Source organism: Xiphophorus couchianus, chromosome 21, assembly GCF_001444195.1.
Source record: "Xiphophorus couchianus chromosome 21, X_couchianus-1.0, whole genome shotgun sequence".
In the NCBI taxonomy this organism is placed as follows: Eukaryota; Metazoa; Chordata; class Actinopteri; order Cyprinodontiformes; family Poeciliidae; genus Xiphophorus; species Xiphophorus couchianus.
This window is the reverse complement of record NC_040248.1, coordinates 18,228,363-18,350,258: the sequence shown is the minus strand read 5'-3', so window position 1 is coordinate 18,350,258 and position 121,896 is coordinate 18,228,363. Positions and strand designations below refer to the sequence as shown.

The 121,896-nt window shown below is 40.6% G+C and overlaps 3 protein-coding genes across 9 annotated transcripts; 2 read left to right on the top strand and 1 right to left on the bottom strand.

Annotated features, from left to right (window-relative positions):
- The first annotated feature begins 318 nt into the window (after positions 1–318).
- arhgap29a (Rho GTPase activating protein 29a) lies at positions 319–35,812 on the top strand. Of its 3 annotated transcripts, none has more exons than XM_028004824.1 (23): positions 319–568; positions 2,012–2,397; positions 18,035–18,178; positions 21,537–21,633; positions 22,776–22,848; positions 23,257–23,317; positions 23,772–23,918; positions 25,510–25,574; positions 25,665–25,775; positions 25,876–25,956; positions 26,394–26,582; positions 26,670–26,807; positions 26,889–27,079; positions 28,652–28,821; positions 30,211–30,339; positions 31,417–31,515; positions 31,663–31,826; positions 32,672–32,860; positions 33,064–33,201; positions 33,295–33,530; positions 34,218–34,518; positions 34,606–34,711; positions 34,796–35,812. In XM_028004824.1, the coding sequence occupies exons 2-23, from the start codon at positions 2,112–2,114 to the stop codon at positions 35,752–35,754; spliced, it is 4,074 nt and encodes a 1,357-aa protein (XP_027860625.1). In that variant the 5' UTR covers positions 319–568; positions 2,012–2,111; the 3' UTR covers positions 35,755–35,812. The 3 variants fall into 3 exon arrangements, with proteins under 3 accessions (XP_027860625.1, XP_027860624.1, XP_027860626.1); XM_028004823.1 differs by having other exon boundaries at positions 320–568; positions 34,603–34,711; XM_028004825.1 differs by lacking the exons at positions 319–568; positions 2,012–2,397; positions 18,035–18,178 and adding an exon at positions 20,310–20,589 and having other exon boundaries at positions 34,603–34,711.
- Positions 35,813–36,917: 1,105 nt separating this feature from the next.
- On the top strand, positions 36,918–78,676 carry abca4a (ATP-binding cassette, sub-family A (ABC1), member 4a). 4 transcript variants are annotated; one of them, XM_028004821.1, is made up of 51 exons: positions 36,918–38,773; positions 39,133–39,252; positions 39,602–39,695; positions 39,824–39,965; positions 40,555–40,694; positions 42,863–42,990; positions 45,167–45,364; positions 48,746–48,835; positions 49,873–50,107; positions 51,294–51,433; positions 53,664–53,780; positions 55,403–55,600; positions 57,814–58,019; positions 58,093–58,269; positions 58,362–58,584; positions 59,086–59,307; positions 60,309–60,513; positions 60,601–60,678; positions 60,778–60,975; positions 61,294–61,471; positions 61,550–61,681; positions 65,126–65,265; positions 65,347–65,484; positions 65,611–65,789; positions 66,067–66,169; positions 67,087–67,292; positions 67,565–67,619; positions 68,066–68,146; positions 69,301–69,458; positions 69,754–69,878; positions 69,966–70,064; positions 70,154–70,343; positions 70,459–70,553; positions 70,652–70,684; positions 70,905–71,010; positions 72,028–72,102; positions 72,209–72,378; positions 72,517–72,694; positions 72,787–72,902; positions 73,762–73,909; positions 73,987–74,110; positions 74,692–74,821; positions 74,939–75,059; positions 75,147–75,209; positions 75,319–75,425; positions 75,661–75,802; positions 76,194–76,328; positions 76,428–76,531; positions 76,618–76,710; positions 76,802–77,051; positions 77,596–78,676. In XM_028004821.1, exons 2-51 carry the CDS (start codon positions 39,187–39,189, stop codon positions 77,713–77,715), a joined length of 6,951 nt encoding a protein of 2,316 aa, XP_027860622.1. In that variant the 5' UTR covers positions 36,918–38,773; positions 39,133–39,186; the 3' UTR covers positions 77,716–78,676. The 4 variants fall into 4 exon arrangements, with proteins under 4 accessions (XP_027860622.1, XP_027860620.1, XP_027860619.1 ...); XM_028004819.1 differs by having other exon boundaries at positions 36,918–39,252; positions 60,778–60,930; XM_028004818.1 differs by having other exon boundaries at positions 36,918–39,252.
- Positions 78,677–78,715: 39 nt separating this feature from the next.
- Positions 78,716–89,705, bottom strand: tecrl2a (trans-2,3-enoyl-CoA reductase-like 2a). Of its 2 annotated transcripts, none has more exons than XM_028004826.1 (13): positions 88,400–89,705; positions 84,759–84,842; positions 84,592–84,643; positions 84,076–84,120; positions 82,975–83,078; positions 82,767–82,882; positions 82,079–82,184; positions 81,852–81,924; positions 81,196–81,239; positions 81,068–81,125; positions 80,873–80,961; positions 80,693–80,738; positions 78,716–79,911 (listed from the first exon to the last, which is right to left on the bottom strand). In XM_028004826.1, exons 1-13 carry the CDS (start codon positions 88,421–88,423, stop codon positions 79,784–79,786), a joined length of 969 nt encoding a protein of 322 aa, XP_027860627.1. In that variant the 5' UTR covers positions 88,424–89,705; the 3' UTR covers positions 78,716–79,783. The 2 variants fall into 2 exon arrangements, with proteins under 2 accessions (XP_027860627.1, XP_027860628.1); XM_028004827.1 differs by having other exon boundaries at positions 84,759–84,809.
- Between the last annotated feature and the right edge of the window lie 32,191 nt (positions 89,706–121,896).

The following is a 121,896-nucleotide window of genomic DNA, read 5'->3' as shown; positions in this document are numbered from 1 at the left end:
ACCTTATTCTGTAATTGTAATTAGATTTGGCTTGTTTTTTACTAAGGGCCGTGATTTGTATTTATTTATTTGTTTATTTTTACAGCAATTTAATTTATCGAATCAATTTATTTGAGTGTCCCCGTTTCATTGCAATTATACGAAAAGCTTTTAATTGTATGGTTTTATAGTCGGGTTTACTGCATTGCGGTAAAAGGACACTTACTTGCTGGCGACTCATTTCTGCAAGGCATTTATTTTGAAAGGCTTAACAGGATGTACCGAGCATTATTCCTTTTGCACTTCACTGGTTTAAACTTCGGGGCACCTGTTGTTCTCATAGGACTGTGTAGAAAGCTCCACGGCGCGTGCATACCTTCACGCTCACCAACCAGTTGCGGCGTGTATCCTCCCACTCTGAGGAGCTGAGTTGCACTTTACCGGCGTTTACGTCGCGACTGTAACCGACAAGGATATCACAGTGTCCATGTGGATTAAGTAACTTCTCTCCGTTCTGGTCATTGGATTTTTCTCTGTTTCTGGATATCATCCCCTTCCCTCCCTGTAATGTTTGAGGATTCAACAGCAGGTGCGTACGTTTACTTTCTCAGCTATAAGAAATGTTTCAAAACTCATTTAATCAATTAGCGGAATATCACGGTCAGCAGAGATTTATGCTCTAACAAATAACACACTTTTTGCAACCTCTATATTACACAATTCATACGCCAGTGTTTGTGTTGTGTTCTTTAAATGTATCCCTGTATTACCTTTACGAAAACTACCTTTAGTTTTTTCTACCGTGGCGTGAACACGTTAGTTCGGCGTACGCTAAAACACGAAAGATGCGCGTCGGTAACAATTACGTCAGATTTAACTTGGAGTCTTTTTGCTCTACTAAACGCCGACATTCAAAATCGTAATTTGTCAACTTGAACTGGCCCACCCTACTGAGCAGACCACACGAATAGTAATTCGACATACTTTTTGAAGAAAAAACGTCAAAAATAATGACGTATCTGGTTTTTCATGAAGTGGCGCGTTTGTCCGGGACGTAGTGTTTACGCGCAGAAACACCTCTCCACAGCACACCGATTCTCCCCAAGAATATACTTTAAACAGACTTTAAGTTTGTGGGTGATTAAATAATATATTTTTTTATGTAAATTAACAAATAAAAGTGGAACTTCTAAGTTGTAAATCAGGTTGTTTTTTTAACCTTAAAGGGTTCATCCTTCCAGTCATTTGTCTTATAGACAATATTGTCTTTACTATAAACAGGGGGCTGTTATTAATGACATGTCATCGACATCACAATAAAATGACCTACTTCCCCCATCAAAGCAATGCCTTACATTTCAAAATGAAGTGGGCATTATGAACTGTATAAGGAAAATGTAAATATTCACCTACAATGTTCTCACCAATATTTTGTGGTATCTATTGACATGATGATGAATACGATGAGAAAAATATTTAAAAATTCAACTATTCTCATTGTCTCTAGATTAAATCTATCACCGATTAAAGTCTCACAGAAACAAATATTATAAAAAATTATATTCGGTTGTTTTCTGAGACATGAACAGATTTGTTTATTGGTGATCTCATAAAACCAGCAATAGAAAAAATGGCTCAAATGGCCAAAGTAGCAATCCCAATCCTTTGGATTCAATTAGTTTCTCTTTACAATAATCATTTCCAACTGTTAAAATATATAGTAGTTGATCGTCCCCACTGCATGGTTAGTCCCTGTAGATTCTCAATGTTGTGAATTTCGAAAAAAATGTCAAAGATTTATTTGTGGAAGATACTTAAGCAAATGGTTGAAATAAGTTCTTGCATCATTCTTCTCACAGGAAAAGAACAACAGGCAGCAGGAATAGTGATGTATTATTCCTAGTCACGGATTGCACAAATCAAACCGATTCCAGTCCCATGTGTCACTGCCATAAAGCTGTTGATCATTTCATAACATTGCCGCTGCTTCTGACCAGATTCACGCTCATAAAGCTCTCTCTCATTTTGACAGCGTCCTCCATCCCTGTTGCACGGCAACGGTCGGTGTGAACACGGAGCTGAATCGAAGGGAAACCGGTATCAAGGCCCCAGGGCCGCGGGACCCCAAAGGCATGCTTGCAGCCATGCTGCGCCAGAGCAGTGGCGGCGGCGGATCAGGTGGATCGGGCGGAGGCAGCGGGGGTGTCGGTGGAAATAAACTCACTTTAGGCATCTCCCGACTCTCCAGCTCCAGCATGGGGTCGGGAAGCCCCTCTAGGCTGGCCAAGAACAACTCGGTCAGCTCGGACAACCAAGACGCCGCCCCCGCCGATCCAAACTACATCATGCAGCTCGTCAGCGACGTGCGCAAGTTTGCTGACGTGCTCCTGCAGCTCAAAGAGGTGTTCAACTCCAAAGGTGTGTTAGGAAGCCTGCTGTCTTTGCATGCGTCTCGTGTGTTTGCTTTTGCTATATTTCTCTTCTGTCGATGTAACGTGACTGAAACGGTGTGTTTCTAGACTGCCTGAAGAGTTTACAGAGTTGCAGCTTAGTAATAAAAAACAAAACAAAACACACGCACCCACACACCAGCAGCCTTAGCTGAGCTTTTTCAGATATTCCAAGTGTCATTGGAGGGGACCTGTGAAAGATTTGTCTCCACAACAACCATGTGGATTTGGGCTTTGCACCAAGTTACACGTCAACGTCACTATGTCAGACTCGTGCGAGTGTGTGCGCTTTCACATGCGAGGCGAACGATCTGGTGTCGGAGTTCTGTACCAAAACAACATGTCTCTCTTGTGCTTTCTTATCGCTTTGTTTGTCTCTCACATGAGTCCCACACTTCTCGTTGAAGTCACAGCTTTCAACAGCGGCGAATGGAAAGGAAGGAAAGAAAAAAAAAAACGCTGAACAGTGTAAGCACAGCGAACAGCATTTATAACGGAATGTAGCCGTCGACCTCGTCCTCTCTCTTGTGTACACACACTGTTGCTTCCTCTGCAGTGTGTGTACACAACAGCCAGGCCCCGACTACCTGTTTTGTCCTGTGGCGGCCTTGGCCGCGCAGTCAGTCAACCCGTCTTATCTCGGTCTTGCTTTAGCTCTTATCTTTTCCTGTTAAGCAGAAAACGATGTTTATTTTAGCGGGGTAATGAAACGCCACTGAGGGAAAAGTTAAAAGCTGTCTTGAAATGAGGCGCTAACTGTCCCGTGCAGTGTGATTTCCAATCCAAGGAAAGATGTGTAAAAAGCTTGTGATTGTGAAGTCAAATGAAATCTTTCTTCATTGAAGCAAAAATATCCGCTGTAGCAAATAGTTTTCAGCAAAATTACAGGTGCTACCCTATATATTATTATTATTATTATTTGGCAAAGCATGAAGCATTTTTATAAGCATTCAGTTTTACTTTTCCGTGTTGATCAGTTATTGGTTTATATCAATCTGTGCACTACTGTTTTCCGTTTGAGACGGAGGCCCATTTCTTTTGGACACTCTTCAAAATGAGAAAGCTGAGAGAAAATGTCTTGCCATAAGGTTATGAAAAGCAGACTAAAACTTGACTGTCCTCGGGTGCGAAAAATTGGCCCAGATTTCTTAATTTTGGGCGATTGGATGATACTGTCGAGTGAAAATAATCGTATCCACTGAACTTTTCTATCTCCACCAGGGTCTAAAAATCATCCTCTGTCCCCTCTTGCTCTTCTGTGAGAAAGGGATGACTAACATAGACCGGATATGTAACCATTATTTATCTACCATTTGTGTTGGAGTGAGGCTGAAAAAAAAGTTCTAACTTTTTAACAGGAACTATGTGTTCTGGGCAGATTGGAGTAAAGGTGTTTTCATTCCTAAGGTGTCTAGTTTGTTCTAGGTAAACTCTGGTTCGTTTCCCAAGTTGGTGCGGTTGGTTTGTGCACTAGGGTGCAGAGCAAACCAACTCTAAACCAGTTTGTTTCTGGTAGCATATATTACAAACCTGAGCCAAACGCCTTAACCTAGCCAACTTTACGTTGTGTTGTGCCATACAGCACTATAAATAAACCAATAAAAAAGGCGGCACATGATTTTTACAAAAGTCTCATGCAGCATTCAAGATGTCTTCTCAAACTCATTTGATAAACTGAGCATTATTTTGCCTGAAGTGATGCCAAGGATCTCACTAATGCCATAATTAAATTTCCCACATATACACAGCATTTGTATTTGGTTCTCTTGTTCTGTTTGTCCTCATGTCCACTTTTAAGTCTGATTGAAGATCTGTGATGTTGCTGACATGGGAACCTTGTTGGAAAACCATTGCATCCTCAACTTTTTGATTAAAAAAAACAAAAAAAACTTGCCAGTAATTCTTGTGCCAGAGATTATGTTAAAAAAAAAAATCTCAATGTTTTGCTTAAGAAATCTCTAATTGACAAAAAGTCAAGTACACGGTGGTGTCGGCCATTTTTATTCACTAGCAGTACCATGGCTCCCAAAGCATGATGAAAAGGAAATGTCCGATTTTTCTTGTTTGTCCTATGTTTATTTTATTTTTATTTTATTTTTATTTCCTCAAAAGGTTAGGAAAGGTGCAGTCCTACATAAAGCAGCTTGAGCAACTTTTCAGTAACCATGTTGGCACACTTGCGGATCGAAGCGGTGAACCACCATGTGCCAGGAGATTTAAACCTGTAGCTTCATGGAGCAGAAGAAGGGTTTAGCTACAAGTTGATCCCTCGTGATTGTTGGATATTGTCTGCCTGGAGTCTGGCGTAATCAGATACAGTTGCAGTTTTGAGTCCGTTTAAAACCAGATTAAACGGGATCGGTACACAGCGTGTCAGCACAGGTCCTTGCTATGTGGCCCAGTTGCATAGCTGTCATTTTAGACAGTTTGGCTTTGCTGCTAAGGAACCGTTGAGAAACCAGTTTGTAATCCCCTGTTCACTCTACATTATAATTATCTATGATTGCTGGTGAGATGCATCCTGAACTGAAACGTCAGCGCCTGTCAATCCTTTGAGATGTTAATGCAAACAATTTATAGGTCTAGCAAGAACACCTTTCCTTTCTTCTTGTTTTTTCCCAAATTGAATTAAATGCATGCCAGCATGTGTTAGAAAAGCAAAGTATTCCCCTGGGATGGTTTATGCTTGTTGAATTACAGGTAGGGGCAGATTTGGGTAAAAGCAGCCACATTGCTATCTTGTGCAGTCAATACATTAGAATATGTATTAAGATGAGGCTTGTTAGTTATATTAAAAGTAACTTTTGAAAATAAGACTGAAACTGGTCTTCATAAAGCAACATTTTTGTTTTGTTTTATTTTTATTTTTTAACATTCTGACATAGGGGCGGACGATGTGGAACTAAAGTTTTACAATATTTATTGGTACTACTATAATGCATCCGTTTGTGTATAATGGTGATGAAGTTCCTAAAATAAATAGACGTTTTGATGACATTCTAACTTATCGAACGTTTCTGTAAACGACTCCGTCTACTATGGAGGAACGGAAACCGATCCTTGGGAGTGACCAGATTGTGCAGTGATTGGATGAGATGCAACTCTCCTCCTAATTTATGGCCATATTGTCTCTGAAGCACAACACAATAGTTCAAACCTTTCTCTAAATCTCTCGTCCCCCTTACCCCCCCAACTCACACACACACACACACACACAACCCCTTCTTCCCTCAACTTCACAGAGCCAGTAGTCACAAGCTATATTCAACTTAGGGCCCTGTACCCCTCGCAACAGTGCCCACATTCACAGTCAGTGATGTGAGACTGACACTCATTGTCCCCGAGAGGCATCTCCAGACGAGCATGCTTCTGCTATCTGGCAGCTTTCGCACAAACGTTTCTTTCCCAAGTCAAGAATAGCTCGTTGCCGCAGGATTGATCCCCTGGGTGTTTTTTTGTTTTGTTTTGTTTTTTTCCCCCCCTTCAGTCCGTGTTTCATTTTTCCAAGCGTTGCTTATTATCCTTAAAAGGACACCGTTACATAGTGGCTCCTTAGTTGTGGCTGCAGTCGGTCAGGCCTGGTAGGATTTTGTTATTTACTCACATCCGAGAAGATGGGGTATCAGGGTAATTCGCTGCCAAGTCAACGTTGTGGGGGGGATATTTCATCATCAGGAGTTTGCTCGAAAGGTCCTGACCTGCTCCAGTGAGCGCCTATGAGAGATATGTCAGCAGTCGAGTAGGATTTTGTTTTGATGGGCGATCGTAGCGAGGGTCACAGAGGGCGTTTGTTGAGCTGTGGACATGGGCTCCGTGGTTCTAGTGTTTGGACTGGGGAGGCCCTCTGATGCTCCCCGTCATGGGATTAGTCTGTCAACAGCCAAACGGTGCATTGGTGCTTTCCGTGAGATCAGGAGACGACTGTTGTTTGTTTCAATATGTACTTAAGGGCTAAACATGTTATTTGTTTTGTAAGCATAACCCAGTCTTAAAGGGACAGGCGTGTAATCAGGTGTTTTAGTGCTTTGAAATCCACCAGGCAGAGTGGCAGTGAGGAAATTTGTGTCATTTGCTAAAGACTAAAAATGGCAAAACAAAACAATGTATTAGCTATAGCTCCATACAGCAAGGTTTTGACACTATTTCTAATTTAATTTCAAAGTATATCTACTGTTAGACCAGACTAGTAATAAATTCTTATGAAATCCTTTTGGGATCTCTCACTGTTTGTGTATTTTTTGGTCTTTTCCCATGGAGAATGATGCTTGACCAGTGCTTCTGTGTTTAGCTGCATCTCTGTCTTGTACTGAACTATTTACAGAGCTATTTCTGTCATAAACGGCACACATTTTGTTTAACTTTCTTATATAAAGTACTCCTGGTCCAGTGTCTCTATATGTGTGTGTGCTTTCTGTCCCTCTCTCTTATTGTTCTCTGAGCTGCTAGGTCAAGTTTACTTGTATAGCACATTTCAGCTCCAAGGCAGTTCAAAGTGCTTTACATCATAAAAGTATAATAGAGTATCCAATTATGAAACAAGCAATTAACATTACACTTTGTCAAAATGCCATCATCAAAATCATCGTGATCACCATGGTTGCTGCTCTTGAGCTCTTATTTGCTGAAAGTCGGAAGTTGTTCCTTTCCACTGCCACATATGCCACATATTTAATGAGGTTTTACCAACTAACAAAAAAACAATCTGAATTTGACTGTATTATGATTCAGATCAAATTGAACTCCAGGCAATTGGATTATTTCTATATAATTGGATCTGAGTTGGACATTTGTTTTGAAACAAGACGAGCTGAATTATTCAAGCGTTTCAGACATGCACTGATCAAACTAGATTTGTGCCTCATTTCCAAAGTGAAACGATGACAACGTCACACTGTGTGTGAGAGGAGTTGCTGTTAAATAGCGTTTTTGTATTTTTTTAGAAAACAATTGGTGTACATTTTAAGCTATCTTTAGCTTCTTCTGTTAGAGATTAGTGTAATTTCTAAACAACATTTCCAAACCGACCAGGAAAATTGCAGAAGACATGGGTCAAACTCTATTCCTGGAGGACCAGTGGCCTGTGACGGTTTAGATGCATCACTTATTCAACAAACCTCAATCGACTGCCTCCTTTGCGTGCAGTGAAGTTTTCTCCAAATTATTGCTACACGTCTTGTATGACCAAACAACATGCCTCCCTAGAAATTAGTTTTCTCTTTGAGCAACCTTTTGCACCTATTGTGCTTTGTATGACTTCACTCTAAAAGCTCCCTCTGGTTATGAAATGGCAGCACTCAGGTATAGTATGTCCTGAAAATGAGTCGATTCTTGGAAAACTTTCTTGTCCTGCCTCACTGAACTCAGCTTAAACTGATCTCCGTTTTGCATTGTTTCAAGGGATACCTTCAGCACACTATAAACTGATAAAAGCTGGAGTGTACTACAACTGCTAGCCATATATTTTGTTGCCGTTATTGGATAATTCATGCTGATTTAGTCCTTACGTGTTTCTCTGTGATTCACTTTGACTCGCAGCTGTGAGTTAATCAGTGTGGGATTTAGCAGCTCTCTTTGTGCACACACACTCTGCTGTTCAGGATTTTAATGATTAACACACACCTACTTAGTATGTTTCCAGCAGACTTGTGCAATGACATACTGTAACATACCATCAGCAAGTAAGGGCCCAAATGTTTGCACAACTGTTGGTCACCGATGTGAAATGTCACTTAACCTACATGACGTCTGGTTTACTTTTTGGTATGCTTTTGAATCGTGGGAAAATGAGCGTGTTCTCTCCTTTTGGAGGTGGGTTTAATATTCTCTGCTGATGCAAATGCGTTGTGGGAAAGCGGTTCTGGTCTGGGTCCTCTGAGAAAGCCTCGATGCCATTTTAGCGAGCAATATTCTAAATCACCCTTTGCGAAATACCAGCCTAAAATTAGCCTCCGCTCGGGTCTTTTTCACAAATCCTTCCAGACTTTCTTAATGGCAGCGGCTAAGCGTTGTTTAACTTCAGGCAGTCTATCCCACTGGGTCTGGGATCCACTGTAAAAGCGTCGCAAAAAAAGTTCCTTTTATGGCTCTTTTACTGCTCCCCGACTTAAAAGTCACTGTAAATTGTCCCGAGTGCAAGACCACACAGGCCTTTGTTGTTTGCTGAATATCGCGTTGCAGTCAGAGAGCCTCAGCATGCTCACAGACCTGCTGAACCATCTTCATGTTAATTAAGCAGCCTTTCAGGATATGTTACATTAGCTTAATTGTCCTGGGTGATCCTTGTTTTAAGGACCAGATAATTTCCTTCTGGGATTAAACTCGATGGGTCTTGTGACATATGGCGGACCTATTTAACCCGTTTGCCCGAAGAAACAAAGCATGACATGACACACACACGATGCACTGTGCGGGTAATAAATGCATGCCGTATACAGGTGATAAAGCTAAACTCGCCTAGCAAGTTTGTAAGATGTTTTCATGCCATGGGAGAACCTTCTCAGTACATCTACGATTTTTTTTTCTGTTTTCCTTAGAGATTTATGACGATAGCTGCCTTTTTTTCTGCTGGAGCAGCTTTGTTCTAGGAGACGGTCAACGTCTGTGACTCTGTAAGGTCAAGCTTCAGGATTCCCACACTGCCTATGAGAAGTTGGGGATTGATGATGATGAGATGTTTTGGAAAAGTCTTGTGCTTCCTGTCTGTTTACAGCTGATTTAGGGTCCGGGGAGGTCACACTAGGAGCTTGTGTCTGTTCTCTTATATCTGTGAAAATGATTAAATAGCAATATTGTAGTTGAATAGGCAATGACATCCAGTTAATCAAGTGCTCAGAAAGGGCTTCCCCTTTAACCTTTTGGGTTAAAACAAACAAATGTCAAATTGATCCCACACATAGGCTTAGGGGTGCCTCTCCTCAACTTGTTCATGCTTTGGATTAAAGGTCAATAGCATTAGCAAAGAGGGATTTATTGCTAACCTTTTTATAATGTCCGAAATATTGATTAATGCAATCAGCAGAGATGAAATCAGAACCAAGTTTGCGCTTGGAGGACTGAGAATCTTCTCCAGCATGTGAGCTAACTCAAATGAACTGATTGAAACATTTGAATACAAACTGTGGTGGCTACATTTATCTCCTGCGATTATCTGTCATGATATTTAAACACAAACTTTAAAACAAAGATGTATAACATGACATAACTGCTTTGACTTAAACCAGAAAAATAGCCAATACTCTTAGCTGTTTTAAGGTGCCCTACTCTTAGCTTCACTACTATTAGTTGTCATCTGTCTCGTGGGTTGCTCATGTTGTTAAGGTGAATCATTTTTATCACCCTTATCTGTCTCTGTTGTTTTGACAGGACGGCAGAAACTACACCGCAAGTGTTAGTGCTTTTTTCCTCTTCCTGAACTTTGGGTCATGCTCACGTGTGACTTGCTCGGCCTCATACTGACTAAAGCTTGATACTCATTGTAAGGCCATTGAAGATGTCATTAGACAGATAACCAGCTGTACTAATGACCTACTACGTTTGATACATTTAGGAACTCTGTTTGTGACATCTTGGTTTTTTTCTTTCTTACATTTATTCCTGATGTGCTGCAAACAAACAAAGAAATAACTCATCTGTAGCATAAGTTGATTTAAAACACTTTGACTCAAAGTTCATTTCCCTTTATCTTGATCAATAGACTATAAAACGCCTTTTTGTTGTTTTCCAACAGAGGGATTGCACGAATGCCAGTCTTTCTTCAGGGCAAATTTTCTGCCCACCGTGGCTCTACATGTTTTCTCAGACAAACATGTAGAGAGCACCACAATAAATAGAAAGTACCAGAATAAATAAATCACAATTTCTTGGCTCATGTAAGGTCTGAGGTTTCAGATGCAACAAACACATAGCCAGCAGATACTTTGATAATGTTAGAGCTGCTTTGTAGTATGAGCCAATGTTTGATCTTATGGTAAAAAAGGCAAGTCTGCCCTGTCTTCTACACTCAGATTGCGATCAAATTGTGGTGCTGAATTTGCCAAATTACAAGCAAGATGTAGCTGAACACTTCTAAGCATTATAACCTCCTGCTTCAAATACATCTACCATCAAGGAGATGCCGACCTTGTCACTCAACAAACTGTATCCGATGACCTTGTTGATTGAAGGGGTGAAGTGGAGCCTTTCGCTCACACTGGCCCCATTATTCATCTTCATTAGGTTGAGAACACCCCGACTTGTTTGTCCGATTTGTCTCCTTTGCTGCAAATTTTTCATTGTGACGCACAGCACAAACTGTTTTCTTGAAGCTGTTTTTGTTGTTGCTTTGACGGCTGTATCAGCATTGTCTCAGGATAGGGATGATGGCTAAAGCTAAATGCTCCACTCACCTCCCTCCCCGCACAGTCTCTTGACAGGTGCAGGAAAAAGGCCACCCCCATCTTTAAGCTTCTGTCCAACAGACTCCCTACTCTCTGGCTGCTGGACACAACTTTTGGATCAGCTCTTGAGACAAATGCCTGAACAGTTTAGCTGCCAACAAGAAGTTACACGGTGTGTGTTGGTGTGTGTGTGTGTGTGGGGGGGGTATTTTATGCTTCAAGAGAAGCATAGCTGGAATGCCAGCTTTCAGAGCTTTGCATCAACAGTGGGCGGTAGAGGTGGTGTCTGTGTGGTGGTTGTGGAGGGGGTGATGCATTCAGAAAGACAAGCTCCCTGTCTCTTGATGACAAGAGGGAAATGAAGGAGAGAGAGAGAGAGAAACATTTCAATACAAATATCTGAGTCAAGTTTGAAGTCTGAGAGTGCAACTGTCATTGATCATATTTTCTCATTTGCATTGACTGAATAAAAGCTAACATGCTTGACGAAGGCAGTTGCTTCCAGCGTGGTGACAGAAAGCCCCCCCCCCCGTCTAGGTGGAAGGTGCTGTGTGTCTAGCCTAGGGATCTCTCTCGCTCTTTGTGTATGCAGTCATGGGGAAAAATGGCTTCAAAGGTTTAAGATCCAGGGGAATGTTTCAGTGTGACCGGAGAGGTCTGCAAAGGCTAAGTTCCCGTGCCTTTTACCAGCTGCATGTAATCTGCTAATCCACAGAGGGGACCATCGGTGGTCTGTCCACATAAGGGGGGAAGAGGGTGCGTTGACCACAGGAGATATGCTGGGGAGAGAGAGGTGGGGGGGATACCAAGCCGTATTCTGACCCTTCATCTGCAGTGACCCTACAAAGCATTAGAGGTTAAGTGGACTTTTTTTTTTGGTCAAGACCACCGTAAGCGCTGCAAATACCTAAAATTCAGACTTAAACAATGGGGTCAGTTTTAGACATGGCTTGGTAAAGAATGTGGCTTTTCACCCCCAGGCTGCTGGAAATGAATCACTTTTGAACAAAGGTCATTATTACCAGAGTTGCATTTGGTTGCCGCACTAAGACAAAGAGCTAAAAAGTCTGAAAGGAGCCCTTTCGTTGTGCCTTCGATGACTGTCCTCTATGGAAAATGAAGGATAAGGGTACTTCTCGGAGGAGTACGAGGAATGTCCAGCTGTAGTCAAATCGATTGGGACAAATGAGGTTTTTAAACGATGGCGGTCAATGCTTTCCTGTCCGGCGTCCTGTTTCTCCTCCTATGTGACTGGACCCGGTCCAGGTGGGGATCTGTTCGGGGAGGTCACAAGAAGATGAAGCATGTATTTTACACCAGTCCTACAGTAATTCATTGCAAGAGTTGCAAGGGGAGGAATGCCGTCCAATCGCTCCGAGTCGAGGCCCAAATGGATAGCTCGAGATGACAAAGAACTGAGTCACTGATAGCAAGTATCCAAATGGAGATTAGTAACATATGGTGTACATCAAGCAAACTCAGCTGTTTTTATGTTTGAATCATGATGCTGTTTGCTCAACAGAAGTGCTGGAATATGTTACACTGCCCCACCCAAGAACATCAAACAGTTAAATTACTTGTATAAGCTCAATGCATTTGAAGCACTTTAACAATAAGAATCCCTTCCTTTTAAGAAGGCTGTAACAATGTTAATCATCGCTTTTTATTACCTTGACTTGTGAAGAACTGAAATGTTTCTTTTCATGCCTGCTGGATGACATCAGTGCATTCTGGGTTTTTTCATACCAAGGCTTCAGATAAAACTGTAAAAGGAAAAAAAAAAGTCAATCCAACTATTAACTATGGACACTTTGGAAATAAACATCAGGCTCTGACAGTTGCCTGTATTTTGACCCCCTTCATGTTTGCACACTAATGCTTTACACAGTTTTTATTATTCTTATTCTTAGTCTGCTGCTACGTAATTTGCTTTTTTTTTTGCTACACCTTTTAGAGATACAGTGACCAGATTACTATTATTTTTTTTTAGATAATTTCAGATCACTGGTTTTTGTGAAGACTTTACCTGCTGATACAATGTTCTCTTTAGGAAGGAACAATGTTACAAATTCATCCAAGATGAGCATTCATAATGTTATTTTTCCATAATTCTGGCATCAAGCAGTCACTAAATGTTCATTTTAAGCAACCAACCAACCGTTTGCATTGTTGATCAATTGCAGATAAATAAATTTAAGTCTAATTTATTTTCGGTTGAATTTATATCGCCCCCTTGTTTCCACTGATTTTGATGCAAATCATTTGAGAATTATGAAAAATTATGACCCTTAACAAATCAAACCATCTCTAAGCAGTAGAATTAAAGTTGCTTTAAATCATTCAGAAACTTCCTGTGGCATCCAGTCATGTTTTGTTGCTTGCATTTTCATCAACAAACACTAAAATTGCATGAAAAGGTGAAAAAGCTAAAGGACCACCTCCCATTCAGTTCATTTGCAGGTGGGGGACAAACACCATCCACATAATATCCCATTTTCCTGTAGTTGCATTCAAGTTTGAAATCTTTTTTTTTTCTTCCATTTTTTTTCTCCGAAGAGTTTTTGCGGCGCTGGTGGCTCGTATTTTTTGCGACAGTAGGCAGACAGGAAAGAGGGCGAGGAGAGGGGGGAGGACATGCGGCAAAGGCCGCCGGGACCGGGAGCCGAACCCGTGACATCCGCGTCGAGGACCAAGGCCTCCAAGCGCTCGGTGCGCCAGCCCCCTGCGCCACCACAGCACGCCCCTTGAAATTTTTTTTATGTAGCCTTTATTGTTATATCTTGTAATAATGGGCATTTAATATGTGACCCCTTTAAATTTGGGCTAAGGATGACATGAAACAGGCTGACATTATATTTGGAAAGCCGGGCCGCTGAAGCATCTGCTCAGTGTTTTGGTACTGAGATGTCACCTCGATTGTGAGCGATCTGACAACGTTTTCATTATGGATCCCCCCCCCACACACACACACCACCCCACCTTGACCCTTTGCTCCCGCAACTCCTGTCCCAGCTCCCAAACAAGAGGCTGGAATGCTGGGTTTCCATGACGCTAATGAAGTAAAAACCTGGCAATGCGCTGCTGGCAGGCTCAGAGCCCTGCTCCTGATCTGCGGCCTCCTTCTCATCACGATCCGAGTCTGATCCCCATGTAGCCTTCATTCACCAGAGCTTCATTATGCCAAGGAATGTCTCTCCTTCTCTCCTAACCGGCAGATGAAGCTGGGATGTGAAGGGTGGGTGCGCAGGGGTAAATTTGGGACAAATCCCAAGGGATAGCGCAAGCCCAAAAAACCACACAAATTTCCAGTCTTCGTTCAAATTCTGATACTCTCACAAATTACTCCTTTTGCACTTTCTTTTTTTTCTTCTTCTAGAGACTACTCCATTTGGAGCAAAAAACATGTATAAACTCCAAAGCTTCTTTTCTCAAGGAGCAGGAATAGCTGTTGTGATTTATTGGTCCATAAATGTGGCATGCCCATGAGGCAGCAAGGCTCACTGTTGGCTCTAGGACAACAGACAGCCTTGGACACTGCAGAACCAAAGATTTCCCTGTGGAAAAAAACAAACAAACCGGAACACCACCTTAGCAGTATGTTGCCTTGTGTGTTTAGGAGCCCTTGATATACATTTCTTTCGTTTTCTTAATTTCCCCTCCTTGTGAATCACAGTACTTCCTCTAAAACAAATCCACCTTTTAAGATTTCTGTTTAACAGTTCCTCCCTGCTGGGAACGAGCTGTTCTCTCTTTGTGTTGCACCCAGACTGGCCGCAAAAGGGTTAAGTAATCAGTCTCTTTACATTATCCTGTGCCCTGCTGGGCTAGTGGATGCAGCTATAATGTCTTGCTAATTAGCTCCCTTTTAGGATTAAAAAAAAAAAACAGGCAACAGGCCACCATTGATAAGTGGAGTGCTTAGAGATTGGCAAATGAAGATCCTTCATTTGAAATCTTTTTTAAGGAAGTTATGGTTTACGTTTGCATTTAATAAATCTATTGCTTGATGCCTTCAGGACTTTCAGTTTGCCGGACAGACGATTAAGCCTTTGCCTTTGTTGTAGAGATGCACCGAAAAATAGGCGGGTGACCAAAATTGGACAATTTTTAGCTGTGTGTGCTCCAACAAATTGCTCAGAAATTAAAACGGTGTCAGAAAACTAAAATCAAAACTTTACAAAAATTCCAATTAGGATTGCATCCACAAAAAAAAGGGACTATAAGGAATCTAGAAAATTTTGGCACAAGTTAGAGGTGCTTGTGATAAACTTTGCCCTTTATCAAAGTCATTGTGGTTTTGACTTATGTTTCCCAAACTAAATTTTATACTTGTTCCCTGTTTCTATGGTGAAAGAGTCCAGTGAAAATGTGTGCATTGATTATGTCAAAATAAGTAATCTCATGTTGATGCATAGTTATATGAAAAGCACACTGGCATGTTTCCTACCTCATGTGGCTCTAAGACAAAAGCACAAAAGGCTGGTATGATGAAAAACACACCAGGTTCTCTGTACTGGTTGGATCTGTACTTGGCAAATGATGAAGATAAATGAGCACAGTTGCTATGGTGAAAGATGGGACTTTACAAGTCCTGTGGAGAGACGTTTGAAAGCATCATGGTGTACAGCTGGTTTGGACTAAGTTATGTTGGCAAGACGTTGCTAACTGTTATACTAATAGATGGTGCTAATGGTTGGTCTTCGAAGAATCTCTCGTATGCCCCTTTTACATTTTTGCCTTAATTAGCTTAATTACTTTATTAAATATTTTGCAATTATGGCACATTCATGACAAAAACCATCTGAAAACTTGCTAAGCCCTGTAGCGGGGCACTGAGGCAGTCATCCAGCGGCCCACCGTGTTTTTGAGTTAAAAAATGTTTAAAGTTGGTAGGAAATTTTAAAATATAACAAGGTAATTATGTTATTGGAAGACATTAACAGCACCCATTTACCAACTATGAAATCCTTAACAAAGGCAAACATTTTTAAAAAAAAGTACATTTAAAATAATTTTGACTTGTGACTTTATTTGCAGAAGTTGTTGGCATGTAGAGCAGTAAAGACGGAGTTCTGGTGAATTTAAAAAGATAAAAGACACTCGACATCAGTCTCCCTATGTGTTCATACACTAACCATACTAAATTGCTATTGTGCTTCCAAATGTTTCACCAAAGAGACTCTTTAACCTGTTATTGGTGAACTTAGAAAAAAACCTGCGGTTAGAAATCCAGACCAGATTTGTTTCATATCCATTTTATTAATATCCAATCATCCAGTCCTAATAATAATAATAATAATAATAACACAGTAGAAGCAAAGACAGTTGAGGGTATAATGTCTATTGGTAGAACGTTATTCATTTAGGAAAGCCCAGCTGTGATTGTATTGTGCCATCTCTCCTCTTAAGCAACGATGAATGTTTACTACAGTTGGTGAGTTTTGGCAGTCACACGTTACCTGTTGGTTGGTGTGAACTTATCAGTCCCATCAGCAACCAGCATTGTCACGGCGGCCCCAAAGAGCCCAGCAGCTTTTGGTCGTCTGGCAGCAGTGTTTGTCTCACTCTGTGGGGGGGGAAAGAGGGCTCACAAATAAAAGGCAAAACCGGGAGATGGCTAAAGTCTTTCTGATCCCTCTTTCCATGATGGTTAATCCGGGGCCAATCGTCAGCACAAAATGTGGATTTTTTTTTTTTTTTACTGCCTGGAAACAGTCTGCATGCGTTTCCAGTGAGGTCTGACTAAGAAGCAACCAGTCGTTTAAACACCTGACGTAGATAATTACAGCGCGCATTGTGTTTAAAGTATCAGATGACAACAACGTGTCCGGCTGCCTGTGTGTTCAACATGTTTACAGTCTAGTACTGCAGAGCTTCTGGGCCAGAGTGACAATTACGTGCATTTGGTTGATAGATGAGGGAACAGATAAGAGGCGTCTCTGCTTTTAACTGTTTTGTTGTCCTCACGCGAGTGAAGGCTTCACCAGCCTGTAATTCTTTGTTTTCTGACTCCTCATTCATTGACATGTTCCCTTTTATGAGCCCTAAAGCATGCCAATAGCAAAGTTTCAAGGTTGCTTGATAACAAAGTGCATTTTGTCCTTTTGTAAATGGGTGTGTTGACTCACTCTGAGAGAAATGTGTATACCTGGATGCCTGAAATGCCATTTTCTGTATAATTAACTGAGCATGTAGCCTATAATTATAGAAATACCACACATTTAGCAGTTAGCTTAGATGGTTTCGCTGCACAGATGATGCTGTGACTGATTGGCTGGTGGTGTCTGAGGTTACGCTGTCCATCACCAATGTGACCACAGTTTATTAAATCCTATTGATTTTTCTGATAGTTTACGGTATACAACTTTGATTTTATTTCTGACCTTGAGATTTTAAATCACAGTGAGCAACATTATTAATAACCCTTGGAAGTTCTACATATACGGTGGTGACTTCACTATGGTAAAAATGATTAGCAATACTGATATCTCGGGTGGGTCAAAGGTGTCCAAGTTGAGTTATGTTTACCAGATTTTGTTTAGTAGCAGCAGATTAAATTTGGTTGAGTACAACAACAATATTTTAGATTTTTATTGGTATAAAAGATCAGGGATGCACTGATCCACTTCCGATACAGATATCCAAGATTTAGTATTGACCGATACAGAAAATAGTGCTGAAACACAGACATAAATGTACTTTGTACCAGCACAGCACGCTGAAATACACCAATAGCGTAACGAAATCAGTCAAATGTGTAAAAACAACACAACTATAATTTGTTCAGTCAGTGCAAGTAGGGGCATAACAGCCAATGTAAAATAAATAATAAAGAAACTGAAAGTGACAAAAGCAATAGATTGGTTGCCTTGGTCAAACAGGTACAAATAATCTGCAACAAACCTTCTTTTAAATGGTTCAGAAAGTGCGATTAGGAAATCAAATCTAACGTAAAATAAATAAAACGTAACGTCAGTCAGAGCACAAAGCATAGAATTGGACTGAATAGATTCACTCTTATGAATTGGGCATATTGTTACCGGTACCTGATGTAAATCTTTTTTCAATATCTGTTCCGATACAGATAATAATATCAGATCGGTGCATTACTAATAATTGTTTAATCAGGGTTGATTGTTGTTGTAAAAACATCCTAAATGGTAATGGCTGATTTCCTGAAGTAAAGCGGTCATGAGTAGAACTAATTGGGCCTTCCTTTCTGACTTCTAGAGCATCAGGATTCCCTCCATCAGGCGGTCCACGAGCGACTCGGCGAGCTGCTGCGAGTCCTAAAGGCCATCATCAAGAAGCACCAGAGCCTCAACTCTGTGGACATCCTGAGCAAAGCTGGAACGGTGATCGCCACGGTCAAAGGTATGCTGAGCTTTTGCCAGCTCTGCCTAAAAAAAAAAAAAAAAGTGTAAACACACACAGCGGAGCTGTCAGGTTTCCTGTGAAACATGCCAGCCACTCCTCCACTCTTCCTCTGGTCTGTTTTCCGTCTCTGCCGTATCTGATCCTCCCTTCTCTCATGACAGCCTACTCTGCTGAACACACATTTTCTATGTCCTACAAGTAGAATAACAAAGCTTCTTAAAGAGTCCGTAAACTGTTTTCAAAAACAATCAACTCCTTACAGGAGGCTTTGAGATATGGTTCAGCTAACATTTCGTCTTTTCTGTAACCTTTGAATCTAGTCGGGTGTGTTTTACATTCAACTTGAATTTAACATAAAACATGTGATGCATTCAGGTGACAAAAAAAATTAGATGATATGTGATGAAATTTCAGCAATATTTATGGCAAATCAACTTTTTTGTATTCACAAATGGAGTAAAGGTTCAATAAAATACGGTCTAGTCTAGGTTTGATTAAACCCTATGTCTACACCGATAACTCCAAGGTGCTCCTACTGCTAAAAACATTAAAATACTCAAACGGAAAAGATTTTCAGAAATCTCAAACTGATTTCTGAAAATCAGAAAGTTTGAGAGAATCCAGATTTTACTGTAAAACCATCCACTTCACGTTTAGTCAAAGTACTTTTGAATTTGAGCACATAAAGTGTAAAGAGCAGTCCTCATAGGAAGGCCCAAAGCAGATGCAAACATTAACTGTAACTAAATTTCAACCGAGTTTAATCAAAAAAATCAAAAAAGTGGTAAATATCTCCTGTGGCCTCCTCAAAGAGAATTCAGCCCTTATGTAACAGTTGTGGCCAGGTCAACTAACATTAGTCGACTATTATTCTAAGAGACCAACTCGAGAACTACTTCCTTTTTCGCTTCAAAATAAGAGTCTGAACATGGCTACAACAGAATATGGAGCTAATTGCTCTCACCATTATGCCTGGGGCTCATGATAGCCTAAGCTAACTTCACCAACAACTCGATAGCTTCCCAAAACTGTGTTCACTAAGACAACATATATTATTGCAAAAATCTAAATTTAAACAGCTGTTGATTAGATAATAAATTAATGTAACTTTTTTTTTTTTTTAATTGTTAGGAAAGTTTTAAAGGATTTCCCAAGATCAATGTGGGACTTCAGCCCAAAATAATGATTGATTTTGCTATGCTTTACTAAAGCACAATTGAAGGATCTGATTAAGACTATAAAACTTTGGGTGATGGGGTGCAGGTTATAAACATGTCATTTCCTGCTCTTTGTCTCTGAATGCAGCCTAGTTTTGGGCAGTAAAACCAAAACAGATAAGTCTTTTAGAAATCTGGAGAGTACAGAATTTTGAAACCGGAACGCAGGAACTGCATAATTTAGCTGCTGTGAAAAAAAATATTCCAAATGACCTTGTTGTCAAGACTGATTAACAACACACCAGAACAAACTCCTAAACAGGTTTCTACAATAACTTGCGTGCAATGTAAACATTAAAGCTTTTAATGATTAATTCTGGGGCTCTTCTGCCACTAGGTGGTCAGAATTGCTCACTTCTTGACCCTCCACACCCCACCCTGCTGTCCTGTTAGTAACAATGTGCTAACTGTCCACATGTCAATAAATTTTAGAACCAAATCGCAACACTTTTCAGTTTAAGAGAATTAGGAAAGATGGGGAAAAAAGGAGAAAAATATGATGAAGTTGTATCAAATGTTATTTAATTTCAACTTTACAACAAAGTAATTTTGACTCAACATAAGATGAAGTGCAGAATTTCTCCCATGATTCTTGGAACGAAGTCGTTTACCACTCTACCTCGGCGTGGTATTAAGTTCTGTGGGACCCAAAGCGGTCTCCAGTCGTCGAATGTCGGACAAGTCTTTGCTGCTGACGAGTTGCTTCGACGGTGTTGTGCGTTTTCCATGCAAACAATACCATTTTTCCCAGATGATGTAACTTCCGCATTTGGACCGTTGGTTGGGGCCTGAGCAAGTAGTGGCATTGTATCCCAGCAAGCCTCAGGATGTCCTGTTGAGGGGGGTTTAGGGGTGGGATAGGAAAGGAGGACATTCAGCAACACATGAGTTGTCCTTTTCATTGGAGGTGGCCACAGTAGCTGGTCCAGGATTGCCAAGAAGCTTCCCAAGGACAACGGAACCTGTTCAAGTCATTGTTGCCTGGACCGTCGCCTGTGGCCTACTAAAAGACAATACCATCTTTTTCTTTTTTTTCTCAATGGATCTGTTTTGTTGTCATCTTCACGTTCCTTAAAAGATTTGGAAATCTGGAATTTTTAAGGTGCTTCTGAAGCGTTTACACATAGGACTTGTTGCTGGAATCAATGAGGCTTATAGCGGTTAGAACGAGGCCTGGAAAATCGTGTTAAGGTGGGTCGTTTTTTGTTTTACGTGTAATTTAAGAGGTTTCTACAAAGAATTGGGAAATATAACGGAGAATGCTTCGTCTCATTTGGAAATCTTTACAAGTCGAGTTTAATTAGTTTCATCAGACATGAAGGAAATCGTTAAACATTTTTGTTTGCCTATTGAAGGTATTAAGAGCCACGTTCTATAGATATATGGGAGTTTTTTTCCCCCCTCGCATTAAATTCCAATAAAACAAGCAAACCAGAAAATCAAAATCAAAAATAAGAATGTCTCTGTTCATCGATAATAAGGTTGGATTTCCACAAAAGTTTATCCTTTCTTGGCCTTTGAACTCTAGAAATCTTCATTGTTCCAGTGGAAGGGAAAGCCCGAGGAAACGACGGAGGTAGCAGAGAGCGCTCTGTGACATCACTGGTTTATTGTTGCACGTTTTCTCTGCTTTTCGACCATCTTTTTCGGGGAGAGAGGCTTATTTTCTCTCTTCTAAGTCAGAACAGGAAGTTTATTGTGGAGACTGATTACAGCCGTATTTACGCCGCTTTCCCTCCCCCACCTTCATTCTGTCCTCAGTCATCACCGTGTTTAGACTCGCAGCAGGAAACTACTGCTTGGCCAGATTACAGCAAAAATATACACACTTGCAGTCCCCTGCTTATCTTTACAGACTGAAAAAAGTTGTTTTTGAACGCTTCCAGAGGGGAGGGCACTGGGTGATTTTTGGATTTTTCAAATCTCAGCACGTAAACAAATTGCCAAGAACTTCAGGTTCTTGAGGAGTACACCGTGACTCTAGAACTTTTCAATAGCGCCGTGTTTGACATCACCAACAGGATGACGATGAATCATATCGTGGAGCTGATGCCTCTGAACAAAGGAGGCACACAGCATTCATCAGTTCAGTATCCTGCCAAAACCTGACTCAGTCTCTCTTTATTACATGTTACCAGGAGTGAACTTCAATGAGGTGAACGAGGAGAACAAGCAGAAGCTTTTTGGGGAGATCTACACCGCTATTGATACTTTGGCGTTCACCTTTGGCAATGTGTAAGTAAGATGTCGGTGTTGGGCAACCATTGTAGATACAGTTAATGGAACAAGTTGATTGTTTTTTTTGTTTTGTTAATAGATTCAGGTCATTTTTACCACTTATTTATGCACTTTTGGCGCTTTTGCACTTGACTTGTTAGCCTGTCAAATTGCTTCAACTCATACCTGCCGTGGTTACGAGTAATTTAAAGCAGATCTGATACGAGTGCCTGTATCTGTCCTGATATTAAAAACTTCTAGCTCAGGTAGTATGGCAATGCGCCCAATCCAACAGGGTGGATCTATTCAGTCTAACTCTATGATTTGAACTCGAGCGATGTCACGCTTTATTATTTAATTTACATTATATTTAGAATTCCTAATCGCACTTTCTGAACCACTTGAAAGAAGGTTTGTTGTAGTTTATTTTTACATGTTTGATCAAGAAAGTAAACCTATTGTTTTTGTCACTTTAGATTTCTTTATTATTGGTTTTTACAGCGGCCACTATACTCTTAAATGCATTGACTGAACAAATTAAAGTTGTTTTTACATGTTTGACCGAGCTTGTGAAGCAGTTGGTGTATTTTAGTGTGCTGTACTGGTGCAGAGTTATAAAATAAATGTGCATTTCAACGTATTTATGTCTGTGTTGTAAAAAAAAAAAAAAAGAGAGAGTCAATTCAGCACCATTTTTCTAAATCTGATCGGTATTGGCCAAGACTAAGCCTCGGATATTGATATCGGAAGTGGAAAAAAAAGTGGATCAGTTCATTTCTAATTTAAATTAGACATTCACCAATCCATTGGCAATAATTTCTGGTGTTTAACAAAAATACAAGATTAATCTTGTATTTTTGTGATTTTACGTTGGATTCCAAACCATTACTCCAGTCGAGAAACCCGCCACATTTTTTTTCTCTTATGTGTTGTTGTCCTTGGTGAAAAAATCTGAATCATTCCTAATCAGAATCTGCAGAATTTGAGTTGTTTTAACATAGAAAAAATAATCATATCACTGCATTTTTAACACAGTTAGGGGATTTTCTGTCTTTTCTGTTAGAAACAAAAGAAACATAAGCTTTATTGATAGATGACCAATAATTCTTGTCTATTTCCCCACCTAATCTTTGTTTTTATTTTTCTGTTTCCTCTTCCAGAGTGTCTGACTTCCTTATGGGAGATGTAGAGAATGGATCAGTGTTGGGGCTCCCCCTGACTAAGAGAAGCAGGGTAAGGAAAGTAGGACAGGTGGCCTTGTGTTAGAAGTCATCACCTACTAGAAATGCATCTAAAATAAAAACAAATGGCTCATGTCAGTTTATTCTGAGCTGCGTTTTAACAGCAGGATGTAGCTTACTAAAACTGAATATGAAAGATTAGCCAGCAGAGTTCAGAGGTGAACCAAGCCCTCGTTGACTGACGCAGTTGCCTTAAACATCCTCCTCTGGTGATAAATCGTTGTTTTCCTGCTGGATGTTTTACTGTAAAAGTGGTCTGAGGAGGAAGTTGTCTCTCTGATAAGGACTGTACCATGCATGTTACTGGAGCATTCTGTTTTTCAAGGAGGATGCACTTCCTTTCCTCCCTGCTTTGTATTATTATTATTATTTTTATAAAGCCATTTTGTCTGTTTTTCAGTCCTCTGAGAACCTCTCTGTGGAATCTGGAGGATCCGGTTCTGAGAAAGATGATCCGCCAGGTAAGACGGATTGAACACACAGCTACTGTACTCTCTGCGCCCGCTGTGTGAAAGGGTCTGGATGAAAACTAATCTTCTCACATTGAGAGGCAAGAAGGGAAAAAAAACAAAACACCCTTGCACATAAATGACATGTAAATCAGTATTTAGGTGGAGCTCTTGTTGCTGCTTTTTGTTTATTTATATATTTTTTACACTGCCTGCTTTGTCTGAAGGATTAACTAGTTAATAAGCAATCACCTTACTGACATAATGCTTCTGCTGTCAGTGTTGGTTAGCCTTGACGGTATTAGCCCATATTGCTAGCAGTCAAGGTCAGACTGCTTTTCCTGGGTATCGCATTGTGATCGTGCACATGGCACATCCATCAGGTTCCGGTCCATAGAGCCTCCATCAGTCATGGAGGAGACCACCTCTCACAAAGCCTTTTGTTGGATTTCCTTCGTAACTACAGGGCCGTCTCCACCGGTTCGGCCGGAAGAGGTGGACAGGACACTGCAGAGGCAGGACAGCGGAGTGGAGTCCGTGCTGCTCTATGCCAAGGCGTGGTCCAAGTACACCAAGGAACTCCTGGCATGGGTGGAGAAGAGGATCAGTGTGGGTGAGTTGGACCAATCGTATATTTCCAATGGTGCTTCTAAAGGCTTTGGTGACCAAGACTGTATGACAGGAAAGAATTGAGAGAAGTTTCTCACAAGGACTAAAGAGATTTTTCTTAAAGTGTTGGTCTTTTACTTTGAGACACTCAGAGAAATCGGCTGGTGAAAGAAATTGGTCAGCGACTCATCCTGACTAGTGATTGGCTGGTTACGAACTCGGAAATCATATTCTTTTCTTACCACACACCATCTGTAAGCACTGAAGGCAATATTTTCTTTGTTGAAGTTGTTACTGCAAGAATGGGAGTCAAAGTTCACAGTTTTTATTATCAGCGAGGAGTTTTACTTCATAGCTATGCAGATGATGCCCAGCTCTACATTATGATGTCACCAGGTGATCCTGAACCCATCCCTGCACTGAACTGATGGATAGATCACATTAATGCATAGATGTGCCACAACATTCTCCAGCTAAACAGAAACCGAACTGAAAACGTTTGAACCCAAAGAGGAACGACCTAAAGTCAACGCACAGCTTCATTTATTACAGCTAGAAACTAGTAATCTGGAACACCTGGAAACTGGGTGTAGTGATGGACTCAGACCTGAACCTTCAGAGCCACATAAAGACAGTAACAAAGTTGGGCTTCTATCATCTGAAAAACATTTCCAGAATTGAAGGACTAATGCTCTTTTGTTAAGTTTCTACAGTCTTTCCACCAGCTCCCTGTAGCTCAGAGAATAGACTTTAAAATACGTTTGCTAGTTTATAAATCACTGAACAGCTTATCACCACAATACATTAAAGATCTGCTGCTGTTGTATCAACCTTCCAGACCAATCAGGTCTTCTGGTTCTGGTCTAATCTGAACCAGAACCAAACATGGAGAAGCAGCATTCAGCTTCTTTGCACCACAAATCTGGAACAAACATCCTGAAAACTGCAAAACAGCTGAAACACTGACTAAAACTCCACCTGTTTACAGCTTCCTTTGATTCATAGTAGCTGCTTGAGGATTTTGAAGATGGCATTTGACATATGTAATGTTTACTACTTGTTTCATAATTGGCTACTGTATAATGTTTTTACAGTATGAAGCACTTTAAACTGTCTTGTTGCCAAAATGTGCAATACAAATAAACTTAACTTTCAAATGAAGTCAGAGGAAATACAAAATCCGTCAGAAAAAGCGTCATCGTTGGTTCAGTGTTTGCTTAATTATATTTCCAGCATTGTTGTGTTTTCATTCGTTTTTTCCTTTAGTGTTAAACGAACTCCAGTTCCAAGATTTTGCTATAGTCACCACTGTTTGTTCAGCTTTATTACTGGTTTTATGTCCAAACAAAAAGTTTTAAAGAGATTCTGAATGAGGGGCTTTACTGCAGGTTTGTTTGACTATATTACCTAAGCTCAGGGTTTGAGTTTGTAGTGTGAGATCTTTTATTTGTTTGACGAGTTAATGAATGCTTTCAGCTGAACACACAAAGCTCACATTCGCACTGTACAGGGCAGACCGTAAAGTACCATCAATCAGCACAATAACAAAAGCAGTGTTCAGAAACGAGCTGGAAATGTTCTCCTTCTACTCGCAGATGTCGAGTGTGCCAAAAGTTACGCCAAGATGGCCGAAACTGCCAAGACTCTCGCAAGTCAGCAGGTGAGAAAAAAAAAATGCAGCAGCTCATTTCTTTATCAGACTAATCGCAAGCGCTGACGTTTAGGAATTTTTTTTCCTCCCACCTCTAAGGAATTCATGCCGTTCCGTGAGACGTACATGACCGCTTTCAAAAACGACATCGAATACAGTCAGCTGGTACTTCAAACCGCAGCAATACTCCAAAGCAACAAATTTGTGCAGGTAATCCATGAAACGGCTTCATTTTTAAAATTTATTTATTTATTTTATTTTTTTAGTAGTATTGAAAGAGATCTTAAAGATGGTGTGTCTTTGTTTTCAGCCTCTCCTGGGTAGAAAGAATGACCTGGACAAACTACGGAGAGAGGTCAAAGAGCAGTGGCAGAGAGAGCAAAAGAAAATGGTGAGTGGTCAGTTCTGCTTAGCAAAGTTAATTTGAAATCGAAAAGAAAGTACTTTACTGATGCCTAAGGGGAAATTGCTTATTTGTTGACAAGCTGCTCCATCCAAAGTATTAAATATTATTAAATACAAATATAACCTTAAGCAATATAAAATTTAGAAAATACACACTCATACGTTTGAAGTTGTAAGTAATTTAAATATAACTAAATATAAAATAAATAAAGTAATAAGTACACACATCTTAATCTATACATAAATCTACGAATGAGTCCAAATAAATAAACTGCAAATAAAATAGTAAAACTAATTTCTGAATTAAAAATCAGACCGGTAGACACTGAAAGATTTGTATCTCTGTTGTTTATTGTAGTAATTTCTCAGTGAAGTTTCTGCCTGTGAATTACCTTTGTTCTTTTTCTCTATTTTTGTCTCCAGCAAGAGTCAGACAGCGCTCTGAGGAAGGCCCGGCTGCTGCAGGCCCAGCGGCAGGAAGAGTACGAGAAGGCCAAGGTGAGCACCAGCCGCCTGGAGGAAGAGCAGACTGCGGGAGGAGGAGGAGGAGGCGCAGCTGCAGCCAAGCAGCTGGAAAAGAGGCGCAGGCTGGAGGAGGAGGCCCTGCAGAAGGTAGAGCGCATCCTCCAGTTTTTTAATTTATTTTCTCCCTTCCAAGTGTCCCCATGTTTAAGTTGTCTTGGATCCTCATTTTGTCAGGCCGAGGAGGCCAGAGAGCACTGCAAAACTTGCCAGATTGACGTGAGCGTGAAGAGAGTGGACCTGGCCAACACCAAGAGCGAGATCATCACTCAGATCAGAGAAATGGTCTCCCAGTGCGACCTCACCCTCAAGGCCGTAAGTTCACGTCTGTAACGCTCACACATGAGGCGTAGATGAAACGGAGAGACCAAGCAGCGTGCTATTTCACCGTTGCAGGTGACCGTCAACTGGTTCCAGCTGCAGCAGGCCCAGGTTGTGTCTTTACCCGTCAACCACCAGAGCCTGTGCGAGAACGCCAAGCAGTACGAGCCGGGCCAGCGTTACATCGACTTCGTCCAGAGCCTGCCGACCAACGGGCCCCGCCTGGAGTCGCACTCGATGGATTCGCCCGTCACCTTTAACGCCTGGTGAGATGCATGAATATCAGACAGATTATGGCTTCCAACAGGGCTGCTACGCAATGTTGTTTTAGTTATCGATTAATCGGATAAAAAAATTGGTACATTTTGCTGACTTTTTAGAATTTTTATTATTCAAACCTTTTTTGTAGAATAATAGAAATACATTAAGAGATTAAAATAAATAAATAATTCAGTTAGTTTTTAAAATAAGAACATGAACATTTTATTGCATACCCGCAGTAACATCCAGGATTTCTTTATTTGATCATTTGTAGCGTAGGATGCATCTGCATCAACATGCTCAGCTCTTTATTCAGTGTTGGACTGATTTGTTTATTACTTTTGGAATAACTAATAAATGGATAACAAAAGATGCTGTTTTTGAAAAAAAGTATGCCACTTAAGGAGTTTTGTGTAGGGCATGTTTACAATGTTTTTTATTTGATCTGAAATGAAAAATGTACATATTTTTTGTAAAATAATTTTTGCTAAAATACTGCTCTGACTTTGTTGTTCTTTCAGCAAATTATCTTTTTTTACACTCTAGTTGGCGATTAATCGATTACAAAATTAGTTGACTATTATTTTAATAATTGACTCATCGCGATTAATCCGATTAATCGTTTCATCCTTCAAAGACTCCCTCAGAGGACTCCAGCAGCTACACTAAACTGTGCAGACACATACTGGATAGATGTTAATTGTCTCCCTACAATGTTCACAATTCTTTTCCTAAAAACAAGCGAGTCCTACAAATTTCGGGATGTAATTTTGGTCCCATCAGCTGGGCGTGTCTTCACACCCCGTGTGATAAATAAACGCCGGACCTAGCGGAGATTGTTTTGGAAAGCGTAACGCAATCGGGGTGGCGGGCTGCTTCCTGTGGAAACGATTGCGGTCAGCGGTCGGAGAAGCTTCCCGTCAGTTCAGCTCAACTTCTATCATTTTCAGCTCCCACTTTGCTAAGATTAGCTGTCCTGCTAATTTGGATAATTGACTTTGGTCGTTTCTCGTAAGTGTTTTTAGGGGGAAAAGCTACCACAAAAAAAAAAAAAAAAATCAGAAGGGGTATTGTTGACACAGGTTTGTGATCTCTCACACACACCCATGCACATACCAGACAGATGGGAATAAGAGAGTGCTTTGTTCTCACTTAGTTTTCTCCCAGCCCCCCCGACTCTGATCCCTCTGATCAAAAGAGTTCAGCTTGGGAGAGAGGAAATGAAATTTTGGCGCATACACACACCCACGCTCGCATTCACCCACAACACTGCTCCCCAAAAGCTTAAATATAGAGCGCTGACCTACTTAGTGATGTACTGTGGGATACTTTTGGTTAACAATGGAGAGCATCGTTTGTTGATGTGCAGGAGTCAGTCAGTTAGTCATCATTATGCAGTAGTTTACTTGTGTTTGATGTCCTGATCTCATGATATTAGGATTAGTCAGGGATCCTGTCACCGCTGATGGAATTTACTAGCATAATTAGCAGCTTGATGCTTGTATATATTAATCAAATTATAATTCAGCGTCTTACTTCTGAGTTCTTGCTCATTTCCTTCCTTTTTTGTGTCTCAGGCTGCCTTCAAACAAGCGCTCACTGAGTGGGAGCCACTCCTCCCACAGCAACCTGTCGCAGACATCCGTCACCTCCGACGTGGTGGGTGGAGAAGACGTGGACGGTCACAGCAACACCCACCACGCCAAGATCGCAGAGAGACGCTCCAATGGTGGCACCGATATACAAGGTAGGTTTGCTTCAGCAGGTTAATTAGACATTTTTAGGGAAAAACATGAAGGAAAACTGTGCAATTGGAGCCAGAACATAGTATTTAATTTTTTTTTGTTTATGAAACCTTTCCTTAATTACCACATTACTGGCAAAAAGAAGTTTTTTTTTGTTTTGTTTTTTTATTGTTTATAAAAATTGCCAATATAAACCCATTCTGCTTAAATTACAAGCTTGTGATCTTCTATTAGCAGTCTATCTACTTTCATTTTTTTTGTACAATTTTTATTAATTATGACATTTTCTATGTAAATGGTGTTTCCCATATAGCTGATTTGTAACATTTCAAATATTCCTCAAATATCCCAAATGTATACATTTAAGATAGGACTTTTGTAAAATAAGTGATACTTGTATGAATTGGACTACATTTTTTAAATCTGGAGTAGTTAGCAGCTTACTCTCTGTTTTGATATGACTCTTTGATAACTGGGCTCATAACTGTTTTCATCAGCAGACCTTACTTAGCCAAGCTGAATTTCTTAGATCGCTTCATTGTATAATTATATCAAAATATTAACATCTAATGCAAACAGCCTACAATACGGTTTTACAAGATATTTAAAGATGCTATCGCTCAACGCTACAATGGTTTTACATTTGACCACTTGTATGCATTTGGTGTCCGCGCCTCCTTAAAAACTCTCAAATTCATTTATTTAAAATTTAGGCCTTAAAATGTCTTAGATTTGTTAAATAAAATGTAAGTTGGCTTTACATATACTAATCACAGGTCATAAATTTTGTCATGGCAGGACTTTTTAATCTGAGATAGTATGTTTTTTTTTTCTGACAGAACTTTTCTATCAGGCAAACGTTTGCGTTGTCTCGCGTTGACATTTTCACTCGATGCGTTCTGTGACTGAAGGCAGTTAGGACTATCAGTAACAGGCTGCTAATGCTTGCTTGCTAGCTAACAAGCAAACAAACAAGCCATTAGCAGCCAGCTAGAGAGCCATATGCATATGAGAAGCAGAAAGCTGTTACCAAGAGCCACAAAAGGCCCCAGAAATTTTACAGTTTTGCCTCCTTGCTTTTCTTTGGTACATCTTTGTTATGTTATTCAGGTCTTAAATGTTATTCATAATGGTCTTCAAAAGTCTTAAATGTAATAAGTAACCCTCATACATCTGACATTCTGAATCAGAGCTGTTCTTTCAGCGACAGAAAGTACAGGACGACCTTTACAGATATGAGTATCAGTGATTAATGAACTCCCAACGTTTACTATAAATATTGAGAAATTCCACTTCATTTGTTGCAAATGTTGGCATCGGAGAGTGTTTATGAAGGCAGACTGGTGCAAACGTTTTTTTTATTCACGTTTTGATTCTCCTTTCTTTCGCAGCACTTCGAATTCAGGGTCCCTTCCGCCCCTGGGGTTCAGCCAGTCAGGGCGGTGGGATGTGCAGCGACTCGGAAAGCGCCGGAGGGAGCAGCGAATCGCGCTCCATGGACTCGCCCACTGCAAGTCCAGGTATTAGGCTTACGGATTTACACCACTTCATTCCTTCCCCACCCAGTGTTGTCTGAACTCACAACATGCATGTTACACCCTGATTTTATATTTAAATCACTTGCTGTCACACTGAGCTACTGAGGCAATAAATCATGGTTTATTATTTTGAAAGGCTTCAGAGAAAATTGTTTGCCAAAGAACGTGAAGGTGCCCTGAAACGGCAGCCAGAAACAGAAGATATCTGCCCATTGTGGGTTTTTTTAATTGTCCCGGGGCGTCGGACATTTTTGTTTGAGTGATCTTTATGTTCACCCAACGTGGCTGGCATGTTCTCTCAATCAGGAGGCTTAGCAACCGCACACTGTGAATGTTATGCAACTCTAATACAGTGCATACCAACATAAAAAGGTTGTGTTGAGTGGGGTTTATGTTTTTCATGTTGCTATGCTGCTGTACTTGAGGTGTACTGGTGCTTCGTGTCACGTTTTGTCACATTTACATCACAAACTTCAATGTGCCTTACTGGGGTTTATATGTCAGAGCAACACAAAGGAGGGAATAATTGAGAAAGGATCATTTTCAGTTTTTCTTAAAACACATATTTTGATGTTTTCTCCAAAATAACTTAGATGCATAAAGCTGGTAGACACACACCCTAAAAGTCTTGCAACTGCAGTTGCAGTGAAAGGTTTTACTTCGAAAACATGGATAAAAAAAAATCATGATTTCTTTTTTTTTTTTCTATGCAGCCTTTGTTTGTCACTTAAAATCAAAATCAAACCGTTTGGGCAGAAATAACCTCTCCTGATTGGTGGAAGTAAGTCCACCGTTTGCATAATCACCAGTTACAGATTATTGAGGATTTGTGCCGCCCCATTGACCATTGCGAAAGTGTGAACAGTGTGTGAATTTATCCCCGTTTAGCCTCATCAGGTTCTTCAGAAGCAAAGCAGTGTTAATAAAACAATCCTTTAGGTGACCATTAATCAGCCACTGTGGATGGTAATCACTAACAATCAGCTGCCACGTTTAGGAATCTGACACCAGGAACGCATAAGATGTGGCCTAATGTGTGTGTTCTGGCTGCTTGTTCAGGGGATTTCAAGAGAAGGTTGCCAAGAACACCCTCTACAGGAACCATGTCATCTGCTGATGACCTGGAAGATCGAGAGCCTCCCTCACCACTGGATAACGGTGAGTTGAACCAGAACTTTTCTACTTCCTGGTCATTTGGAGTTATTTTACCCTTGCTGTGTGATTTTTTATTTTTTTTATTTTTCCCCCTAATCTGTTCCTCTCCACGATCACGTTTAAAGCTTACGTTCCCCTTCTCACTGGCAGGTTTAAGTGAGATGATGATAGAGACGGCCAGCTCCCCGGGGCCGTTCAGAAACACCCAGATGTCCAAAGCAGCTCAGACCCACAGGCTAAGGAAGCTCCGCGCGCCCTCCAAATGCAGAGAATGTGACAGCCTGGTGGTGTTTCATGGAGCCGAGTGTGAAGAGGTAAAACTCGTATTCCTCACTTTATTTTATTCTTTTTGGGGTTTTTTTTTTAATGAACAGAACGAGAGAAACCCGATCCGGGCCAAAACCTTTGGTGTTCAGATCTTTTTAGTAACTCCAGCTCACTGCATTCAAACGTCAAGAAAAAGCCTGCCAAAGTTACACAACAGCTTCTTTATCACCCACGGGAGCAAAAATTTGAAACAAAAACTGAAGGAAAAAAAAAGAAGGAAAAATGCCACTTCTACCCCCCTTAATCAAAATGCTTGAATGAGAAGGAATAAAAGGAAAAAAAGTTGAAAATGGTCACATTCTCTCCTCAGAGACCAAACTAAGGGGGATCAGGCAGGAGGAAACTGAAGAGGCTTTGTTTGTCTTCTGAAGAGTCCTCTCCATCATCCCTGTGCAGCCTCCCTCTTCTGTTGACTTTAGATCAAGTTTCTGTCCATATTTATTAGATACACTGAGCAAGGCAAATAAAGGAGTCACTGGAAAAAGATAGATTATGTAATGCCGGTTGACATATTGACAGGAAGCTGGCACAAGTATCCCCTTTGGCAGCATGTTGGGAGTCCCATACTGCTGGTCGCAAGGACATCTTGGACTAATCTGAAGTTCCCAGGAAATATTTCTCAGAGTTCTATTTGTGTCTGCAGATTTACGCACTTCCTGTTCTGTATTCCCTTTTCACTAGAAGAATGTTTCTTTTGGCGTTTTGTTGTGTTTTTGTATTAAAATGTGCTTGGCCTACTGTTTTTTTGTTGTTCTTTTTAACTCTGTGGTCTGCTTTTGAGTTGTTTTGTTCTATTCTGTTTTGCTTAAATTGCCCGTTGCTGTGTTTGCAGTGTTCGCTGGCCTGTCACAAGAAGTGCCTGGAAACGCTGGCCATCCAGTGTGGCCATAAGAAGCTCCAGGGCAGGCTTCACCTGTTCGGCATCGACTTCACGCAAACGGCCAAAAACACTCCCGACGGCATTCCCTTCATCATCCGGAAATGCACATGTGAAATCGAGAACAGGGCGCTCAACATCAAGGTATTGTTATTCCACCGTAAAGCCTGCCTGCAAAGCCTCGCCTCGATTTAAAAGTTAACCAAACAGTTTTCAGGTTGCGTGGCCTTTCTCTGTGGTGCCCGTCAATATTCTAGAGTCGGTGGCCCCGGTTTCTCCTTTGTGAGTTGGAAAAGGCCATCGCAGTTTCCTGTGCTGAAAGCTTATTTTTATTTTGTGCTCTGAAGGGGATTTACCGCGTGAATGGTGCCAAGTCCCGGGTGGAGAAGCTGTGCCAGGCGTTTGAGAACGGCAAAGACCTGGTGGAGCTGTCCGAGCTCTACCCCCACGACATTAGCAACGTGCTCAAGCTGTACCTGAGACAGGTAGGCTGCTTTCTCATAGTGTTTGAAGCCTAATTAAAAAAAACCAAAAAACAGGGCTTTCTTATCAAGTTTGGTGTTTCTTGTGCTCTCCAGCTTCCAGAGCCTCTCATCTTGTTCCGCTACTACAACGACTTCATCGGTTTGGCGAAGGAAAGCCAGCGCATCATCGTGGAAGAACTTGAAGCCCAGCGGCTCAATCCTGGCGCCATTACGGCAGCCCAGGTCAGCGTGGAGCTCAACAGGGTGTTGTTCAAAATCAAGGATCTGCTGAGACAGCTGCCTCCAGCGCATTACAAGACGCTGCAGTTCCTCATAGAGCATCTTCACAGGTACAGAAGGAAGGGGAAGTTCTCCAAACATTGCTTTAACATGGGTCTGCTTCTCAGGGTGTTTTCACACCTGATAGTCTGTGAGAATCTGTTCGACTGGGGACCCAAACTGCAGCATTTGTTACATTTCAGAAGGTGCAGTTACATCAAATGTGCACTACATTTGATGTAACTGCACTACATCAAATGTACCAAACCCTTTGAAAAACCTGTTGCTCGGCTTCCCTGTACTCGCGCCGCGCCAAGAACCACTGAAGGAAACAAAATGAAAACCTCTGAAGAAGACACTGAGCGTAACTTTATTCTTCACAAAATGCAAACCAAAATGAAGTGGTGCCAGTTTTTAGCTGATGTAGGATTTCTTTTGTTTTTGGCAAAATACCACAAGCCATTTCTTCCAGTAGCAATGGACTTGACCATTTGGTTTGGTTGCATATAGCCAGAATGTCCCACCAAGCAGTCTCCGGTACACTTGGCATTCACATACAGAACCACGCCAGAGTTCACGTCAGCCGAATCGAGACCAGAGTTCGTTGTTTTGGTCCTCATCAGAGTTCGATTACATTCAGACCTCCCCAAACGAACCAGACTTTCTAGACAAAAAAAACTAGAGTTTGATTGAAGTAAACTAAACAGATCTGATGTGAATCCACCCTTAGACTCTCATCTCCTTTGATTCCTTTTAAGGGTGACAGAGTGTTCGGAGGAAAACAAGATGACGGCTAGCAACCTCGGGATCATTTTCGGCCCAACGTTGATCAAGCCGAGGCAGGCGGACGCCGACGTCTCCCTTTCCTCTCTGGTGGATTACCCATACCAGGCACTCATGGTGGAGCTCCTAATCCGACACTACCAGATGATCTTTGATGCCCCCCTCAGCCCTCTGCGTGGCATCTCACCCACAGAGGCAGATTCTCACTCTTGCCTCAGCCAGCAGGAGAAGGAGCAGTTGAGCAGGCACTCGAAGTCACTGGGAGACATCAAGGAGGTGAGAACTTGTCAATTTCCACCCTTTTGACCAGTTTACTTAAGCATCTATTTGTCAGTTAACATTTATTTCTGATTTTTACAGCAGAGCTCAAAGGCGTTTAAGAGACATTCCTCCATAATACCATCTTCGCACTTATTAGCTGAGGTTCAGGAGGCCATGCCATCCCTTGATGGAAATGACTTTGAGCCTGGTCAGTGTTCATCTTAATAAAAAGCATTCCTTTAAAGCCCATCTGGATTTGTAATATATGTACACTTTTGATCTGTGTTCAAAGGTGACGAGGTGGACTCTGAGACCCTAAACGGGATGTTGTCGTCGAGCGTCCCCGAGATCGCAAAACCCAACGAGAAAGGTCTGTGCCGCTCGCAGTACGTCACGGTCAGCAGGGTTCTGCTTCGACACCCTCGCAACAAACTGTCCTCCCGGCCGATGAGCATGCCAGCCGAGCGGGTTCTCGGCCGGGGCCAGGTGGACGAGAACAACACCCGGAACAGCGCCAACTGGGAGAACAAGAAGTTAGGCGGATGCAGCCAGTCCATCGAAGAGGTGGACGAGACGGAGAGCTCCAAACTGCGAGCGGGCGCGCATTACCGGAGCACCTTCATCGACACGCAGACGCTACGGAGAACGTGGGACAAACAGTACAAGTACGACGTGGTGTCCAGAGCCACCAGACTGGCAGCCAGCTCTCCATCGGAGGGATCCTCGCTGGATGCCAGCGGCTTGTCGGCTTCTGTGCCAGCCTCCTTAAACCAAGGGACAGTGGGGAGCACCATCAGCACCATCTACCCTAACAGACCTTACACAGTGGCGGTGCGACCCAGCAGGACTTTAAAGAGGGAGGAAAATGTGTCAAGAAACAACACGATTGCGACAGTTTTTAGAGCGCCAAGGACTCTTCAGCCTCCGCCAGGAACTTTCTACAAGCCTCCCTCAGGGAGCAAAGATAAAGGGCAGCAGAACTGTAAGCTAGCTAACAGCGCAGAGGAGGATGATGACGAAGAAGAGGAGGATGACGACGACGATGAGGAGGACGAGGAAGAGGAGGAACTAGGAATTGAGATAGAAGTTTCAGTCGATGAGCCTCTTGAGGAAGTTGACCAGGCAGCCATGTCTCATTCTCCCAGTTCCAGCCCTGAAGAAATGGGTCAAAACCAGACGAAACCTGTATACCAGAGACTGAGGCCCAGGCGCCTTCAAGAGGTAGAACACAGAGAGGCTCATTTCGTCTAAGTGAAAAGTCCTGGGCTTCGAGAGTCAATACAAACTGTGGTCAAAGTTCCGTATTAGTAAAAAAAAACAAGCTGTCTTCTACCTGTTGATTTAATCCTCAGAAGACCAACAAGTCGCACTTAAACCACTGCGAATATTTCAAATCTTTCAATCGCTTACTCAGAACACTCGGCACCATATTTATAATTTCTATAAAACTGTGCAATTGTTTTTTTTATATATATAGATATATATATATGTATATTGTACAAAGTTTCTACAAACTTACAATGGATGTTTGTTTTAATGCCAAAAAGTTGGGTGTGAAACATTAGATTAGTGCATATAATTGGAATCGCAACACTGAAAACAATCCAGTGCACTTAACCTGATGTGAATACCGATGGAGCAGTGTTTTCCTCACCGTGAGAGAGTGTTTTAATCTGTTACAAGTAGGTTATTTTCTAATGATTTGTGTATAAATCTGGGTGAAAACATGTACACACATGGCGCGTTAGATAGCTGTACTGGCAGTTAAGACATGTTCTGAAAGGAACAAAATAGCAGAAGCTAGTTAGCATTTTGCGTTTATATTTTTTAACTTGGATGATGTCAACTTTGTCTGACAGGTTTTTACAAATGCCGCTAGCGGTTTCCCCCCCACTGTTTGTAATATCACCTTTGAATTTTAATAGCCAAAGCTTTTTTAATTTTTTTAATTTTTTTGCAACTTTAATAGTCCTACCAGTAACAAACCTTACATGTTCATTGTCAGCAATAGGAAGGACGTCATTTATTTAAACTGTATCTGTTTTTTTCATTTTAATGTACACAGTTGATAAACTGTTGAAAGGTTCAATGTATTAAAAAAGGAGAAGACAAAAAACAGGTACATTTAAACAAACACTCTTTTGTAACTTATTAAAATATATCTGACAAATTCTAAGACGCTTGTTTTTTTTATTTTAAACATTCAGTAATTTCACTATCTGCTGATGTAAGCGGGCAACTAGCACAGATTGAAACATATTAGTAACACTTCTAAGTTATAAGTTTTGTTAATTAATCATAAAATCTTTTATAGTTGGTGAGAAAATTCAAATGTTACGCAAGACCAACTTTAAACCCGCACTCCCAGTTCGACGCTCAGGTAGAGCGTGATCGGGGTGTCATTTACCGAAACCACGAGAAAAGAAAAAAAAAAAAAATCGGAAAAACGCACGCGGGCTTGGAAAGGAAAGCACACGCGCGGACGGCTCTCCACGGGCAGGTGTGGGTCCACTCGACTCCATTTGCGACCGCGCCAGGTCGTGGAGTTTTTGTTTTGTTTGTTTTTGTTTTGGCAAGAGCCCAACCCGAAATTCGGGCCGAGTCCGGGTCAAAACTGTTTGCTTTATGTTCGGGTCGAGTCGGACCCGGGCTTCTGTGGCACGCGCGTTAAGGAAGCCTGCAATACGTACAGCACAGAGAGACACGAAGAAGAATGCGCGACATTACGTTGTGTTGGTCTACTTACAGTAATTAGAGTTGGCTGTTTACTCTGTTGAAGGCAGAAAGGACGTAAGGTAAGTTCATTAGACTGTGCACAACGCGCATGTGCTGCTCTGCTCCAATCAACCCCACATCAATTTGCCGTTACAACAAGCAACAAAATGGAGCCGCAAGATGTTAAAACTAAATCTAAAAATGGAAGAAGTTACACTGATTGATTTAAATCTCAATTAAAACGATACGTCGGGTTTACTTCAAGTTTAGACCTATAATTAAACTCAGTCTGGCGATTGGGGTTGGATTTATCTTTAAGCCTAAACTAAATTAGTGGAGGGAGAGAGAAATTAAAATATATATATATATTTACAGGGATGGACAACTACTTATTTAAAATTTGTCCTGCAAAAAGTTACTGACACTCTCCACTAACGGTTGGGAGAAAATGTCTTTTCACGGAGGGTTGTGTTAATAGAAAGTGGAAGTTAAAAAATGTGTCAGCATCGTCCAGAGGATTGTAAAAGTTTATTCAGGATTTTGGGGAGGTTCACATGTATACAGCAGCAGGAGACACTTCCACGTACAAAGATGTATGCTGAAAACAGGCTACATCTGTCTCACTCCTTGTGTTGATCCAAGCAGGCAAGAAAAAAAATGGACGAACTGTTGTTACTCATTGGTCAGAAGAAAGCAAATCAAATTTTGCGTTTATAAATTAAGTTTGGAAGTTCTGGGGAAAGAGTCACAGGGAACAGTACATTGCTTTAAGTCCAGTGTGAAGTTGCCACGGTCAAGAGATGATTTTGGGCAAAGTTAAGTGCTCTCATTACCTGCAATTCTGGATCACTTCAAGCTTATTTCTGCTGACAAGCTTGACGGAGATGCTGATTTCATTTTCCCAACAGAATGCCAAAGGCAACAAAAGTCGGTTCGTTGACCCTGGCATTGTTGGTGCAGTGTCGGACATCCAACTGGCCTTACTTAAACCTCGTAGGGAATCTGTTGACCTTTTTCTAGAGGAAGATGAGAGACACCAGACCCAACAATAAAGATGATCCGAAGGTCACTATAAAAACATTCTGGACCACCTTAGTGCAGTGGCACGTCCTTTTGTAGTTGCATTAGCCTCCATTAAATATTATAAATATTTAGTCATACTGTGAGGAATAAATGTTTATAATATAGTAGTTTCATTATCCGAATTAAACTATTGAAATATTCGTTGAGTTTCGAATAACTAAATTTTATCACTGAATTGTGATGAAATTTTATTACACACGCCCCTCAATAAATCTATAACCATACCTGTAATTACAGTATCTAATGAAGCCTTCGTTGGTAAAGGACATGAAGGGCTCTGCCGGTGGCAGAGGGGCGTGAGCCGTCTCTCCCAGCGCTCAGAAAGTAGATTAAATTCAATCCTCTTACGTATTCACGAGGTCTGAAAACGAGCTGCGTTTGCAACCACAGGGAACGGTCGAGAGAACATGGGCTCTACTGTTTTATTTTTTATTTCCTGTGCGCCCATCCACAGCTGAGGTGTTCGTCTGAGGTAAGTGGCACATCAGTGTAATGTATTTACTGTAAACACGCTGTGGTGTAGTAGCTACAGCACAATCCAAAAAGAAGAAAATTACTCATACTGACACTCTAATTGTTTTGTAAATGTAAAAGGAAAGAGCAAAAGCACTTTCCTTTCTAATTTAGACAGATTGCAGTATATTTGTCATATGGAGACCTCTGTGGCTATTATTCTGACCATGAAGTGTGTTGAGCTCATTAACCGTCTTTATGAGCCATTGCTGGCTTTGACGCGGAGCTTTCTGCAGCTGAATGGGCCGATTACATGTCAGTAAGACAAAGGACGGCTCTTCCCAGCACAGCGAATCATTCTGGTCTGGTTGCATACAGGTCTGCCGGGCCAGAGCTGACCCCCGTGGCGTTGTGGGGTCAACAGGAGCCACCATGGGGTCAGGAGGTCAGGTCAGGCTCCTGCTGTGGAAGAACTGGACCATCCGCAGGCGGCAGAGGGTAACGCCTTCTCATCTGTGCTTTATCCACCCGTTTTAAGACCAGCAGCGTGGGGCAATTATTAAACTTGGTGGAAGTCCCAAGTCAGATTCCATTAAGCCGTTACTGCTTCTAGAAACGGTTGCCCAATTGTTATTTTCGACAAATTAAATACCTTCCTGTTACATCTGCTTAAGCGTTGCATGCTATATATAAGGGCTGCCACACCCTGCTGGGTCTGAACAAGCACTGGAGGATTACTGGCCTTTTGTGCCAGGCCTTCTTTTTTAACAAGCAAAGGTTCATTGTTTTCAGAGGAATGCTCTGAAAACAATTGTTAACATAAACTTTAAATGTCGTTTTGAATCAGATTCGGTTCTTTATGGAGATCATGTGGCCTGTGATGCTGTTCATGGGACTGGTGTGGCTGAGGAGAGTGAATCCGCTCTACCGTCAACATGAATGTGAGCCTACAGCTAAATAAGAAGGAAAAAGCTGTTACTGCTGTCATGCAGGCATTCCTGTTTTTTTCTCTCTTTTTTTTTAATAAATGTTGTGTAACTATTTAGAAAGGTAATGTTTTGCTCTTCAGGCCACTTCCCTAACAAGGCCATGCCCTCAGCCGGCATCCTGCCGTGGATCCAGGGAATCGTCTGCAACGCTAACAACCCTTGCTTTCAGTATCCCACCCGTGGCGAATCTCCGGGTCTGGTGTCAAATTACAACAACTCCATGTAAGCTTTGACTAGGCCATTCCAAAACATGGATGTGCTTTGATGTCTGTTGTAGATCTGACCTGCTTCCCCTTTCCCTTGCTGAAAGAGAATCCTCACAGCATGCTGCTGCCACCACCTTGTTTCATGGTGGAAATTATGTAATAATGTAACATCAGATCAGGTGTTTTGAACTTTGCGATTACCTGCAATTACAGTATTGACATGTATAACATACTATGTAACAGCCAGTGTTCGATAACGGGGTTTCACACACGTAAGAATAATGTTTTTGGATTGACATTAGCCGAAAAACTACAGTGTGTTCATTTACATGTTACTCTTCATTAATGTTGACTCTCTATATTACATAATTAAGATCTCTAACGAACTTCTGAGACCCTCTCAGAACAGCTGCAGTTAACACACTGGATTTTATTTAGGGGTATCACAACAGCAAATCTCAGTCTTCTGAGTTTTATTTGCAAAAAAAAAAAAAAAAAGTGAAAATCTTCTTTACACATCCTTGCATGAGTGGACTATCTTTATATACTGTGTGATGCTAATGAAGACAGGGTGTGTTTGAGCTGTTCCTGATGTTCCTCCGCAGACTGGCCCGGTTCTACTCGGACACAGAGGAGCTTCTTTTCAGTGACCCCGAGTTTCTGCAGGTCGGTCGCCTGTGGAGGGAACTGAACACCATGAGCAACTTTATGGACACGCTGCGCACTCATCCCAAAAAGGTCTCAGGTCAGTGCTCCAGGCCTTCATCGAGCTCCTGCAAAGTCCCTTATTCTGAGCTGTTGTATTGGGGCTGGTGTTACCGCTGCAGAAAAAAAAATGGCTTCCCTTATGTTTTAATCCGGAGTTTACGTGAGTATTAACGCAGTTTACTCTGTGGTCACATTAGGCTTCTGGCAGAACTTGCAGTTCATATCGGCTTAAAGACATTCATAAATGAGTTAATCTAATGGGATTTAGAAAAAATCCCGTTTTAAAACTGTCATCTCTTTTGAAAGTGCATCTGAGGTCAGTTACATCTCACATGCTTTCCCATCATTGTGTCTGGATGCTTTAACACCATTATATCACGCGGGCTTAAGGCCGATCTGAACCTTAAGCTGCTTATTTTGCGACGAACCTGTTTATTTGTTGGGAGAGACATCTGACCACGTCAACCGTCCACTTTCTTGTTTCTTAGTGAGATCACCGACGCGTTTCTTCCATATTTTGCTCCGTCAGACAGTGCCTTGCAAAGTATTCATACTCCTTCAACTTTGTTTTTAGCATTTTATTTGGACCGAAAGCGTCTGGAAGCAGATTTTATACCTCGCTTCTCAGGTTCCACATGTAAATATTGGCAGATTGCCGATCACCCAAAATTAAAGACCATCAGTGCAGCGCTCATTAATTTTCTTTGACCTAAACTGTTTAAAAGTCTTGAGCAGTCTTTAATCTTTTCATTACCTTTGACCAAGTTCTCACACACCATTATGCTGCCACCACCAAGCATACCTTTCTCTTTGTCCTAAGAGTTGTCCTTACAACAGGTGGGCTATTTAATTTATAGGTGATGTCAAAAGGTAATCGGCATCATTGTCGTGGGTTTTGTTTAGGGGTATGTGAGTAAATGGGGTTGAATACAAATGCATGCAGCATGTTTACAGATTTATATTTGGAAAGATTTGATGAAAAAACGTGCATTGTTTTTGCTTCTAGTTCACAATGTTGGTGTTTCACACAAAATCGCTCGAAGATACATTGATGTTTCTGTTTGTGACGTGACAAATTATAAAAACAGATCAAGGAGTGCGACTACGTTTACATTCTTCTCTCCCACCAGCAAAGCAAACGTCTACGGCAGCAGCTTCGTGCTTTGGGAGTTATGGTTCACCATAAGTTGAACTTGATATCTTTTTAATATAATCCACCCGACATTTTACATGGTGCTGACTGATGGTGCTGTTTAAACTAATCCGGACAAAAGATTTACCTTTAACTTCCAGATGCTTAAAAAACCCACCACTCTTCTATGAAGGCCAGATTTGCAAAGTGCACGATATGTACAGTAGTAGCAGAAAAGAGGCTGAATGCAAAAATGTACACCCCAATTCAGATTTTTGTTTGCCAGCAAGACTTGACATCCCTGAGATTTTCTTGATCATGCGCAACTTTATTTTTGGTTTGTACTAAGATACAATAAAGTTTGTGAGTTTAGTTCGACAAAAAAAAAAAGAAAAGGTTGGTGGTGTATGAGTACTTTTGTATGATACTGTATCCATCTCTTGTTCCACCAGAAAAAATGAGCCTCCGTTGTGGGAGTGGATTGATGTAATTCACATTCTTGTGAAGTTCTCATGAGAAAGAGAATAAAATCCTTGTGAATAAAGTTATAAAATGAGCGACATTAACTCACGACTGCTTATATTACACAAACATAAAGAGTCTGCAGTTTTATTGGATGTAAACATCTTGCTCGGAAGGCCCCACGGTGCGTCGTGCCGCTCTGCTTGTTTTACGGAATCAGTTAAGTTCCCCGTTTTCGTGTTCCCACTTGTTTTTATGTCGTATGTTGTTTCCAGTGGATGCAACACGAGCGAGATCACTCAGAACAAAACAGGCAGAACTGGATCGAGACCAAAACTGCACTCTGCCCGTCAGAGTAAACTCCGTTCAAGCACAGGCAGGCTGATGGAAATATTGTTACAGTGTCTAGAGAGTCGGAGCAAGTGGGAAGCTCTCAGCACGTTCCAATTGCTCCACTGAAACTCGCTTGTCGCAACTTGTCCGCGGTATGTGCCGCTAGGACTTAAGGATATCTCCCCCCCGACCAGTTATTCCAGCTGGAGGAGGAGCCGTTATCTGTTGAGGCCAGTGGCACGTGGACCCACACAAACCGCTTCCGTTATTTGGCGCAGGTCGCGGAGTGAAGGTGGAGGCGATCCTGAAGGACGACGAAACCTTGACGTCGTTCCTGCTGAGAGACATTCCCCTGACGGAGTCTGTGGTGGATCATCTAGTCAATGCCCAAATCAGGCCTGAACAGGTACACACGTTCAGAAACACACACACACACAAAGCCAAGAATACTGACTGCAGCCTTTAACTCAGAATGTAAATCCTGAGAATTAACACCCAACATCATTGAGCAGTCTGTATGATATAAAATTCAAAATGAACATGTTCAGCAAAGAAAATAAAAAACTTGCAAGTATGTTTATAGACTATGCAGTCAAAAGGACAACTAAAAAACCTGAAATCAGTAAAATAATATTTAATAGTAAGGCTCTCATGAGTCAAATAAATCTGCCTGTATCAAACAATGTCAAGAAAAAAAGAAGCATTCATTCAAAGTCAAATGCAGGTTGCATCAAAATAAACAATCCTGAGTTACTAAATCAAAACTTAATGAGAGCTTGACTAGCGGATTAATGCTGGTTTTGATTGGTTGTTTCTGACCGAGCTAAGTAATTCTGCAGATTTGGTTTGTGAGATCGGCAACAAGAGACAGTGATCGGCGATCACCGATCACATGCTTTTTAACGTAAATCGGCCAATTAGGATTGGTGGCCGATCGATCGGCACACCTCTAATACCTGGAGTGTTGCCTTGATCCTTTCATGCATGTTTGAGAAATCCTTTAATCCCCCATGGAAATCATTCAGCAGTGCAAAAAGCCTCGGTGGACCTAACTCCGTCTTGGAGCTGCAGGTTTCCAAGCTTCCGAACTTCTGCCTCACTGGGCAGGTTTCCCCCGCAACTCCCCCTGAAGTCGCGGGGACTAGTCTGAAGTCCCCGCGAAGGCTAACTCCTTTAGACTAGCCAGCAGTACTTAGCAAACATCTGGTGGAACGGGGCATCAGCTAAGCTCATTATACCAGCTACGTCCTTCACAACACTTGTTAAAAACGTTGTTGAAGGGTTAATAGAGGAGCCATGTTGTGATTTCAGAGTTTCAGAAAGAACAGGAGTTTCTTAAAGAGACAGAGGCCCAATTTCAAGGCGTTAGATTACGAAGTAAACTTTCTTTTAAGTCATATTTAATATGTAGCATTTTTATAACAACTGAAGTCATGCTATAAAATGACACTATGTTCCTGGAAAACACATAATACTGCCCCTTTAATTAGTAAATGGTTGAGAAAAGAAGGGTTCCTGATGAAGTTAAAAATATGAGCGTCCTCTTTATGAGACTGTAATGCAGCGGAGTCTTCAGTCAGAAGCTTCTTCAGATTTGCTGTATTACAGACTGCTACTGGTTATCCTACCTTCCCACTGTCATCAGCATTTATGACTCTTGTGACAAAACTTGGACTGCATGATGTACAACAACATTTAACATCCTACTTGGGATTAATAAAGTATTGTTGAATTGAATTGACTAATCATAAGTTTAGCATGTATCTATATGTTTACTTTACTCAACGTATCACAGTCAGTATAATAAATAACTTTAATGCAACTGGGATACTTATACATTGTGTTATATTTGCAGTCAAAATGTAGGATTTTTATCCAATGCCATACTGCAAAAATTACTTCATAAAAATTGCATAAAGCATAAAAATTCTCCAATTAGATTAAAACCATTACACTTTGTTGCTAACTTAAAATTAAAATAACACACATAAGTGGGAGAAAGTCATTAAAGTCTATTATGTAGCAAAACCAATAAAGGGAACGTCTGATAAGAACAGAAATAGCAATGCGGTATGGAAAAAACATAAGGAAGCATAACTGAAGAAAAGAAAACCCAGAGGTGCTGAGAGTTTTGGTTTCTTGCTAGAGATCTAAAGCATTGCATTTCCTGGAGTTGATTTAAAAACAAAGTAGTGTCACGTGTATTTGATAAAATTCCAAATAAATTAACAAGAAGGGGGAAAAAAAACTCTTCCTATGTTCCTTCCTCTGTTTTTCCCTCTTACACAACACCTGCAAATTCCTGGGAAAACTGCATGCCAGCCTTGAATGTTAGCGTTTAGCTTCATTTGTAAACAATAATGCAACAAGACCTATGTGGATTGCAGCAAACCAAACTATGTGAATTATTCAACTCCACTGTGCACACATAGCTCCAAGGCCCAAACACAAAACCTTTCCTTGCCTGAATTCAGCCAGTGAATCCCTCTAGTGTTTTTTAATGCGTAAACAGTGTTTGTGCTAAAGTATTGTAAATCTGACCTTTAAATCTCGTGTTTAAATGCTACGACCTCCTGTTTCAGTTTGCCTTCGGGGTGCCAGACTTGCATTTGAAAGACATCGCCTGCAGCCTCAGCCTCCTGGAGCGATTCCTGATTTTCCAAAGCCATAGAGGACTCTATTCCGTTCGGAACGCCATGTGCATCCTGACCCCACAAAGGCTGCAGATAATCGAGGACAGATTTTATGCCAACGTGGATTTTTTCAAACTCTTTCGACTGGTCAGTGTTTTTTATTTTTTTATTCTTGGTATGAGAAGTATGAGATGGATTGCACATCCTTTTATCCACTTATAAATGAAGAAAACATAGTTCATGGTTTTAGAAAGATGTTACTGAAGTCAGTTTTTGCCATGTTAATTATTTTTTTTGTTCGGGGTGGATAATGAAACATGCAGTGTTTTTTTTTTTTTAAAGGGGCCTAACAGAGCAACTCTCCCCCACTCAGCTCCTTCAGACTAGCCAGCAGCAATTAGCAAACACCCGGGGGAACTGCGCATCAGCTGACCTCATTATACAAGTTGCTTCTCAGAGCAACGCTGGTAAAAATGCTGTTAAAAATGCTGTTAAAGGGTTAATAGAGGAGCCATGTTGTGATGACTTCCTGAATGTGAAGTGTCAAAAAGAGCATGCGTTTCTTAAAGAGACAGAGGCCCAATTTCATTATGTTACATTACAAAGTAAAATTTCTGCCAAGTCATATTTGATATACATAACATTTTTAGAGAAGGTAACATAATTACTTGATTGTGCTACATAAAGGCTCAGTGTGCCTGGAAAACACATTAGACATTTGATGTCTACTGTCTGTGTACAAAATGTCACCACAGTGCAGCAGTAGTTGACTGATTCTTAATGAAGGGTGCTTGGTTTGACAAACAATGGAATCGCCACTACAATGCCAGTTCCTCTTCTTTCTAGTTCACAATTCATATACTCTATGTTCTGGTCATTCAATAATTAGCCAGTCAGACTAAACTATGAATTAAACAGTAACTGTGACTATTATATATATATATACTGTATATATATTCAATTTCCTTTTCTTCCATATCAGCAGTTTGGGCTTGTCAACACATCCCACTACAACATTAATAAGGACAGAAAGTACTCTCAGGTGACACACATGTTTAAAGACAGTAATAAAATGGATAAACATCAGTTTGTATTTGTTTTACAAGCAGCATGACTCATGGGGTGGAGCAGATGTTTTTCAGGAAAATGCAGTGCAAGTAAACACAGCATTGTTCAGCTGTCATGCTGAAGAAAAATGTGAGCAGGGAAGCACGACTGGAGAAAATCCAAAAACCTGCTGTTTTTACGTGCATTAACCCAACACACATCATGGTCCTAAAGTCTCGTGACCGCACTCACTTTTTTTCAGTGGATTACCATTTAGCTTCAAAATAAACAAAAGCAGATACTTCCAAAAATAAATTGAGCAATGAATGAGGAGAGCACTTGAGCTTAAATAGCCACGGATAAATACCAACAACCTGTATTAGCAGGAGAGCAGACGGACTTGGTCTCAGGCCTATTATTAGCTCAGCGCATCGGATGGTATTTATTCAAGAGTGTGTGCAGGGGATTAAACTAAGCCTGACAAATGATACGTAACTAATGCAGATGCGTGTACTTTTCTAAACTATCAACATGTTTTAAAAAAATAACTCAGATTATGATAAACGAGCCACTAAAAAAACATACAAATTTAATGAAAAAAAACAAAACATAACAAACATAACAATTTGCTCAAAGCTCTCTGTTATGGAACAGCTGCAAAGAGTTGTGTCTTAAGGCTCAAGTCAAGTCAAGTTTATTTGTTTTGCATATTTTAGCAACAAGGCACTTGAAAACGCTTTACATGATAACACAGTACCAGAAAATGGTTGTATTACCTCCTCAAACTTCATCGGAAGTGCTGAAATTGGCTCTCATTGACATAGGCATGTGATGAAAATTCCTTGATATCGTTCACAGGGAAGCACCCGCCTGCCGAACTCAACATCGGGTCCAGGTTGAACTCTTTCGTCCGGAGCTCTGTGCAAAGTGTTGTGTTATTGGTAAAAGAATTTTTGCTGAAATTCGCTCGGACTTCAACTTTGATATTTCACTTTGGCTAGTCCGTTTCCACTAGCCGTTTTTGTGTCTGCCAGAGACACGATTGCTATTTGAGAAACGTCTTTTCTGACATGGTAAGGAATTGTGTACATTTGTACAGGTTCTTCACTAAATAACTGCAAAGACTGTGAAATGAGTAAAAACTTCTGGACGGAAATTGCAACGTCGTTCTCTGCAGGGATCACCCCCTGGTGGTCTGCGCAGAACAACGAACAGTCCACAACCATGTGACATCGCGCTGACTGTTTGGCTTGGAATGAAGCATGTGGGAGCCTTTATGATTTCCTAGTTTCCAGAACAACCGCTAAATGTAATCAACATGGCAACCAATTTCTTAGGAGGCCAGGAATTAGCCTTTTCTTGAAAGAGCTTGAGGGGACTTCTACCGGTAGACTGGCAATGGTTGTCACTCTGTTGTTCTAAGGACAACAATCCAATATACTCAATTCAAGACACAATTGGTTTACCTGACCTCAAATCAGCCGTCTCAGTCCCCAAGACCTAAATCCTACTGAAAAGCCATGGGGTCAACTAGAGAAAGGACAGTGCCAAGAGAGATTGTGCACTGATAAACGGTCAAAGATCCCTCTGTCTATTTACAGCTTAGCGTATAGACAGTGTTTAGGGAAGAGTAAATAAGACTGACTATGAGACAGACAACAACAGATTCTGCTGTCTGCCTCATCCTTACCCAGGAACTGTCCAGTGGAACCGTGCCAAATGGTATTTAGTGTCTCTCTCCAACTTTGCAGTAGCGAAAAAATGCTACGAACATTCTTAGCAACAAAACTTCTTGGGGCGCTACTGGGTTCAATCCAGTACAGCTGCAGCGACTGACAAGTGTGACTTAAAGCTGATGTCTCCCAATTGTTCACAGAGACAGAAAAGAGGAAGGATGTTTCTGATGGCTACCCTTGTGTCTTGGCTTCATCCAACATCCTGAACCTTTCTTCTATTGTCTCGTGAGCTCTTCTGGAAGTTGCTTTGGAAAACCCAAACAGTACTCAAGTAAAGACATGGGAAACCAAGGGCAGGCAAAGGATCACGTTAGTTTTCCAGATGTTTTCTTTTTTAATCTCAAGAAGTTTGTTTTCTCCGTGTTTTATGAAAAATGTTTGAGAATCTTTCACTCATTCTTTTTTTGGTCTAATGATATCAAAAAACTTGAAAAGGTTGCATTGTTTTCAATGTTGTAGTGGTAAAAAAGAGAAAATTCTGGTACAAATTCATCCTCCTTCCCACATCTACTATTGTTTCAGAAGAGTAGAAGGTTTTGTGGAGAAATAAATAATCCTGCCTTGGTTTTTTTTTCAAAAATGCCATTTAATTTATATTTTGACATTTTTTTCATTTTTGGTGTTGAAATCCCTTAGGATCTCATTAAATTCAATAGCAATATTCTTACCATTTTTGGACTTTCCCTGCAATAAATAGAAATTGACAATCGTTCACTCTTTACCTCTCATATCCATTTCTCCTCAGCTCCCTCGCGTCTTGGATAATTACTCTGACGGCATTGACATTCACTTCTGGGTCCGGATCGTCTCCACCACTTCGGACAGACTGCGAGATGTAAGAACCGGCCCGCGGAGCAAACCAGTAGCTCCCCATTCAAAAGTTCACGACTTCCTATTTTTAGCTGGCAGGAAACAGTTGCTTCCCTTTTGCCTGACTCTGCCTGAGTTTTTGTGCAAACAGATGGGAGGTGGGGGGTATTTTCTGGTGCGTGTTAGGAAATCTAAATACAGATCAAGCCCGTTTAGCCTGAAAAAGAAAGATAGCTCATTATTGTAGGACAATACTGTGGGAGAAGAAAAGTCTCCAGTCTACTAAAAGTTGATGATGGGTGATAGCTGATGATTTCTTTCAATTTCACTATATTTTCATCACTAAAGTGTTATATTAAGGACTAAGCTAATTTTTTATGTTGATGTTTCCAAATACACATTCATGGCTGTTGACAGTCCGACATCCTGTTGGCGAGATAGTTGTCTCTGTAGACCGTGTATGCTCGAGGTGGAACATGTAAACATGTCACTTCCTGTAAATCAGATGAGGAAGATCCTAAAACTTAACAAGTAGAATGCCTTGAAATATTACTTTTCAAGAGTTTTGTGTTCCACACTTAGATGCATTGAATCATCAAGTCATCCTAAATAAATACAAAAATGCCGTTTTCAAACGGGGATTTCCCTTCTGTCAAACAAAAGCAGTCATATCAGTCTGATTCTATGTAGAAATCTAATTTCCCCACTCTCGTTAAATCACAAATCAACTGCTACCAGCCATTTTTTATTGCTTAAATTTCACAAGCACCTACGTCTGTTTCCGGCCTTACCTTGCAGCAAAGAAACTGCTTAAACAAAACCTGTCTGTCAACATAAAGTAGACTAAGTGATCTCTAAAAGCAACACATCATCATGAAAATGTGATGATCTGAAACATTTAACTGTGCTTAAGAAAAACATCCAAGGAACCTGCAAGAGGGAAAGTAGGCTTTTAGCAGCACAGTATTTTCTTTTTGTTAAATTTAACTTCAAATGCACATCAGCATTTCCTTTCAACTACAAACCCATCTTTTAAAATCAACACTGGATCTGTCTTCCCAGCTGTTCCACAGGAGCAGCTCCATGGAGTTCATCCAGGTCGTAACGCCTCTGTTCCAGAAGAACCTGTCTTTCAGGGAGGTGATGGCTGCTGCCTCCAGCCTTGTATGCGGCTACACAGAGGGGGCTTTCTCCAGAGTCGCCTCTTTTAACTGGTACGAAGACAACAACTACAAAGTCTTCCTGGGAATCAGCAGCGACTGGGCCCAGGGTGACTACACATATGACAACACCACCAGTAAGTTCAGCACTTGTTTTACAAAACACAGCAGATACAGGTTTACTACAGGTTTACTACGGGTTTACTACAGGTGTAGTAGCTTCATGAGTTTGCTGAGGCAAACTGGATCTGCAGATGTGTGGCGTTCGAGACTGCTCGAACGCCACACAAAGGAAGATCTGGTCTTAAAACAGCATTACTAACTCAATAGCAACTTCTGGCAAAAAAACACTTTGATTAAATTTAGATTAGATATTATGCTTTAAAGGGGCAGTTTTATGTAAACTTTTTTTTAGCTTTAGGTCATGCTATAATGTCATTACTTTCATGCATGTTTGAGGAATCCTTTTATCTCCATGGAAACCATTCAGCTGTGCAAAACGCCTGGGGGACCTAGACCCGCCTTTGAGATGAAGCTCCTCCTCAGAAACTTGCAGTTTCCAAGTTTCCACCTCACAGAATACCCAACTACCACACCTCACCTACTCAGCTCCTTCAGACTAGCCAGCAGCAATTAGCAAACACCTGGTGGAACTGAACCATCTGCTGAGCTCATTAAACGAGCTATTTCTCAGTGCAACGCTGGTAGAAATGTTTTAAAGGGTTTACACTAGGAGTCCTAGTGTTAACACTCCTAGTGTTAATAGAGAAGTAAAGCTGTGATGACTTCCTGAAGGTGGAGAGTCAGAAAGAGCTGGAGTTTCTTATAGAGACAGAGGCCCAATTTCAAGGCGTTAAATTACAAAGTCAAATTTGTTTTAAGTCATATTTGATATATACATAGCATTTTTATAAGAACATAGTTATTTGATTGCGCTATAAACTGGAGCTGTGTGGCTGGAAAATACACAATACCTCCCCTATAAGGTTCAAATCTCCCTCTACTTATGTCTGTTTCAGCAGAGAAAAGGATGTAAGATTCTTAAGAACAATCGCTGTTTGCGGCATGCAGATTGCTTGAAATAAAACCTATCTGGTTAAAGCTGGTAGTTTACTAAAGTAGGTGAAAAAAAGGGAAGAAATTCCTGGCTTTATAAATTGTTTCTCCTGGATTGTAGATGAATCCAAAGTTTTCATTTGTAGTTTGAGAAATCTTTTTTTGTTTCTTGAAACCTGTTGTCATAATCTGTATGATTTGGTAATTTAATAATAAACTGACTTCCTTTGTAACAACAGTCTGCTGACTGATAACTATTTGTCTCAGCTCCTTTCTGCAATGACTTGATGAAGGAGCTGGAGTCCAATCCTGCCACACGAATTGTGTGGAACTCTGTGAAGCCAATGCTGATGGGACGGATCCTCTACGCTCCAGACTCACCAGCTGTCAAGCAAATCATAAGGAATGTAAGCAAATGGCCACTATGTTGATTTTTAATATATTATTGTTTGTATTTTTCTTAAGACATTAAAATTACTTGGGTATATACTGTTATTTTTATGATTTTAACCTTTCTCTATTGCTTGTAAGATCTAAGCATTGATGATAATTTACTTTAAAGTGTAAAGTAAATTCCCTTTATTTTACGTTTTATGAAGTTACAACCACAGACTTGCATATATTTTATTGGAGCTTGATATGACACATAAATTCTGGAGCAGATGTTGGTAAGACTAAACATAGACCCAGAGTCAATGGGGAGTAAGTTAGAACCAAACATATGCAGACTCTAGAATGGCTTAATCAAAGTACAGACTCAAATTCGAATGAGAACCTGTGGCAGGACTGGGAAAATGATGCTTACAGACACGGCCCATCCAATTTGACTGAGGTTAAGTGTCCAGATGTTCATAGTTGCTAGAGAAATACACCAAAAGAAGGATCTATACTGACTCTTCATCATATATTGTTTCTATTTTAGCTAAATACAAAAGATTTTATTGTGCAGTATATTGCGTTGGTGTGTCATATAATCCTAATAAAATATGTTCAAGTTTGCAGTCGTACCGTAATAAATGGGAAAAATCTTTGGGGGGAAAACTTTTATGGTTGAGGACATCTGATTGAGAGTTGATCTGGGATTAGATCAATTGAAAAATTATGACTAGAAATGCACAGGAACAACCGGAAACATCGAAGACACTTAAGCACGACATCTAGAAAGATCTAAATGAATATGGCCACTCAGACACCTCGGTGACATCCCTATCTCTGTTTTCCTTCGGTGTTGGCTCCTCTGATGCGGTGAACAATGAGTTTCCACCACAGAAAAAGTGATCAGCTTTCCCCATGTTTTATCCAGGCCTTTGTATCTAGATGTAGATAAGTGTTTGTCAAAGCTGTTAAGCCTCTGGGGGGGGGGGGGGGGGGGAGGTGGGTATAGGCAGTCATGGTTGGCTTGGTCGCAATGGTAGAACACAAACTGACCGGCTGTGTTGACTGCTGCCCCATCCGTTGGCGCCGCCGCTTTTCCAGAGTTGCCTTACAGCGGCGTGGCTTTTCCTTAAAGACGTGAGAGTGCGTAGAAAGGGTCACATACCCTCATGTTTGTTCCTACCCAGCCCTTTATAGACCTCTTTGTTTTCCTCTTGCCTCCGCTGGAATCTTAATTGCACTAAGAATGATGTGACAACCACTGGGTTAATCCATTACTTTACAGGAGGGGGAAACAAAGACTCTGGCGGCTCTTTGTTGTCATGCATCAGAGTATTTCAAGGAAATGCTGGTCAAGAACTTTGTGTTTTAGGACCACGCTGTCGTCATACGTGGTTGCTCTCGCAGAATATCGAGCTACCTAGGTCTTATCTACATCCTGCTGTACCCAAGCCGTGTCTATCGGATTTTTAGGACACACAATGAAAGGCAGAAAATATCCTCATACTTCAAATATTTCTCCATAATCAGAACACGCCACATCTTAGCTCCTACTTGATTTTTTTTTTACAAAATCGGCTATCAGCAGCCTCCCCGTCCAGCCACTCCTCCTCTGTCGCCTGCTATTTTGAACTATCTTGTGGAATGAGGAAGCTCCCGGTTGTGGGAACCTTACTGGGATTCACTGGGCCGGCTGAATGCATTCAGCCAGTCGTCACCAACGGCCTCCATTGTCACCCCCTGGCTCCATTGTCCCCTTTGTCACCCGAAATCAGACACACACAAGAGGAAGGCGTTTAATTGGGTGTACTCTTGAGTGCTTTTATCCCCCCCACTGCACATGACTGAATGCCTGAGTAGCCGACCTCGGGTGTGCGCCTACACAAAGCACTGTACACATTCGGGGTTTTGAACGATAAGCGTGCAGTAAATATTTGACAATCTGGCACCGAAAAGGCCTTCATCGCAGGTTATCTGTAAAGGCTGGCGGGAATTCTTTGTGGAAGAATGCACGTGTTGTCTTTGCAAAGCTTGTTTTCGCACAGTTTGATGTGGGAATGGTATGTAGCGGGAGATTAGGGTGTGTGTGACGGGGTGTATGCGTATGTGTGTGTGTTTTTAAGCATCCAAGCTTTGTGTCCAAGTTTGGATTGGGCTTGGGTGTTATTCGCTCCTACCTACCAATGTTTCTTGCAACCTGAATGCATTTCTCTATATTTTCTTTGGGGGATGTTCAACTTCTCACTTTCTCCTCTGCTGCAGGCAAACACAACGTTTGAGGAGCTGGAGAGGCTGAGGACGATGGGACAGGCCTGGGAGGAAGTGGCTCCTCAGATCTGGGCTTTTTTCCAAGATGGAGTGCAAGTCAAGATGATCCGGGTGGGACAACGTTGCAGTCTGGCTGAATAAATAACTTGCAAACTTATCTCGCACCAGATCCGCTCCTTGTGACATGGGAGATATGCACGATGACGATCTTATCACTGCTGCCATTCAGCTGAAACCCAATGCCCAACTATTGTGCCTTTGAATAAGTTGATAAATGATGTTATTTCATCCCAAGCTTCTGACCATTTAGGTGAAATTTCCTGCTTGTATATAAAAAATGATCTCACTACAATAATGCATCTCTTTCGCTTTCCAGTTTACTTCTCAAAATGTGAAACTAGGCCATTGTTCAGATTTATGCCTGGTTGAAAACAGATATCTCCATATACTGTGTAAAAGGGAAACATATCTTTTTCTTCTCACTCTCTGATAGTAAATCTGATCAAATTTGTCCTGTCTTACAGGTCAATTAGGATTGAGAACATTATTTCTATTTGCTAAATGCCAGAATAATAAGATTTCTTTTAACTGTTTACAAATATCAATGGTGAAACAGCCTTTTAAACTGCATGACTTGGATCGAATGTTTTGAATGTCCTTCCTCAAACTTCTCACATTGGCCACTTTCTCCTCAAAGAAGTGGTGTAACTGAGTCAGGTTTGTAGGCCACTTTGCCCGCCCTCTTCCTTTCAGCTTTGCACACAAATTTTCTACGAGACGGAGATCTTTGTGATGGCCACTCCTGAACACTGACTTTGTTGACCTTAAGCCACTTTGTCACTAATTTGGCTGTATGTTTAGGGTCACTACCCACTTGGGAGATCCATTTGTGTCCAAGCTTTGACCTCCTGGCCGAAGTTTTGAGGTGTTTCTTCAATATTTCCGCTTAATGTTCTTTCCTTGTGATGCCATGTAATTTCCTGCTGCAGCAAAAACACCCACAAAACAGGATGCTGCCAAACATCACAGTTAGGATGCCCTTGCCCTTTTTTTCCCTCCAATTTCTTCCAAACACTTAAATGTTAGTTTAAACATACCAAAAGAAAATGTCTTCTGAAATGCAGATTTTTTGTCAGTCTGTTTATGTTGATTTTGAGTCATGACATCTTCTTTGCTGAGTGGCATTTCAGGACATGTTAATAATGGAGTTGTTTTAATCAGGAGGACTCTCTCTCTTATGAGCTTCAGACAACATTTTTACAAGATATTTTGCCTTTGTTTAGGAGTTAATATGCACATTTGACACTTTTAAACAGGTTTACAGGTTTAATTAACATTCATTCTGGGATACAAACGTGTCTCCTTCCTGAAAAGTATAATAGCTGAATATTTCTATGGCATTTACACTTCTATAATACTGAAACTGCATGAGCAGATAACACTGCACTTTTCAGTCTCTGGAAATTGTGATCAAAAGCTGCTAATTTACCTACGAAAAGGAGGAGAATTATTCTTGGTGGTGTGGCTTCTCAATGGTCCAACAGGGTCATAATTTTAGTAGGTTCAACATATGAATTCAAAAACACATAATCGCATACGTTCGTTTTTGTTGCTGTGGCATTTTGCAAAAAGAAGTACATTTATCTAAACATGTCTATTTCTACAGTGCACGTAAATCCATGAATTGATCTGTACATTTTTCAAATTAATCTCAAAACTTTCTTTTATTTCAGGACACCATCCGCAATCCCTCCGTGATGGATTTTATAGACAGGAGCCTGGAAGAGGCGCCATTCTCCTCCGAACACATCCTCAACTTCCTGCACAACGGCCCACCAGAGGAGCGGCGCTACGACATGCCCAACTTTGACTGGCGAGACATCTTCAACCTCACTGACCGGGTCATTCGGATGCTCAATCAGTACGGGGAAGTAAGTAAGAAACCACAGCAGTGCATTTTAAATTTTCTGCCTCCTTGCAGAGAGCAGCAATTTATTTTTCAGATGTTTGATTAGCATGCTAAAAAAATCACCCCCCCAAAAAAACAATTAATCTCACATTTAATAGTTTTATTTCTTAAAATACAAGCAGAAAAAGTGAAGCATCCTGCATGATCTGGAACTAGTAATAGTGTCTCTGCAAGACAAGAGAGCTTGTTAGGTTTGTTCTAATGAACTTGTGAGGTCTAGCAGTACTTTAACTTCTTTGTAGTTCCCAATTTCTCTTTTTTATTCCCTCAAGGTTATACTGATCTGTGCTAAAAGACAACCTCTGACCTATTTTAATTGGAAATTGTCAATCTAAATGTTTCGCCGAATCAGACATTTTGGCCTGGTGTCAACACAAACACATTCCAACAATAACTCTCCAAATTTCCAGATAAGTCTAAAGTTTCAGGACAATTATCCAAATTTTTCCCCATTCTCTGTTGTGACTTTGATGGTAAGAATTTGGACAGTACTGCCATTATGTTCCTCTTGAAATGTCAGGATCCAGGTCAGGCCTTTTTCACAAAATAATCCAATCAAGCCTCGCATTTGTCGAACTTAATGCCCTGGAAGCTAAGCACTGTGCTCTATGCACTACTCTTGACATTTTTAGGAGATTCTTGGCTCTCCAATTTGTTCCCTTTGTACAGAAATGTGGTAGTCCACCCAAGTGGGCATGAGCCAAAGCTACAAAGCAGCTGGCCACTCTGTTTTGTTTCATGTTGATTGAGTAGAAGTTAAAAAACAAAGAGAAGCCCTTGCGTAACGCTTCTTATAAGGGTCATCTACATTAGTAGGGGGGAATGCATGTTAGACAAAAGAGTAAACTGGCCCTTTTACTGCAGAGGCTCATCAGAATGAGAAGTATATTGCCCTGAAGGGGCTGAGGACAGGGGGTGTACCTGGATACAAGGCTGTGTAGGTGGTGGGTGCACTTTGTTTTTGTCCAAGTTGAAGCTTACAGCACTTGAGTTTGACAGGAAGAGTGGAAACGACTGAGGCCGATTAGACACAGCTGTCACTCCATCTACTATCCTTTATAAAGCTGCAACAATAACCGTGAGCTTAATGGTTGGCTCGCTCACGTTGGTGGCATGTATGCATATCACACCGTCCGAAGAGGCTTCACTGTTCCTGTCAGGGAATATTTCCATAAACAAAGAGATTTTCTCCTTAATGTGAATTGTTTATTAATATTGTTAAGTCTGAAATTGCTCAAATGCATCCAGACCTTTTTTTTGTTGTAGGTGTATATCTGTGTTTGCAAAGCAAATTGTGTTTGTGTGTGTGTTTTGGGTTGAGAAGGGCTGTCGGTAGCCTTGGTGGTAAATAGCTGTTTTGGAGGGATTCCTTTTGGACCACAGCCATCCTTATTTGCATGAGCTTTCGGTGAATGGTTTCATCGGACACGCTTTTCAGGAACGAGACAAACACCTCTGCAAATGTGTAAGGGGCCTTTGGAGTCTTGGTCCAGCGCTGGTATTTGTGGGCTTTTCATCTTTTGAGCTACACTGGGGACATTGCTGAAGCAATAGCAGCTGTATGATGGCAGCCAGTTCACAACTTCTTTTCAGGCAAAGATATCATTACAACAGAACCCTTCAGTATAAAATTATCGTATTTTTAGCCTTCAAATGAGTTATTCAGGGTTATGCTTGCATGATCGGCATTACCATCTCAAATATTTGACACCAACATTTTCTTTGTGTACTCTTAATGGGAGCCCATGTGCCACCTGTGGTACTTGTACTATAGATTAAGAACCATGATATTGAAACATTCGTAGTTTACTACAAATGTTCGTTTAAACTGTAAAATAATTGTAACTTTTGTAATGTAAATAAAATGTTGTCTCGTTTCATACTGAACAACAGAATGAATTGTAGTCATATCCATTAAATTACAATTAAATTACAATTAAGTGTGATTAAAAGCAAATATGTTAACATGCTAAGCTGAGATGCTAACTGCCGAACAACTTGATATTATTAATGTAATATTAGCATGCTGGCATGCTAAACTGAGTGGTTAACTTCTGTTCAGCATTGTGACTGAAAGTCGTCGCTATTGTACTCCATTCTGTTCATTCTCATGACTTTACTCTAATCTATATCCTAATGTATGTGTTTGTTTCTCATTTATTCCCTCTCTGACAGTGTTTAATTCTTGATAAATTCATACCTCTACCTGATGAAGATGCTGTCACTCATCGGGCCTTGGACCTGTTGGAGGGAGGCAAGTTCTGGGCGGGTCTCGTCTTTACGAACATGTTCTCTTGGACCACCAGCGTTCCCCCTCATGTCAAGTTCAAGATCCGAATGGACATCGACATAGTGGAGCGCACTAACAAAGTCAAAGACAGGTCAGATTCGGTTTCCAGCAGACTGTAGATATGAAAAAACATAGGATTTAAAATGTGTGTTCGCTTTTCTCAGGTACTGGGACCCAGGCCCCAGAGCTGATCCCATGGATGATTTCCGCTACGTCTGGGGTGGCTTTGCTTACCTCCAGGACATCATAGAGCATGGGATTATCAGGACTCATACAGGAAAAGAGTGGCCTTTGGGTGTCTACCTACAGCAGTTCCCCTATCCCTGCTATGTGGATGACCTGTGAGTGGAAACATATCGTTTTGCACACTTCGTCTGTCAATAAGTAGGTCCTCCATATCATTTCTTTCCTCTCCCAAATTTCCTTCCTCCAGCTTCATGTTGACGTTGAACCGCTGTTTCCCCATCTTCATGGTTCTGGCTTGGGTTTACTCCGTGTCTATGGTAGTTAAGAGCATAGTTCTGGAGAAGGAACTCCGCTTGAAGGAGACCCTGAAAACCATTGGGGTCACCAATGGTGTCATTTGGTCCACCTGGTTTATTGACAGCTTTTTCATGATGGGCACCAGCACAGCTCTATTGACTGCCATCATCATGGTGAGCTTTGTATTTGTACTTCCATACCTGCATGTCTTCCACCTGAAACATCTAATCTATCTCCATGTCTGCTTTCGACATAAACTCGCTTCACAAATCAAAAACGCCAAGTAGTAAACCATTCTGCTGTCAGTTATCACTCTTTGTTTCTTGAACAACTGAATTGATATTAATAGCTCACTTAATGCATACTTTCTCAGTAAATCATTAATGTTAGAATGACTGATACCATGACATCATGAGGATTATGTCAGAGTTCTGCGAGATTTGCAGTAAAGAACTTGTAAATGATTAAAAGCGGGCAGAGACAGCGCCTTCTTCATCTTAATATGGTGGGCTTATGCGACCCCTTGTGGACAGTGTTACATCAAAATGTCCACATTTTGTTGTCAAAGAAAGAGAATGATGATGATGTTGTCTTTTTGACCGACCAAAGCAAAACATACATGTTGATATGATTACAGTATCTGAACCTCGTGTGTGTTTCTTTCCTGTCTTCAGGGAGGGAGGGTTCTGAACTACAGCGACCCTGTCATCCTTTTCCTCTTTCTGCTCTCGTTCACCACTGCCACCATCATGCAGTGCTTCCTGTTCAGCGTCTTCTTTAACCAGGCCAACCTGGCTGCTGCCTGCTGCGGCATCATCTACTTCACCCTCTACTTGCCACACATCTTCTGCTTTGCCTGGCAGGAACGCATCACCAAAGACATGAAGATCATGGCGGTGGGTGCCTCCAACTCAAAACATGGTTATATTTCTCTTTTAATTGATGAGCAGATACCTTGAAAAAGAATTCATCCACCTTAAACCTCCAAATATCTTGTCACGTTACAACCACAAATAGCATTATAAGGGCATATCTCCCATAGACTTATCATCAATGAAAATGCCGCTGGCACAACTCAAAACTTACCAAGACATGACACCCTTATACTGACAGGCTGAATAGGAGAATATATTGACATGAAATCTATTAGTTGCAAACTCATCAAATCTGGGCCAAATGGAAGAATGCAAACTTATTTAAATCCATTTTTAAATGAAATCCATAAGGTAGATAGTTTGCCACAAGCCAGCAAAGAGCCGGTGGAAGGTTCACCGATCACATGAGACCAAAATGAAGCTTTCTGACACATAAAATGTTATTTCTGGCTGAAGACTAACACTGCACAGTTCCTGAACACATCTTTCTGAAAGTAAAACCAAGTCGAATCAAGACTTGGTTTGAGATAAATTAAGATCTATCCTGAAGCAAAGCCTGCGACAGACTGCAAAAGACTTGAGACTGAAGCACACGGACATCCTCTACATGGAAAATGGACTTGGATTTTTTGGCCTCCAGTGCAGCTAGAGCTAGCAAGTGTTGATTCAACAAATTTGGGTTGAAAATAAATTGGTTCCATGCGCATTTCAGATTTTCATTTGAAAAATATTTGGTAAATTTTGTATCATTTTACTTCCACTTTTATATTAAGCTCTACCTTGTGTTGGTTCATAATGTAAACACTAGAAACATAGTCTGAAGTTTGTGATTGGTAACTTGTGAAAAGGTTCAAGGACAATGAATACTTTGACAAGAGACTGTACTGTATGTTCTTCTTCTTACACAACTACGAACTGTTCCCAAACACCATAACCCATTTCTTCATTAGAAGTAAAATTGCTAGTCAAGTAATGGTGGAAAGGATTTGACCATTTTGATTAAATAATGCCTCATCACGCAGAGTCTGCTGTCCCAAGTGGCATTTGGCTTTGGTACAGAGTATCTATCCCGGTATGAGGAGCAAGGGATGGGCTTGCAATGGGACAACATCCAGACCAGTCCTTTGGAGGGAGACGAGTTCTCCTTCCTCACGTCCATCTGCATGATGGGCTTGGACACGGTTCTCTATGCTGCTCTGGCCTGGTACCTGGACAACGTCTTCCCTGGTCAGTGTGCTGAAATGAACCAAAAGGTATGCTTTTGTCATAAAAATATGCTAGCATTCTGTTTTTTTCTTCTTCTTGTCATCACAGGACAGTACGGCATTGGTCGCCCCTTTTACTTCCCCTTGCTGCCATGTTACTGGCTCAACAGTGTTGCCCCAGCCTCTGGTATTTCATTCTTAGCCTGCGTGGAGTATGTTTTAGTGACTTTATACACCAGATAATATTGGTGATTATACCAGGATATTGTGTTATCTTTTTCCAAAGGAAATTACAAAACGGAACTGGAGAAAAAAGGCTTCGACAATCTGACAAACAAGGAGCAAGGAGAGAAAAAGGCTGTTGGGGAAACTGCCGAGCAGGTGGAACCACAAGCTAAGGAGAAGGAGGACATACCTTCATGTGAACATCATGATCAGCGTGAGAAGCTCAGCCACACAGAGCCTAAGAAGAACCAGAAGGATGGTAAACCCAGTATATGACTGTAGCTGCCGTACAGAGTGCTTTTCCATCCCAGACAGGATTCATTGTGTGGAACCCTGATGACCTTGTGTGTGTTTGAACTTGTTGGCATTTGTAAACTCACACCTCTCACCTTCCAGTCTCATGTTTAGTTAATCAGTAGACTCCGTATTGCATTCCGGACACATGATTTCATCAACCTTTAGGCAACAAAATACATTTGTTTCACTCTCTGCACAAACCTAACAGAGTTTAAACTCAGAGACATTTAAAGTCTCGCTCCGGATGGTGGCAAAACAGAGTTGTTTTTGGTGTCCACAGAGGAGCCGTTCTTCGAGGCAGAGCCGGCAGATCTGGTGAAGGGGGTCTGCATCCAAAACCTGGTCAAGGTATTCAGCAACTGCTCCTCGCCAGCCGTCGATGGACTCAGCATCAACTTCTACGAGAGCCAGATTACGGCCTTTCTCGGGCACAACGGAGCCGGGAAGACCACCACCATGTATGTTGCTTAGACTCTCTGCTGGCATGTAAGCAGAATGCTGAACGTGAGAGAGTCTACATCTTCTCTTTGTCCCAGGTCAGTCTTGACTGGAATGTTCCCTCCCACCTCGGGGACGGCCACCATCTACGGCAAGGACATCCGCTCGGACATGGACAGCATTCGCATGTCTCTGGGAATGTGTCCTCAGTACAACATCCTTTTTCAGCAGTATGTCACTTCTCACATATTTAACTGGCATAAGCTGTGCTTTGAAAAAACATTCTTGACCCTTAAACGATTTCACATTCTGTCATGAAAGTGGTGTGGATGGTGGTGAGGCAGACGCTGTAGACCCAGGTATGATGAATAAGGAATTTAATAAGGCAACACACAGTCCAAAAACAGTCCCAAAGCCGGGCAGCACGGCCGAGCTAAAGCCAGGGCTCGACGCCGGTAGCAAACGGTTAACGAGGGACGAAAGGTAGACAGGGCACACAGGAACGGCACGACAAACGCCAAGGGCGGCAAGTAACGACAAGGACCCGACAAAGAACAGACACACAGGTGACACTAAATACACTGGGGGTAATCATAGAAACGAGACACACCTGGGAACAATCAAGGGGAGGACAGGACAACGAAGAGACTTAAGGGGACAGAAAACTCTAAATAAACACAGAAAGACACAGATCATGACAGTACCCCCCCCTCAAGGGCGGCTACCAGACGCCCAAGAAAAAAAAAAAAAAAACCCCAAAAAACCCAACAAGGGTGGGTGGAGGGGTGCCGGACGGCGGGCCAGAGTCCAAACTAACAAAAAAAAACAACCCACAGTCGTGGGCGGAAAAACAAGAAGGGCCAAGAGTCCATAAACAACAAAAAAAAAAACTACCCACAGGGTGGGCGGAGGCAAAGGAGGCGGGAACCACTGAGGTGGTCTGGCGGTCGTCCGCGGCAGCGGGAACTACGGAGGTGGTCCAGCGGCCGTCCGTGGCGCTGGAGACGGGAACCACAGAGGCGGTCCGGCGGTCGCCCGCGGCGCTGGAGGCGGGAACCTTGGAGGTGGTCTAGCGGCCGTCCGCGGCGCCGGAGGTGGCAACGGGGAGTCCCGGGGGCCGCCCACAGACGGCGACGACGAGCCCCCCGAGGCAGGGTCTCTGGTGGAGCACAGGGGGTCTCAGTGGGAACACAGAAGGTCGGGGTCTCAGGAGGATCGTAGGGGGTCTGGGTCTCTGGAGGAACGCAGAGGGTCTCGGGAGTCGGGGTCTCAGGAGGAACGCAGAGGGTCTCGGGAGTCGGGGTCTCAGGAGGAACACTGAGGGTCTCGGTCTCGGGAGGAACGCTGAGGGTCTCGGTCTCGGGAGGAACGCTGAGGGTCTCGGGAGGAACGCTGGAGGTCAGGGTCTCGGGTGGAACGCTGGAGGTCAGGGTCTCGGGTGGAACGCTGGAGGTCAGGGTCTCGGGTGGAACGCTGGAGGTCAGGGTCTCGGGTGGAACGCTGGAGGTCAGGGTCTCGGGTGGAACGCTGGAGGTCAGGGTCTCGGGTGGAACGCCGGCTGGAACGGCCTCCGGTGCGCCGGCAGGAACGCCGGCTGGAACGGCCTCCGGTGCGCCGGCAGGAACGCCGGCTGGAACGGCCTCCGGTGCGCCGGCAGGAACGCCGGCTGGAACGGCCTCCGGTGCGCCGGCGGGTGCGCCGGCTGGGACGCCGGCTGATTCGGCCTCGGGTGCGCCGGCTGGAACGCCGGCTGATTCGGCCTCGGGTGCGCCGGCTGGAACGCCGGCTGATTTGGCCTCGGGTGCGCCGGCTGGAACGCCGGCTGGAACGGTCTCCGGTGCGCCGGCAGGAACGCCGGCTGATTCGGCCTCGGGTGCGCCGGCTGGAACGCCGGCTGAAACGGCCTCGGGTGCGCCAGCTGCGCCGGTTGGGGGTGCTGGTCCCGGAGCTGGAGCTGGATCTGGGCTGGCGGGGAAACTGTGCGGATTGGGAGGCAGAGGGTTACCTCTCAGCACGGCAGCCGCCGTCAGGCACTCCCTCTCTGCCTCCTGTTGCAACTCCGCCAGCCCCAGATGCGGAAGTCGCGGGATCCATTCGTCCAGCATAATCACCAAGCGTGTGGCTATATTCAGGCGGTGACGGGCAGAGTATGGCCTTGCCACCTCTTCGACATAGTCCTTTATGGTTTTCCGCAAGCCCCCTGGGTCCATGATGTAATTAGCGTGCCTCACCGTACAATTGGTCGGGTCCTTCTGTCATGAAAGTGGTGTGGATGGTGGTGAGGCAGACGCTGTAGACCCAGGTATGATGAATAAGGAATTTAATAAGGCAACACACAGTCCAAAAACAGTCCCAAAGCCGGGCAGCACGGCCGAGCTAAAGCCAGGGCTCGACGCCGGTAGCAAACGGTTAACGAGGGACGAAAGGTAGACAGGGCACACAGGAACGGCACGACAAACGCCAAGGGCGGCAAGTAACGACAAGGACCCGACAAAGAACAGACACACAGGTCACTGGGGGTAATCATAGAAACGAGACACACCTGGGAACAATCAAGGGGAGGACAGGACAACGAAGAGACTTAAGGGGACAGAAAACTCTAAATAAACACAGAAAGACACAGATCATGACACATTCAACCCTTAAAGATTTGTGCTTTTCACAACCACAAATCTTGAAGTATTGTGTTGGGATTTTCTGTCACGTTTGGCATATTTCTGAGGTTGTTATCTTGCTGGTACCTGGACACCTGCCCTAGTCTCAAATCCTTTGAAACCTCAAGATTTTCCTCCAGGACTGCCCTGTTTTTAGCTCTTCCTGTTACCTCAATTCAGTTTCTTTATCCTTCTGACCATGAATTTGGCTCCGCTGCACTTCCCAATGGGGAGGGGACTGTACATGGTGTTTTACGCTGTTTAATACCCTACATAGTCTTCTACATGTAAGTCAAAAAGTTCAATGTCTTCTACTTCTTCTACTCTGTCCCACATACCTACCTGGCTTGTGCCAAAATGCAAACAGGACTTTCATAGCTTTATTTGAACACATGATTTCTTTGGGGAGTAATTTGTAGAATACAAAACTAATTATTTCTCCGTACTATAATTCTTTTACCTGAGTTGTGGATCTTTGTAGTTGCTTTAGGCATTTTGACTCTTTGATTAAATAATGTTCTCCTAAAAACCTGAGTCTTTTAGACAGACAGCCATGGCTTGGTAGGTTTGCGGTGTCCTACTCTTTCATTTTTTTGATGATGGATTAAAAAGCTCTTCATAGGGATTTAAATCCATTAAATATGGTCTTATAATCTAGTCCTGCTTTAAAGTTTTCCACTGATTTATCCTTTAATTGTTTGATGTGCCTCTTGTTCTTCATGATTCTGTTTGTTCTTTAACATTTTCTAACAAACCTTTACAGAGCATCTACTGTAGATTGATGCTGAAGATTATTACTTCCATTCACTTTCCTTTGTAAATAATTTTTTTAAGCCATCGTGTATTTTCAACTCTCAATTGTCCAGTACTACCACACATAAACCCAATGAAAGATATTAAAAATTGAAGTTGCAACTTGAAACTTCAAACTAAAACTTCAGGTTTTAGCATCTTTTGAGGTTTTAGGTCTTAACTTGGAAAAACGGTGGCACTCATTTGTACCAACTGCTTGTTCCTCAGCATGACGGTGGCAGAGCACATTCTCTTCTACACGCTGCTGAAAGGCCGTCCAATAGCTGAGGCTGAGGAAGAGGTGGAGAACATGCTGCAGGATCTGGGCCTTCCCCACAAGAGAGACGAACTGACCCAGAATCTCTCAGGTCTTTTTAGAATCACGTGCATCCCTTGCCCTCTGGCACACACAAAGAAAACACACACTTAACCGTTGTTTCGACGTCCAGGGGGAATGCAGAGGAAGTTGTCGGTAGCTTTGGCTTTTGTTGGTGGAGCCAAGGTGGTGATCCTGGATGAGCCCACCTCAGGGGTGGACCCGTACTCCAGGCGCTCGATTTGGGACTTACTGCTCAAATACCGTCTGGGTAATACAGATTATTCTAATTCACACCACAGGAAAATATCACCTGTATTCGTGATTATGTGATACATCAAATATCCATCCGTCTTTCCTTCTCTCACCATCACGTGTCTTGATTTGTGGTTTTCAGGACGCACAGTTATCATGTCCACCCACCACATGGATGAGGCTGACCTGCTGAGTGACCGAGTGGCCATCATCTCTCAGGGTCGCCTTTGCTGCTGCGGCTCACCCATCTTCCTTAAGAACTGCTTTGGGGCAGGCTTTTACCTCACTCTGGTTCGCAGGATGAAGCACGAGCCGCCTAATGTGAGGAACTGGGAAAATGAAACCTTTTGTTTGTCTGAAACACAGTAGATTGAAAAGTCTGTGAGAACTCTTGAAATGCTTAACTTCATGTAGAGCAAGCTTGACTGGCATCTGTACAGATGTGTAAAAACAGTATAGAAGTATAGTTTTTCGTTTTTGCCTGAACTTAACCTCAGCTTGAGGGAGACGTAGAGGTCATGACACAGTGGATTGTAAAAGTACAGAAAAATGCTTCTCCCATCATTTAATCCTGGTATCGTTTCATCCAACCAACCAGGCTAGCTGTGACTGCACACAGGACTGCTCGTGTAAATGCTCCAAATGTTCGAAGTTTAAAGCCAACCAGGAAGAAAGCCAAACCCCAGACAGACAGCTGGATGGTAAGATCTTGCCATTCACCTCCTTGTGATGTGTGTGGTTGGTGGCCAATCTTCTCTCCTGTTACAAAAACAGTGGAGAGTAATCTCTTGAATACTGTCTTTTCACACTTCCAAAACACAAAATATTACCAAGTAATAAATAAGCTAAAATAACTCAAAAGTAACTTTTCAGCAAGATACTTGAAGTCACCAAAACTAATTTACAAGTAACTTTTTTAGCAAGAAAAAAAAAGCTGGTTTTAAGTAAATAATTTCTTAATATTGATGAAAAAGTTATTGTTTTATTGGCAGATAAATTAACCTATAACATGGGAAAAATGTCTTGTTATGAGTGAAATAATCTGCCACTGGAACAAGAACTTTTTCATCAATATTAAGAAATGATTTACTTAAAACAAGCTCCTATTTCTTGCTAAAAAAGGTACTTGTAAGTTAGTTTTGTCTTATTTCAAGTATATCAAGATATTTACACTAGAAACTAGACCAAAATTACTTGGTAAGACTTTTGTGTTTTTGCAGTGCACTGGATTGTAGTCAGTCCACTGTGCACACCTAAAACTCATCTGTTTACGGTTTTAGTTATTATTAGAAAAATTCAAATCTACATTTGACTTGCAATGTCAGTGATTTTCTTCTGTTCTTCTTTGCTGATTATCATCCAATGTGCAGCACAGCCCTAAACTGCCACTGCTAACAAGCATATTAATAAGTCTCTAAGAATATTTGAAAAATAATTTGTTTAAAATTTCTATTATTCTACTGTGGTCGGTAACCGCACTACATGGTAGTAGGAAGTTGTTCACTGTAACATATTAAGGTTTTCAGAGATGGGATAGCAAGGACCATAAAATCCTTCAAACTAAATTTACCCATCCTGGTGAAAAAAGGAACATCTTACCTCTTCCACCCATTTCCAGGTAACATGGAAAGCATCACAGCCTTGGTCCACCACCACGTTCCACAGGCTTGTCTCATCGAGGCCATCGGACAGGAGCTCACCTTTCTGCTGCCGAATCGGGACTTCCAGCCCAGGACGTACGCCAGCCTCTTCAGGGAGCTGGAGGAAACCCTGGTGGACATCGGCCTCAGCAGTTTTGGTGTGTCCGACACCTCCCTGGAGGAGGTTGGTGGAACTAATCAAAAAATAATTATAGTTTCCAATTACAGCCACATTTTAAGCCCATCAAAAATCTCCTGGTCCATATCTATTACATTGTCTTAAATAGTTTTCCTTAATCAGGACATAGTGCAAATACAGTAAATACATAGGAGGTGCTGTGTAAGAACAAGTTTAAATAAGTCAAAAAGGTGTGGATCTTTTTAATAACTTTTTTTCTCAAGGAAAGGGGTTCATTGTAAATCTAAAGTCTAAGAAATGAATATACTTTCTTGCAGATTTTTCTGAAAGTCACAGCAAATGGGAATGCAACCAACAGGAAATGTAGTCAAGGTATCTCAAGGCAAAAGCAAAAAATAGTAATAGTGGTACCTCCATTTTGTGTCCTTGTTCCACATTTTGTTCCAACCTGCCATTTTGTTCCTGTTGCCAACAATTAATTTACAGGTACCTTTCACTTAATTTAAAGAAAAATACTTGGATTATTTGTTGTAAAAGTGCAAAAGAAACATCTTTAAGGTATGATTTGACCTATTTTCTTTACAAAATGTCTTGTGTAAGAGGGATTTTTTTTGCCTAACAGAAACAATTGGCATGAAGAGTCCATAAACCTTACAAAATACAAAATGGCAAAGGGGCAAAATGACTAACAAAATCCCCTTATTAGCTCCCCACTGTTGTAAAAAGTGATTTTGTATCCACTCTAGCTTTAACCATGTATCAATCTACCTCCTGTCCTGTGTGTCTTGTCTTTTGTATCATTTCTTTTAAACTTTCAGACAGGAAATCATTGCAACAGATTTGTCGAGCTAGTCTCTGTGGATTCAACAGAGTGGCTGTTGATGTGGAGGCGCAAAAAGGTGACAGTGGCTTTCAGCTCTCAAGAACTGCAGCTGTTGTCCAACAAACATGTTGTTTGAGTTTTTAAAGAAAGAGAAAATAAAAGAATAATTTGACATTCCGACAAATGTGACAACATTCTTTAAGAGAAAGCATAGGCGGATAGTAGGTTGCTAATGCCTGGGAGGCTTAGCGTTGTAAAAAGACAGCAATTTCCAGGGTGAGGTTGGTACAATACAAAATACAACACAAAACCTGACTGTCTACATGTGAGAATCCTACAAAACAACACCTCATCATGACATGACTTACATGTTTGAAAGATTGATATAGGATTTAACCCCATACACCCACAGTTTGCTCCAACTTAAGCTTGCTGTTAGATTGTGTGTCATTAGGCTAAACATGTTAGCATCTCACCACCACTTTATGTCACAACTTTAGAATAAACCTTCATAAGTCCCCTCTGGGTAGTCTTTCTACAGTAGAACAAAAGATATTTTTATATTTGAAAAATATACTTCGCTATGTTTTGCAGGATAACAGCACAAAGAGCATCACATCATAGTAGCTTATAAGACCAGCTATTTATAATGAGGTTATGCTGCATTTGATTTATCTCGGAAGTCGGGGATCTGGGAAATCTCAGAAAGATATTGGATCCAAGCTAACTGTGTTTGACTAGGAAATTTTAATATCAATGGGAAAACCAAGAAAATAAGCTAATAAGAAAGCATTAAGTGTCTCCATTTAATGCTTTCAAACACTAATAAATAGCTTTTGTACAGCAGCATGTGTTCCACTTCTTCATTGAGACACAAAACGAATGAAGTTGCAATATATTATACTTGCAAGTTTCACTGCATTTTATGTGAACGGCAGCCATATTGAATAATAAACTCAGGAAAGCTTGACTTTCCAACTCAGAATTCTAACTTCATGTGAGCGATCTGGTTTTATTTCCAACTGAGAAACCAAGTCCAAACATGGCATATTGTTAGTCACCAATTTCATCTGGCATGATTGTATTGCAAATAATAAACTCTATTAGTCTTGCTGACCAATAGATTTTGACTGTTGCATCTAGAAATCAATGTTTGGGTACCTACAGTTTTAAATATATTAGTGCAAGTTACTTCATGCAGATGTGGTTTCTTGTTTTTTATTTTTTCAGAGACCAATGGCCATGGCCCAAATGAGTTCCCAGAGGGCAGCGCAGGTAAAGGATCCTACCAGGTCAGAGGCGTCTGTCTCATCATCAAACAGTTCCTGGCTCTGTTAATCAAGAGGTGGCATCATGCCACACGCTCCTACAAAGACTTCATTGCCCAGGTTACCTTTCTGTGATTTTTCATGCTAAGTCAGCTACTATTTATCATGCTCAGTGTGCTCTGACAAGGCACATAGATGTTTTGTAGTTAATAAATTCATAGCCTATATTTAACATACTATAGGTAAACTTCAAAGTTAAAGTTCACAAGTTTATTTTTTAGGAAATATCAGTCTATTTTCTAACACCAGAAAAGACTATCTGAAAAGCTTCATAGGGGTATGAATACGTTTGAAACGCACATTTCAGAATTGTTTCATTGTTTTTAAAGTGTAATTATTTCTTTGGTTCTGGCAGATTGTCCTTCCAGCCAGTTTTGTCTTCTTAGCACTGATGTTTACTCTCATAGTCCCGCCTTTTGGAGAGTATCCAAGTGTGACCCTCACTCCTTGGATGTATGGGAGACAGTACACATTCTTCAGGTGGACGCAAAATCATTGTGCTTTTTGAATTCAGCTAAAATAGACGAAGAGATGTAAAGTTAGAAGACTGAAATTTCTCCATTGCAGCAATGAGCGTCCCATGGATGCACAGATGAGATATTTTGGGGAGGTTTTGCTTGACAAGCCTGGTTTTGGGACCCGCTGCATGGCCGATGAACCTTTGGAGTAAGTAGATGTGATTGCTATGGATGCGTCTTGTGTTTATTTCTGGAATACTGTGGCTCACAGAACGGCTCAATTTCATCCCATCCTAGAGATTTCCCATGCAATAACATCACCACAGAGTGGGAGATGCCGATGGTCAACCCTTCCTTGATAGAAATGCTGGAGAGCCCAAAGTGGACTCCTCTAAGATCCTCTCCGGAATGTCAATGCAGCACATCCAAGAAACTCACCATGCTCCCTGTGTGTCCTGAAGGAGCTGGAGGTCTGCCACCTCCACAGGTCGGTTGGTACTGAATATACTCAGACTTTTGTGCAGAAAAGCAAAACATTACTTTAGATAAATCATCTGATGAGAATCTAGAATCACTTTTTTCCCCCTTGTTTTGCTTTTTAGAGGATCCAGTCAACTGGAGATGTTCTGTTCGACCTTACTGGCAGGAACATCTCTGACTACCTTGTGAAAACGTATCCCACCCTTATCAGGACCAGGTATGGAGCCCTTAGAACAAAATATATAGACTTGGCTTGGAGGTCTTTATTGGAGTAGCGTAAACAGAATTTAATATCTCTGTTTGATCTCTCTGCAGCTTGAAAAGCAAATATTGGGTGAATGAGCAGAGGTAAATACCAGCCATATTACACAGTGAAAATATACTTATAATATCACATGATGACAACTCATGCTCATCTTGAAGTACAATTCACAGACAGATGTTTGTGTTGTATCTCCCTCTTGTGGTCAGATTGTTTACTGCAGATACTCCTCTGACTTAGATGCAGAAACAACTAAACCAGAGAAGATGTGCAGGTTTCCTTAAGAGGTTTCTCTGTGGTGTCCAGGTATGGAGGCATATCAGCGGGTGGACAGCTTCCTGTTTTAGGAGTGCAGCCGAAGACGCTGCAGGACTTAGCAGCTCAGCTGGGACAACTTCTGAACCTTACTGGGGTGAGGCTGAAAGGAAATAGTTAAGAATCTCTGAAATAAAGTTGTGTTAAAAGGTTACAGGTAGTTATTTGCAGTAGATAACTCCAATCTCTTTTGTTTTGGGTGGTTATTTAAAGAGTAACTGATATTTAAATAATAAATATAAAACGGAGGTGGTGCAGCGCCAAAAACTCTTTCTGTGTGAAACATGTACTGACAATGTAAGCTCTTTTTAGTGAGAGTAACTGTCAAATGCAAATGGACAGTTAGGTGGTGCAAAAAGGTAAAATAATTAAAATACCTAAAGAGCTTTAGTTTATATAAAAAATATATATATACTGTATATACTGGTAATGTATTTTACACTGTTTGAATTTTCTATATTTTAGTCACCCTGACTAGAATTGGCTTACATAGTCTGTTCCCAAGTTCACACCTCCTTCCTCAATTTCTCCTGTAAATAGTCATGTCTAAATACTTTCACCAAGAAAACTTGGTGTATAAAATAAACTGCCGTGTGCTGTCCTTAGTCTTATGACCAGCTTTTGGGACCAACTAATCTGCATTTATCTGAATCAAGACAGTAAGAGAGTCAGAGGTCTGACGTTCAATTTAAGTCTGACCGTAAGTCTTGTACTGAGAACAAATATTGCTCTTGCCCCTTGTTTCACGCAGGAAGATAATTTATGGTGCACAGCCCTCTGCTTATATTTTTCTGGCATTTATTATTATTATTATTAGCTTCTTTGTAAGACACGATCCAATGCAAATAGAACAATAAATTAGAAATTCATGAAATAGATGAAACAAGATGATTTTGACGTTGAAAGTATTTTAAGAAAATAAAAGTCAATTTTGGTCTTGGCTCTTCTTGATATTCTGATCTGAATTTATACTGGAGAAAGGAACCCAGACAATCAGCTACTACTTAAAACCTTTCATCTATTCTTTTATGGGATTGTTTGAGATTAACTTCCATTTAAAAGCCTTCTTAACATATTGTTGCTTTATAAAGGTAACCATAACATTTTATTTCAGGGTCAATACTCCAAAGAAACACTTAAAGGAATAGGGAAGTTCCTCAGGTACATGGAAACAGAAAACAATGTCAAGGTTAGTACTTTACAGCTCAGCAGTTGGGTAAACTATCTAGATATGGATCAAATATGAAATACACGATACATGTTACATTATGGTAATCAGTTGCAGTTTTTCCTAGGTTTGGTATAACAATAAGGGCTGGCATGCCATGGTGTCTTTTATGAACGTGGCCAATAATGCCATCCTTCGCGCAAATCTCCCAAAAGGAGCAGATCTGAATGAATACGGGATCACAGTTGTCAACCATCCTCTGAACCTGACCAAAGACCAGCTGTCTGAGATCACCGTGTGAGTGACCTTCGGCCTCATCGTTCTTCTTCCATCCATTTTCTTGAATTGTTCACCAGTCATTATTAGAACACAGCAAATAATCACGTTTTCCTTTCATCCCAGCTCATGAAAGCTCTTCTACTTCTCCTTTTCCAGGCTCACTACTTCGGTGGACGCAGTGGTGGCCATTTGCGTCATCTTCGCCATGTCGTTCGTCCCAGCTAGTTTCGTCCTTTACCTCATCCAGGAGAGGGTCACTCAGGCCAAACTCCTGCAGTTTGTTAGTGGCGTTAGTCCGCTGGTGTATTGGACGGCCAACTTTCTGTGGGACATGGTACAGTGGCCCAGTTACCTTTTTGAGATTGCTGGCATAATCTAGGCCATGTAATTAGAGCTTTCACTGAGGCTCTCTGTCACTACCTCCAGGTGAATTACTCCATCAGTGCAGCGATGGTGGTGGAAATTTTCCTGTTTTTCGATAAGAGATGTTACACCTCACCAACCAACCTGCAGCCCCTTATTGCCCTGCTCATGCTATATGGGTGAGTTGGACCAAGTCATGTTGTCTGTTTTAAAGGTCCTTCTTTTTTTCAAATGTAGGAACAAAAACAGAAAAGTAAGTTAGTGTAACAATACCACAACTGGGTTTTTTAGGAGCAATCCTAGCCCAAAATAGGAAATGTCAATTAGTATTTGCACCCCTGATAAAGAAATATCTAAAAAAAAAAAATATTCCAGCCTTCCCACTGTTAATTTGAGTGCTTTTCACACAAAATAATGTCACGAGAAATAATTATTTCACAAAATCACTGGTGCAACACTTCTCAGCACCCCTACAACTCCTTTTTAATAAAAGTAAGTGGATAATACTTTAACTTTATTCGTTTTTCCAAGCTGTGTAGGATCTTTTAATTGGTCATCCATGAGCTCCTGTTCCCTTGGGTATAAATATGATGTGGCAGAGGTGCCCATTTATCTTAGCCACTAAATGGAAAATACAAGAGAACATACCATTCTGCTTAAGAGTCTAAACATAGCTACAAGAACATCCCAACTTCCCTAAACATGCCTTCATCTACAGTCAGAGTGATAATTAAACAGTTTAAACAAGTGCAGCTGTGACAAACGACAATGTTTAAGATATGTTAAAATATCAGGGATAATTGTTTGAATAAGAAATGATGTAAGAGCAAAAAAAAGAGAGTTTATATCAAGACATTTTGCCCTTCATTACCAGTGCTGGCAATAACTGATGCAAAAAACTGATGGAAAAATTAACATTGTCTGCAAATACAAATTTGTTGTTAAGGTCCACACCTGATCTGGGTAATCATGACTAACAGGATGTGAACGTGTATCAGTATCGTTCATCGTTTCAGACGAATTGACTCTCTTTCCCAGCTGGTCCGTGACACCCATGATGTACCCCATGTCCTTCGTCTTCAGCATCCCCAGCACAGCCTACGTCTCTCTGTCCTGCATCAACCTCTTCATCGGGATCAACAGCAGTGCCATCACCTTCATCCTGGACCTGTTTGAGAGCTCTACAGTAGGTCCATGGCGAATGTCAACCTAAAGTCAACAAGTTTCCCTGCCACTTACAATTTCCTTCTTTTTTCAATTCAGGGTCTTTACAGATTCAACCAGATGTTAAAGACAGTGTTGCTCATCTTTCCCCATTACTGCCTTGGTAGAGGTCTCATAGACATGGCCATGAATCAGGCTGTGACTGACGTCTATGCTCGCTTTGGTAATCACACCACTTTTCTGTATCTCTCAAGCTTCCAACCACTGTCTGAGCATGATGAATGTCTAGTCACTCCAGGTGTCACAGATCAGATTCTATATATTCACTCTAGTACTGTGGCTTGCAAAAACATTCGCACCTTTTGGACCTTTTCATATTTTTGCAACATTGGAACCTCTGAACTAGATTGTATTTTATTTGGATTTAAAGTGACAGACCAAGATAAAGTAGTGGATAATTGTGAAGCATGTATTCTACACACTACACCAAACTTTGAAAAATGATTGCTTAACGCAAACACCATTCGAATGTGGCACAACTACAAACCTTCCAAGAGCATCGATGAGAGAAGCAGCCAAGAGAGCCATGGTAACTGTGGAGGAGTTGCAAAGATTAGGAAAATACTATAAAGTCCCTTTACACGGACTTTAACTTGTTCTTCCCCAGTCAACACACTGAAGACTGTGAATATTGAGTAACGAAATGGAAACACGTGTAATGGGTATCCAATGTACATCAGTCTGAAACAGCCACAAATAAGAAAACAAATATTTCAAGTATGCTGTGTTTATCTGTCGCCTCAGGTGAGGATTACAGTCCAGATCCCTTTAACTGGGACTTCATTGGGAAGAACCTGTTCTGCATGGCCATTGAGGGATTTGTCTATTTCATCCTCAACATCCTGTTTCAGTACCGCTTCTTCCTGGATCACTGGTAAAGGACGGGAAAACTTCACAACACATTTCTAAGATGCGATGTCATTTCTAGGTAGGTGGAAATTGGATTTGCTAAGAAAGCTTTTTAAATTTTTTTTATTTGTTATAATTATAGGATTTCAGATAGCCCAAAGCCTCATATGCTGGAGGAAGATAAAGATGTGGCGGAGGAAAGGGAGCGAATCCACAGGAGTAAAAATACATTTGATATTTTACGTATAAAAGACCTGTCCAAGGTGAGAGATTTCAATATATGAGCTTTAGACAGAAATAGTGATTGAAAACTAAACAAGTCAGGATTCATTTCGTTGTTATTGGACCAGACGTACAGAGGAACAATGATCCCCGCGGTGGATCGGATCTGTGTTGGAGTTTCACCCGGAGAGGTGTGTCCGGCTTTCTTTAAATCCGTCCCGAACAGCTGCTCTCAGCAGTAGACAGTCGGATAACTTTTTATTTGTTGTTTCATTATTTTCTTCTCCTCTTCATCTGCAGTGCTTTGGCCTGCTGGGAGTAAATGGAGCCGGGAAGACCACAACGTTTAAGATGCTAACTGGAGACATAGACGTGACGTCAGGAGAGGCTTCTGTCTCCGGCTACAGGTTCACGATATAAACAATACGATTTAATGTCAATATTAAAAAATGTGGCATACAGTAAGTAGTATGATATATTGAGTCTCTTTCTAGTTTTTTTTTTCATCAAGTCACAGCTTTAACCATACATTTGATAAGATGTGAACACTTTTGTAAGTCTTGGATTGTAGCTTTGTAGCAATCTGTTCTCTCGTCCGATCTTCAATGCTAAGTTGCCTTTTAATGCCACGTTATGTTTCAGCATTTTGACCAACATCCTGGACGTCCACCAGAACATGGGTTACTGCCCCCAGTTTGGTGCCATCGACGAGCTTCTGACAGGAAGAGAGCATCTGCACCTGTACGCCCGCCTCCGAGGGGTCCCAGAGTCTGAGATCAGCAGGGTGAGATGAAGCAGCGTATATTATGATGACGATCATTTATTGCAATTGGGTAAATTAAGAATGAAATGTTTCACTATATATATATGTATATATACTGTATATGTATATATATATATATATATATATATATATACAGTACAGACCAAACGTTTGGAGACAACTGTGTGTCCAAAGTTTTGGTCTGTACTCCGTTCAGACCAAAAGTTTGGACACACCTGAATCATGATGTGGACACACCTGAATCTCATTGAATTCAATGAGATTCAGGTGTGTCCAAACGTTTGGTCTGAACTGAGTACAGACCTGTCTGTACTGTATATATATATATATATATATATATATATATATATATATATATATATATATATATATATATATATATATATTTTAGGTGGCTGAATGGGCCATCCAGAAGCTGGGTTTATTAGAGTACGCAGGTCGAAGCGCTGGGACCTACAGCGGTGGTAACAAGAGGAAACTCTCCACCGCCATTGCCATGATCGGCTGTCCCACTCTGGTGCTGCTGGTGAGCATTAAACCATCCGGCATTTCAAGGTAGAACGTACAAAACTCTGCTGTGAACATATATAAATATGGCTGTCGTGGTTTACTTCCTGTCTCTCAGGATGAGCCCACCACAGGCATGGACCCCCTCTCCAGACGCTTCCTTTGGAACTCCATCATGAGTGTCATTCAGGACAGGAGAGCAGTGGTCCTCACCTCACACAGGTAAACCGAGGGTTGCTGTGGATTGTGCTCTACACATGCATAAGCTTACAGATGTTGCTTCACAATGCAATTGCTATTTCGTTCAGCATGGAAGAATGTGAAGCGCTCTGTACCCGCTTAGCCATTATGGTTAATGGATCCTTCAAATGTCTGGGAACTATTCAGCATCTCAAATACAAGTCAGTCGTTGCACTTTACGCTTGTTTCATTTCTAGTAACAGTAACCGACCCCGCTAAACATAACTTGATAATATTACTATTGCGATCCAGGTTTGGTGACGGCTACGTGGTGACCATGAAGATCAGGGCGGCCAAGCCCGGCTGTCTGCCTGACCTGAACCCTGCCGAGGCTTTCATGGAGAGCACCTTCCCGGGCTCCATCCAGAGCGAGAAGCACTACAACACTCTGCAGTATAAGATCTCCTCTCCATCTCTGGCCAGGATATTTCAAATGGTCCTGGCTAACAAGGACAAGCTAAACATAGAGGACTACTCTGTGTCCCAGACAACTCTTGACCAGGTCAATATACACACATGAGCAATCCAGAGTTTTAGTTGTGTGTAAAGTGTACCTCCGTAAACTGGTAATTTGCTAGAGCCAATTTTGAGGCAAAAACAGCTTTTGGTTTGAAAAATGAAGTTCCTCTTCACCTTCACCTCCTTGATTGTTTTAGGTCGAAGTTAACTCGTATTTGAATTTCCTCATAATTTCATTCATATGCAATGAACAAAAAAAATGCATCTGATAAAAAGCAACCCCACATCATGATGCCACTAACACTGTGTATCATTGTGAGTATTTTGTTCTTTCGGTTAATTCCACAACAACATTTTGGAATATTTTAATCCAACTCAATTGTAAAGGAGACATGTTACATAAAATTTAAACTGATTTACTATTATTTGCTGCTGTTGTTTTTTTACATCACACAAATGTGGAATTTCAACAGAGATGTGTACAGTGTTGAGCGCCAGTGCTTGTGTTTCTGACTATTTACAATGTTAAATCATGAAGTCGCTTTTTTCCCAGTTTGTTCTGCTCTGATCTTCAACTGTCCCTGCAGGTGTTTGTGAACTTTGCCAAGCAGCAGTCCAGAGAGGACGACACCATTGTTCTGCACCCGAAAGCTGCTGGCGCACAACGGTACATTGAAACCACGGCCATCAAGTCTTACAGGAAGTAAACCGAGCCGGACGGGAGCTCTGGGTGTTCGCTTCACTGCTCCAATGATTTTAGTGACCTGCCATACAGCTTCTACTCTGGTATAGTTAAAAAAAAAAAAAAACAACAAAAAAAACTCTGAAATCAGATTTAATTGGCTAAAACAAGTGTTGAAGAAGGAAGTCATGTGAATCAATTTTTTTTCTCTTTTGCGTTTTGATAAAACAAAGTTAGTTTAGTGGAGCATTTATGTGCCTGCTGCATGTTCCGCGGCCTCCTCGCCTTAGAACCGGATTTTACAGACTTGAAATGTATAGGGGTGAACCGATTGCAGTTTTCTGGCTGATCGCCGATCTTTAAAAAGTCTGACCCGCCGATCGCAATTTTGAAGGATACCAATTTTTTATATGTTTTTGTCTGAAAAGTTGATAAATATAGCGACAAATTGCTAAGTCTGCAACGGTGGTGTGACTATTGTTAATTGCGCTTCCATAATTAAGGTTTTATCGGCACACCCCTAGTGAAAAAGCACGGGGTCGTCTGTTGAAGGAACATCAGAAAATGCGTACCGTGTTGGCTTGGAAGAAAGCGTAGCGTTTCTACTCTTCTTCAAATGCCAAGCGAGAGACCTTTCAACTGCCTTTATATCCCTGTGAAAGAAGCACTTGAACAAGCTTAGGTTTTCATCTTTTTTTGCACTTTATTGATTACAAGCATCACAATCTCCTGTGTTTTGACAGTATTTTGGTGAAATACATTTACTGATTATTACAAAATCCTTCGACTGCTGCAAACTCATTTCAGCCCGTTGTAACATTTTTGTTTTTGAACGTTTAAATCTTCTAAAGGCTTTTCTTATACATATCCAGCTCTGATTTTTTTTTTTTTGCTCACATTTATTACACTTGGAGGGTTAGAGGGTGAGGAATGAATGTGAATGTTTCTGAGAAGCATCAAATCAAATAAAGTGCATGTTTCTTTAAGATGTGCACCTTTATTTGTAGTTACAGTCACATTTAAAAAAAAATAAAACCTGAGTTTTGACAGAATAATGTTTTTTTTATTGTAACTACATAGTGAAAGCATCTTCATGTTGATGTCGAATGGTTGCTGCAAATTTTCAATGTTTTCAGTAAAAATCTTGACAATTTAATGACTAAATGCTCCAGCAGCATTCCCCCTGAGAGCACAAAAGCGATTCTAAACTCTTACTCTTAACATCAGTTTGTTTAGGCACTTACTTACAAAGAACATTCATTATTTCTAACTAAAATTCTGGCTAAAATTCCTAAAATCTTATTATTATTTTTTTTTTTAAAGAGAGTTGATGAATTATTATGAAATGAGAACAATTTGCTGGTTTTATGATAGAGATGCAAAAATAATACTCCCTCAAGCTTTTCTGAAAAAGCTAGCCAGATAAATAAAATGCTGCAACAAGTGTAAATAAAACACAGAGAAAGTGATACATTTACTTAGGCTCCGTTAACATAATGGTGTTGGAAAGTCAGTCCTGCAAGCTGATGTTTCTCTGGTTCAAAACACCACAAATGGTATAAAACGTTTCACTGGTATGTTCCCACCTAAATTGATGGCATCAAAAGGAGCTAATTCAGCTGCTGAATCTGAGCTTGCGTGGGAGCACAAATGAAACATGCAGGGCGCTGACCCTTCAGGACTTCAGTTGGACATATTTGGATTAATAGAAATCACTTAGACAGTGTCCGCCTGTGCTTAATATGAATATACTAAAATTAATTCTTTGTCAAGCAGAAAATGCAGTAATAAACTGTGTTTTTTGTTGTTGTGTTTTGTTTTGTTTTTACAAACGTTCATTCTGTATTATGATCTAAACAGCTTGATTTTTTTAGCACAAAAACTAAAGCTGCATGGTAAAACGTTACACTCATGTCACTGCTAAAAACTTTTGTCCACGTGTGCTGAAACTGAAAAGAAAAGAAAATGCTCTCAGGAGGTTTTGAAGGCTCAACTGTAGTGCATTTCTAAATCATTGCGTCTTTTAAGCCCATCGGTATTAAAATTGCATAGTGCTGGATTCAAGAAAACAATAGCACAGGCCTAAGCAATTGTCAAAGAATCAGGGGAATAATGGCCATCCGGACAGTTGGGTAGTCTTTGAACTCTCGTATGTAGGCTCTGTGCTTCACTTTGGCCCAGATCGTCATCTGAATGAACCCGAACAAAGTGTATATTGCCACTGCAAGACAAAACATACAATGAAAAGCTACGACATGCTACTGTAACAGGCGATCTTTGATCTTTGGTTTTTATAAAATTGTGGTACCGTTTTCCAAATTATGATCTATGAACGGCATTCAAAATATTGTTTCTACCCTTCTTGTCATTAGTATTCATGAATTACTTTTATTAGACACAAGTCATGTCCAAATGTGTATAAGATAGAACACAAAATGATTGCAAAGTTCACATTGTAAATTGACTTTAACTTCTTATATTAGTGATTGGCGCAGTTAGCATGGCTGCAGTGACTAAAACATCAATCTCAGTGAGTATATTCAAATAATATATAACCTTAGCTTAACTCTGAGATAGACAATACACTGCTAACGTTTCCAAATTTAGCATATTTTATAAGCCATCAACGCCATAAGATGGAAAAGCGTTCAACCTTCCTATTAACTGTTGAAAGTCTCTTCCAGTGAGGATAAACCTCTGACATTTCAGTAACTTTGTGCATCTCTGTTTTTTCTTGACCTCACTGACACTGGAGATAGCAAATTTTGAGTCTTCTTCCCTCAGTAACAACCTCAACACTGAAGATTGTTGTTAGCAGTTGCAACTTGAAAACTGTTACGCACGGTGCAATTACTAATTAGAAGACGATGATCTGTTTGAGTTTCAGACTGCCTGTTCAAGGGTTTTGGCCACTTAAGCAGAAAATCTCCTAATTCTGGTCACCAGCTGATTTCTTGCTGAATCTCTCATTTTGCCAAAATGTGGACGTATACATCACATACCTGGAAGACACTGGGTCATGACTGTGAAGCTCAACCAAGCTCCAACCTACAGATGTTAGATGACAACGTACAGACATATTAGGATTGTAATTAAACAATGAAACTTCACAGCTGTTATAAAAATTTACGGTACATGTTACTTTGCGTAATGTCATATAACATAGTTGATGTCAATTTTACCTCATAAGTATAATTTGGACAGGACACAAAGAAAAACAACCACGTGAAGGGGTTCTTGGTTGGCGTAGGAAACCTTCTCACTCTGAATCCTGATGTTTCCACAAACGAGAAAAATAAACAATCGGAAGGGAAAACGACTTTAGTTGGCCTGTTTCTTAAAAAAAAAGGATTTATAAAAAAAGATCAGCAATTCACCCTCTGTTCTTAGGTTACGCAGACTCATATGGATGGAGAGGTTGCCCACTTCACACATCTAAAGCAGAAATTCACAGATCAGAAGTCTTGAGTTGAACTTTGCCCAGTGTGAGCCTGAGTTTACGTACCGCAAATGTGAGTAGTGCGTACTTGACTTGAAGTTCTCCATATGCTGTAACAGAAATATTTCAACTTGAAATGCTGCATAAAATGTCAAAACACATGAAAAACAAATCATTCTTATTATTGTGTAGCCTTGGTTTCCTGAATTTGTGGGATCCATATCTGCAATAATACTTGACATGGGAAGTCCAAAGGCTGCATGGGGGCGTACATGTTTAAAGTCAGGCAGTACCATTATTAAAGTTATGCAAAATTGTCTGAAAATGCCTCCTAGCCTAATGCTACCATGTGCAATTAATGCACATTTTACAAATACCAAGATAGAGGACTTGATGAGTCCTATTGTTTACTGAAGATGCTGTTACATTTTCTGCCATCATCTCAAAATCAAGCAATCACTCTTCTGCTGTAGCAACAACAATTATATTAGTAACAGTGCAATAATGAAAAGGACATAATTTCATTGTAAATTCAACAAATTTCAGTTTTTAACAAATTTGAGTTTTCTAGTATGCCCCCAAGTGGACAACAGGAGGAATAGCAATAATCGTGGTTGTCAGAAGATTATGTTACCAGTTTTGCTAACAATAACCCTGATGTCAAAGTTTACCAGATGTGTGCATGTGTGTGTGTGTCAATATTTGCACATGGCTGGACTTACATGGAGGTGTATAAAGAGGGTGGTTAATGTAGTAGGCTAACCAGGCAGAGAAACCCCAGTAATAGGCACAGTTCTACAGAAAAGGAGCAACAAAACTTTAAGACAACATTGTTAATTGTCAAAAAAAAAAGTTTCAAATGAAGTATTATGTAATTTTTGTACAGCAACATCCATCAAAGGCTAAGTCCTGTAGCTAACGGTTGTACAGAAGGAGTAGTGAAACTCACTTTGACTATCGTCCTGAGTGGCATTGTCCCATGGGAGAAACGATGCACGAAGATGGTCTCCATTAGCCTCTTCACATAGTGGAATGTATGGCAGACACAGGCCAGTCTGGGGGACAAAACCAAACAAGGTCAGAGATCTAAGATACATGAAAACTTATTAGTTTAGATTTTTTAAAGGGAGATTCTGTGAAGTTATTTTCTCGTCCGTGTAGCAGACAGATGGTACACCACCAGTAAGTGAAATTTAGTGAAGGCAGTAAACTATTCACTTTTCTACTTGATTCCAGAAATATAACTTTATTGTATCTGTAAGGCTGAGAAAGCGGAGAAATATCACAATGGCCTTTTTGAAATTGTTGCAGTTCAATGTCCTTCATAGTCGGGTAGAAATTGAAGATCTTACAATTCACCACCACTAGAGTGCACTACTTTCCACTAGTGATACCAGAAGCCTGTAGGTAGTTAAATAAAACCGGAAAAACGCTGCTTTGAACGCACGTATCTCAGCAGCTGTCGGTTGGAGGGAAATTAATGCGTACAGTCGGTAAATATATAACAATCATTATCTTTATCCAAAAGCAGGCAACTGGAAAAATGACTTTAATAGCACAAAGACAGGAAAAGGACTTTGGCTTGTAGCTCGTTATGACTTGTGCTTTGTTTGGTTGACATTTAGTTTTTTACTTACTTAACAACAGGATGGGGACCGGAGGTAAGGGCGTATGTGTGAGAGTAGATATATGGCACTCGAAAAAAGAAGACGAGGTATGTGAGCAGGACTCCGATATACTCAGCAAAAAAGACCTGAAAACAAAACAGGCTTGTATTAACTCTGGAGTTAGGATGTAAGTAAGGTAAAATAGTGCATTAGTAAAATCCAAGCGTGGTCTTCTCACTGTAGTCCAACCTAACTGTGGCCCGAGATCTTTGAAGTACATGGTGGCAGTGGTTCCCACTGGTAGGTTTTGTAAGACCTCATCATCTCTGAGTGACTTTCCCCCTTAAAAAGGGGAAAAAGTATTTACATGCAATGTTTATTGAGTTATTCTACAGGAGTTTTTTGTTCACACACTCTCCACTTGGAGCTTTCGTCCAGATTATGGATCGTGTGCCCGGCTAATTGGATGCCATTTTTAGAATTTCCACATGGGATACTTGTCCCTAATAGCTCTATGAGCAAATTCAAACTGTGCAATTTTTCACAGCCAGGTAAATTTGAAAGCTTTTTTAGCCACCAGTTTGAAAGTCACTTTCATTTCGGGCCACATAAGATCACGAATGTCCCCAAAGGGCTGGTTGTGGCAGAATTTAACAAACTGTTAAAATATTAATAATTAGCCGTTTATAAGATTAAACAATATCAATTATTTTTTCACTGCTTTGATTTGATTGATAAATTAATATTTAAGCACACAACCGTTATCATGACGGCTCTGATTTTGCGTCTCTCTAAAGTCTTGAGGGCCACATAAAATGTTATCAGCCCAGATTTAGAGGATCACCTTCAAGCAGGACAGTGAACCTTAGACATATAGACAGACTAACAATGGATATTCATGAGTTAGAATTGCCCAGTCAAAGACCTGTCCTAAATTATAGACTTAAACTGAGCATCGTTAGTAAAGACAAGTCCCATGGATAGTGGGACTTGTCTTTGATACCTTCAGCGACACAATTTTGTGCCACTTTTTCATGATGTGTCACTTAAAATCCCCATAAAATACCATAAAGTTTGTAATGTGACCAAGTTATAGACTTGGGACCTTTTGTGCTTTTTTAAGGCACTCTACATCATTTTCCATCTCTACAAAAAGCTATTACTTAGTAAATCCTCAATCTAAATCTACCAGTTGCCCCAGTTATACCCACTTTAACCTCCACACGGCAAAAAAATAGCAAACAGTTACACAGATTAGACCACCACTTAGCTCTCATGCTGCTTATGAAGTACCTGTAATACATGCATTTAATAGTGAAATGACAAAATAGCCACTTACTGGTATCAAGTCTTAGTGCCTGTCTTGCTGGGTACCACTGAGGATCTGAGCAGACCAAACACACACACACACACACACACACACACACACACACACACACACACACACACACACACACACACAGAGTATGTATACATTCACACAGAGGGACGGCTGGATGGAGCTTGCATTGCATAAGGAGTTTTTGGCTGGAGGCCTTGCAATAATTGACCACAATGGAATAACGTTAAGCTGCTCTGCTCTAATAGAAGCCGACAGCCTCGGGCTTGGCAAACATTTAGCAACATCTCTTGACCAGAGACGAGCTTACGGCAGAAACCACTGCAAAGCTTTGAGGAAACAAACAGGAAATTGTTTTTAACAAGAAACCGCTCTGGGGAAGAGGTATTATATCAAGTGTGTTCAGGTCATTGGAACTTCAATGCAGAACAAGTGTGTTAATCTCCGTCTTTGTCCAGTAAATCCATTTACAGAGAGAGGTATTCAAATAATAATAATAATAATAAAAAAACTCACATGATTTGTAAAACAGACTCTTAATATCTCCTATTGTAGAGTGAGGATCCACCTGATCAGAATACAAGCAGAAAGTATTGGTCCCATTGAATTAATACCCATGAGTCTTGCAATTATTTAAACTCTGATGCTTGTATGTCAGTTCATGCCAAAATCGGTCGGCATACCTTATCTAAAAAACAAAGCTGCTCCTTTGTCGTGGCATCAAGGACCTCCACCTGGAAAATGATGTAAACATCACCTTCACCACCCTGTAAGTTAATAATGGAGAGCAATCTGTTGTCCTAATGAATGGTAAATGACTGGTCTGCAATTGAATGGCGCTTTATGAAATCAGTCACTTTTGTCACAGCAGGAAAAGCACTGGAAGAAGCGCCTTGCCCAAGAGCAAAACAGCAAAATGACTGAACCAGCAAACCACTGGATACAGGATGAACGCCTACCTTCTGAGCCAGTATTATATTCTTCACAATAGCCAGTGAACTCCTATCTTTATTTCAAACAAATCATATTTACAATTATATATATTTTTTTATGTAGATCATTGTAAATATACCTGACTGCAAATTTTAAACCCCCTGTCAAAAAGCTAAGAAATAATACTGAAATTCAGACTTTCACATTTTAGACATTGAAAATGTTTGTACTATTGAAGCTTCCAGTAAACTTTAAATGCGATGATTATTTTACATTTTCTGTACTGTGTCAGAAGCTTCTCTCTGTCATGTCAAACAGTCCGACATCTTGCTTCATTTGATAAATCTACAGATTCATGATGGAATCTGTAGATGGAAAATGGATGGTACCACCACTCTCATATTCTTGGTAAATATTCTAGTTGGAACTTTAAAAAATCTTTCCAAGATTTTTATGTCCTTTGTAGAAATGTTGTATTCTCCACACTAAAAAAAAAAACATTCATACATTTTAAGATTTGTGTCAGTGAATATATATGTGCTTTTCTAGGTATGTGCTAAGGGAGGTGGGCGGTGTGTCTAACATATTTGAGATTTTTCTTATAATTTTTACGCTGTGAAATGTTATACTACTTTCTGCATTTAAAACTTACTGGAACTGTGTATCCATTAACATATCCTACAATAGAAAGTAACAAACATGTAATGACGTGGTGCAATATTTTACTTTTTTTTTTGTGTTACCTCTTACAAAATAAATATACATCTAACATCGATCTATTTAATGTACAGGTACATTTTGCTCCTTAAGACTTAATGTTATTTCTACCGTTACAAGTCCTTGATCTGCTTATTTACCCGTTTAAAATCAGATACAACTTATTCTGCATAAATAATATTTAAGCTTTCCATTATTCTACATTTTTCTTAGAGAACAACAATAAAACACTCAGGAAACAGAGTTCAAGAATGGCAGAGGGCAAGTTAAAAACAGCAACACTTGCTGCAGGAATAGAACATGATCAGTTGGTTGATGTGGCCTTAAAGTGGTCCAACCAAATTTCACAGAGTTATTGAGATCTTGTGTCATCTAAAAAGATTTATTTGCTCTTTGTTGGACCTACTTGCCATGTGAAACTCTACCGAACCCCCTAACAACATATCCTCCAGGCTCATAGGAGGACTCAAACCCTTCCACCAAATTAAGGTGCCAATTCTGCAGAATACCTTTCATTTTTACAATAATTGGATGAGATGACCAATAAATGACTCATGGTAACTACTCCTACTTCTAGGTGTCCAAAATGTTCAAAGCATAACAATCTCGCTCTGAATAATGAAGATTGTTCCCCTCAGAAGATCTGTGCGTCTCTCGTGCGCTCGTTTTTTCCGTCTTAATTAGTCCACGTCAGTGGTGATGTACAGCATATGCAAGGAGGGCGCTGGATGGGCCCACAATTTGCCCTGAAAGCACTCCGTACTGTGCTGCTCAGCAGAGCTGTCCCGGCTAAATTGGTGCCTTTACTGGACAGTGTAATAATCCACTAATGGATACCTGAAGATTTGCTGAGTGCACAGTCAAGAAAGAGAAAATGAGTCATGCCAACGTGCATTGTAAAAGAGCATTCATCGAAGGACTTCAAACCAGCACAAATCTGTCTGTATGTTGAGGTTTGAAGTAAAATACTAAGCAATAGACTTCAGGGCTTTACATTAAAAGACTGAAGTGGATGTTATACAGTCACCAAGTAACTCTTCATAAATGTACTTGTAAGTTTGAGTATAAAGGGGTGTCACTAAGTGTGTTCAATATCTGTGATCTCAAACCGGAATATATTATGACCACTCCAAAATCTAAGACGTGCAAAAATTACAAAAAGACGTAGAAAAAATAATCCCAGACATTAATATTCTCTTATATTATGAGTATATAGTATTTGAGAAGTATATTGTACAAATAATTGCTCTCACTATTGGTTATTATGACACCACAAGCTAAGGTATGTGATGCAGTTTGTGATACAGAGTTGTTGGGGCTTTTTTTTGTTTGTTTTACTACAAATGGCTGCCCGGCTAAAATAAATCAGCTAAGTGTTTGGCCGACAGGGACACTCATGCAAAATTAGTTTGGGCTATAAATGTTGGCGTGTACATTTGTTGATGCTTCACTTTTGTACCAGAAGTGCTTGCGTGCGATTGAGTTAAATACTGATTATGTAGAAATGTTTTGTGTGTCAGCTTTCGCCAACCACTTTTAATGAGAATTAGATTTTTATGTAAGCGGGTTGTGAACAGGTTGTATTTTGTCAATCTTACGCAAGAAATTTGTTTTGACTGAAAAAACAGCAGACATAAGCTGGGTTGTTTTAACCAAACACGATGGTAAATGTATAACAATTTTAATCTCAACTTGTTGCGCTAATGCCAGTCATTAGCGCAACAAATGGCTAAAACCAGTTAGCCAAAGTCTAACATAAAAGCCTTTTACTTGTTTACTTGTTAAGCTAGTGCTAGCTGTGTTCAACATTTACATAAACAAGCGTTATTTACTATAAAATTTTCTTTCAAAACGTAACTGTTTGTGCAAAAATGTCACATTGGAAGTTAGCAATTTTCATTCAGAAGTGAACTACAAAAGTAAATTTATGTGGGCCAAATTCATAGTTCAATCCTGCCATGGTCCATATCTGTCCCAGAACTAGTTTAGCAGGATAAGCCATATTGGATTATTTTAACGCAGTGGCTTTTTGTGTAATGCTATGATGTGGTTGAATGAAAGTTTCTTGTTTTCAGAAATATGTCTGTTCCCTTTAATAATGCAGGACGCTCAATGCCAGTATCTTTTGTATGCTGAACAATTAGTTAGCTTAGCGTCTTGAAACAATAAACAATCCTGATCTGTTCTTTAGACAAGTAGGGCTTTAGTTACATCCTCAGCAGAAGGGACACAAGTTCAAATACTTTCTCATGAAAACTAAAAAAGCCGTCAGAATGACATGTTTCTCAAGAGATCAGGTTTCGTCACCCTCTAATAAACTATTTAAATAGTTGTTAATTTGCTCTCCAGTTTTGCTGTTGAGCTTCTGGCAATGGCACGGTTCCCAGAGCAAAGTTGTAATTAGCTTTAGCTCTAGGCTTGTTGATGTTACGGAAAATTACTTGTCTTTTTCTTCATTAGTGATCATCAGGCCACATGAGACATGAGTAAAACCAAGACACAGTTTAGAAGGCCTATAAAGTTAACACTTTCTTGACACTGCTTACGTTTCTAAACCTGCCCAAATGTTCTTATGTACTTTTTATTTTTAAATCTCCTTTACGTTTTTACACAAGACTTGGGTTTTTCATTTTTAAAAGATCACGTGTCAGTAAAAAAGTGTACGCTGCCTTACCTCAAAGAACGTGGTTCTGCTCATCGTGCTGCTCGGTAATAATTACGTCCGTTTTACCCCGGCACAAACAGAAACACAAAACAGATACTCATTCCTCACACACTAGGTCGGGAATAGCTCCTCTCCTTTTCAGGACAATCCCCGGACTGACCCTTATTCTTTTCAGTCCTCTCTCCCTCTCTTGATCCGAGAGGCAGCAGGACACATAATCACAAGATGCGCTCCACATATCCTGCAGCATACGGTCTGATCCTTTCTGTTTCAGTGCTGCCTCCTCCTCCTCTTTGGGACGTTATGGTTTTCATTTCTTTTTTTCTTCTAATTAAGGTATCTTTAGAGAAAGGGCTTTGCGCAAACTGGGAGAAATTCCTCTGGAGACAGAGACTGCTGAAGAGCAGAGGAAAGTACACAGATGTACACACATTTTATGAGACGCTCTGCAGGCATGCACTGTGTAGAAAAGGAGAATATAAAAACACAAGCATATGCCAAAAGGTCAATGGGAAATGGGCCAAATTTATATAGAACTTTACATTAGAGCTGCATCATCCGTTTGCTCTCACATTCATAGACTTATTCACAGACCACTTAGCGATTTGGGGTTAAATATCCTGTATGTGGCAGGAGTAAACTGGAATTGAACCCACAAATTTTGGATCGGGGGGAAAACTATTCTATCCACTAAGAATAGTCTACGGCAGTCAGGTTGGATTTTTGAGGTAAGGACAGATTTCCTCCTTTTTTCTTGTTAATTATGCCAACTTCAAACTTGGAAATTCACCTTTTGCTCAAGCAGACAGGATATGTTTGGCTCAACTGGGCTAGTTGGATAAGGAATTCCACAGGGCGTAAAGTTTGGACCACTGCTCTAGTTTATATGACTCCACTTTGTAAAAATATTAAATAAGAGGACAGAATTCTATTATGCAGATGAAAATGATCAAAGTTGATCCGTGAACCCAGATCAAATTAATCAGTTAATTAGAACATTTAGGACATCCAGTCTTTTACGTCTCCAAGACGTAAAAGACTGGATGACCTACATTTCCTGTTTTCAGAGTTAAACATGAAACGGCCGCGTGTCATCTTTTAACCTGATCACCTTAAAACCGCTTTAGCGTCTCTACTTTTCTAAAGGTCTACTCTTTACATTCAGTGTTAATGTAAAGGTTGCTGCCCTAATTTTTGACTCAGATCTGCCATTTTAATCCTGTACAAGACAGGATTCTTGCACATCTCACATCATTGTGTAACATTGCCACAATTAGCAATGCCTCTGAAAGTAGGTAATGTGTTCATTTCTTTTAGGTAATACTGTTTTAATTGTTCATTTTAAAAAAACAACAACATTCTTTCAACATTTAAATATCTGAATTGTCAAATTAATATATTTGTAGCAGAACACTTAGCTATTGATTTTAGTAATGTTGCTATAGACTGCTGGAAAACACACCAGTGACCTTTTCTCACTGCCATCTTTCCATTTATTCAGAGTTATTGCTGCCAATAACGTTGCGCTCTCGCTCTCTTTTGATAGAAATTCTGCCGGGCCGAGTGCTTCATTGTTTTATGTTATTTTTACTGTCTTCAGCGCCAGTGGGCCAAGACAAATGACCACTCGCGCCGAGTCTAGTTGTGCTGGAGGCCTTTCCCTATTAAAACCAGGAAGAAAACATTTTTCTTGTTTGTTGCCTTGTTTTTGCTTCTAATAATGAGCACGTTGTAATTTGTCAACTCCTGACTGCACTTTACCACAGTTGGACTGAACTGGTGTGACTGGATTCGAGTGTGAATCTGACAACGGATTAAATGTTAAGCTGAATTAGATTGTCATCAATGCGGTTCACCTTTATGGGCATCACTTAGAAAATAGCGTTTTATTTTAACTTTTTAAAAGTGAAGCCATTTTCTCAGGCAGAACTTTGCAAATCACTTGTTGGCTTTTACAAGTTGTGTTGGCTGGATATAAAAAAATTTTTTCCACATTAATACAGCATATAACAGGTAGTGGAAAGACTGTCTCAGGTGGGTGGAAGACAAATCAATTTTTCAGATTTTATACAAAAAACAACTTAGAAAATGATCCATAATTTTCCTTCCACCTCACAATTGAGCCCTACTGTTACCGTTTATCGCGTACAATTAAAATAAGATACATTCAGTTTTGAGCTCGCAGTCATTGGCAAACTTCAAGGGGTATGAAGACTTTTATTGAAGCATTATGTAGGAGAGAGGTGAAGCTTTTGCTCCCATTCTAGCACATTAGCTATAAATGCATAAATTAAAACTTAAAAGTCAGTATTTCATTCAGCTTCAGTCACCTCACGTCAACCCCAGCACTTCTTTGGAAGCTATCCATCAAACTTTTATCACAAGAATTAGAACAGCTGTTCTACATGACAGCCTGTTCAAAAAGTGACGCAACCTTGAATGGCCCTTTCTCCTCTCATAAGGTGTCATAGAGCGCCCTCTACTGGCGAGTTTGGTTAGTGCACCCCTGTGACTCTTGAGCTTGTTGCTGGAAGGAAAACTCAGCATTTAGGTTTCAAAGATTATATAGCATTGATGTAATAAACTTATCTTTGTGATAAACAGACCTGCGACCATGTCTGCTTTTAAAATTCACCTGAAAGGGAAACTAACATTTTTTTTATTCTTTGAAATATCTGGATTTTTTTTTAATCAACATGGAAGTTTTTTTTTTTCTGTTTTCAAGGTGTAGCAGGGAGTGAAACTTTGCTTATTGTTTGGAAACAAAGAGACCATTTTTTGTTTTTAGGGTTCCTGGAAGCGCAGGCGCCCTCCCTTTAGCAGCTTGGAGATTTAAGTTGTGGAAGTCGCTGCCTATGATCAAAAGTCCGGGGCCGCGTCGCAGCCGGGGCCCGCCCGCCGCCTGCTGATCCCGAAGGTCATTACTGGCTTTTCCATCAAGCTCCATCACCCTCTAACCTGCGAGGGTTCTGGCTCGGGGCAATTTGAGTTTTTCTTCTTCTTATCACAATGTGGAGTTTGGATGGAAAGGGGCTAGAGGCTACGGCTAAACGTAATGGAGTCACTGCTGGGTGAGGGGCCCGGGATGACGGCTGGGGGGGGGAGAAGTTTCCTTCTTCTCTCCCCCGCGGAGACCTGAGGCCGCGACCCCGCCGGAGACGCCTCTGAGTGTTCGTGCAATACATGCTCACCTCTGAGCCTCTGAAGTCGGATGATAAGCCAGTGGAGGCTCTGCTGAGAGGAGAAAGTTCGAGCATGATACGAGAATGAGGTCCTTTCTCCGGTTAATAATGTTTTCTCGAAATGTTACTTTTAACTAAAAAAAAAAGAAGAAGTCGATGTATTTATAGGTGCCCTCGGTGAAGATGTAAATAAATGTGGGAAAATGCGACTTTAAATTCTGGGTAGGTTTATTTAGTAGGGCAATAATCCCATAAGTTCTTAGCTAACCTCCTTTTGCCGGTCAGGTAGCAGTTTCTGAGAACGATTGGAGCAAACGAATGCAGATCTTTCACTATTAATCTTTGCATCATCTTTTAAACTCTCTCATTCTAAAGGACGTATGTCTGGCCAGAAGCTTATTTTGGGCCGGTTAAACTTTTCATTATCATTTTGAAAGACTGTGATGATACTGGATTTGTATTCAAAACGTCCCGGTATTAAAAAGAGTCGGGTTCCCAAGCAAAACATCGTCATAACAGTGAAAATGGGGAACTTTTCTGCACTACAGTTTCCCTGAGGGAAAATCCCAAAGGGATTAATAATGTTTCTATCTATTTATCTATCTATATATATCCCTTGCTTCATACTTTGTTGCTAATAATGTTAATCTTAACCAGGGAACACACTCTGCAGTTTACAGTATTGGCATTATGTAAAATGTATATCATGTTACAATGTTGTTCCCTTATCAAAAACATACCTGGGGTGTTGATTGGATTCTTTCATGCATGTTTGAGAAATCCTTGACTCTCCCGTTTCAGCCAATCAGCGGTGCGTGAACGCTTGTTACAAATCCCCGCCTATTTTTTATTAAGCTACTTCCGACTAGCAGCAGCAATTAGCAAACACCTGGTGGAACCGAGAGGGAGCTTCTTAAAGAGACAGAGGCTGAATTTCAAATCGGCAATTTGGATTGCCAAATTTCTTTTAGGTTTGATATATGCAGCATTTTTATGACAACTGAATGTGCCATGAAATTGGACCATATACTACCTAGAAAATACACAATACCGCCCCTTTATAAAAGTCGTATAGGACCTGAACGTGTCACACCTTGAGAGAGCGATACAATAATATCCACAGCCACGTCGCATGGAAGCACAGTAGGTTTCTGCGGATATGTCAGTCCAACAATAAAATGGACACCAAGTTTTTAAGGTGCTCTGCATTAGTCAAAAAAGAGCGAAAGATTGATCAAAAACCGGTAGTGGTGTAAATGCTCAGCACTGGACAGTATGTGTGTGTTTACGACAGGAGGACGAACAGCTGGCCAGCAGGTAGAAAGAGTCCAACAGTGGTTGGGGCGTAGCGGCCCTTTAACTAATATTTCTTGGTTTGTTTTTCTGCCTCCTTCACCAGCCTGCTCATTGTGTGTTTGTTGGTGAGAAAAATGGGATTTCTCTTCGAGCTCAGTGGCCAGCGGCTAAAAGAAACATTCCTCTGTGTGATTTCATATCTATACCCCGAGGAAACGGGGAAACAGATTAGTACTCAGAGGTTCCTATGAATCCCGATGAACTTACAAAAAAACTAAATAAAAATGCTAAACACTAGATTTGGCAAAAAAAAACAAAAAAACATAAAAAAAATAAACAAGCAAAACAACAAATTACTATTCCCTAAGAGGTTGATTTCCCCTCCAACTGAATAAATTCACTTTATGGGTTTCCACACATTGTTTCCTGGGGGACCAACAAGTCCATCCACATCTACAACTGTTAAACTTGCATATTTATTTCAGTGTGCACTTTAAGACCTCAACGTAAGTTTTCCATTACCGCCTATGCATAATAAACCACTACTAAAAAACCACTACTGTTTCCTGCCTACATATCTATCTATCTATCTATCTATCTATCTATCTATCTATCTATCTATCTATCTATCTATCTATATAGATATAGATAGATAGATATAGATATATAAAACAATAATATATAAAATCTTATCATAATTTCACTTTCCCGTTACACATTTATCTCTCCACACAGCAGCTTTCTCTCCTTAAGCTGATTTGCAGTGCACCATTTTCATGACGATGAAAAAGCTCGATGCCCCGCAGCAGTTCTCCCACCTGGTTCCCACGGGAACCAGGAATCCTGCGCTTGAAGGGTTACAGCAGCGTGGACTGGAATCCAGATAAAGCAGCCAGGTGGAGTGCCCGAAGTGCAGCACACTTTCCTTCGCGTCGAAGCGGCTGCTCTGCACAGGCATTTATTTATTAATTACCTGATTCAACATTTACTCTCCCTTTCACGTTGCGGCGTGGCTGCTGCTGCTGCAAATTGCAATCTGCACAATAATCTGCAACTGAGAGATTTTGTATTACTTGAACACGGTCTACTGCACACTCTTTGATGGCGTGTGTGCTTTTATTTCAGTGCAGATGACGTTCCGCCAGCAGGGGGCGATAGTGACACAGCGACTTGGGCAAACGTGTTCAGAAAGATGGAGGAGGACTGGCACATGTAGCAACCTTTAGATCCTTTTTTTATTTTTTAGATTATTCAGCCTGCCTCTTGTGGCTGAAAAATACAGAATGTTCTGAACTGAATCTGGAGAGCAAAGGACTAAAGTTCTCCTACAGGTGCAACAAAATCAGATGGAATTTATTTTTAACAAGTACGAAACTTATATCCGGCATAAATCCGGATTTTCACATTCCATCCACACATGGATAGAACAAAATATGTGATAATGTTCTAACAAAATAAAATCCAGTCAGGTTTACATTTATTTTGCCTCTAAAAAGGTTTTATTTTTTGATAGCCCTTTAATTAAAAAAAAAACAACCCAAACAGAATATTCTATAAATTTCATCTCAAATGAATACATTTATCAATCGATTTGCTAATTCATCAAGCTGGAAGTTAAAACTTACAATAAAATCTAATCTCCCCTACCTTTTGAATGTGTCTTCAAGGTAAAGTAAGGTAATTTTATTTATGTAACACATTTTAAGCATCAAGGCAATTCAAAGTGATTTATTCTTTGTAATATAAAAAACATTCAGCACATTCAGTGCAAAAGTATTTGCGGTGCCTTGCAGATTTTTTTGTTGTTGTTTTTCAGTCAAAGTTAAAGCCTTTTTGGTCACTTGCAAAGATTTCAGATGATCAAACAAATCGTTAACAGACAAAGCTGTCCTGAGTAAATACAAAAGCCAGTTTTCATATGAGAACTTATTACACTAAAGGAAAATCGATATCAAAGTCCACCTGGGTCAATGTGAAAACATAACTACCCTCTTAAATAAACTGCAGCGACGTCTACCTTCATTGGCACAAGTTGACATCGGCCAGGTGACGCCTGATTGGTGCAGCTGGAACTCTGTACAGCAAAACGATTCCTCGAGTGAGCAGATTATTTAGTTTTTACAGACAGACTGATATTAAATGTGTTTTGAAATAATGCCACATTCAATCATTTTGGGCGCTTTAGATCAACTTCACAAAGCCTCAGGATGGGAAACGAGAATATCTAGGTCAATTATTTCTCTTTTGCAGATTCATGGTCACCTCTGGGATACGGTGAAAGTTTTCTTTGGTGCAAATCCTGTCAAAATTACACTCTTAACTGTCAATAACGCAAATGGCAAAATGTCAACAAGTGAATAGAGTTGCAAGACATTTAAACTCTAGACGTAAGACAGACACCATCAAAGGAATCTAGTTAAATCTTCCATGTTTTATCCATTTGTTGTTGACTTGAAATTCTATTGTCTGGTTAGCATGATGCTAACCAGGTTAGAATGAAGTCTGGTTAGCATAATGCTAACCAGGTTAGCATGAAGTCTGGTTAGCATGATGCTAACCAGTCAAATTACCTGTTTTCTTTGAAAAAATATTATTGCTAAGCTTACAAAAGTCATGCTTTGAAATATTAATCCATCAAACACGCTAATGAGACAGAGGCTGTCATGGATATTAAGATCTGACGACATGTCTTCGCCATGTTAAAACAGTCAAAACACTAAAGACTGAGAATATTTCCTCTCAGAAGGCAAAAGAAGACAAGCTCTTGAAATGAATAAATGAGGTTAAATAAAATCGCTGTAGGCGTTTCTTATTCCTTGTCTGCAAAATAAATAAATAATTGAAAAAACCCCCCACAAAAACAATACAAGCGTGTTCAACATGTGCTTTATTGGAGGCTCTGCCTGTGTGACTGTCTGGTTTCTTTAGCAGCAGCCAGTGTTGTATAAAGTACTGAAATCTCAGAGTCAAGTAAAAGTAGAAGTACCTCTCCAAAATATGACTTTGGTAAAAGTCGAAGTCACTGACTGAAATGTTACTTGAGTTAAAGTCTTAACTTCTTGTACTTAAGTATGGAAATTACTGTAAAAATGGATGTACTCAAGTAATGTAATGAAAAGTACAAGTAAAAAGTAAAACAAAGCAAATGCAGTTTGAATGACATTTTTTATATTTTGGTAAACTTATCAAATACACTTAAAATAATGTACCCAACCAAGTGCAGGCAAAATGAAACCTGCTAATAGATATACCTGCAGGCATCATTTAGTTAAGAAAATTAGGTGCTTTACCTATAGCACAAGGTTAACTTAACCTGCTTTACAACTGAACCAGCTTCTTAGTAAACCCTCCAGGACAGAAAATACAAAGTTTTTGTAAGCCTTAAGTTTTCCCTTCAAGTAAGGTCAGTGCTGAAAATGAGAAAAATAAATAGTACAGAAAATGCGGCCAACATGAAGAAAAAGATCTGTTACGATTACTCTACTTCACAAATCAGTGAATCAGCCAATGCTACAGTCAATAGGTGGTGCACACAACTGGTCATTATGCAAAAGAAAAAAAGAATTGGGAGGGAAATGCAGCTTATTGGCATCTCTGTAAACCTGGTTTTGAACTTGCATGCCTTTCCTATATTCGTTAAATTTAGTCTAAATTGCTATCGCTATGGCTTCTGTCCCCCTTGAACAGAGGAGTCTAGGTAGCCTGATACAGTCAACATTAGGCCTAAGCTAAATACACCACGTGTGGAACTGAAACAATGCCAAACAAAGTTCATTTATGGTCAAGATTTCACAATACAGTAGTGTCTAGTGACCAAGCTATAGTTACTGAAACAGGAGGATTATAACCATTTCATAAGAAGTTACCTCGATGTGTTTCTTCAAGTTGGACGGGGAGTTTTTGTAAGATAGAATTTCCACATCTTCGGGCAGGAATAACATAAACTGCATGTGGTACGACGAATCTTTAACACCCACGAACGAGTATATTGTGTTTAAATAAGGCCATGGGCTCTCATCACCAGCTGGTGGTTCCCCTGGAGCCGTGTCCGACGTAGTTGCAGTCGTTGTGGTCTCCGTCTCCTCCTCCATGTGGCTGCTGCTGACTGAGAGACTTGCTTTGTGTTTAATGGGAGAAGCGAAACAGGTGTATCCTATTGGTGGTGATGAACAAGCCCAGGCAAGTAGGCTACGGACTTTGTTCGGTAGCCTGCTTGCTACTTGCTAATCAGTAGGTGGGGTCAAAACACTTTGTTTCTCGCTCTCGCTTTTTTGTAACGAGTAACTAAACCACACATTGAAAATGTATCGGAGTAAAAGTACGCAATTAAGTTCGGAAATGTAGTGAAGTAAAAGTGAAAGTCATCAAAAATTTTCATACTCGAGGAAAGTATGAAGTACTCCAAAATATACTTAAGTAAAGTAGTGAAGTATTTTTACTTCGTTACTATACAACACTGGAAACAGCTTCCAGCTCTGATGCTCTGTTGGGCCTGGTGTCTTTTGACAATCCTCCATAGATCCTCCATGGTGTCCAGGTCGGGCCAGTTTGGTGGCCAGTTCAACACAGAAATGCCATGGCTACTGAACAAGCATTTGGCACCAGTGGCAGTGTGGACAGGTGCTGAGTCTTGTCGGAAAATAAAAATCAGCATTTCCATAAAGCTTGTCAGCAGACGGACTCATAGAGTACTCTACGGTTTTCTAGTAGATTGCTGTCTTTGGACCATGTGAAACTCAGGGAAGCAACACCAGCAGATGACATGGCACCTCAAATTATCACCAGTGTACAAAACTTTGTCAATACAACAACCGGATGTTGCCACTGGCACAAACCACAAAGAAGAAGAAGACAACAGGAAGTAGATGGAGGACGGTGGCTCAGTGTTTTTTTAATGACTTATCAGGTGAACAAACTTATTGGCGTGTGATTTTAATTGCGTTTCTTATTTGATGGAAACACAGCAATTGCGAAATTGTATTGGTACAACATTAGTGGATTATTGACAACGTTTTGCGAACATCACTTTTTTATATAACCAAATCAGTTTTTGTTGGTCTCATGAAATCCTGTAATTTTACGAGAAATATTTGTGGTTTTTAATAAGCCATAAGGCATAATAAATAATACGGATAATAATACGAGCCTGAAAGAGATGCTGTTTTCTGCACTAACTTACTGATTTAAAATTACTTTTCACTATTACTATAAATTATTCAGATGCACCTTTTATTGTTTCTCTCCAGCTGGTGAAATATGTTATTTAGCAATTCTCTTTTAAAGTTCTCAGCTGAAAATAGAGAAAAAAAAATGTTGGGGAACTGTACAAAGGGTAGGCGCTCTAATGCACCTTTTGAGGCAAAAAGCAACCTTTCAGTCTAACTAGAATACTAATGGGTTTCTTAAAAGAAGGACCATGAAATTCTGCGAATCTGCAACTTCAATCAGACTACAACTGCAAAGAAAGGATCAAAATTATGGTCAAAGCAAAACCAGAAACTGGTTAAAACCAGACATTCACATATGTTGGCCAAAACAAAAAAGAAAAGCAACAGATAGCCCTTTTATTTCTTAATGTCAGACATTAGGTCAATTAGGATTACCAAAAGTATTTTTATTTGCTCAATCAATCAATCAAGTTGATTAGTATAGCACATTTAAGCAAAAAGGCAGTTCAAAATGCTTTACATCATAAAAACACGTCATAAAAAACGCCAACGACTGAGAAAACCAGTAACATTCACCGCCACACTAATGAGGAATACAATTTTCTAGAGACTGAGATTCGACTGGGAGTATTCCTTTAAGGAATATTGGCATTCTTGGATGATGATGTCATGCCTTTGTAAGCTTCTGATTATTTTATTTTACAGCTTGAGTGTTGAATGGAGGCATACCTTTATGAATATATTTTAAGACAACCAACACCATGAATACACGTTGTCCTTGGGGGATTTAATGAAGCGAATTGTGGCCCTTGTGTTCATCCTTGGGTGCAATTTCCATATTCCCGAATGTATCACAATTACAAGCAAGCATCATTGGCACGGGAATGTCTAGGCTGCACATCGTTCAGAAAGGAAACAGGTTCTGTTCTCCAGAGAAGAATGTATTAAACCCCAGAACAAGAGGACAGTGTAAAGATACCGACCGAAATGGTTGTCCCTGATCATTGTTACATTTGGGGGAAAAGGAAGGAAGCTTGCACAGCTGAGGACACTATCGCATTTGTAAAATGGTCGCACAATGATCTGTGGGTGTTTAACACCAGGAGAAAAATTGATGGCATCGTGAGGAAAGAACATTACGTTGAAGCAACATTTCAAGTTAAAACCTGAGCTTAAATGGGTCTCCCAAATGGGCAGTGACTGTAATTAATGACATTAATTGCAAAGTTGCGTAAAGACACCAAAGGCAATGTTTTTGGGTGGCTGTCACAAAGCCCTGATCTCAGGTTTAATCAAAAGAATCACAAGCAGAGCTGAGAAAGTAGGCAAGAAAGTCTCCAAACCTGAGTCCAGTTACACCAGTTCTGTTAGAGCGAATGGGCCAAAACCCCAGAAACTTGTTCAATGAGCCTGTGGAAGGATAGCTCTAAAATGCTGTACATTTTAAAAAGTATTTCTACCAACTGCCAGGGAAATATATGGGATGCTTGTATCAATTCTGCAATTAGCAAACTATAAAGGGCCCCAACATACTCTGGCGTACTTTACCACACGCACGCTCTTACGAAGAGAACATCTGCCAATCAGATGTTGCGTCCACGCAAAGATGCATTTTTACAAATGCATACATGTACTCTGGGTTGCACAGAAATTACTCAGTAAAAAAACTGCGTTTGAATTCATCGCATTGAATTGTTTTATAAGCAACACCAAGCTAATAAGGTTGAGAACTGCGGCAAGGACAATATAGGCTGTCATTCTTTGCCGTACTGAAAGGTGTGCAAACTTGCTAGTATCTATTCAGATTGCTGGAAATGAAGAAATTTTTCTCGAGAAATGTAGGCAATTGGTCCACTCGACTGTGAAACCTCAGTTTGCGCGGAGTCGCCGCGGCTCACTGAACACGAACTGTACATCCAAGTGTGTGGGAGCCTTAAGTCAACTGTAAGTTATTCAAAAACAACTCTAGGTGGAGGAGGCCATATTGACAATGAATATGACTGAGTCATGTAGCCTTAAACATTTTCTACGCAATCTTCATCTTGATCTCATCTTCTTGTCTATCATTTCCAAACAACTCGCTCTGCCACAACTGTGTCTGCTGTTAACAATGCTGGAGTCTGCCAGGCAGCAAAGAGGATGGAAACGTTTCACCACATTACCCACAACAGATAGGAGGCTCTTATAAAAAGGGGTGTCAGATGCTTTTTGTTGTCATGTCAGCGCTGTATAAAAGATATACTCCCGTGGTGGGCAAGACACTTGAAGCAATAAGTCAACGTGTTTCTTTGTGTCAGTAAAACCTAATACATCATTGTTTTCATTAGTTCTGCTCACATGACGCCTGAACAGATGGTGAAGCAGCCTGCCTCACTGAGAGCTATAATAAAAGTTTGATTAACTCCAGCAAAGTCTCTGTGAGGATCCTCTCTTACCTGTCATGAGGTTTTTAGAATTCGCTCTTTTATTTCTGACTTTTTTATTGTTGAACACAACCTTGGCTGTCATTTATTGCTTTGTGAACAAAGATTTGATTCTTTGTGGATTTGTGCTTATGCCTATGTCGTTAACTCAAAGTGTCTGACAGGTGGTTAATATGTTCGATGGATATATTTCTAAGATGTTTTGTGATTTACCAATGAACGTGTTGGTCTACTTTCACGCCAATGTGTTGATGTCATGTTTCCCTTTCTTAACTTAATTAGTTTTCAGCATGTCTTTATAGAACAAAGAATGTCTCCCGTCTCCTTTATGATACGTTACCTTTCCCCTTAAAGAAAATGCCGTCAACGCAATGTGTTTCGTTTATCATAAAAAAGAAAATCTCTCGAGATTTCTAACAGAACAACCTTCAACACAGACATCTTTTGAAAATTACATCAAATACTAAGATGGAAGTAAAGCACTCCCAATAAATGATCTCAACACATATTTTTTATTTGGTTCTCTAGCTTGAAGCAGGCGGACTTTTATTATTATTATTTTTTTTACTAATTTCATATCAAACTCTCCATTTATGTACATTTACAAAAAATTGTAGGGGTGTAACATCCACCTCTCAAGATAACACAAAATACACACAAGGCGTGATAATATTTTTGACATTTTTGGGAAAACTAAGAATGTCTTTTCTTTTTTTTTCAAAAATGACTTCACAAATAAAAAATGGTGCTTTTAAAAATCAGTGAATAATTATCCAGCTGAGTTCATATATTGGGATTTTACGCTTGTCTAATTCAAAAATTGTTAAGGCTTTTTTTGTTTTCACAATGAAAACAAGGTTTCATCATAAATCTAAATTTAGTGTAAAAAAAAAGCACTTCATCTATGAAAATGTTTTTTTAAAATGGTCTGTTAAACAGTTAAAACAGCCCTTCAGTTTAGAGGACAGTAAGCAGCTAACGATTAGCTGTTAGCTAGCAGCTAACAATTAGCCTGTTGCAGTATTCTCAGTTTGTTTACATGTAGGAAGGAGAAGTGTTTGTGTGGTGAAGAGACAGGATTCTCTACCAAAGCTAAAGTACTTCCATTAAAAGCAAAAAAAAATTTTGAATAAGCTTTGCTATTCTTTTAGCATTTTTTCTTTCTTACATGGTTTTACTTACAAAAGTGTTTTATGTCAGGCCTACATGGTGAAGTTTAAAAGCTGTTGTACCTAAAGCTGTGTAGTGAGACTGAATCTTGAAAAAGAAAGCAGTTCAGTTGACTTCAAGCAGATAGATAATCAGGGTTAGCCCCTTGCTATCTTCCTTTGCATTACATCTTACAGATTTTTATGTCTTTCTTAAACAGTCATGATACAAATTGTTTTCTTAGTATCTTGAGCAATGACATTATATCATTTAACTTAATTTTTAGACAACAGAAGTCAGGAGCTGAGGATCACTTTACAGTTTTTAGTCACGTGAACACCGCCTGCCAGCTTTTTGTTTGGAGAAAACAAAAGCTCAACTTATTCTACGAATATTTTATGAAATGTTTTGACAGGACATTATTCTGTTCATAATTTCTGCTGTGTTGAACCCTGACTTTCTCGTTTGTCCTTCAGGCTTCTCTACCACACCAGCCCACACTGCATGTTGTTAGTTAATCCATCAGTAAGGTTTTATTGTGGTCGTCTTTTTCTATCCCATGCCAACCTATGTTAGAAGTCCTTTGTCCACAACAGCCACTATCTATTCTCTGAACATGTCCAAATAATCTCAGGCCTGTCAATCTCATTTCAGACCTGCCTTTTCTGACATTTTCATTTCTGTGCTAAAGAACCCAACAGCTTCAAGCCCTGCCAGCTCCACCGCTGACTTTTATGTGACTTTACATCACAGTGGGTTTCACCTTCCATTTTCCTCCCTGTCTCCTGTCTCCACCTGTACTCTCTCCTCTCGCTGCATTTTAAGGATAATCCCAGGTATTTAAACTCATCCCCTCCTCATTACCTCTCCTCCTTGCGGCTCCATTGTTCCTCCTGTCTTCCTCTCAGTCTTTGCTTCTTTTAACCTTCGTTCCTCTTTTCCTCAAGAGCATACGTTCGTTTGTCTAGACTCTCTTTCCCCTGCTGAACCTCTCCCGTTACAGATCACCATGTCATCTGCAAACATGGAGGATCCTCCCCGATTTAATCTGCCATGCTGTCCGTCAACATTCCAGTAAGTGAGAAATGAACATTCACGACTGTTCGGTTTTGCTTAGCGACATTTTAAAAATAAAAATTTGTGTTCTTCAAAAAAAAACAACAACTTTTCAATCGGGATTTTGTAAGTGTCTCTCTCTATGAGGTATTACTTAGTGTCTTAGCAAGAGTCTACAAGTTCAAATCAAATTTAACTTAAAATGGAAATAATAAAATTTCTTTTAAAAAAGCTATTTTTACTTACCATATTTGGGATTTGAAGGCTGAAACATGCGTTCCACCGCACGACAAATCCCAGCCAACAGAATTCACGTAAAGAATGATAACCAAACAATGGGATAAATTTATGGTCCAATTATATCTCAATTTTGTGGAGAACGACATAAAAAAAAAAGAAAGGCTTCTCCAATGACCCTAATTATCACTCTTGTTGGTTTAGTACAAATATTGAGCAGGCCGGCTTTAGCTAAAAACACTGATGGTTCAATTAGATCAGTAAACAGTCATCATTGTTCTTAAACAGTTTGCTCAAGGGATCCCTGCTGTGTGCATAAAGGTCCACTCTGCAGCAGCTGCAGCGTGACGACCGGCAGTTCAAACAGCAGGATGTTCTTTATTCTTATCGAGGACGACAGATGTGCGTAATTTATGTCTGTGCTGGGGGCTTACAGTGTCATATTATGTTGAGTTTAGCAAAACACGAAGACCCCCGGACATGTAGTTATCTACAACATCTATCGCATCTGTTTATGTAGGCATATAAAGAGGTGGCTACACATTTCTTACGTCAATAGTGCAATATTTTTTTTTCCCATATTTGGTTTTTGTTTCATAGTCATCAGGACCTGGAAAAGGTTTAATTCAAAGCAGCATTTCTTTCCCATTCTTCGTAGGAACCCTGTGCATGTAAATGCATCACATGAGCTTATTGGGGCTTTAGGGAAAAAAGATTAAATCTAAGACCTTGATCTAGAAGGGCTTAGGCCGCATGTAAGCAGGCAATGAGATGTTTTGCTCCTCTGACTGCCTCGTTAACTAAGCACCACCGGGGAGAACACCTAGGTGTTGAACCGCCAGGAAGGAGCCTCGAGTCAAAATAGGGAAATGGAAATGACCTTCTGGGTAATAACACGCAGTGTTCGGTAAAGGTCAGGGGCAGAGAGGCAAGAAAGTGGCAAGCGCGGGAGGTGAGGGGGGTTGTAAAAGCCATCGGTAAAAGGTTCCAAAGATTGTAGATTTCACCAAGAGAGGAGCAGAAAAGGCGGCAGGGTTGCAAAGCCGTCCGTGGGTGGAAGCAGATTATAAAGAGGCAGACATCAGATAAGAGACAGAACAACAAGACCACGTTAATGGACAATGAAAGGGACGAGGTGCGGGACGAGGGCAACGGCGTACGTGAAGAAAACAGACAAATTGCAGATAAAAATCGATAAACGTGTGCCAAGGAAATTAAAGTGGGCAGACTGGGAGACAAACAGCGAAGGAAAAGCTGCAGGAAAAAACTAAACTCTTGTGGGTAATCAAAGATAGAAAAACGTTACTTTCACACGTCAGAGGGTGTCTCACTTCTTTTTCTAAGGAATTACCACATGCTCGCATCTACGCTGAAACAATGGGGAAGATTTCAGAAGCAGTCAGAGCAGAACGTTACCTTCGCCACCTTACATGGCTTCTCTTTACTTAGCCATGAAAATGGTCTAAACATGAATCTTTCATTCAGTTCATCCTCTCAATAGGATTTTGGTTTCTATTAGATCACCTGGCCAGTAAGGTGGGGTTTTTTTTCTCTTTTGATTTGGCCTGTTGAAAAGGAAAATAAATGTTAAGCCTTAGCTGCTAATTTGAAAAATGTTTTTTGTGGTTCTTTGCCAATACGGAGGCCCTGAGCTGCATAATAGAACAATTCGGCTCAAACAAATAAATGAAAGAAAATGACCTAAAGTAGTGAACTTTTTTGCTGTCAAATGCCAGAAGAAAATATTAACCTTGATGAACTAAAGAAGATGTGGTAGAAGACGAGTGTTTGTTCTGCCAGGTGAAGACAACTGGAAAATTCTTTTCAAGACTTTTTCTACATTTTAAAATCGAATTGCTAAAGACCAACTCCAAGACAGGAGTTCAAACTCAGGTCACCTTTACTGTGTTTTTCAGTAACTACGCTTCTGTAAGTTTCCATTTCTAATACAGTGACACCAGTACGATGTTCAGTGTTAATTAGTGACAGGATTGAAGACTTTTTATGATTATTGCTTCATAATGATGTGGCAAAATAGGCCAAACATTCAGAATATGAAGGACGACACTCGTTTAGCTTTAATATTTCAAAAATGACAGTCGCAATTATAAACACAAGATCTAAAACAAACACTAAAATAAATAAAGTGGCATAATGTTAACTTTTGTGAATAACAGTGGATCGGTATAAAAGCTGTTTAACGTTTCTTATCTTCAATTTTTACCATATTTGTTATTTTTGTTGAGTATTTGCTTGTTTTGTATGTATAAGAAATCTTTTGCTCTTTTCTGTGTCACTGGTAAAAATGTAAAGGAGTAGGTCAAGTAAGAAAAAAGAAAACTCAATTGAAATGGCATCTGTTGTGTAATTTTTGGTTGGGTTCATGTGTGCAACTTGTCTCATGATATGGCAAATATACTCTATTCTGACAATTTACACACAATCTTTTGAATGTTTAGAAAATCTAAGTTGAAACTTTGCTGTTCAATTTTTACTAAGTTATTTTTTCCCCCCATTACTTCAACTACGGAGGTGATTTTTGTTCTAAGTTTGTCCTCCTTCACCATAACTTTACATGCCCGTCTTACAGCCTTCTGTTTAACTCATTCGCATTACATTCCTGTGGAACTCAAATTAAAGGCGTAATAATATGAACGTCAGCAGGACTTAATAATATGCTGTTGACATGTGGCGCAGTTGGTAGCACTGTTGCCTTGCAGCAAGAAGGTCCTGGGTTCGATTCCCGGCCGGGGTCTTTCTGCATGGAGTTTGCATGTTCTCCCTGTGCATGCGTGGGTTCTCTCCGGGTTCTCCAGCTTCCTCCCACAGTCCAAAAACATGACTGTTAGGTTAATTGATCTCTCTAAATTCTCCCTAGATGTGTGTGTGTGTGTGAATGGTTGTTTGTCCTGTATGTCTCTGTGTTGCTCTGCGACAGACTGGCGACCTGTCCAGGGTGTACCCCGCCTCTCGCCCGGAACGTAGCTGGAGATAGGCACCAGCAACCCTCCCGACCCCATTAGGGACACAGGGTGAACAGAAAATGGATGGATGGATGGATGTGGCCGTGGGTCAGCCTGGTTGATTTAAAACAGCGGACCAGTGCTTCTGCACGTTTTGTCCCATTAACTACAAATTGCCTGAACTTTACACAGCAGTGAACAGTTTTCCAAAGCAAAGCTTGTGGTTCCAGATTGACTTGTTTAATAGTAAATGCTCATTAATTTTAAGATGACTTGGAATATTTCACAAAAGATCTGGACATAGTGTGGCAAGCTTCTTTATTTTTTTATTTTTTAACTAAAGAGATACAATATGGACATGTTATAGTGATGATGTGTTTAATCTGATTTGCTGGCAGAAATTTACAAGCCCGTTTTGTTTAAGGCTCAAATTTATTCCCGTATGAACTCAGCAGCTCAGAGTTTACTCTGTTCGTCAGCATTTTGGAGACAGGAGCGTTGCAAACAGAGAACACAGAGAGTCAAGTCAAGTGTAGTTCGTTGTGTTTATGCATTATCTTATCCTGTGTTGAGGTCAGAGGTCATCGCCATAGTGACTGAGACTCAACACAAAGTAGTGAACAACATAGTGCCTAACAATCATAACCAAAAGTTTGGAGATTGACAGAGTTGCATTCAGTCTAGGTTTCAGTAAGGACTAATCGGATCAAATGTAGTCAGCTGCAAAGTTAATGAACGTTTATTCAATCCAAAAACTCTCAATTGCACCCTTTTTATATTTTTGTAGCACTTCAGTGATCTTATTGTCACCTCAGCAGAACGGAGCAGCTAATACCGCCCCGTCGCTCTGATGACTTAGGAGAACCAGACTGGTTGCTTTAAAAGGGGATTGATGTTTGAAATCATTATATTTTCTTTCCCACCCGACTGTGGGCACTAGCTCCAAGGAACTCTGCGCTGTAATCATCGTTTGTGCTTCAAAAGCACTTCAAAGGCGTCATCGGGAACTTCAAGGAGGAAGGTTTTAGCTGCTGTGAAGCTCCAGGGTTCCCGAGAAATTCCCACGAGAGCCCAGACCAACACCTAAAGCTCCTGAGAACGAGCAGCGTGGCGCTCGGTGACACGCGCAGACCCCCTGTTCATCGTTCACCACAGATAAAAAAAAACTTTTTCAACTACGGGCTCATCTTAAGCAATACATTTGCTTGGTTTTTTATTCTTTTTTGCTTGCACAGAAAATTGTGGGACTAAAGAGCATCCTCTCTCCAAGAAGACATCGTAGAGAAACTGAAGGTTTTCAAAACATGTCCTAATTGGACTGCACATAATCAGGTCAAGTTATTTTCTCTCATTAATCTTATCCAGAGAATATTAATCTACATGAATCTAAGGGATCTTGTACTTTGAATACCTGAATTTCTTCTCGCTATTATCACGACTTGCACCATGCAGAATGGCTCACTGTAATGAACTGTTTTATTTTGAGCGAGTTTCATCATATGCTAACATGCAAGAACATTTCAAATGAAAGCCTGTATTCTTTTGTAAATTTTTGCTCCTTGCTGCTTATCTAGATATTCTCTGCAAATTAAAACAGAATGTTTGACCAGGTGATATAATTATGCTAACTGCTATTTGAGCTTTTAGCCTCTTTGTTACATGCACTGCAGTGCGTTGCACAGGAAATGTTTTTGTTGCAGAAAATGCACAAATTTCAAAACCACCTCAAAAGATTTTGTCAAATAAAACTCGAGTTTTTTTCTCTCTCAAATTGCCACGTTTCCATTAGGTGAATTTATTTTCGTCATTCCAATTTTGTGCATTGACAGTCTAGCATACCCAGATGAGCCCTTTTAGTGTGGCCAAATCCCAATACACAACAATTATCTTTACAACTTTCACCAAAACTGTCATTTAGGCATTGCTGGCTGATTTCTTTACACATTGTAGACATGATTAAGTATTCCCAAGTTACTCTGAATTTCATGATTCCTCCCTCCAGGCCCCCGCGAAAAGAAAAAAGGTCAACTTGGAATTGAAATTAAGGCAGATTCATATCTTTGTGAAAACCCGTCACAGCCTGCTTGAGTACACAGTGTGGGTGCTGACTGGCACTAGCGCACGTAAATTCTGCTGAGCCGAGAGAATGCCAGAGTAATTATTTCAAAAAGGAGGTGCTCAGTGATCCAGAGGTTATTAGCATGTCGACTGTGAGTCCTCGCCGTCGCTACGGCAGCTGAACTTTAGTCGCACCGGGAAGTTTTAAGGCTCACCTGAGTTTGTGGTTTTACCTGATTGGGTGCCGATGTCAGCGCTGTTCGTCCTTTGGGTCTGACACTTAAAGCTCGACGTGTAATCGCCGGAGGCTGTTCCGTGTCTTGGGATTTGTTCAGCGCTGTTGTCCTTTTTCCAATGCCAGAAAGAAATATATGTCCACCAATTCCAAATCAGCCATGGTTTATTCAGGAAGCAAAGAGATGCTCTTGATGTTTCTGCACTCGGTGAGACGACATTGATGTCTCCTTGAGATGAGAGTTCATCTTACACGGTTCTTCTACACTTGACAACTGTCAGTGTTTGACGTTGCTGCTTCAGACAGGATGTGGGGGTGAATATAAACTTCAGCAGAAAAGGGAAATTTTCTTTTTTCTTTCAGAAAAGCTTGAGTCTCGATTACATGTATGTCAGTAAAGACCACCTCTGTCAGGGTGATTCACAAGATGTCTACTCCAAATCCATCCATTCTCTGTCTATGCTCACGTATTCAAACAGGGTCCAGAGGGTGGTGTTCATTTCCGGGGGTCATCGGGTGAGAGGCGGTGTGCACCCTGCAAAGGGTTATCACACGGCAACATGGAGGTGGATGACAGAGTCTTAGGTGTTAGGGCCAGTGTAGAAAATAAAAACAGAAAATAGCAGTAAATTTCTGCCAAAAAATAAAGAAATTTCAGTTTGAAAAAAAAAACAAAAACCCTGGGACATTTCTGAGTTTGAAAGGTTGAAAATATTTGATTTTTGAGATGAATGTAAAAATGTCTGTATTTTATAGCAAATTTACAGTTTTTGAAACTCAGACATTTCCAAGTAACAAATTTCTGAAGTTAATCTTAATTTTCTTGTGGAAATTTACTCCTTTTTTCTGTCTACAATGGTTCTAATCCGTCTTTAGTGGCTTGACTTGGCTCAATTCTACTCTTCAAATTTCGAGTGGGTTTCCATTGCAATTTAGTAACAACTCTAGTGCGCAGGCTGGTTGCATATAAAAGCACTCGCTTGTATATTTTACCCTTTTATTGCTTAAAAAATGAATGTAAGTCAGTGAGTAAATGAGAACACTAATTGCATCATAACAAAAAAAGACAAAACTTTTAAATTCAAAGTGAAAAGTAATTTCTGAAAAAATAGCGACAAAGAAAAACATTTAACATAAAATAAGAACGTGCACAAGTATTCACACTCTTCAAGTCAGAAGATGCACATTTGGCTGCAATCACAGCATGGGGTCTGTGTGGCTTGGTCTCAATCAGCCTTGCTCATTTAACATTGTAAGAAATGTTTAAGGTAAACCATTCAGATTTCCTTAAAATGGACAGAGAACACAAACAAAAGGTAGAAAAATAAAGTTTACATCCATTGATAATCTATTTGGGGTTGAAGGACGTGGTTCAATCACATAAAATTGTTGCTTTTACGTTGGAAAAATAGTCGAGAAACCACGAATCCGAGTGAAAATTCGGAACCCCACTCTGAAAATGCAGTACGGATCCTCTTATTTTTTTTTAAATGCAGCTGTATAAATAAACTGTATGCTCTCACTTTTAAAGTTAATGTCTCATTGAATCATTCACATACACAGTACTGCACAGCTTCTCAATTTGATTACATTTATACTCCATTCATCCCAAAGGGAAATTAAACTGTGTAGAAATGTTAAAACTAAACCAAATTTCTTCGCAGAATGGTTGTAGAGACAGAACCGTCTGTGGGCACAAAGGATTGCCTGTTGTGTTCATCATGTATTCTAGCAGATCAGAGGAAACCTATTGAGAGTGCTCAGAGCTTTTCTGTATTTTATGAAGCACATTTATTTGCACAACCATCCCCAGAACAGAATTCATTCGTTGAGGTTTTTCAAAGTCTCAGCTCTGATGATGCTAGCCCGATAGATAATGGCAGAAGAGATTGGACTCTTCACAACAAGACTACAAACATTGAAGGATCCAAGCTTCCTCTGGATCCTCTTGTGTACGGCCTCTCTGTTGCTTCTTCTTCGTTGGTTTTCTAGGAGGTGAACCCCGAGGTAGTTATAACCTCCACAATCTCCACCTTTTCACCATGAAGGAAATGGTGTTGGACATTTTCCTCCGTCGCCTGAAGTCTACGTTTATCTCTCTGTGTTTTGTTCACATTTAAGATAAGAAGATTGTTCCCCCAGCCCTCAATACTCAATGTCTTGTCCTTCTTTGATTCCTGGCAGAGTTGTCAGAGTATTTCCGTACACGAAACATTCCATTTCCCTTTGGCATTATGAATGTTTCTCTAAATTACGTTGAATTTGAACAGACTGAGGCTATGTACTCTCAGGTCTTGGTGTTATGTGAAACAGAGACCTTCTGCTGTTCAGACAAAAACACAAGCTGTCAACCAGCCTAAGCGTCTCCAGGACGGTCACGCTTCATGTTAGGTTGCACCGCAGAAAGACTCATCAAGTCAAACAAACCCTAAGGCCACATGTTGGTGCAGATTCTCAGCCGACCAGGTAATCCTAGTTGCTTAAATACAAGGCAGCTAAATCTCTCGTCGTGATCCTTGAGGGTATTTCAACTCCCATGAAAAGATTCTTTAGCTTTAATCAATTCAGGGGATTGCTTGGACTTTTTGGGGAGATGATGCTCCTTCAGACCATAGAGATTCTGTTTACAGCTCTCTTAGTGGAGCCTAATAGATTTATTTTTTACATTTTGTTTATTTTCTTGGAAGGCGCTCTGTGGTAATTCATTTAATCTGGGAAATAATCACCAGGTGGAAGGAGAAGGCAAGATAGAAAGCATCCCACTTATGTGCTATTTGCGTGATATCCAAGTGTGAGTTATGTTAAATATGATTTCAATTGACATCAGTGGACTAGAGTTTTATGTCTGATCGTTTGTATTTTTTAAAATGTTTTTTTAAAGCATTTGTTGTCCTGGACTTTCCAATATTACTCTTTGATTTGTCGTCAGATGCCGCTTTGCGGACGTTGATTCAAAGCATGTCTCTTTGTTCCTCACAAGTTGCGTTTCCATTCCAAATAAGCTTAAAACTTTCTCTATATTCCGCTAATGTCTAAAAAACACACATTTTTCAATTGTGGTGTTTCCATTAAATAAGCCTCTAAAAAATAACTTTTTAATGACTTCTTATTTACACAAGTCATTAAAAAACATGCTCCAAATACTTCCTGTCGTCGTCTTCTTCTTCTTCTTCTCTTTGTGGTTTGCGCCAATGGAAACATCCATGTTGTGACAGCATAAGATGAGACACATAATCTGTGAAAACATTCAAGCTCCTCTGCTTCCTCCCTGTGCTACCGCTGCCGTCCGTAGAAATGCATCTCTCTGGGTCAGAGCCAGGAGGAGGGTATTAACGCTGTCAATCATTCTCATGTATGTGCTACTAAATATGGCAGTGACAGAAAAGCAACTTACTGTTACAGGAGAACTGTTTATCTGACATCATGAGTGGCCTTAGCCTTCGTGACTAAATACCATGAAGACAAAGGCTAGCCAGTTCACAGCAGGTTGTGGAGAACCAGTACATACATGAGGGTGATTGACAGCACTAGGGCCCTCCTCCTGACTCTGATTGGTTGTTTCTGACAGAGCAAAGTATTTGTTCAATTGAAGGCTGGACCACAGGGAAAAGGCAGAGGAGCTTGATTTTGTTTTTCACAGATTATTTGTCTTATACTGTCGTGACATAGTGATGCATTCAACAAATATGTAAAAAACAAAAGCTGCGTACTGCATACAGCTTTAAAGAAACGATCATCTAGACGTAAGATACAAGCAACTCACAACCTCACTCTAGAGCCCCAAATAAGTCAGTAATCCCTTTAAGAAGAGTGTAATGCTACTGCTGATGCCTTTGGTTGTTTCTTTCGCACCTTCATTTATTTATTGCCAAACACTCTGTACCTTGAGCATGTGCTGATGATTCTTCGTAAAGTACATTCAAAAACAAGATTTAATATTAACCAACCAACGCGTGGGCCCAACTCATCAAGCATTCTTGGGAGACTTCCAGCTGCCTTATCAAGTTCTGAATCTGATTAATGAATTTTTTAATAATAATAATAATTTAAAAAAAAAAAAAACTCCTCGCGCTTTGATGTCTCATCAAACAAAAAGCCTCTCCCATATCATTACTCTGGAAATAAAGCGAGTTGGACAGCAAAGGTGAACCGAAGGCTCTCATTCTCCCAGTGAAGCCAGATTTAAAAAAAAAAAAAAAAAATAAAAACTCGTAGGTAGAGTGGAGGTTACCTCGCCTGGAGCCAAATGATCTGAGAGTCCCCGGCAGTGGCTTGCTACCCTGCGGAGAGCGAGATCTGCGCCTCAGCCATCGTTTCGCTTTATTAATGTTCAAACCGCAACAGAAAGTAATGGGGGAAGCTCCGACTGAGCACCGCTCCCCCGGTGTGTCAGGCGTCAATCCCGCGCTTCAGGATGGACAGCTAATGAGAGCCGAGAGGGGGAAGCATGACTTCTGCGCACCGCCAGAGCCAATGTGAAATTCCCCCTGGCAGGCTGAGGCCGGAAAGGACCGGATTCATCACGGCGTCGCATTTGGATTCGGGACGGCGGAACCGCGTCTGTTTGTGCGTTTCTACCTAAACCACCCCGCTGTTTCTGCACAGCTGCCGTGTCGAGTGTTCTGTCGCCGGCAGCCAGCGTGGCGGTGCGCGGCGTATTCTGCCGGCTCCTTGCGCGTTTCATGCTCGGAAACCCCCGAGGATTGTCGGATGTGGCAAAAAACGAAGCTTGTTCCTCGTCTCAGAGAGGAGGGATGGGTAAAACTCTTTAGTGTTTTCACACTTCCTATCCTTTCCAGTAAGTAGAGTAGGTAATAGGAGTACCTCGAAATGAGAGAGGAGGTTTTAAAAGAGCCTTAAGCAGTAGTTGATCATCTCTAGATATACAAGCAATGTGACATGTGCAGCTAAGTATGATATGACAACCACAGACCTCAAACCGATTCACTTTTGTCACTTCCGATACCGATACAGATGTCTGAGATTTAGTATCGGTTGATTCCGATCCGATACAGAAAAACAGAGCTGGATTGACTTAAAACGTTTCTTTTTATTAAACAGAGGCATAAATGTCATGAAATGACTTGTTTTATAACTCCGCACCGCTGTACAGCACACTTAAATACACCAATGTCTTCACAAGCTCAGTCAAAGATGTAAGAACCAAACAACTTTAATTTGTTCAGGGCAATTAGGAGTATCACAGCCAATGTGAAAGAAATAATAAAGAAATTGACGGGAACAATAGATTGACTAGCGTAGTCAAACGTAAAAATAACCTGCAACAATGCAAAACAAATGGTTCAGAAAGTCAGATTAGGAATTATAAAGATAGTGCTACATAATAAACCACGACGTCGCTCACAATACCCAGTCTGGAATTTCTTTCGGCATTGGGACCGATATATACCACTTAATAATTTCAGAAAATTATCCAATTGAGAATCTGCGAAAACATTTAAGAATTGATGCTCACAGAGTCTCATCCCTCCAGTCTGACCGAACTTGAGCTATTTCAGAAAGAACTGTCGATTTCCAAGTCAAAATGCCAATAAAACACATCGGGGTCGGCACTACCACAAAATGTGAAAAACACTGTTTACTGTTTGACCTCCTTAGGTTTAGATTTATTGACATCAGCATGACAAAATAATAAGATGAAATTTGAGTTGTAGCCCTAACATCTGACACACACACACACACATATATATATATATGTATATATATATATATAAATATAAGTGTTTCTTTCCACTTCCTTTATAAGGTGGAGAGCTGTTGGCGCGTGATAAGCAGACATTAAACAGGATAGTAATGATTCCTCTCCTTCTACAATCTCAGATGTTCCTTTTCTTTTATGGGTGACCCTCATAAACGCCTCTGCTGCCCAGGAATCTCTGAGTCAGTTAAATCCAGCGCATATAGATTTTTTTTATTCTTATTATTGTTATTATGAGAAGTCTGTCATCCTTATCATGCTATGTAGCTCTCTGGGACAGTTGGGATTCCGGTTGAAGGAAGAGAACGGCGCTTTTAGATAACGTGTACGTTAACTAGATTAGCAGCTTTAACCCCATCTTCTACTTTTAGCTACTTTTTTTTCTCAAGAAGGCATTTTAGATATTTCCTTTCTCAACATGTCCCCTTTCTAGAGATATGCTACATTCTTTTCCTACGACTTGTTTGGAAAGCTGATAAGGAACGTGGATAAACTCGCATATTCCAAAGAAGCCATTATTAAGACTTTATTTGGGAATTATGATTTCTCTTGCTTATTTTTTTTTTAAAGTATTACAATTTTAAGCAGCGAAGGAAAATGACCTTTCCGTACTTTCCAATTTGCAACTCAGTCACATTCGCCTTGCCGTAATGCCAGCCCAAATGAGGATCTAACCGAGAATCGCTTGACTTCCAAGAGAAAATTTAACATTTAGCATGCGTGTTGCCTCAGCCGTCAAAAAGGAAAAGAAAGAGAAAAAAAAACACCGTGGTAGGAGGCTTAAATTAAAAATAAATAGTCTGACCTTATACTAAAAGGTCTAGCAATTAATTCCTCTTAACTTTGATTAATAATTCCTATCACATTGTTCATAAAGTTAATGCAAATTTCACCACAGGCTTGGATGTAAAATGGTAAATGATCCAAAGGCGCCTTTTAACCTCTGCTGGCTCCTAAAGAATTCGTTTCCAATGGGGTTTTTCATTAACACATCCATTCAATCTGGACTGCAGCTCTTTTACTGAGCGAGCGCGCGCTGATTAGCATATCGGGGCCTCGTGCTGTTTACATCCGTCTGTAGGAAAATAAGGAAGCCGCGCACGTGAGTGAGAGAGAGTGTCCTCTGGTCAGATTAGACCCCAAATGAGGTTTTTGACTTGCATAAAAAGTCATAAGTAAGGTGAAAATAAAAAAAACAAAACACCGTGATGCTGAGACATGGCAGATCCGGAAAGGGATTTGGTTTCTGTCTGTGTGTCGTATCCGCCTCACGCCTGGCTGCGTTGCTGTAGGATTAATTATGGGCACAGCATCTGGTAAGACGGGCAGAGTTTGTTTTACTGCCATATTATGTGTAGCCAGGCGTATTTTTTGACGTAGCTGCTCTGCAGGTTAGCTACGTTTCTACTTTTCTGTCCGTTTCAAAAAAATTACACATACATGAACGTTTCAGTGTTCAGGGTCGTAACTATCATAAGACTAAGCTTAGCCTGTGGGGTTCAATGGACTCAAAGTGAAACAAGGTTCTTCCTGCCTTCAGTTACCAACAAATAAGGAATTTAGCAAAACGTATCAACTAACCTCGAAAAGATGTGTCAAAACCGTTTGTTTGCTAATGTCATTTTCCAAGCAAAGGTTGCAGTATAAAAGTGTAACTCAGCTAAGAAACGTCATTTTCTGAAAGTGACCAACACTGCTGAGAGTGAATCATGCATGATTGTATTATTGTATCTTATTAGTGAAAAGTGGTTCTGTTCTTGACCCCATTCTGAACCAACAATAGAAAATCCCTTCCTTACAATAGTCAAATAAACAATTTACTGTAATTTGACAATGAGAAATTCAGTCAATATAAAATTGGTTTGCTTTTCTGTTTTCTGTTTTTGTTCGCAGCAAAAGCCATTAAATATGCTAGAGCAGCAAATTCATGTGAAACATTAATGCTTTTATGGCCGCAAGAAATGTCGTGTTTACACTGTTTCTTATAGGATGTGTTTAATCTTGGGGGTTTTTTTTTCTTTCTTTTGGGTTTTTATTAATTTTCTGTCTTTCTGCCTGCATCATCACGCAGGGGGAACGAATCATGAAAATCAACATTGGCAGAAATTGAATGCATTTACAATTGTATCATTCAAAATGTCCATTAATGCACAACGTCCCTCTACAGCAAATGAAATAAGTGAAGTTAAATGAAGGCTGTTTAAATCGCAAAGTTGATACTCCCTCATTTTAATTCCTGTTTGCTCCGCGAGAGACTATTTGTTTGCGCATAAGAAAAATGCTCTGGAAACCACACACACATTTCGAACTAGACGTCTTGGGTTATGGGACTGCAGCAGATACACACACACACTTCTCAGTTCCTACCGGAGCTTAACCACAAGCAGAGAAAAGTTCTGACATTGAAAAGCATTCGTGGAAAAACAACTTCAATGAAACATATCAAACCAGCTAGCATGCTAACGCTAGCTTAACATTTCTGCCAACTGTTCTGCTTGAAAACATCCGACAGTTTCTGTCCAGCAAAAATATATTTTTTAGAAACAATCATATTGATAACTTTTGTTGTTTTTCCTGAAAACCTGTACAGCTGCAGTCTTATGAGGCTGTTGTGTGGAAACTCTGATTACGTCTGTCAAGCACTTCAGCATCCGGAATATCATTGGTGAGTAAGTGCACCACAGCTAATGTGTTGTCCAGTGTGTGTCATGTTATCATCCGTTGCAAAAGACAACTTAGCGCTCGATCGTTTTACACTTACCAAGAGTAACAATTAAGAAAAGCAGCCAAAACCGAACCAATCCGCGAATAGGCAAATGTTCCACAAATAATTTGGAGTTACATCCCACAGAAAAAAAATTGTGAATATGGGAGTAGGCAGTGACCTGCTGTTCTGGTTAAATACAGTGTGTCATTTGACTCTACACTAAACCTACTGAATCTTCCAGCACATGGAACCAGATGCAGCCGATTTTATTAACGGTAATGAAGCATCAGACCGTACTTCAGTATTGACCAAAAGCCTACAAAAAGGTATTATGTGTTTTACAGCTACATAATATCATTTTATAACACAATGAAGTAACTATGCCACACTCAACTGTCATAAAAATGCTATATATGTCAAATATGACTTCAGAGAAGTGACTTCATAATTTGCAGCCTTGAAATTGGGCCTCTGTCTCCTTAAGAAACTCCTGCTCTAGCTGAAACCCCCGCCTTCAGGAAGTCATCACAACATGACCCCTCAAATTAACCCTTTAATAACGTTTTAACTGGTGTGGAGACGTGGCTCGTAAAACGAACTCAGCATGCACCGTTTGCTAATTGCTGCTGGCTAGTCTGAAGGAGCTGAGTGGGGGAGTGAAGGGAGAAAAGTGCTCTGAAAGGTGGAAGCTTGGAAACTGCCGCTCCAGGTACGTTTTTGATGAGAGAACATTATAACACAAAGTAAAGCTCAAAGAGGTAGATTTTATATAATATCGGCCCTTTAAATGATTCGTTTTTTTAACACAAACCGCAACAAGTATCTATTTTTTTGTCTAGCATCTCTTACTGGACGTCCAGCCAACTCACCCTTTTAATCGTCTAACGAAAAACAAATTCTCTCTCTCTTTTGTTCTTTCCAGTCGTGTTTTTGTGGCGGGTTTGAAATTCAACCGAGCTACGATTATCATGCATGGCGGTCCCTGACGATCAAACACTCAGTGCGACGTTTGAAGACTGATAAATTAATGATTCAACATCAGAGCTGGAGGAAGAGTGATCAAACAGGCAAACAACAAAAAAAAAACCCCAACAAAAAAAAGATGCCTGCGAAGAAAAGAAATGTCTCTCCCTTACAGACATAAAAAAAAGTACCTGGATTTGGACACTGATGGACTGAAGCTATCTCAGACAGGAGAGCATGTTCTGTTCTCTCTTCAAAAAAAAAAAAGCCTTAGTGTTGCATTCCCATCCATTCCAGTCTATCATCTGTGCACACACACACACACACACACACGCCAGAATCTGTGTATCATTGGAGTTTGAAACCTGAAACATTTTTGTTGCCAAGGTGAAGATACGTAATTGAACGAATTATTGATGGTTTAAGTTTCGAAATGTGTCACTTTTATTTCCCGAAAGTGGAATCCCTGGGCCCGGTGGAGCGTCAGAAACAAATGTGGTGAAAGTGACTAGCGAAAACTCATAACCCTTAATAGATTGGGCTCGCGCAGATAAAAGCAAATGGGCTATCATCTGTTAGGATCGGGATGCCACATTACTGTAATCACACGCTCTTTTTTCTCTCTCTGTGTTCTCGAAATGGCATAAAATAAGCAACTTTCAGACTGCGCTTAATCTTGCCAGGAATGTTCACGTTACACAGATTTCACTTTTCCCATTTGTCACTTCGTCCCGTTCTCTCCTGTGCAGCTATGGAAGCCGAAGATAATCTAGAAGTTTTGACATTCGTATCTTTCAGCTGTCAGTACAGACTCACTCATCCATCATAAGTCAAAGGTTGGATGGATATTTAGATAAACCAGTGTGCAACATGTACTTGAATGCACCGTAAAAGCCCAACAGTTGGGATCGGACTGGTTTGATGAAGCAGGTGACTGGATTTGGACGTTAGCTTATTGTTATTATTTTTCCCAGTCTCTGTAATGTTTACATTCAGCTTCACGTTGTTTCTGTTGAGCAATTCAGCTTAGCTGCACTATGTAACTTTTTTTAAAAGTGTTTTTACGTATTTATTAAAATTATAATTATGTCATGACAGTGAAAAAATCTCACTTTAGCAACTGCAGCAATAAACCACGCAGTCAGAAACAACCAATCAGAGCCAGGAGGAGGGACTTGGTGCTGCTCACCCTGTTGCTCTCTGCTATGTTACAGCTAGTTCACCACAAGGTAGCCTGCCAAAAAATATCTAAGACTAGTTAGCATAACCACCAATCGCCGATGAACTGTTTTCTTGGATCGGTAAATTGTTTCTCCACCATTAGCAGCATTGATTGACAGCCTCCTGGCTCTGATAGGTTGCTTTTTGGTGCATTTCTCCAGACAGCAACAGTATTTCAGGGAGGAGGTGAAGGAGCTCTATACTTTCACAGATTAACTGTCTCATACTGACATGAAATGGTGACAGACTCCTCTCCGTTTTGTTTGGTTTTGTTGCACATAGACAATCGATAAATTAGAGTACGCATTTCGACGAAACTCATTTGTCAGACCAACAGTCCCCTTTGAAAATGGACAACTTTTAAGCAGGTATTAAACACACTTTTCATTAAGGCTACATTTCTGTATTAATATTTTTTCTTCTTTATTGGTCTGTTGCAATATTCTAATTTTGAAAGCTTTCACAACATCCATCTGTGTGCAATTAATCTCTCTAATGTGCTTCACTTGGTGACGAAGCTCCCAAAAACAAATGGACTTTTCAATATTCTAATTTATTGACTGGGTCTGTTGTTCCACGCAGAAACATTATGCAGTTATGAAACATTTCTATTTGATCCGTGTGTTCAAAACCGACAGGGCAGCACCGGATACATTCAGCACAAGTGTGTGTGTGTGTGTGTGTGTGTGTGTGTGTGTGTGTGTGTGTGTGTGGGGGTGCACCGTTACACCTCCGCTGTTGTGTGGTGAAGAGCGTCCTGACATTTTCCAGCCGCTCTTCAGTGTGATTCACTCCAGCAGATGAAGAACCAAAGCAAAAATCAATATATCTCCAGTGTTGCCCTTTACATGCTAAGAACATAAACACAGAGTTTTATTAAGTGGAACTCTCCTCGACACTGTGTGTGTGATAAACTGGTGCTAAACCGAGGAAGTGGAGCGAAAAGAAAATGACCAGGATCCAATTACAGCTTATGGAGATAAGAGCACCACATGTAATAACTTCAGCTTTGGAATAATCAATATTTGCCCACAAAACGTCTGTTTACGGTCCAAGCTGTGTTTAGAAAATACATTTGAGCCTAATAAATGATGCCTCGTTGGCACAAGCGGCGAAGATGATCGAAAACGTACGGAAGAATTGGGAGAGTCGCATTTCTAATAGCAGGAAGACGAGGGTAAAAGTGCAAGGGAGCAGAAAGGAAAGAGACAAGGGCAGAGAGGGGATGAAAAGTAAAGAGAGCCTTTCTGCATCACAATGTCCTCACAATCTTTTTTCTTTTTCCTTTTGGTGAAACCTCCAGAGAATAGAAATGCTCCTTTAGAAAACCAAATCCACGGTGGAAAAAAAAAAAAATTCATCCTATGTTGAAATGGAAGTGTTTTCGCACTTCATTTGTTCCTGTAAACGCACTTGCTTTGTTGATATCAGAGCCACGGATAAAATCTATTTTAAAAAAGAAATAATAAAAAAAACATGTTTTTTCAGCCAGTGGCCTGTTCATTTCAATACTGTCCATGCTTTAAGCAGAATGCATTAAAATGAGGTATTTTCGCTGAATAGCCTTTAGCAAACATTTAAAAAAGAATAAAAATACATCACTACCATAAAGGTTTCACATTTTTTGATAAACAAATCAAATAAATGATGAGTTTATCATAATAAAATTATTATCGAAATAAAGAGCTTGACACACAAATTTGACAGAACCAGCATTCATCTAATTATACGTTCTCAAAGGGTAAGTATTATGTAAAATTGACTTTTTTTTTTACATCATGTTATAAAGTTATTCCTTCATGAAAAACATACGTGGAGTGTTGCTTTGATTCTTTCATGCATGTTTTAGAAATCCTTTAATCTCCCATGGCAACCATTCAGCTTATTACATAAATTACTTCTCAGTGAAGCGCTGGTGAGAATATTAAAGGGTTAATAGAGGAGCGATGTTGTGACGACTTCCTGAAGGCGGAGTTTCAGAAAGAAGAGGAGTTTCTTAAAGAGACACACCCAATTTCAAAGTGATAAATTATGAAGACAAAATTCTTTTAAGTTAGATTTGATATATACAAAATTTTTGTAATTAAGTTAACATAGTTACTTGATTATGCTACAAAGTGGCACTATGCTTGAAAAAACACAATACCGCCCCTTTAAGATTTCCTCAATGTTTAGCCACTTACTTGACTATTTCACATACTTTTTATACTAAATGTTCAATATCTTTTGTTATTTACAGACTATCTGAAAAGACGAGGTTCTTCGACAGCTGTTTTGTAATTTGAACAAATTGCTACCACCGACTCTTCCTGTAGTTCTTTTCGTCGTGGCAGCCCAGGCCAGAGCTTGTGATGACTTTCAGTCGCGGACGCCCAGAGGTGATACAGGAGAATATAGAAAACCAGGATCCGGAGAGGTGTACAACGAGGTAGGTTAAGTAAAAACGTGGCCACGGCGAGAAAGTAAATTACAACACTCCATCACGAAATAAGAACCTGGGATGTATTGGGAGCCACAAATAGGTTCCATTCTGACTGGGGTGGCCGGATTCCTCATCGTCCGCGCTGTCTTACCGTGTCCTGTCCGGCCTGAACCAATAATCTGGATACTCTGATGGGAGGACGGAGCAGCAAACAGGGATTTTTTTATATGATGATGATGATGGCTGTTCAAGCATGTCTTTTTGAATGCAGAGCGTAGCTTTGGTGTACGCCAACCGCCTAATGCTGTCAGAATCTCCAGCCGTCCGCACCTCTTGATTTCCACTGACCCAGCATAATTGTAAATGGGATTGTTTTGCGGGGAGTCAGAAGGAGGAGGAGAAATGCGACAGGGGGTTAGGTGAGGTGATAACAACAGGGGGCTTCAGCAGCAGTGACTCGCATATGAAAGTGAGGCAGATTTTCTTCAAACGGCCTCGGAAAGAGTGTTGTTTCTCTACCAGAGATAACACCGGCCATGTTTTGTCCTATGAAGGAACAAGAATATGTTTCTTGCATACAGTGTTGATATAATTGACACCTTCATCTGGTAAAACGGCATCATGCACATTAGACATATGCACATGTCGGCATAATGAGAGAAAGAATTTCCATAAATTAAGATTACTATATGTGTTAGAAATTTACC

Bases quoted from the DNA above. Each gene is read 5' to 3' on its own strand.
- arhgap29a (XM_028004823.1), top strand. From the start codon at position 2,112: ATGCTTGCAGCCATGCTGCGCCAGAGCAGTGGCGGCGGCGGATCAGGT. The intron at 25,776-25,875 runs GTAATCCATGAA...CTTTGTTTTCAG, and splicing joins AAAGCAACAAATTTGTGCAG to CCTCTCCTGGGTAGAAAGAA. The intron at 25,957-26,393 runs GTGAGTGGTCAG...TTTTGTCTCCAG, and splicing joins AGAGAGAGCAAAAGAAAATG to CAAGAGTCAGACAGCGCTCT.
- abca4a (XM_028004818.1), top strand. From the start codon at position 39,055: ATGGGCCGATTACATGTCAGTAAGACAAAGGACGGCTCTTCCCAGCAC. The intron at 48,836-49,872 runs GTAAGAACCGGC...CTGTCTTCCCAG, and splicing joins CTTCGGACAGACTGCGAGAT to CTGTTCCACAGGAGCAGCTC. The intron at 70,685-70,904 runs GTAAATACCAGC...TGTGGTGTCCAG, and splicing joins TATTGGGTGAATGAGCAGAG to GTATGGAGGCATATCAGCGG.
- tecrl2a (XM_028004826.1), bottom strand. From the start codon at position 88,423: ATGAGCAGAACCACGTTCTTTGAG. The intron at 81,240-81,851 runs GTAAGTCCAGCC...TTTCTGTTACAG, and splicing joins CCCTCTTTATACACCTCCAT to CATATGGAGAACTTCAAGTC. The intron at 79,912-80,692 runs GTATGTGATGTA...TTTGTCTTGCAG, and splicing joins CATGACCCAGTGTCTTCCAG to TGGCAATATACACTTTGTTC.